This window comes from Seriola aureovittata, chromosome 18 (assembly GCF_021018895.1).
Source record: "Seriola aureovittata isolate HTS-2021-v1 ecotype China chromosome 18, ASM2101889v1, whole genome shotgun sequence".
Taxonomy (NCBI): Eukaryota; Metazoa; Chordata; class Actinopteri; order Carangiformes; family Carangidae; genus Seriola; species Seriola aureovittata.
Genome location: NC_079381.1, coordinates 12,226,331 through 12,335,758, shown reverse-complemented (window position 1 = coordinate 12,335,758; position 109,428 = coordinate 12,226,331). Strand labels below are relative to the sequence as shown.

The 109,428-nt window shown below is 37.2% G+C and overlaps 2 protein-coding genes and 1 long non-coding RNA gene across 4 annotated transcripts; 1 reads left to right on the top strand and 2 right to left on the bottom strand.

Annotated features, from left to right (window-relative positions):
* Positions 1–38,117: 38,117 nt before the first annotated feature.
* On the bottom strand, positions 38,118–63,198 carry sppl3 (signal peptide peptidase 3). The gene is made up of 11 exons (XM_056403783.1): positions 62,662–63,198; positions 50,433–50,510; positions 48,377–48,468; positions 48,059–48,178; positions 47,757–47,835; positions 46,699–46,811; positions 45,230–45,336; positions 43,728–43,891; positions 42,284–42,474; positions 41,951–42,060; positions 38,118–41,280 (listed from the first exon to the last, which is right to left on the bottom strand). The coding sequence occupies exons 1-11, from the start codon at positions 62,685–62,687 to the stop codon at positions 41,209–41,211; spliced, it is 1,152 nt and encodes a 383-aa protein (XP_056259758.1). The 5' UTR covers positions 62,688–63,198; the 3' UTR covers positions 38,118–41,208.
* Positions 63,199–67,120: 3,922 nt separating this feature from the next.
* Positions 67,121–108,341, bottom strand: LOC130186283 (uncharacterized). The gene is made up of 2 exons (XR_008830273.1): positions 107,246–108,341; positions 67,121–69,090 (listed from the first exon to the last, which is right to left on the bottom strand). It is a non-coding gene; the product is annotated as an uncharacterized LOC130186283 (long non-coding RNA).
* On the top strand, positions 71,458–98,836 carry gnaz (guanine nucleotide binding protein (G protein), alpha z polypeptide). 2 transcript variants are annotated; one of them, XM_056403252.1, is made up of 3 exons: positions 71,458–71,762; positions 85,440–86,781; positions 96,747–98,836. In XM_056403252.1, exons 2-3 carry the CDS (start codon positions 86,059–86,061, stop codon positions 97,089–97,091), a joined length of 1,068 nt encoding a protein of 355 aa, XP_056259227.1. In that variant the 5' UTR covers positions 71,458–71,762; positions 85,440–86,058; the 3' UTR covers positions 97,092–98,836. The 2 variants fall into 2 exon arrangements, with proteins under 2 accessions (XP_056259227.1, XP_056259228.1); XM_056403253.1 differs by lacking the exon at positions 71,458–71,762 and adding an exon at positions 84,714–84,888.
* Positions 108,342–109,428: the final 1,087 nt, after the last annotated feature.

The following is a 109,428-nucleotide window of genomic DNA, read 5'->3' as shown; positions in this document are numbered from 1 at the left end:
TGCAGGTCGATCCTTGTGTGTGAACTGACTAAATGAGTCAGGATTATTCTATACTCACAGCAAACAAGTCTAAACTTTTACCCGATTAAAAATTTTTTTAATCTCCACTTTGCGATGAATCACCGTGGTAATTGTAAAATACAGTAAAATATGTGTTCTCAAAAAGCTCAACAGTAAATACAACAGCTCATCTCCTGGCAGGCTTTAAATCGATGCATGTCTTTGTGTTTCTCCTTAAAACTCAGCTTATTTTGCTCTTGTCGTAGTGGCGGCAGATGTTAGTGTCAGCAGCCTTCAGCAGTATCTTCACTCATCGGCAAAAGCAGGGAAATAATCAAAATGTGATATTTGTGCTGCCTTTACCACACGAACCACAGTGTGCACTCACATACACACGCTGCAACACATACACACGCTGCAACACATACACACACTGCAACACACACACACACGCACAAACCTGTGAATTATCGCAATACACACAGTCTGTATTTACCTCTTCCCTTATTCTCTGTTTGGTTCAGACAGTCCTGCTCCCACGAGAGCTGAACCGTTATCAAGAGATAGCCGAGAGGAATTTGTTCTCTCTCTCTCTCTGTCTGTCTGTCTCTCTCTATACACACACACACACCTTACTGCATGATATCAGTGCTCACATGTGATTATGTATGTTGTTTTTTTTTCCGCACAGGAAATGATACATTGTTCTTGCAGGGCTGAAGTGTGAAGAGTATCACAGTTTTCCTGCTGTGCTCCTGCAGCTTATTCATGCAGCATCACATGAATTCCACTCTGCAGAAAATCTTTATAATAGCCATTTACCGCTTGAATGGTATTGATCTTTGATATTGATATTGGAGATGAGGATATGAGGAGAGGAAAGGAAAGGAGGGGCAGTGGAAAAAGTCAGTGATCATGATGAAGCTTTCACTGATGTTGATAAACAGTTTAAACTTTAAAGACATGGGTGGAAAGAAACAAAAACGTCATTCTATCTCTATCATTCGTCTTTTACTAAAAGGTTTCTGACTCTACGTACATGTGCATTCAGAAATAGCTTTTCAAGCGCAAACTATTCCAACATAAGGACGTATTGACAGAAGTCATTCATTATTATTCTCTGTCAGTGAAGGTCTTTGGATTTCCAGACTCTTGCTGCTGTATAGTCTTTCAAATAAAACATGAGAGGAAAGTCCAAATTAGGAAACACCCACTGCATTTATTGGCACCTCCTCCTTGTACACACACACATACACACACACACACACACACACACACACGTTTCCTAGATGATTTCATTTCCTGAATGAGAGCTATTTCGGTTTATTTGGATTTCCCTTGTCATTGTCTGCTTGTCACCTGGATTTATTGTTGTTGTCTGTTTCTTTTTTTTCATTTTATTCATTCCATTTGTCATGTTTTATTTTCTCACCTGCACAAATTACCTACCATTTCATCCGTGTCTTAAATAGCTCATCCACCGTGTTTTGTCCCTGTGCACATAAACTAACCTCGGTGCTCTCTGACATTTGATGTTTAATGACACATCGTAATAATCCCCATCTGTGTTTTGATACAATGTTCTTTATTTAAACTCTCATTATATCATTTATTATTCATTATATCAGTGAATGATTATGTCAGTCGTCAAATGTAGCCAGATCACTGACTCTGCACTACATCTCCTGTCCTTTGGATGGCATTAAACTGCCACTCTGCAGATCTGAATTAAAAAAGAAAAAGAAAAAAGCAGAAGCCCATGTGGAGTTACCTACATGTATGAAGATAGACAGGACATTTTTATCTTAACTTATCATCTGAATTCATATTTTAACAGACCAAATTGTTGCAACAAACTGTAGGAACTTACGTGACGTATATCACAGTGTTGAAGGTAATATGTGTAGTGTATTGTGCTTCAAAAATCTTCAACTATTAGTGAAAAAAAACAGACAATGATTTTGGCCCTCAGTGCAAAAAGACTGTTATTTTTTCTGTGTCTTTATGTCTTTTGTGTCTTATAGGAGCTAAAGCTTTAGAAGAGAGAGAGCTAAAACTGGCCTTTGGTCACACACATATCCAGATACAAACACACACACACACACACACACACCTTTTCTTACTCTGTGACCCCCCTCCCCCACTGCTTCCCCACAACACAATACACACTGTGACTGTGTGAAAAGTATCAGTTTCTCTGTTCTGTTGTTTAGAGTTTCACCCACATGTCACTCTGCACAAATATCTGTTTACCCTCCAATAATAAAGTACCTAATAACACCTTTAATAATGATTTGAACATAGAGGAGGAGAGAGGATGTCGGTTGTTTGGTCCAGTGCTGAGGATGTCCCTGAACAAGATTTCAATTTGATTACATCACAAAACATGAGAAAACATTTTTAGCAAAGGATTTCCCAGAGATAGAAACTGTGAATATTAAACCAAAACTGATAGTGTGTGTGTGTGTGTAGTGTGTGTGTTTGTATTTGTGTGTGTTCCAGAGAAAGAGTGACTGGTGGCTCAACCTCAAAAATATAAATCAGTTTTCAAACTATAAAAGGCGGCAAATCATCAAAGCAGTTGGCATCTGTACAGATACATATGTTATTAAAATCATTGCTGAAGCGTTTCAGCCGGAGGCCTTCTCACCAACTTTTGGTTTTCAGCATAATTAGCATTTTATGTTGTGGAATGTTATTTAGAGTGTAAACCATTTTAGTTATTCAAGTTTAAACATTACACTTTGTTGACCTTTTTAGCTTGTAATTTTTCTCTTTAAATTTCCCCCTTTCTTTAAATTCAAGAAAATCATTAAGACATTGTGGTTTCTTTTTGTTTTTATTAGCTGTGCCGTAACATCTAATGTACATATGTTAGAGATATTAAGCTTACATTTTTACAATCTTTCACAAATTTCAATTTGAGTATTTGATGTCTTTTTCACTGTAACTAAAAATAAACGTATGTGTGTTTGAACAAAGTTTGGCTTCAGAGTTTATAAGAGTTAAAACGATGCTGTAAGTTCGTTATGCGGTAAAAAGAACAAAAAAAAAAAACATTTATTGAGTGACATCAGTGATCATTAAAAACACACTAACGGAACTTTCTCACACTGTATTTTAATTTTCTTTACAGATCAGGCCAGAGATGTCCATGTTCAGGTAAAAATAAGTTTTCATTTCAAACATTTTCATGGAGTGATAAAGGTTCTTTTTTCCCCAGCTTAGTTTATTTATTCTTGTTTTCTAATTCTTTCACACACTGGTCAGTCAGCCATAAAGGTGTCAGATTGGCTGTTTGAAGTCTATATCAGATTTTTACATCTGATAATCTATCAACTGATTTCATTTTAAATATTTTTCCAAGAAAAAATGCAACAACTCAAAACATGAATTTAATCATCTTTATTCAGATAGAAGGTGGCAGAGACAAATATCAGCTTTCTTTCATCAAAAATAAATTATATAAAATAAATGTACATGTGATTATGTTTATTCCAAATTCATGTCAAATGTTTGCATCACAGCTTTTCTTTTCCTCCCCACACTCCCAACAGATTCTCTTACACTGATTTAATTTATGTTAAAAAAAAAACAAAAAAAAACTTAATTAACTTTAGCATTAACAGTGTAATGAAAACACATCCACTCATGAACAGCAGGCCCATAAACACATTACAAAAGGGGAAAAAAAAACAACATTTGCTTTATGTGAAGCAGTTTGAGTATGTTGTGTTTTATGTATTTAATGAAATGCAGATGTCATTATCTCATTAGCTTTCACTCTCTGTAGTTTAATCTGCACTGTGGCTTCTCAAATTCACATTTAAAGCTGCTCAAAAAGCACCGCTGACATGTTGGGTTTCATTGCAGGATACTTGCTGCTCTGTGCAGTCAGATAACTGCAGAAGCACCACCGTCCCCCATTCCACACATTCCAGGATTTCCCAGCAAGCATTGCAAGCAAGCCTAAACAAGTCACGTTCTTTACTCAGGGAGAATTTCACACAGGCAAGTGACTGAGGTCTCCTTTTGCTTCCCTTTCAGTGTGCAATCATTTAAATATACTTTTACATCTGAGTCACTCTTTCCAAATTTCAAGTGTATTTTCTTTTTTTTTTTTTACATACTAAGACTTTAGAAACTGGCTTCACTACACAGTCACAACAATCTTTCTTTCACCTGAAACATTGTACTGCAGCACAGTAATCTGTGCCCCAAAACTATGTTTCCTTTCTGTTTTTAATAATTACTCGTGTCCTTCTGCAGCAGCTTGTAACAGCAACTGGACTGTGGTTAAACATTTCCACCCAGAGAGGTCTGCCGACAGTCATCAAAACAAACAAACCTCTTTACTCTCTTACTTTAGGGTTCAAACATGAGGCACACACAGGAGCAGTGACACCTAATCTCAACACAGAAAAGAAAGGAGAAGAGAAGGAAAACACGCGAGGGGGAGAGAGGGCCTTGCTCCCTACATTCCTCCCAAACGTCCCCTCCCCCCATCGACCTGCTACCACTGAGGATGCTCAAAAACACACATCAACCTCTCCCCCACCCTTCTTTCTTTTCTTTTTTTTTCACCCCCATCTGCTTATTTTACCATCACTGATACACACTGTCACAGTGTTTGGTGTGACGACAAAAACGACATACAGGTGAAGAATAACACAGAACTCCATTGAAAAAAAAAACTGTGGATTTAACAGAGAATTCTTTCACCATGAAAACAAGAAAAACTTAAAATCAAGTTCAGATAAAGGACAGGAATCAGGGATTAAAATACACCAGTAATATATTTTTGTTTACTAATTGTGCTTTCATTTATATTTGTTTTCACCTATTGATCTGCTCTCGTCATGTCCAGTTTATTTATAGTTCACTCTACATCATTAGCCACATTTTTCATGAGCTGTGATGTAAATTAAAAAGGTGGATAAATGATGATTTCCAATCAATGTCCCATCACACAAGATGGACGAAAATCAATATTATAGTTTTTGGAAAAAAGCTCTATGTAATTTGTTTTCTTCCTTTTAAAATGACTTATTCCTAAATGTGAATCAGTTTAACTATACTGACTACTTTAAATTTAGGTCACGGGTGCTTATGTCAGCCTACATATGAGTGTAAACTCTCTTCTGTAAATACAGCACTGGGTAAACAGTTTAGGAGGCTTTTGGTCTGTACCACCACCTGCTATCAGTCATCAGTCCCACTTCTACACAAACTCGTTTGAAACGAGCCCTTTAGCACCAGTTTAGTGTGAGCTGAGGCCAAATGCTATGACAATACTATTGCACTGCTAGAATGGATGGTACAGTAGTGCAACATTGTCAAAGCAGCTGACCTCAGCATGTGTCAGCACGTGGACATGGGGACAGCTATTCTTCACTGCCAAACTCCAATTACATTTAAATAAGCAACAATGCTGTTTGTCTGATGGGTGTTTAAAAAAGAAAAAAGAAAAGGAAGGTTCTAAAATGTTCACATTGAAATTTGAATTTAGCTATTTTCTTTCATGTTAAATGTGATAATGTTTGAGAGCTATAAGCTAAATTCATGACAAATTCACCATCTTTAAGCCTTCAAAATAAAGCACAATAACAGTGGGGGAGGTAGTTGTTTTTTTTTTTTTACATTATGAGACATAGTTTGTCAAAAACACACACACACACACACACACACACACACACACACATACATGATCACATTAATGTACACCCTCATAGCTCCATGTGTAGGTTACCAGTTAAGGCAGTAAAGGGAGGTGTGGGTCTCTGTTTCATCAGCCAATGCCCTTTTAATATTGCACTGCTCATCTCAATGTCCAGTAGTGCAACAGAAAAAGGGCAGTGGACAACAACATGGACACCATCAGCATCCACTGCACATACTGACTCAACTATCCACCTTTTTCTCCCCCCAAAAAGAAAATCACTTAAAATTGACCCTATGATCACTAATAAATACATGATACTCCCCTGTACTTTTATTTTAAAAATGTATCAGTTATATTCAAAACTAAAGTTGCATCACAAAATAATGAAAACCAGAAAAGGTCAAAAGTTTGCAAACTGCTGACATTTCTTCTCTGTAGTTTCTTCTGCACAAAACCATCAGATGTTTTAGCACTAAATACGCCTTTAAGGAAACAAAAGTTAGAATATTACAGTTCAACAATACAACTTTTCAATGGTGGAGTTAAATGAACTTCCTAAATTAAACAGCATTGGTTACTCTCACCATGGGAGAATGGGAATTTCCCAGCATGTGGGCCCATACTTTTCTCTCCTGTGAATGACATGCATTCTAATTTTGGGGGAGAAATGGGAGGTTGGAAACAGGGAGGGGGACACACACACACTCCGAAAGCTTTCAGAGAGCTACAGGCTGCCACCCTCCAAACCTAAACTATCAAATACATTTTTTAAAATCATTTCAGTGTTATAAGCTACTTTCCTCTGGCTCCAAGTGACCGCTTTAAATAAACACAAGAGGAATCCGACGAAAGAAATTAATTTACTTCTTCAACAAAACGACAAAAAACTTTATAAAAGTTGCTTTACTCAGTTACGGTGAAATTATTGAACAATAAACTGTAACACCCCCTCAAATAAAAGCGAAGCAGATTCTGCAACTTTGCACAATTAGCCCAGTGCGTGGTTACACAACATACAGAATCTATACCATGAGAAAAAAAGGACGCTGGAAATCTCTAGAACACCGTGTAGCTCTCACATGGCCGATCCGACTGATTATTCCTCTAAAGCACATCAAGGTGTTCCTGTGGAGGATTTTTTTTTTTACCTGTTCTTGAAAGCTCTACGTTTTCTCCGCCATACCTCTCAGTGAGCGGCCTATACGCCTCCTTCACGTTAGAAGCACTGGATCTGCTCTGCAAGCCATTCCTGCCAGCTCACAAGCCCCTCAGTACAATACTGACGACTTGTTAGATTGCACAACAGCCTATAGGCTGCATACGCACGCCAGCGCCGTGAAAATGTCCCCCTCAGAGACCCATTACACTGCGATAACGGCCCCAATAAGGCGCAGGACGCGTTTATCTGTCCACAAGGCGTTAAATCGCGTCCTGATCAAGTTTTGAAGCGAGCTTCCAGATGCGCAGCGCGCAGGATTGGATCAACTCTTATTGCCGTTTTCCTCCCTCAAGTCTCATAAATAAACACTTAATCTTCACATCTCGACCTTTGCAACTTCCAAGTTTGCACTGAGCTCCTGACAATTTACGCAAAAATCGGCTACAACTCGCAGTGGACAACCTCACCCCCACCTTCCTCCCCCTCCTCCTCCTCCTCCCTCTCCTCCTCTCTCCACAACCACCACCTCCTCCAAAATCATGAATAGTATCTAGCCAAGGGAGGGACAATCCGTTATAGGCAAAAAAAGAGAAGGAAAAAAAGTTGTCCATAAAACAAAGAAAAGCAACCCTCTCCACAAACCACACTTCACGGTCCGCTGCTTTGAGGATTCACGGCGTCATTCCCAACAGGCTGGGAGCGGATCGAGATCAAATCTGCGGAGCTTGAAGAGTCGGAAAAATCGCAAGTCTTCCACGCACAAGCACACGGCCTCGCAGATCCGGACTCCATCTTTGACTACTTGACATTCAGAGCCTGCCGGAGCAAATTCCTCGTTTGCATGCCTCCCACTGATTGGCCTCTTCTTGCGCTAGTCTTTGCTATATGATGAGCCATTGGTTTGGTTTCGGCGTGTTCAACATTTCCAGCGGCCACAGGATTGGCTGCGCGCTGGGAAGCGTCACACCGCACAACGAATACCTGATTATTTGACTCCCATTCACAAATTTCTCATCATCTCCGCTCACTGTATCTGGATACTTGATCACTAATTATTGCATTTACTTTTTGGCGCAAACCCCCTTTGTGCACTAACAAAGGGGGGTCATAATTAGCCTTTAATTGGCCTCTGGAGGGACAGTAATGCCGTTCATTAGTACAAATATGGACGAAACCGCGGCTTATCTTCTCACATGGGCAGCCGGGACCAGGCCTACAATATCGATCGATTTAAAATAATCATTTCCATATGAATATAAACTCGAAGACATAAATTTGACGCGTAATTCCCAACATTATGTCTCTCATTGTGCACTAAGCAAACTGTAGGGTATGGGAGTAAGAATTAAAGTTAACGGAGATAAATGATTCTAAAAGTTGCTCACAGTTCCCAGGTTGAGCGGGACCATGAAGAATAAGCACGTATGATATAGTTTGTGGGGGATCAATGGTTGGATCAGACTCACACGGTGCTGGGGGCGGACCCAGTGGGCGTCTCGGCCCCTTGCGAAGCTTTGATTGACGCACAGAGAGGAGTAGCGGGCTGTGAAATTTGGCATTCCTGGCCAGAGGAGCTGAAATAATGGCATTATCCAGTGGGAGAGGGCCCACTTTTTACTCCCCACACACCCACCCGACTCCAGCCCACTCAGAAGGGATCTGATTGTGCAGCCAGTCGGCAAAAAAATGTTTGATGTAAGGCGGGGCATGATGGATCCGGTGAAGGGTTGGAGCAGTGATGCCCCCTCTGCCTCTTTACACACAGGCTTTTTCCGGTGACTCTCCTCAAACTGGACTGAAAAGTGTCCTGTCAAAGTTTAGGACACAAAACCAACGAAGTTCACCTCTGAAACTGGACATTAGACATTTTTGTTATTGATCATATTATATCTCCTGATTTCATAATTGCTGCTAAAACTAGATTTGTATATATTTTCCTTCCCCATTTCACAAACTGATAAAAACAGACAGAAAGGAAATTCATGCCCAAATGCCTGACAGGCTGAGTTCTTTAATGAATCTAAAATACAAATGATGAACATTTAAAAAACACTGATGATCATTACTTATGGGGGAAAGCAGGATGGGGTGTTTATACTGTGGGAATAAGTGAATCCATATAATATGAAAATAAAAAGATGGAGCTGTTTTGCACATGAGATGAGATTCATTTCTGGGACACAACAATTTAAAAGATCATTTCAATAAATCAAATGATTCATTGCTGATTTAGGATTGGCTTAAAGATGTGAAATCTGATTTCATAGAGGATAAAAATGAATCATAATCTACTAGAATATCATCCCCAATTTCCTCACAAGCTTTCAAACTGTTAAAGAGGTGATTAAAAGGTATTTGAAAATGATCACAGAACTGTAATTATTTCAGTTGCTTTTCCCCTCTCATTCCTCTCTGGAAAGGACACAGCACGCAACATCACTAATGTTTGATATAAATAATTGATTTGTTTAGATGATTGTTTGTTAATATGTTTTTGTGGCTTTAAAACTGAATAAATTCAGTGAAAGTTCATTCACAGATGACCGTTTATTTACTTTGGCAAAGAAAAAGGAGCAAACTTTAGGATCTACTCCAAGATACTCTCAGATTTTCCACCAGATTTATGTAGTTTAAATGTCAAGTGAATTATATATTTACATCTTTAAATCAAACAGTGAAGGAGACAACAAGGTCATTTATTCTATTTGCCAAATTTTCCTTCAGATTTAAAGATATCTTCAAATCAGCCTTCGTTACTGTCATTATCCAGCGGTTTGTAAGTATTTAAGGATGTGTTAAACCTTGATGCTCAATTATGTTCAATTCAAATTTAATGCTTTTTAATTCTTTAAATGTGCAAAATCTTCTTGCTATTGAATAACAAGAAATTAACTACATTGAAAATTATTAATGATTAATTCTAAAATGTACCAGTGCTTACAGAAAATAAGTAAAACGGTTGTGGAAAGACAATGAAACAATTTCATACGTTTGTTTCAAACATGTGTTTTCAGATTTTAAGGCCACATTTGTTTCATTTTAATGAAGTTCCCCAAATGAAAACATGAAACATGAAAACAGCTCCACAATTGTAACGTTTTAAAAAATGAACAGTTAATTAATAGAGTAATTTCAAAGTAAATATATTTTACTGTTGCTGAAAATGCAACTTCCACTGAAAACAGGCCTTTATAATTTGAATAATAATTCATGTAGCTGTGATACAATTCCTTTGATACCTGATAGTGAAATAAGAGCCTTCTTAGCACACTTTATATACATCCCTGCAGCATAAAGAACTAATGTGAACCCACCAAATCAGCACATTGAACCAATGTAGCCTATATCATATTTCAAAAGATTTAACAATAATATTTGTGCAATTTCACAAATGTTTTGCTGTTTGGTTACATTTTTAAAAAGTTTTTGTTACAATAATGTTTAAAAAAAATCAAAGACTAACTGAAAGTTGTTTAATATGTTTAATCAATAGGGAAATAAAGAAGGTATGGAGCATTTTGAAGTGTACCTTGTTGAAAGCAGATAAACAGAGAAAAGAAAAGAAACAGACAAAAAAAAAGGAGAAAAATCAGCTTCATGTCTTGGAAAATGTTTCTTCTTAAAATGAGCCTGAGGGGAAAGTGCCACAAACTGCCACTCCCTGCTGAACGGCCTGACTTTAAACTGCTGCCTGTGTGAGGTATCATGGGGGCTGAGAAAAGCCTTTTAAACATGGGAGTTATTGTTCCCTCTTTTTTTTCCAACCTCCCATCCTCCGAAAATGTACCTCCTTTCTTCCTCTGCCCTTTAACCTCTCCCAACCCCCATCCCTCCATCTCACGTCTCTCTCCACATTTCCCCTCTCCTCTCATCGGCCGAAGACCAAACAACCATGATGGATCGTCATTGATAATTTCCCACCAAAAAAAAAAAGAGAAAAAAAAGAAAAAGAAAAATAAGTTAATGGAGTTTTTTTGGGGGGTGGGAAGTGGGTTTTCTGCTTCATCTTTTTCATGAAGTAGTGGTAGCAGAGGTATTAGACCCCACCTCGAGCACCGAGCACCCTGTGCACCCTGTCTCTTCCAAAGAGGGTTCCCCTCCCCTCCTCCCCTCTCCTCCTCCCCCCTCTGCCTCCCTCTTGAAACAGACTCTATGGACTGCATGCATGACATTCCAGCTGTGTGGGTGGCACAGCCTTTTACAGCGTCTCCAACAGTACACAGGGCTCCTAAAGCACAACAGCAGAGGAACCTCAACCCATGATCCATCTTCTGATACACTCCTTCACCCTGGAGCTCGACTGGGCTCTCCATTATCCCTGATTTCACCTGGGAAATCGAATGAGAAATGTTGATGGTTCGCTATTTACAGGCTCAGAAGTTCACAGAGCAGGGTGTGTAAAACAACACCTTTTTTTTGGTTTTACACCCTAATGTTCTGTTTGGAGACCCCAGGCTCAAACAAAATTCTCAGGATTGTTCTATTTTAACTTCATGACGTCTCAGTAACAGAAGAAGTCCTCAGACCTTTGCTGAAGTAAAAGTAGTAGCACCACAATGTAAAAATCGTTTACAATAAAAGTCCTGCATTCAAAATTTTATTTAAATAAAAGTACAGTTTTATCAGCAAAATGTTCTTATAGAATCAAAAGAATCAAATAATTATGCAGAGTGGCCTATTTCAGAGTTAAAAAAAAATTATATCAATGCTATGTTATCATTGATTCCTTAAAATAATTTCTATGCAGTTGTTGTTGTTTAATCTACAAAAATACATCATGTTTTGTTTGTTCATCACATACTTTTTATCTAAAATTTGGACATGCAGAGTAACTAGTAACTCCAGCCATCAAATAAATGTAGTGGAGTAGGAAGTATCATGAAATGGACATTCTCATGTAGAGTACAAGTACCTTGAAATTAAGTGCAGTGCTTCAGTAAATGTTCTTTATTTTGTTAGAATTGCTCGGAAATATGATTTTGATTCAGAAGACTGCTATAGAAAACAACACATTTCTTCCGTTTGGAGTCTCAGAGACCTCAGCTGTGGTTAAATACACTCAGTGGGATTTTCATCTGCTCTATATCTGTGACTGATGAACTTTTCTCACAACACTAACCTTCACAAATCCCTAATAAGTCCATTTGGATTTCTGTTATTGGAGTTTTATCACAGTTTGTCCATAAGATGTCAAACAGAGAGTTAAACCTCTGAATGGAATATAAGAAAGCAATATAAGTTTTGCCCATTTGACACATTAAACACAAAGTATCTCTGTATTTGATGTAACAGCAGCGCTTTCTGATTAGTTCTGTGTTTTGTCTCCTTTATCAAAAGCCACCACTTAGATACTTGTCAACACACTGGAGTTTAATAAGGTCGTAAGCACAGAAAAAAACATTTAAATGGAAAAAGTGGTCGATTTCATAAATATAATTATTGTTATTATTTAGCAATGGAGTCTGACAAATGATTTGTTGTGGAATTTGTTGAAATTTGAACCTGTCTTCTTTAAATTGTGTGTCGGTTTCTTAGTTTAATCTTTAAACTGCCAAATAGAAACATTTGTTCACACACTAACTTGTGACTTCAGACTTGTTTACATGTTTCCTGTACAGATGTAAAGTCAAGTTAATTTTATTTATATACCTTTATATGACAAATCACAAAATTGCCTCAAAGGGCTTTATAATCTGATCTGTACCACATACAATCCCTTTATACTTGGACATAAGGAAAAACTCCAATCAAAAACCCTTTTGACTTCATTATGTAACAGTGATAATTTAATTAATATTATAGCCACTATATCCCTCCACCAACTGACTTGTAGAGGCAGCAAACAACAGAAGAACTAAACAAACTCCACTTCCTCAAACCTATGCTCTTCCCCTCCATAGCACCCTCCATTAAATCAATTAGTCATGATCCCACAGGATTATAACAGAAGTTTATTGATGTCCCCAAATTGTGATCTGCTGGTGGTAGAGACTGATTTTGAACCACCAACAATAAACAGCAGACTTCATCCATAACTCACAGCCGCCCGATAAGTGTACATCGAGCTTGTTTTTCACCCTTCCACCGGGCGAGTGCAGGAGCAGAGTCCAAAGGATGAAAAAGCTCAACCCCATTAACTGAACTTCAGAGGAATTCCTCACTTTACATACGGAATGCACTTTAGGTCAAAGGGCAAAGGGCCAGAGGGGAATCCACCCGCGCCCAGGCAGGCAGGCCTTATTTAAACAAGCCAGGAATGCCTGGTTGGAAGAGCGGAGAAGAAGAAGAAGGGGAAGGAACCTCTCTGCCATTAACGTGAGCAGGGGGCACCGCCAATAAATACCAGCACTTTTTAAATTACCTGCACTGGCTGACTTCATGTGCTACTGACTCTGAAATTTATTACGAGCCTTTCCCAGTTATATACTCACCAGTAAGACTGGGAATAGATTTCTGCTGCTGTAGTCAGAGGTAGAATCACTGCATGTGTTTAATGTGTTTTGCAGGATCCTGGAAGTGCAGTCAACCCTTTAAACTTACACTTTTCCTCTTTTTCCCTCTCATGTAGCTTTAATGTTGGTCAAATCCTCATTTTACACACTGTCTGACCGTATTATATATATTCTGTATTGCCTTTCTGCAGCTCTTAATTGAAGCTATATGAAGTTTATAAGTTACATATTCAAACCTATACTCTGTGTTTTTTATGGCTGCACCACTCCATAAAATTGAAGTTATCTTCCTGTCTTTTGCTTAATTTTATACAGATTTCTTCAAAGCCCATCATTACATATTTGACATCTTTGGAAACTGTGGGATCTCTACTAGAAATTAAAATAAAGTTTTGTGAGTTTGAACAATGTTTGGCTGCACAGCACAACTTTTAATGACAGACCCACCCTTCACAGACTTAAAAAAAAGCAACTGTGCATAGGATTAATGCACATTTTGTGGTTTATTTAATGCAGTTTGAGTCATTTAATTCAAGCCATAAACTTACAAATCAGATGTCTTCTAAAAATACTATACATTTTGGAGTTTCTATCCCTCTAAATCACACCCTACAGATGATTCCTGCGGCAGTTGTCCACTAATTGGGGCTGTCCTATTACCTGCCTGTGTGTAATTTCAGGATCAATAGGAGTGGACCCTACAAGCGCCTCTAAATACAAAACCCTGCATTCCAGGCGTGGGCCAACCTCTCAGTTTTTAGGACCATCTCGCCAAAATTTCTTACAAATGACATGCTACAATCCCCATGGCCGTGGTGGAATTCTGTCCACTTCAGGGCTTCAAAGCTGCACAGGACTCGTTGGGCGGTTTGGCCAATAGGTGAAGAGGGGTGGACTCTGCTTGCCTTGACCTCACCGACCTTCTCCAACCTCCCCCACCCAACCCACCCATCCACCCAATGTCCTGCTCCTCATCCCCCCACCATCTACTTCATCCATCCAGTCAGCCAGCCAGCCAGCCAGTCAGTGGGTCAGGCTGTCCGTCTATCTGCTGGTCTCTCTGTACTAAATATTAAAATTCCCTTTGAGCGTTAAACCACAGATTGTGCCTAAGCTAAACTTCACAGTCATCAAAATTAAGATCACTATTCATGACATCTTTTCATTTCATTAAATTGACTGTTCATGGGAGGATAAATGGATTTGCTCAGTGAGTGTAATCACATTTTCCAGAAAAGTGTCATTCTTTATGCTTTCCTTCATTCCTGACTCTGTTCATACACAACCATTTATCCCGCGTTTGTCATTTTAATACACCAATTCTCCACAGATCTGTAATCACTGAGCAGCTAAAGTGAATCAGACAGACGAGAAAAGGTTTTATACCCACAACAGATACAAGTACAGTTCAAACTCAGAGACAAGAATTCAGCATTTCTGGATGTTATTCCTGTTCTGCATCAGCCTGTCTACAAATTCTTGACTCAGCGTCTTTGGTTTGTCATTGAGGCAGCCATTTTCCCACGAAGGCTCACAAGATCTCTTCCTAGTGCCCTGCAGAAATCAATTACCTTACTTTGATGAGAACATACCTTTCATTTCAGTTCAACTTCATGATCCAGGGATGATTTTTTTCTTTTATTGTTCTGAGTCTGGAGATTTCCATGTCTCATAGCAGGCTCACTGTGGAAATATGAACTTCATACCATTGTGGTTTTTCTGTATTTTGCTAAATTTAACTGAAAAGATTCTATGATGCTGCCTAAAGATGGTCATACTTGAAGATGAGCTGATAATGTTGGTCATGATATCAATGCATGAAGTGAAAACAAACTGAGCATGGTGTGTTTGAGAACAAAAACTACATCAGGCCTGTCATAATTCTCTGAGTGTGTTCAGATATTTGTACTGTGTCGCCATCTGCTGGAGAACATTGAACACACATTAATGCAAATTGCCAGGTGATAGCGAGATTTTCAAACCCACATTAGGGCAGGAGGGATGATGTCTGGCAGGAGTGTTCTCTCTAAGAAGCTGCAGAAGAAAAACACTGCCACTGATTTCAAATGCACAGACTTCACTGGAAAAGTAGAAATTAAATTCAAAACACTCTTTCAGCTATATTTATTGTAATGGCCAACTAGATGTTCTCATGTCAAAAGAAAAGACAAATGCAAGTATTATTAAATGCATATTAATTCGGAAAAAAATCGTTCTGCCAGCTAAGCCACTTGAGAGATAATCACACTTTCTTGGAAGCAGAGATGATGAATTCTGGTTATCACTGAGTTTTTGGCATGAAGCTGTGGCTGATATCTTTATCAGCCACATTATAGGATACATTGCACTAAAGATACATGTAATACATGTATATGGGTCTCATAAACAACTGAGCATATACCTCATTTAGGCGGTTGTTTATTTTTTGAAAAGGTTTTATATACTAGATGTAGTTCTCAGTTCAGGAGGCACCCTGGGTTTCATGTGGTCTAATTGATGACAATACATACAGAATTGGTAGTTGTACCTTTACAAATTGTCTCTTGTCATCAGGTTTGATAGCTCAAAGCACTTTTTTTTTGTTGAAGCTGAAGTTGAGGATGGAAATTTTCAGAAACCAGAGAGCTTGTGATTTTGATGAAGGAGAGAAGGTTAAGAAGGTTAGAAGAGATCACACCTCTAGTTTTTACACTTACAGATGATGTTCAAAATCCTTCACATCACGGCTGCATAGCAAGCTTTAACTCACTAGAAGTGTGTTACAACAGGATCGTAGGTTTGGTCTCAACACTGGAAACAACAACCCTGCCACCCCTCCAAAACAAAGAGATTGGCTTTTTGATGCTGCTGATGATTGTATTCACATATAAGATCTGAATTTACATTCAGGAATGTCCATATGCAAATGTAATATATGTACTTGTGGTGAATTTCCATATATGAAATATATGTACATATGAAGTAAAATCATATATGTATTTAAAGTTGCCCACATATGTAAAAATGACATATGAAACCTGTTAGAAATTAGAAAAATATAATATATTGACATAGGCCTATATGTTTAGCTAACAGAAACATGTATTTTAGTATGTCTGTGTATATTATAGACATATGTTGCATAAATGTATATCCATCCCAAAGCCTGTCAGTATATGTTCATATTATATGTGTAAAAAGATAGACATGTATGTTTAAATTTGATAAGAAATTATTAAGAAAATCATATGAAAAACATATGAAATGTGAAAAAGTATGTTTTTTTAATGAAGTTGCTTTTACTATGAGTATTTCATATATGTTATAAACCTTTTATCTTCATATATCCAGAGGATGTATATATGTCATATTAATATATTCCTTAAAGGTGACACATATGGTAACATCACTCTTGATATAGGGACATATATGCCATATAAAAACATCATAGTATATCAAGTCATAAAAAAATGCAACAGTAAAGCAAGGCATAAAAACAGCATAGTAAGTCATTAAAATGTCATAGTATGGTAAGGAATAAATAAGTCATAGTATAATCAGGCACAAACTCCACATAGAAAGGCCCCAGGCCTGGGAAGTCATTGTATAGTAAGGCATAAAAATGCCATACTATAGTATAGCATAGGTAAAAATAAGTTATTGCTAAGGCATAAAAATGTCCAAGTATAATAAAGCATAAAAAGACATAGTATATTAAGTCATAAAAAAGTCATACTATAGTAAGGCATAAAATGTCATAGTATAGTAAGTCATAAAAACATCTTAGTGTAGCAAGGTATAAAAACATCATAGTATAGTATGTAGTAAAAAGTTGTAGTATACTAAGGCATGAAAAAAACTCATAATAAAGTAAGGCATAAAAAGTCATAGTATAGTAAGGTATGTCAGGGACAAGAGAAGAAAGGCTCAAGAAGTATAAAGTGTAAAGCAAAAAAATAAATTTATTTACAAATTATTTAAATTTAACTTCTTCTCAAGTTCTCAAAACACAAAAATAAGAAAGTAGAGAAAATAATTTCAAAAACTAGGGTCCGTTAAACTAAACTGGGGTCAACTAAACATTCAGCAAATTATAATGAACTCATCAAAACTGACCGACAAATGACACACAAGGGAGGTTTATATAGACAAATTCACAGACACAAAAGGGGGGCAGGAATAAATGATTATTTCTATCTAAAAATTAACCATAACACTACAAAGGATTTAAATCAAACTATTTAAACTGTCTGTCAAACAGAGAAAAAAAACCTAGAGTCTGAAATTGCTTAACTTAAATGGATCCCCAAAAAGGAAGACTCCCCTCCTGGCCGAAGCAGTTGCACTCCTCCACTTACTGCTTGGCAGCGTATAAAAGGCCTTCTTTTTCAGCACCGCTTTCTTTTTTGCCAGCAGAGGTCTACCAAACAACAAAAAAAGGTAAGAATGAGAAATGAAATGCGTGCACTCAATTTATTTTTTGTAACAATAAAGTATGTGCCGTATGAAAACAAAAGACTTGTGTACTGTCATTACTTGAAATGTTTATGTTGTTGAAAAAGAAAATACTAACGCTTGTTAACATGCGTTGCAGATATCACAGCATGAAAAGTCATAGTATACTAAAGGCATAAAACATCATAGTATAATAAAGCATTAAAAAATCAATGTGTATCATGGCATAAAAATTCATAGGATAGAAGGACATAAAAAGTAATAGTATACTAAGGCATAAAAAGTTTATGACAAAGTAAGGCATTAATAATCATAGTATGGTAAGGTAAAATCATAGTATAATAAGGCATAAATGTCATCTTATATTATGGCATTAAAAAGTCCTTGTATATTATGGTTATGGAAACAAAAGTGAAAGAAATACGTCACAGTATAGTAAGGCACAAAGATGTCATAGTATAGGAAGGCATAAAAACTTCATATTGTGGTAATGGCAAAAAACCTCATACATGTCATAGTATAGTTAGGCACAAAAGATTTAAGTATAATGAGGCATAAAAAAGTCATGGTATATTATGGCATAAAAAAAGTCATAGTATGGTAAGGTATAAAAAGTCATAGTAGTGAAAGACAGATAAAGTCATAGTATAGTAAGGCATAAAAAGATAATACTAGAATGAGAAATAAAAAGTAATAGTAATTCAAACAAAGGTCATAGGAAATGAAGGCACCAAACATCATAAAAAGGTCATAGTATAGTAAGACATAAAAACGTAATAGTATAGTAAGGCACAAGAAGTCAAAAAATATAAACTATATTATGTAAAATGTCATTAAAACATCATAGTATAGTAAGGTATAAAAAGTCATAAAAACGTAAGAAACAACATAATATATGACTGACTATACAGACTATACTATGACCTAAAAAGATCATAGTATAATCAGGCATAAAATGTCCTAAAAATATCAAATTATAGCAAGGCAAAAAACGTCATAGTATAGTGAGGCATAAAAAGTCACAAAAACGTTGTGGTATATTAAGGCATAAAAGTCATAAAAACGTCATTGTAGAGTAAGGCATAAATAGCCATGAAAATGTCATAGTATAATAAGGCATGAAACATCCCAAAAAGGTCATAGTATAGTAGGGCATAAATAATCATGAAAACATCATAGTATAGTAAGGAATAAAAAAGTCATAGTATACTAAGAAATAAAAACGACATAGAATAGTGAAGCATGAAAAGTCATAAAAACGTCATGTTATAGTAAGGCATAAAAAGACAAAAAACCTCATAGTATAATAAGGCATAAAAAGTCATAAAAATTATATAGTTTAATAAGGCATAAAAAGACATAAAAACATCAAAGTATCGTAAGGTATAAAAAGTCATAAAAACATAACAAACAACATAATATGATCAGGTATACAGATGTCAGTATATTAATGCCTATAAAGTGAAAAAAAGACATAGTATAGTATGGCAAAAAAATGAAAAAATAGCATAGTATATTACGGCTTAAAAACATCAAAAAACGTCATAATATGGTAAGGTATACAGATATCATAGGATATTTAGGCATATAAAGTGACAAAAACTACAGAGTATAGTATGGGGAAAAAATGCAAAAAAACGACAAAGTATAGTATGGCAAAAAAATGAAAAAAATGGCATAGTGTTTTAAGGCATAAAAATATCAGAAAACATCATAATATACTAAGGTATTAAATCGTCATTGTATATTAAGGCCTATGAAGTGAGAAAAACGACACAGTATAGTATGACAAAAAAAAGTGAAAAAATGACATACTATAGTATAGCAAAAAATGAAAAAATGGTAGTATAAATAATATATTAAAGCATAAAAACATAAAAAAACGTCATAATATTCTAAGATTTAAAGATGTCATTGCATATTAAAGCCTCAAAATTGACAAAAACTACATACTGTGGTATGGCAAAGAAAGTGAAAAAAACGACAGTACAGTATGGCAAAAAAATGAAAAAAATGGCATAGTATGTTAAGGCATTAAAACATCAAAGAACGTCATAATATTCTAAGATTTAAAGATGTCATTGTATATTAAAGCCTCAAAATTGACAAAAACTACATACTATGGTATGGCAAAGAAAGAGAAAAAACGACATAGTATAGTATGGCAAAAAAAAATGAAAAAATAGCATAGTATAGTAAGGCATGAAAACATCAAAAAACATCATAATATGGTAACTTATATAGATATCATACTATATAATAAGGGCTGTAAAATGAAAAAAATGAAATAATATAGTATGGCAAAAAAAAGAGAAAAAACAACATAGTATAGTATGGAAAAAATAGAAAAAAATTGCATAGTGTTTTAAGGCATAAAAACATCAAAAAAACGTCATAATGTGGTCAGGTAAACAAATGTCATAGTATATTAATGCCTGTAAAGATAAGAAAACAGACATAATATAGTATGGCAAAAACAATAAAAAATGGCATAGAGTTTTGAGGCATAGAAATATCAAAAAACGTCATAATATACTAAGATTTAAAGATGTCATTGTATATAAAAGTCTAGAATTAAGAAAAACGACATAGTATGGTATGGTGAAAAAAGTGAAAAAACGCCTTAGTATAGTATGGCAAAAATCTAAAAAAATGGCATAGTATATTAAGGAATGAAAACATCAAAAAACATCATAATATGGTAACTTATACAGATATCATAGTATATTAAGGCGTGTAAAGTGAAAAAAATGACATAGTATAGTCTGGCAAAAAAAGTGAAAAAACGACATAGTATAGTATGGCAAAAAAATAAAAAAAATGGCATAGTATATTACGGCTTAAAAACATCAAAAAACGTCATAATATGGTAAGGTATACAGATATCATAGGATATTTAGGCATATAAAGTGAAAAAAACTACAGAGTATAGTATGGGGAAAAAATGCAAAAAAATGGCATAGTATGTTAAGGCATAAAAACATCAAAGAACGTCATAATATTCTAAGATTTAACGATGTCATTGTATATTAAAGCCTCAAAATTGCCAAAAACTAGATACTATGGTATGGCAAAGAAAGAGAAAAAACGACATAGTATAGTATGGCAAAAACACAAAAAAATGGCATAGTATGTTAAGGCATTAAAACATCAAAGAACGTCATAATATTCTAAGATTTAAAGATGTCATTGTATTTTAAAGCCTCAAAATTGACAAAAACTACATACTATGGAATGGCAAAGAAAGTGAAAAAACGACATAGTATAGTATGGCAAAAAAAATAGGAAAAAATAGCATAGTATAGTAAGGCATGAAAACATCAAAAAACATCATAATATGGTAACTTATATAGATATCATAGTATATTAATGCCTGTAAAGATAAGAAAACAGACATATTATAGTATGGCAAAAACAATAAAAAATGGCATAGAGTTTTGAGGCATAGAAATATCAAAAAACGTCATAATATACTAAGATTTAAAGATGTCATTGTATATAAAAGTCTAGAATTAAGAAAAACAACATAGTATGGTATGGTGAAAAAAAGTGAAAAAACGACTTAGTATATTAAGGAATGAAAACATCAAAAAACATCATAATATGGTAAGGTATAAAGATATCATAGGATATTTAGGCATATAAAGTGACAAAAACTACAGAGTATAGTATGGGGAAAAAATGCAAAAAAACGACAAAGTATAGCATGGCAAAAAAATGAAAAAAATGGCATATTAAGTTAAGGCATTAAAACATCAAAGAACGTCATAATATTCTAAGATTTAAAGATGTCATTGTATTTTAAAGCCTCAAAATTGACAAAAACTACATACTATGGAATGGCAAAGAAAGTGAAAAAACGACATAGTATAGTATGGCAAAAATATTAAAAAAATGTCATAATATATTAAGGCATGAAAACATCAAAAAACATCATAATATCGTAACTTATACAGATATCATAATATATTAAGGCCTGTAAAGTGAAAAAAATAACATAGTATAGTCTGGCAAAAAATGAGAGAAAACAACATAGTATAGTATAGCAAAAATACAAAAACATTGCAGAGTTTTTTAAGGCATTAAAACATCAAAAAACGTCATAATATGGTCAGGTATACACAGGTCATAGGATATTAAGGCATATAAACTGAGAAAAACAACATAGTATAGTATGGCGAAAAAAGGCAAAAAAACAACATAGTATATTATGAAAAAAAAAGCAAGGTACATTAAGGCATAAAAACATCAAAAAACGTCATAATATGGTAAGGTATACACATACCATAGTATATTAATGCTTGTAAAGATAAGAAAACAGACATAATATAGTAGGGCGAAAAAGTGAAAAAACGACACAGTATAGTATGGCAAAAAAAAAGGAAAAAAATGGCATAGTATGTTAAGGCATAAAAACATCAAAGAACGTCATAATATTCTAATATTTAAAGATATGATTGTATAGTAAAGCCTAAAAAGTTACAAAAACTACGTAGTATGATATGGCAAAGAAAGTGAAAAAACGACATAGTATAGTATGGCAAAAATATAAAAAAAATGGCATAATATATTAAGGCATGAAAACATCAAAAAACATCATAATATGGTAACTTATACAGATATCATAGTATATTAAGGTCTGTAAAGTGAAAAAAATGACATAGTATAGTATGTCAAAAAAAAAGACAAAAAAACAACATAGTATAGTTTGGCAAAAAAATGCAAAAAATGGCATAGTATGTTAAGGCATAAAAACATCAAAGAACGTCATAATATGGTCAGGTATACACATGTCATAGTATATTAATGCCTGTAAAGTGAGAAAACAGACATAACATAGTATGGCAAAAAGAGTGAAAAAACGACATAGTATAGTATGGCAAAAACACGAAGAAATGGCATAGAGTTTTAAGGCATAAAAACATCAAAAAACGTCATAATATGATAAGGTATACAGAGGTCATAGGATATTAAGGCATATAAAGTGAGAAAAACAACATAGTATAGTATGGCGAAAAAAGGCAAAAAAACAACATAGTATAGTATGGAAGAAAAAAAAAGCAAGGTATATTAAGTCATAAAAACATCAAAAAACGTCATAATATGGTAAGGTATACACATATCATAGTATATAAATGCTTGTAAAGATAAGAAAAGAGACATAATATAGTGGGGCAAAAAAAGTGAAAAAATGACATAGTATAGTATGGCAAAAAAATGAAAAAAAATGGCATGGTATGTTAAGGCATAAAAACTTCAAAGAACGTCATAATATGATAAGGTATACAGATATAATAGGATATTAGGGCATATAAAGTGAGAAAAACAACATAGTATAGTATGGCGAAAAAAGGCAAAAAAACAACATAGTATAGTATGGAAAAAAAAAAGCAAGGTACATTAAGGCATAAAAACATCAAAAAACATTATAATATGGTAAGTTATACACATATCATAGTATATAAATGCTTGTAAAGATAAGAAAAGAGACATAATATAGTGGGGCAAAAAAAGTGAAAAAATGACAGTATAGTATGGCAAAAAAATGAAAAAAAATGGCATGGTATGTTAAGGCATAAAAACTTCAAAGAACGTCATAATATGATAAGGTATACAGATATAATAGGATATTAGGGCATATAAAGTGAGAAAAACAACATAGTATAGTATGGCGAAAAAAGGCAAAAAAACAACATAGTATAGTATGGAAAAAAAAAGCAAGGTACATTAAGGCATAAAAACATCAAAAAACGTCATAATATGGTCAGGTATACACATATCATAGTATATTAATGCTTGTAAAGATAAAAAAACAGACATAATATAGTAGGGCAAAAAAAGTGAAAAAACGACATAGTATAGTATGGCAAAAAAATCTAAAAAAAATGGCATAGTATATTAAGGCATAAAAGCATCATAATATGGTAAATTATACAGATATCATAGTATATTAAGGCCTAAAAAGTGACAAAAACTACATAGTATGATATGGCAAAGTAAGCGAAAAAACGACATAGTATAGTATGGCAAAAAAATGAGAAAAATGGCATAGTATGTTAAGGCATAAAAACATCAAAAAACATCATAATATGGTCAGGTATACACATGTCATAGTATATTAATGCCTGTAAAGTGAGAAAACAGACATAATATAGTAGGGCAAAAAAGGGAAAAAACGACATATGGCAAAAAATGAAAAAAATGGCATAGTTTGTTAAGGCATTAAAACATCAAAGAACGTCATAATATTCTAAGATTTAAAGATATGATTGTATATTAAAGCCTAAAAAGTGACAAAAACTACATAGTATGATGTGGCAAAGAAAGTGAAAAAACGACATAGTATAGTGTGGCAAAAAAATGTAAAAAATGGCATAGTATGTTAAGGCATAAAAACATCAAAGAACGTCATAATATTCTAAGATTTAAAGATATGATTGTATATTAAAGCCTAAAAAGTGACAAAAACTACATAGTATGATGTGGCAAAGAAAGTGAAAAAACGACATAGTATAGTATGGCAAAAAAATCTAAAAAAAATGGCATAGTATGTTAAGGCATAAAAACATCAAAAAACGTCATAATATGGTCAGGTATACACATATCATAGTATATTAATGCTTGTAAAGATAAGAAAACAGACATAATATAGTAGGGCAAAAAAGGGAAAAACGACATATGGCAAAAAATGAAAAAAATGGCATAGTATGTTAAGGCATTAAAACATCAAAAAACATCATAATATGGTAAGGTATACAGATATCATAGGATATTAAGGCATATAAAGTGAGAAAAACTACATAGTATAGTATGGCGAAAAAAGGCAAAAAAACAACATAGTATAGTATGTAAAAAAAAGCAAGGTACATTAAGGCATAAAAACATCAAAAAACGTCATAATATGGTAAGGTATACACATATCATAGTATATTAATGCTTGTAAAGATAAGAAAACAGACATAATATAGTAGGGCAAAAAAAGTGAAAAAACGACATAGTATAGTATGGCAAAAAAAAAAAAAAAGCAAGGTACATTAAGGCATAAAAACATCAAAAAACATTATAATATGGTAAGTTATACACATATCATAATATATAAATGCTTGTAAAGATAAGAAAAGAGACATAATATAGTGGGGCAAAAAAAGTGAAAAAATGACATAGTATAGTATGGCAAAAAAATGAAAAAAATGGCATAGTATGTTAAGGCATTAAAACATCAAAGAACGTCATAATATGATAAGGTATACAGATATCATAGGATATTAAGGCATATAAAGTGAGAAAAACAACATAGTATAGTATGGCGAAAAAAGGCAAAAAAACAACATAGTATAGTATGGAAAAAAAAAGCAAGGTACATTAAGGCATAAAAACATCAAAAAACGTCATAATATGGTCAGGTATACACATATCATAGTATATTAATGCTTGTAAAGATAAAAAAACAGACATAATATAGTAGGGCAAAAAAAGTGAAAAAACGACATAGTATAGTATGGCAAAAAAATCTAAAAAAAATGGCATAGTATATTAAGGCATAAAAGCATCATAATATGGTAAATTATACAGATATCATAGTATATTAAGGCCTAAAAAGTGACAAAAACTACATAGTATGATATGGCAAAAAAAGTGAAAAAACGACATAGTATAGTATGGCAAAAATCTAAAAAAATTGGCATAGCATATTAAGGCATGAAAACATCAAAAAACATCATAATATGGTAACTTATACAGATATCATAGTTAATTTATGCCGGTAAAGTGAAAAAAATGACATAATATAGTCTTGCAAAAAAAAGAGAAAAAACGGCATAGTATAGTGTGGCAAAAAAATGTAAAAAATGGCATAGTATGTTAAGGCATAAAAACATCAAAGAACGTCATAATATTCTAAGATTTAAAGATATGATTGTATATTAAAGCCTAAAAAGTGACAAAAACTACATAGTATGATGTGGCAAAGAAAGTGAAAAAACGACATAGTATAGTGTGGCAAAAAAATGTAAAAAATGGCATAGTATGTTAAGGCATAAAAACATCAAAAAACGTCATAATATGGTCAGGTATACACATATCATAGTATATTAATGCTTGTAAAGATAAGAAAACAGACATAATATAGTAGGGCAAAAAAGGGAAAAACGACATATGGCAAAAAATGAAAAAAATGGCATAGTATGTTAAGGCATTAAAACATCAAAAAACATCATAATATGGTAAGGTATACAGATATCATAGGATATTAAGGCATATAAAGTGAGAAAAACTACATAGTATAGTATGGCGAAAAAAGGCAAAGAAACAACATAATATAGTATGGGACAAAAAAGCAAGGTACATTAAGGCATAAAAACATCAAAAAACGTCATAATATGGTAAGGTATACACATATCATAGTATATTAATGCTTGTAAAGATAAGAAAACAGACATAATATAGTAGGGCAAAAAAAGTGAAAAAACGACATAGTATAGTATGGCAAAAAAATCTAAAAAAAATGGCATAGTATATTAAGGCATAAAAACATCATAATATTCTAAGATTTAAAGATCTGATTGTACATTAAAGCCTAAAAAGTGACAAAAACTACATATTATGGTATTGCAAAGAAAGCAATAAAATCAGGGCGTTGTGTGGCGTAGTGGTCTAAGCAGGCGCCCCATGTGTAGAGGCTACAGTCCATGCTGCAGTTGACCCTGGTTCGAGTCCCGCATCGGATAGTTTTTGTTGCATGTCATTCCCCCTCTCTCTTCCTCCCCATTTCCTGTCTCTCTCAACTAACCTGTCCAATAAAGGCACAAAAGCCCCAAAAAAATATACTTAAAAGGTTAAAAAACGACATAGTATAGTATGGCAAAAAAATGAGAAAAATGGCATAGTATGTTAAGGCATAATAACATCAAAAAACATCATAATATGGTCAGGTATACACATGTCATAGTATATTAATGCCTGTAAAGTGAGAAAACAGACATAATATAGTAGGGCAAAAAAGTGAAAAAACGACATAGTATAGTATGGCAAAAAATGAAAAAAATGGCATAGTTTGTTAAGGCATTAAAACATCAAAGAACGTCATAATATTCTAAGATTTAAAGATATGATTGTATATTAAAGCCTAAAAAGTGACAAAAACTACATAGTATGATGTGGCAAAGAAAGTGAAAAAACGACATAGTATAGTGTGGCAAAAAAATGTAAAAAATGGCATAGTATGTTAAGGCATAAAAACATCAAAAAACGTCATAATATGGTCAGGTATACACATATCATAGTATATTAATGCTTGTAAAGATAAAAAAACAGACATAATATAGTAGGGCAAAAAAAGTGAAAAAACGACATAGTATAGTATGGCAAAAAAATCTAAAAAAAATGGCATAGTATATTAAGGCATAAAAGCATCATAATATGGTAAATTATACAGATATCATAGTATATTAAGGCCTAAAAAGTGACAAAAACTACATAGTATGATATGGCAAAGAAAGTGAAAAAACGACATAGTATAGTATGGCAAAAAAATGAGAAAAATGGCATAGTATGTTAAGGCATAAAAACATCAAAAAACATCATAATATGGTCAGGTATACACATGTCATAGTATATTAATGCCTGTAAAGTGAGAAAACAGACATAATATAGTAGGGCAAAAAAGTGAAAAAACGACATAGTATAGTATGGCAAAAAATGAAAAAAATGGCATAGTTTGTTAAGGCATTAAAACATCAAAGAACGTCATAATATTCTAAGATTTAAAGATATGATTGTATATTAAAGCCTAAAAAGTGACAAAAACTACATAGTATGATGTGGCAAAGAAAGTGAAAAAACGACATAGTATAGTGTGGCAAAAAAATGTAAAAAATGGCATAGTATGTTAAGGCATAAAAACATCAAAGAACGTCATAATATTCTAAGATTTAAAGATATGATTGTATATTAAAGCCTAAAAAGTGACAAAAACTACATAGTATGATGTGGCAAAGAAAGTGAAAAAACGACATAGTATAGTGTGGCAAAAAAATGTAAAAAAATGGCATAGTATGTTAAGGCATAAAAACATCAAAAAACGTCATAATATGGTCAGGTATACACATATCATAGTATATTAATGCTTGTAAAGATAAGAAAACAGACATAATATAGTAGGGCAAAAAAGGGAAAAACGACATATGGCAAAAAAATCTAAAAAAAATGGCATAGTATGTTAAGGCATTAAAACATCAAAAAACATCATAATATGGTAAGGTATACAGATATCATAGGATATTAAGGCATATAAAGTGAGAAAAACTACATAGTATAGTATGGCGAAAAAAGGCAAAAAAACAACATAGTATAGTATGTAAAAAAAAGCAAGGTACATTAAGGCATAAAAACATCAAAAAACGTCATAATATGGTAAGGTATACACATATCATAGTATATTAATGCTTGTAAAGATAAGAAAACAGACATAATATAGTAGGGCAAAAAAAGTGAAAAAACGACATAGTATAGTATGGCAAAAAAAAAAAAAAGCAAGGTACATTAAGGCATAAAAACATCAAAAAACATCATAATATGGTAAGGTATACACATATCATAATATATAAATGCTTGTAAAGATAAGAAAAGAGACATAATATAGTGGGGCAAAAAAAGTGAAAAAATGACATAGTATAGTATGGCAAAAAAATGAAAAAAATGGCATAGTATGTTAAGGCATTAAAACATCAAAGAACGTCATAATATGGTAAATTATACAGATATCATAGTATATTAAGGCATATAAAGTGAGAAAAACAACATAGTATAGTATGGCGAAAAAAGGCAAAAAAACAACATAGTATAGTATGGCAAAAAAAAAAAAAAAAAGCAAGGTACATTAAGGCATAAAAACATCAAAAAACGTCATAATATGGTCAGGTATACACATATCATAGTATATTAATGCTTGTAAAGATAAAAAAACAGACATAATATAGTAGGGCAAAAAAAGTGAAAAAACGACATAGTATAGTATGGCAAAAAAATCTAAAAAAAATGGCATAGTATATTAAGGCATAAAAGCATCATAATATGGTAAATTATACAGATATCATAGTATATTAAGGCCTAAAAAGTGACAAAAACTACATAGTATGATATGGCAAAAAAAGTGAAAAAACGACATAGTATAGTATGGCAAAAATCTAAAAAAATTGGCATAGCATATTAAGGCATGAAAACATCAAAAAACATCATAATATGGTAACTTATACAGATATCATAGTATATTAATGCCTGTAAAGTGAGAAAACAGACATAATATAGTCTTGCAAAAAAAAGAGAAAAAACGGCATAGTATAGTGTGGCAAAAAAATGTAAAAAATGGCATAGTATGTTAAGGCATAAAAACATCAAAGAACGTCATAATATTCTAAGATTTAAAGATATGATTGTATATTAAAGCCTAAAAAGTGACAAAAACTACATAGTATGATGTGGCAAAGAAAGTGAAAAAACGACATAGTATAGTGTGGCAAAAAAATGTAAAAAATGGCATAGTATGTTAAGGCATAAAAACATCAAAAAACGTCATAATATGGTCAGGTATACACATATCATAGTATATTAATGCTTGTAAAGATAAGAAAACAGACATAATATAGTAGGGCAAAAAAGGGAAAAACGACATATGGCAAAAAATGAAAAAAATGGCATAGTATGTTAAGGCATTAAAACATCAAAAAACATCATAATATGGTAAGGTATACAGATATCATAGGATATTAAGGCATATAAAGTGAGAAAAACTACATAGTATAGTATGGCGAAAAAAGGCAAAGAAACAACATAATATAGTATGGGACAAAAAAGCAAGGTACATTAAGGCATAAAAACATCAAAAAACGTCATAATATGGTAAGGTATACACATATCATAGTATATTAATGCTTGTAAAGATAAGAAAACAGACATAATATAGTAGGGCAAAAAAAGTGAAAAAACGACATAGTATAGTATGGCAAAAAAATCTAAAAAAAATGGCATAGTATATTAAGGCATAAAAACATCATAATATTCTAAGATTTAAAGATCTGATTGTACATTAAAGCCTAAAAAGTGACAAAAACTACATATTATGGTATTGCAAAGAAAGCAAAAAAATCAGGGCGTTGTGTGGCGTAGTGGTCTAAGCAGGCGCCCCATGTGTAGAGGCTACAGTCCTTGCTGCAGTTGACCCTGGTTCGAGTCCCGCATCGGATAGTTTTTGTTGCATGTCATTCCCCCTCTCTCTTCCTCCCCATTTCCTGTCTCTCTCAACTAACCTGTCCAATAAAGGCACAAAAGCCCCAAAAAAATATACTTAAAAGGTTAAAAAACGACAGAGTATAGTATGGCAAAAAATGAAAAAAATGGCATAGTTTGTTAAGGCATTAAAACATCAAAGAACGTCATAATATTCTAAGATTTAAAGATATGATTGTATATTAAAGCCTAAAAAGTGACAAAAACTACATAGTATGATGTGGCAAAGAAAGTGAAAAAACGACATAGTATAGTGTGGCAAAAAAATGTAAAAAATGGCATAGTATGTTAAGGCATAAAAACATCAAAAAACGTCATAATATGGTCAGGTATACACATATCATAGTATATTAATGCTTGTAAAGATAAAAAAACAGACATAATATAGTAGGGCAAAAAAAGTGAAAAAACGACATAGTATAGTATGGCAAAAAAATCTAAAAAAAATGGCATAGTATATTAAGGCATAAAAGCATCATAATATGGTAAATTATACAGATATCATAGTATATTAAGGCCTAAAAAGTGACAAAAACTACATAGTATGATATGGCAAAGAAAGTGAAAAAACGACATAGTATAGTATGGCAAAAAAATGAGAAAAATGGCATAGTATGTTAAGGCATAAAAACATCAAAAAACATCATAATATGGTCAGGTATACACATGTCATAGTATATTAATGCCTGTAAAGTGAGAAAACAGACATAATATAGTAGGGCAAAAAAGTGAAAAAACGACATAGTATAGTATGGCAAAAAATGAAAAAAATGGCATAGTTTGTTAAGGCATTAAAACATCAAAGAACGTCATAATATTCTAAGATTTAAAGATATGATTGTATATTAAAGCCTAAAAAGTGACAAAAACTACATAGTATGATGTGGCAAAGAAAGTGAAAAAACGACATAGTATAGTGTGGCAAAAAAATGTAAAAAATGGCATAGTATGTTAAGGCATAAAAACATCAAAAAACGTCATAATATGGTCAGGTATACACATATCATAGTATATTAATGCATGTAAAGATAAGAAAACAGACATAATATAGTAGGGCAAAAAAAGGAAAAACGACATATGGCAAAAAATGAAAAAAATGGCATAGTATGTTAAGGCATTAAAACATCAAAAAACATCATAATATGGTAAGGTATACAGATATCATAGGATATTAAGGCATATAAAGTGAGAAAAACTACATAGTATAGTATGGCGAAAAAAGGCAAAGAAACAACATAATATAGTTTGGGACAAAAAAGCAAGGTACATTAAGGCATAAAAACATCAAAAAACGTCATAATATGGTAAGGTATACACATATCATAGTATATTAATGCTTGTAAAGATAAGAAAACAGACATAATATAGTAGGGCAAAAAAAGTGAAAAAACGACATAGTATAGTATGGCAAAAAAATCTAAAAAAAATGGCATAGTATATTAAGGCATAAAAACATCATAATATTCTAAGATTTAAAGATCTGATTGTACATTAAAGCCTAAAAAGTGACAAAAACTACATATTATGGTATTGCAAAGAAAGCAAAAAAATCAGGGCGTTGTGTGGCGTAGTGGTCTAAGCAGGCGCCCCATGTGTAGAGGCTACAGTCCTTGCTGCAGTTGACCCTGGTTCGAGTCCCGCATCGGATAGTTTTTGTTGCATGTCATTCCCCCTCTCTCTTCCTCCCCATTTCCTGTCTCTCTCAACTAACCTGTCCAATAAAGGCACAAAAGCCCCAAAAAAATATACTTAAAAGGTTAAAAAACGACATAGTATAGTATGGCAAAAAAATGAGAAAAATGGCATAGTTTGTTAAGGCATTAAAACATCAAAGAACATCATAATATGGTCAGGTATACACATATCATAGTATATTAAGGCATATAAAGTGAGAAAACAGACATAATATAGTAGGGCAAAAAAAGTGAAAAAACGACATAGTATAGTATGGCAAAAAAATGTAAAAAATGGCATAGTTTGTTAAGGCATTAAAACATCAAAAAACGTCATAATATTCTAAGATTTAAAGATATGATTGTATATTAAAGCCTAAAAAGTGAGAAAACAGACATAATATAGTATGGCAAAAAGAGTGAAAAAACTACATAGTATAGTATGGAAAAAAAAAGCAAGGTACATTAAGGCATAAAAACATCAAAAAACGTCATAATATGGTCAGGTATACACATATCATAGTATATTAATGCTTGTAAAGATAAAAAAACAGACATAATATAGTAGGGCAAAAAAAGTGAAAAAACGACATAGTATAGTATGGCAAAAAAATCTAAAAAAAATGGCATAGTATATTAAGGCATAAAAACATCATAATATTCTAAGATTTAAAGATCTGATTGTACATTAAAGCCTAAAAAGTGACAAAAACTACATATTATGGTATTGCAAAGAAAGCAAAAAAATCAGGGCGTTGTGTGGCGTAGTGGTCTAAGCAGGCGCCCCATGTGTAGAGGCTACAGTCCTTGCTGCAGTTGACCCTGGTTCGAGTCCCGCATCGGATAGTTTTTGTTGCATGTCATTCCCCCTTTCTCTTCCTCCCCATTTCCTGTCTCTCTCAACTAACCTGTCCAATAAAGGCACAAAAGCCCAAAAAATATATACTTAAAAGGTTAAAAAACGACATAGTATAGTATGGCAAAAAAATGAGAAAAATGGCATAGTATGTTAAGGCATAATAACATCAAAAAACATCATAATATGGTCAGGTATACACATGTCATAGTATATTAATGCCTGTAAAGTGAGAAAACAGACATAATATAGTAGGGCAAAAAAGTGAAAAAACGACATAGTATAGTATGGCAAAAAATGAAAAAAATGGCATAGTTTGTTAAGGCATTAAAACATCAAAGAACGTCATAATATTCTAAGATTTAAATATATGATTGTATATTAAAGCCTAAAAAGTGACAAAAACTACATAGTATGATGTGGCAAAGAAAGTGAAAAAACGACATAGTATAGTGTGGCAAAAAAATGTAAAAAATGGCATAGTATGTTAAGGCATAAAAACATCAAAAAACGTCATAATATGGTCAGGTATACACATATCATAGTATATTAATGCTTGTAAAGATAAAAAAACAGACATAATATAGTAGGGCAAAAAAGTGAAAAAACGACATAGTATAGTATGGCAAAAAAATCTAAAAAAAATGGCATAGTATATTAAGGCATAAAAGCATCATAATATGGTAAATTATACAGATATCATAGTATATTAAGGCCTAAAAAGTGACAAAAACTACATAGTATGATATGGCAAAGAAAGTGAAAAAACGACATAGTATAGTATGGCAAAAAAATGTAAAAAATGGCATAGTATGTTAAGGCATAAAAACATCAAAAAACATCATAATATGGTCAGGTATACACATGTCATAGTATATTAATGCCTGTAAAGTGAGAAAACAGACATAATATAGTAGGGCAAAAAAAGTGAAAAAACGACATAGTATAGTATGGCAAAAAATGAAAAAAATGGCATAGTTTGTTAAGGCATTAAAACATCAAAGAACGTCATAATATTCTAAGATTTAAAGATATGATTGTATATTAAAGCCTAAAAAGTGACAAAAACTACATAGTATGATGTGGCAAAGAAAGTGAAAAAACGACATAGTATAGTGTGGCAAAAAAATGTAAAAAATGGCATAGTATGTTAAGGCATAAAAACATCAAAAAACATCATAATATGGTCAGGTATACACATATCATAGTATATTAATGCTTGTAAAGATAAGAAAACAGACATAATATAGTAGGGCAAAAAAGGGAAAAACGACATATGGCAAAAAAATGAAAAAAATGGCATAGTATGTTAAGGCATTAAAACATCAAAAAACATCATAATATGGTAAGGTATACAGATATCATAGGATATTAAGGCATATAAAGTGAGAAAAACTACATAGTATAGTATGGCGAAAAAAGGCAAAAAAACAACATAATATAGTATGGAAAAAAAAAGCAAGATACATTAAGGCATAAAAACATCAAAAAACGTCATAATATGGTAAGGTATACACATATCATAGTATATTAATGCTTGTAAAGATAAGAAAACAGACATAATATAGTAGGGCAAAAAAAGTGAAAAAACGACATAGTATGGCAAAAAAATAAAAAAAAAATGGCATAGTATATTAAGGCATAAAAACATCATAATATTCTAAGATTTAAAGATCTGATTGTACATTAAAGCCTAAAAAGTGACAAAAACTACATATTATGGTATTGCAAAGAAAGCAAAAAAATCAGGGCGTTGTGTGGCGTAGTGGTCTAAGCAGGCGCCCCATGTGTAGAGGCTACAGTCCTTGCTGCAGTTGACCCTGGTTCGAGTCCCGCATCGGATAGTGTTTGTTGCATGTCATTCCCCCTCTCTCTTCCTCCCCATTTCCTGTCTCTCTCAACTAACCTGTCCAATAAAGGCACAAAAGCCCAAAAAAAATATACTTAAAAGGTTAAAAAACCACATAGTATAGTATGGCAAAAATCTAAAAAAATTGGCATAGCATATTAAGGCATGAAAACATCAAAAAACATCATAATATGGTAACTTATACAGATATCATAGTTAATTTATGCCGGTAAAGTGAAAAAAATGACATAATATAGTCTTGCAAAAAAAAAAGAGAAAAAACGGCATAGTATAGTGTGGCAAAAAAATGTAAAAAATGGCATAGTATGTTAAGGCATAAAAACATCAAAAAACGTCATAATATGGTCAGGTATACACATATCATAGTATATTAATGCTTGTAAAGATAAGAAAACAGACATAATATAGTAGGGCAAAAATGGGAAAAAACGACATAGTATAGTATGGCAAAAAATGAAAAAAATGGCATAGTATGTTAAGGCATTAAAACATCAAAGAACGTCATAATAGTCTAAGATTTAAAGATATGATTGTATATTAAAGCCTAAAAAGTGACAAAAACTACATAGTATGATGTGGCAAAGAAAGTGAAAAAACGATATAGAATAGTATGGCAAAAAAATGAGAAAAATGGCATAGTATGTTAAGGCATAAAAACATAAAAAAACGTCATAATATGGTCAGGTATACACATATCATAGTATATTAATGCTTGTAAAGATAAGAAAACAGACATAATATAGTAGGGCAAAAAAGTGAAAAAACGACATAGTATAGTATGGCAAAAACACAAAGAAATGGCATAGAGTTTTAAGGCATAAAAACATCAAAAAACGTCATAATATTCTAAGATTTAAAGATATGATTGTATATTAAAGCCTAAAAAGTGACAAAAACTACATAGTATGATATGGCAAAGAAAGTGAAAAAACGACATAGTATAGTATGGCAAAAATCTAAAAAAATGTCATAATATATTAAGGCATGAAAACATCCAAAAACATCGTAATATATACAGATATCATAGTATATTAAGGCCTGTAAAGTGAAAAAAATGACATAGTATAGTCTGGCAAAAAAAGAAAAAACAAAATAGTATAGTGTGGCAAATGTAAAAAATGGCATAGTATGTTAAGGCATAAAAACATCAAAAAACGTCATAATATGGTCAGGTATACACATATCCTAGTATATTAATGCTTGTAAAGATAAGAAAACAGACATAATATAGTAGGGCAAAAAAGTGAAAAAACGACATCGTATAGTATGGCAAAAATAAAAAAAAAATGGCATAGTATGTTGAGGCATAAAAACATCAAAAAACATCATAATATGGTCAGGTATACGCATGTCATAGTATATTAATGCCTGTAAAGTTAGAAAACAGACATAATATAGTAGGGCAAAAAGAGTGAAAAAACAACATAGTATAGTATGGCAAAAAAATGAAAAAAATGGCATAGTATGTTAAGGCATAAAAATATCAAAAAACTTCATAATATGGTCAGGTATACACATATCATAGTATATTAATGCATGTAAAGATAAGAAAACAGACATAATATAGTAGGGCAAAAAAGGGAAAAACGACATAGTATAGTATGGCAAAAAATGAAAAAAATGGCATAGTATGTTAAGGCATTAAAACATCAAAGAACGTCATAATATTCTAAGATTTAAAGATATGATTGTATATTAAAGCCTAAAAAGTGAGAAAAACAACATAGTATAGTATGGCGAAAAAAGGCAAAAAAAAAAAGGCGAGGTACATTAAGGCATAAAAGATAAAAAAAAACGTCATAATATACTAAGTTACAAAGATTAAAACTCTAGAAGTAAGAAAAACAATATAGTATGGTATGGTGAAAAAATGAAAAAAAATGGCACAGTATAGTGTGGCAAAAATACAAAAACGTTGCATAGTGTTTTAAGGCATTAAAACATCAAAAATGTCATAATATGGTCAGGTATACACATGTCATAGTATGTTAATGCCTGTAAAGATAAGAAAACAGACATAATATAGTAGGGCAAAAATACGAAAAAATGGCATAGAGTTTTAAGGCATGAAAACATCAAAAAACAACATAATATTCTAAGATTCAAAGATGTCATTGTATATTAAAGCCTAAAAAGTGAGAAGAACTACAGAGTATGGTATAGCAAAGAAAGTGAAAAAACAACTTAGTATAGTATGGCAAAAATATGAAAAAATGTCATAGTATATTAAGGCCTGTAAAGTGAAAAAAATGACATAGTATAGTCTGGCAAAAAAAACAACATAGTAGCCTATGGCAAAAATACAAAAAAATTGCATAGTGTTTTAAGGCACAAAAACATTCAAAAACGTTATAAAATGTCATAGTATATTAATATCTGTAAAGTGAGAAAACAGACATAATATAGTATTGCAAAAAAAGAGAAAGAACGACAGTATGGCAAAAAAATTAAAAAATGGCACAGTTTATTAAGGCATGAAAACATAAAAAACGACATAATATGGTCAGGCATAAACATGTCATAATACAGTAATGCCGATAAAATGACAAACGACAGTATAGTATGGCAAAAAAATTTAAAAATGGCTTAGTATATTAAGGCATAAAAAGATCAAAGAATGTCATAATATACTATGGTATAAAGATGTCACTGTATAAAAAAAGTAAAGTGTGAAAAAAGTGAGAAAAACGACATAGTATGGTATGGCAAAAAAAGTGAAAAAACGACAGTATAGTAAAGCTTAAAAGGACATTAAAAACATCATATTATAGTAAGGCATAAACTGTCATAGCTGACATAAAACTCCATAGTATAGTAAGGCATAAAAAGTCATAAAAACGTCATAGTATATTAAGGCAGAAAAAGCTATAAAAACTTCATAGTATAGTGAGGCATAAAAAGTCAAAAAACATCATTGTATAGTAAGGCATTAAATGTCATCAACCATTATAGTATTGTAAGGCTTAAAACATCCTAAAAACGTCATAATATAGTGAGGCATAAAAAGTCACAAAAACGTGGTATATTAAGGCATAAAAGTCATAAAAACGTCATTGTAGAGTAAGGCATAAAAGTCATAAAACAGCATCGTAGAGTAAGGCATAGTATCATAAGGTATAAAAATTCATAGTATAGTAAGGCATAAAGTCACAAAAACGATGTAGTATAGTAAGACATAAAAAATGTCATAGTATAGTATGACATAAGAAAGTCATTGTATATTAAGTCATAAAAACCTTACAGTATAGTAAGGCATAAAAAGAGTCATAGTATAGTCATTAGATTTGCCAATTAACCTAATGCGCATGTCTCTGGACAGTGGGAGGAAGCCAGAGAACCTGGAGAGAACCAACGCAGGCACACAGAGAACATTCTATCTACACTAAACGTCCGGGGTCTGAATCCAGAACCTTGTCACTGTGAGTTGCCAGTTCTAACCATTGTACCATCGAGTTGCCCCACAAATAAATCATCGTATAAGGTATAAAAATATCATAGTATGGGAAGGCATAAAAACTGGAGTGCCATCTTTTCCTTAATGTATTGTAAATCAAACATATAACAGTATTTACTTATTTTTTCTAAAGGTTCACAGAGGTTAAGGGTCGTCAGGAGAGTATTATTTCTGGCATTAGCCTAATGCTGCTAATGTCAAAAGGAGATCCTAAACAGATCTGAATAAGGCTTTATTATCCAGGTGAATCACACAATGAAACAGACACACAGGTGTTACAGTTAGAGTCATGTTTATTTACAGCAGAATCCTGAACAAGGAGGGAAAGAAGGGGCAAGGGCAGAGGGAGGGGTTAAAAGGAGACAAAGTGTTTTAGATCAAGCACTTCAGGATTCATGTTTCACTACACAGTTCTTAATTTATTTTATTCACCATTTTTCTATACAGAATCCATTCAGCCGTAATATCAATGCACCAACAGAGCTGGAGTCCTCTGCTGGAGGGGAGAAGAGGTGGAAAGTCAAATAAAAAAAAAACTAAAGCACTAAAGAAAAAAATCTTACAAACAACGGGGTAAAAAGAAAAATCAATTTTCTATAAAAAAAGAAACTTTTTTTTTGTCATCACCATGATCGTCATCAGTCATTTATATATGTATATATACACACACATATATATGTATATATATATCTATATATACATATATATATATGTATATAAATCTATATATTTTCTTTCCATGTCCATGAAGAGGTGATGGGGGTTTGTGGTTCCATTATGTCCAGGCAGACAACTGCATTGAGCGGCAGGCCGGACGCCCGACCTGACAGCATTCAGGTCATAATATTCAGTCTCTGTGGATCAGCTGGAGGAGGTCAGAGCTGACCAATTGCAGTCTTTCTGACTTGCAGCCTTTGTCCCACCCACTGATGCAAGCCCATAGGTCCAGTGCCTCGTTGTCGGCCAGCAGACTCAAAACTGCAGTAGCCCTCTTAATGCAGTCTTGAGAAATGATACACTGTACACTTCACATGCACGGCCAGATAGCATAAAAAAGTAAAAAAACAAAAAGCCAGCAAACTGCGTTGTCCGTACATCTCTGCCGTGCGCTCACTCGCACTTTTTCCAGTATACATTAGATATTAACTGACAAGCACCACAAAACAGTGGAAAGACAAAAAAAAAAAAAAAAAGATCTAAGACTGTTGGGTACCAGATGGTGAAAGCAAAAACATCCTAAGGGTTAGCTTTAATTTCTAATTTTCATTTTTGTTTTCTGAAGGGCACAACTGATTTTCTCTCCTCCCTAGGTCCAGACTTGATGTTATTTGATCAGGCCCACATACATACACACACATATATGCACACGCACGGAGACACTTAACTGTCCACCCAGAGAACCTTTTATCTGTAACTGCACATGTATCCAACCACAGTGCGTCTTCATATCCCACTGACCTTCATCTCCAGGCTTCTAGTCCAAACTTTCACAATAGTCAGGTCTTCATCGACAGAGGTGAAACACGGACATTTACAAAGTTCAGATGAAATGTGCTTGTCTTTTGTCAAAGTATATAGAAACTGATTTGATATAATCGTGCTCAGACAGAGACTTGAGAAAGCTGACATAAGATGCTTTTAGTGCTATCATGGCCGTAAAGATGTGTAAATTCAGGATGTGCACAACAGAAATTCAGTACAAAACCCAGCTTGATGTATGTTGAGGTTTCATGATGAAAATATAGCATACTTTAAAATTAATTCAACATTCATTTATTTGAAAAAACAAAACACTGTTTACATTTCCACCTGTCCGCAGAAAGACTGATAAAAAAAAAAAGAAAGAAAATTGACCCCTGTTGAGCATAAATTTTCAGTGAATTTTACAAGATGAAACACAAACTGTTTCCATTAGACACGTCATGTGTTTGTGACAGTTCGATCCAACACACCCAGCTCACTGGAAACCTGACTATTGTCACTGTTTAACAAGTTCATGATTTCAAATTAAAACCAAGTAAAACAAACATTCACTCATCTGTTTTTCACACACACACACGCGCACACACACCCGCACACACACCCGCACACACACACACACACACACACACACACACACACACTAACACTAGAGCAGGAAACTAACTTTTTCATTAACCAGCCACTGATGAAGATGTTTTTTTTTTTGTTTTTTTTTCTTCCAAAAATCCATCAGCTATGTTTCTATCACACAAGCCAACAAACTTTAGAAAACAACCTCTGGGTGATGGAAGCCCACCGGTCGACTCGGCAGCCAAACTTCACCAAACTTGGGCTGTTAGCTGGCGTCAGTTTCCCACCCTATACAACATGCTCCCGAACACAAATACAAACTCAATATACCGCAAATACATGTGTACACATATATACAAATAGCAGCGGCCCCTCAAACACTGGGGACAGCTTAACAATTTATAATGCATCATTTCTGTATATGCCAAGAATAAAACTTTTCTAAATAAAATACATAGTTATCTGTGAGGGTGGGGAATGGGGACAGCAGATGAACAGAGAGGAGGAGGGTAGGGCTCATCGCAGGGAGTGTCGGCAGAGGGTGGGAGTGCCAGGGAGAAGCCATCGTTGAGGGATGATGAAGAGAACAGATGAAGAAAGCGGGGAGGAAAGAGGGAGACGGATGGAGGGGGAAGACTCTTCTCCTTCACTGTGACGCTGCTCCCGAGCACTGTCCTGGGCCACTGCAGCACTCCGCCTCTTCAACGTTTGTTTAAATCGTTCCATAATAATAATAATATTAATAATAATAATAATGACCACGACAATGCTAAAAAAATATATATAAACCCCAGCCATGTCTCACAACTGTAAGTCCACAAAAACGGGGGAGGTCTGGCCCTCGAGTTCATCTGAGTCGGTGACGAGCAGATGCAGAGGAAATTAGAGACGCAGAGAAAGAAGGAAAACGAAGAGAGAGAGAGAGAGAAGAGGCCTGTCGAATGGAGCAGGCCACGGGAGGGAAGTGGCAAATGAGACCAGTATAGAAGAGTGGGAAAAAGGAAAAAAAAGAGAGCGGGAGGGGGGCAGAACAAAAACAGCACAGGCAGGATGTGCTATAATGAAGAGGAAATAAACAAAAAAAGAGGAAGCGGAGATGAAACGGGGGAGGATGTGGGGACCAAAGATGAGTCGTGTTGGGGCGTTGTGATCCACACACTGGTGTCCTTCTGAGGGTTTTCACAGAAGATTGGCGGAAAGCATGAACAAGTGATGACAACATGGCCTCACTGTGAGTGCACCCTCTCTCCTTCCCTCTAAATAAGGGAAAGGATCCGCAGTCCTCCCCGCGCTGGTCGATTATCCCAGGGTACATCATACCTCCAGGAAGCGAGAGCTGCTGGTCTTGGCATGGAAGGGCTCGGACCACATGCGCCGCAAATCCCCCTGTGGACCACAAACACCGATCAGACACTAGTCATGAGCCTTGAATCAAATATTTCCTGATACATCTTAGCTGAGTGGGTCAGCCAAGAAAACATTTGTTCCACTTTTTACTAAAATCAAACAGCAACCTCTTTACCATTTATACGCATGTGCACATATTCTCTCATTCTACTTAGCTTTCTAAAACTCCCTGAGTAATTATTTCTCAGAAGAGGGATCAGTGATGAGTTGCTCTCTAGTGACTCTACTGTCTGATCTAAAATGGAGGAGAAAAGGAGAAATAGGCGTATAGATGTGTGTGTGTTTCATAACTTTCCTGTTCCTGTATGAGCGACTGTTTGTATTTCTGAAGTTAGAAGAATAAGCTATTACAGCCAGTTCATTACATGAAAAAAATAACATCAATGGGATGGATGAGAGAATAACATCAGTTAAATAATAATAATTAAAAGAAACAGCAGAATTGTAACAAGAAAACTCCATTAATCCACCTGGAATATTTACATATCTATCTGTTTTTAAGGACAGAGCTGTTAAGTTGTCCTTTGCATGAATTACACAATAAAAAATTAAAAAAAACTTGCTCAATTCTGCAAAACTGCAAGAGATGAAATTAAACTTTCATCTCTTGCAAATGAATTACTACAGCTGTCCCATCCCATCAGTGTACCTTCAGGTAGGCCATAGTGAGCAGAGGCAGCAGGGTGAAGGGCACCAGGTAAAGCAGAGCGGGCTGAGCAGCACGATGGATCCTGGAGGCCACAGTGGCAGTCAGCAGGCCTGAAGACAGAGTCACACATCAATCACATTATCAGTTTTTTTTTTTTTCTTCAATCTATTATCAAAGGTCAAGGAAAAAAAAAAAGATGGGAAAATTGAGATCCAAAGTTAACCATCTGAAAGATCCCACATCAAAATGTTCAACTATCACCTCCAAACACACCTAACACTGAAACAAACCCTTGACCTTTTACATCCATCCGTTCATTGATTGTTTGCTTACCCACAAAGTATCCGATGAGAGTGCAGTGGAAATAGGACACGCGCTGCATGCGTCCGGACATGTTACCAGGTCCTGGGACTTCCCCATTTGCTTGCTTCTTATAGTTGTCATACCGCAAGACGAAACATAGCAGCAGCCCCGGCATCACAATGTCTCCTATTCCCAGCATTGAGAAGTGACTTCCTGTGGAACTGCATGGATGGAAAAAGAAGGCAGAGATAGGTCTTAAATGCTTGAATGCATAAGCACTGGGATAACGGTGGCTGAACAATGCAAGCACCCCAAATCCCATGTGTATCATTTGTGTTTCATCACTTCTTTCTGAAATCCAACCAGGTATCAGATGTGAGCCAAAGAGAAGCCTTTAGTCAAGATAGCTGCACCATGAGTCTATAATGCTCATTACAGCAGAAAAACTACATTTTTGAATCAAGGAAAAACTGACAGAAAATATTATGATTCTTATCTTTTTACCACTAGTCAGGCAACAATCGTTTGGCCTTGGGGTGGCATCAAAGTAAAGACTACTTTGTGTTTGAAACGGATTATCCACTGAATAGTGCCTTTTTTAAGACAGCTCTACATTGTCCTGCACAGTGTTCTTCAGCTGTGCTGCTGCTCACTATTAACATATCAATGTTAAAATGTTAACATGCATGGAAACAACCAGAGCTGCAACTAATGACCATTTCCCAATTATTTGTTTGGTCTGTAAAATTCCAAAAAAGGTTGTAAAATGTCAGAATTTCCTAAACCACAAGATGGCATCTTCAGATATCTTGTTATGTCCAACTAACAGTCCGAACCATAAATATATTCAGTTAATTATCACATTAGACAAAGAAAAGCAGTGAATCCTCAGAACTGAGTATTTGCATGTAAGGAATGTTTGGCGTTTTGCCTTTCCCCCAAAATGAATGTAGCTACTATTTTGTGGATCGTTGCAAATTAATTTTCTGTCAATTAACTCAGTTTCAGCTCTATTAGCAGCTACTGGATGACATTTAGCATGTAGCATTTAGCATGTTACAATGCTATGTTGGAATTCATTTCAAATTAAAGTCAGTACTTTTAGAGGTATCCTGTGATGCAAATTCTGAATGGAGTTTGGTACTGAATGAAAAGTCAGGGGATTACCAAAACCTTCAGAATACATCCTCTGAGGGCTGTACCAAATTTTAAGCCAACAGTGGTTAAGATATGTCACCACAGAACAAAGTGATGGACCAGTGCTGCCATATCCAGAGCCTTGCCAATAGCATGGCAGAAAACTAAATTTCAAATACCAGAGAAGACATAGCGACATAACTGAGATGCAGTGTTTCAGAGCGCAAACTCACAGCAGAACCTGATCAACGGCAGAGGAGTGAAAGATCCTGGATTAATGCGTAAAAATCCCACACTCCACTACCTGCTTTTCTCTCTGTGGTTACATCAGTCTTACCTAGGAAAGACCAGTTTGCCAGGTAGTGAGAGGCGGGGGACATCACGGCCCATCCCTGGCCCCAAGTGGAGCTTCCTGGACAGAACATCTATGGGATTTTCAGCAGGTTGGGTGGCAACTTTGACCATCACATTACTATTGAAGATGTAGGCTGAGAAGAACACCTGGAGGGAAAAATAAGGAGGCGATTTAGACAGTCACCTTGACAAATGCTCGTCACACCATCATTACCAGAGCCCAAATTATGTTTTATTATCATTTATTCTGTCTTACCAACTGTCATAAACCTCACAAGAATGCACTCTCAGCAGACAATAAAGAGCAGATATTCAATCATCTAATGAATCTAAGGTTTGTCTATTATCACATTATTGTGAACATAAATGATCAGTGTCTGTGGGGAAATAACATTGAAGGCAGTGGTGTGCTGGCAGGTTGCTAGGAGCCCAGTATGCGAACAAGGAGAGCAATTGCAGGAAATGTGCTCAGTGGCAGAACATTACCAGAAGTATCTGAGTGTGAAAATGTGTTTTTCCTCTATTTTAATGTTATATATGAAATTTCCCTGTGATGGGAAAATCTGAGAGAATGTCTGGCAGTTCTCTGTAGTGAGACATTTCTCCTAGGCGTCTTTTTTGACAGAGACACTGGTACTCATCTTTATTCCTACCTGAGAAGTAATGACACAACCATTATTATCTGAATGAAGTAGAAAATATATCTGAAACTGCCATGTGTTGCTCTTGATCCCCATGAGCTTTAATACGCTCAGATCGATCTGTAATCTAAACTGATTAATAGGCTCAGTGGTTTCATTATGGAAATTACAGAAAAAATACACCTGCAGTTTTTTTTTTAAACAACACATAAAATCATGAATTCCTACCTTAGTTACCCACTAATCGACTGATGCACACCCTCATTCATTAGATACTACTTCTCCTTGGGTGGAAGCATTTGCTCCATTGGTGGTGACACATTTGCTGTTAAGTGGCCATTACTTTTGTGTTTTGTGCTCAGTGCAGGTGCCGATCCAAAGTTGTGACAATTCAATAGTGGCTAATAAACCACATATAAATCAACCAGTGCCAGAAAAAGACAACTACACTTAAGCCGGAACAGTGATGCTCATCTTAGTTTCTTTTCATCTTAGTCTCTCAAAGAGACATTTCTGTCCTTTATAACATTCTCACCTTCTTCTCAGCGATTATTCTGAATCGTTTCTTTGAATTTTCGAGTTGAGAAGATTTAGGTTCTGTAAGTAGCTCTCCTGTATTTGTTCAGCCATTGTGGCTATCACTGCTATCAATGGTGTGTCTTCCAAACATGCTGCTCAGGGATTTTCAGATAGAAAATGCAAAGGCTGAATCATTACTGCTTTGTAAAATATACTGATAGAGGGATATTATTGATTGTGTCCTCATATATTTGCTTTAACTCATGGCAATCGCTCATGTGTCTGTTGTGATGCAGGTGAAGTTTGGGATGGGAGCATTTCGTACCCAGAACACATCATAAATGAGCAGTCCTGACAGCAGCAGGCAAGACACCTTCAGACTGGGAAGCCGCACGAAGGCTATCATGGCGACACACAAACCCATGGCTAAAGCTGCAGGGAAAGGGGGAAAAAAAAACGACAGTTAAAAACACAATTCCTAATTTTAGCAGAAATGAGCTGAAATAGTAACATGGGAACTGATTTTATCACATTTATTTAAGAAACATTAATTACTGTGCAAGCAGGCCTAATTAATCAGAGAGAGTAATCTGATGAAAGTTCTCTCCTCTTGTCCTACTTCATTTTTCAGTGCATGAGGTGCGACCTCCTGACATGAGATGTGGAGGTCAAACATGGGGCATGTCACGCTTTTCAATTTGCGTCAATAAAACAAGAGTATATGTTTATTCTAATGGCTGCATTTTGCATTCATTTATTTCAACCAGGTGTAATGGCAACTTGAACCATGAAGGGCACTGAAACATCTTCATAGTATGTTTTATTTATCTTTTTTTTTTTTGCTTTCTGCATGGATTAAAGTATTTTGCTTTTTACTTTTTTTCTGTCCTTGTTTTGTTACTACTCAGAGTGTGCTATTTCTGGCTTGTTTATTACAGAATAAAAAATAAAAAATGATTTTACCAGTTTCCATGCAAGGACACAGTAAGAATGTCAAGCACGTGTGGAAATGTTTTACGATTTTTATGATCACATTTAGATTTTTGGGATGATGTTCTGATTTACATTCAATTTACATTTTAAAATTGACTCTCAATTCAAGTAAGCTGCATCAAATTTCATTTGTGCGTGTTTTTGGGGGGTTTTAATGAAGAAATGTTGTCATTTCTCTCAGTGCTGCATTGTTCAGATGACTGAATGAGACTGCCAGGAATTTGTTTCAAAGTCTTACATTCATCTGAGTGAAATAAAAGAACTGCACACACCCACACACTTTTCTCTGCTTCGTCATTGCTTCAAGAAGACACCATCTTTGATCAAGACCAGTTGATTTAAATGTCAGTTATGTTTTGTATAGCAGCTGACAAACATTAGTAGATTCCTCCTGTGTTAGCATGCAGCACACTGCAGCAAGAGCGTGAAAACAGTGAGACATGTGAAGTTCCTTCTTCCACCGGAGATGATGAAAATTGAATTAAGTCCAGACTCTTGCCTTCATTGAAAATTGCGATGGTTTAATGTTTTTCCTACTGGCAGTATAGCTAGCGACTCTGCCAATAGTGCTTCGACCCGCACACAATTACCCTTTTGTAATAGTTTGTTACTTGAAAAATTAAGAGACTATTCTGTGTAGATATTTTAATACTTCTCATTACTCTTTACTGCTGCATACCTCCAACATCCATTAATGTCATAAATGTGAACCACACAGGATCCACAGAACACAACCTGCTGTACAGTGTTTTTCTGTGAACCTTGCAACAATTTTCTGAGAGTCATGACAGAGCAACGCACCGTCCATGAGCAGCCAGTGTCCAGTCAGCACCCAGATGAGCACCAACATAACCGAGAGGGAGAAGGACAGGAGCTCGGCCAGAGTGAAACGCCCACAGCAGCCAAATGAAATCCTGCAATAAACAAGAACCACACGAAAATTCCAGCAAACATTTACAGACAGATTTTATCACTGAGCAGCATTTGCACACTCCACTCCCTATGGGTGAGGGAGTGGAGTTAGTGAAAGCCTCTCACTCATGATTCATAATAAAAGATTCATCCGTGTGTTTCGGGTACATTACCACCACCCTCTGGACGGGAGTGGGGAAGACCCTGATTTTCCTGTAGCCTGAGAAAAGCAGGACGGATCACAATCACATTTGTAATTTGGCCAATGGAAACACATAAACGTGGGGTCCAAAAGTCTGAGACTTTCATCTCATCTGGATTTTATCTAAATACATCTGAAATGACCCCCGAGATGCATAAATGATAAATATGCAAAATATAGCCTGTGCTGCCTTTACTTAAGAGTACGCCAAGATGCACAAAATAACTACAAACTAATCACTGCAGAAAAGAGTTTTGGGTTAGAAGGGTTTGGTTCTGTAAAGCAGACAAAGGTTCACTGAAACTCGATCAGAGGCTCTGAATCTGTAACAAGAGAGGAGGTGTTCATATCGGGTATTGAGTAGATGGGTTGTATTGTTGGTAATTCCTTGTGCTTTACTATTGCTTGAGCCTGAAAGAGCTCATACACCCAGATACGTGAGTCAAAAGGTTATTAAAAATGATTTGTATGCATCAAGTGAAAAGACAAATGTTAAAGGGCTAATTCACCCACATAACAAAATTCATTTCCGACTTACAGCCATTAAGCCTCACAGACAGTTGCTTTTTTTTTTATTCTCCAAAGACATGATATCCGCGCTTTAAACAGATCTGACTTTTGCTGCACAATTGATATACTGATAGCCTGAATCAAAGCGCTTTATGGGTCATACAAAACAGCGTGGAGCAGTCTGTGCAACAAAAAATTCAATATAAAGAAACAAAGAATCCACATGATTCCTTACTTGTTCTGTGGGGAGCAGGGTCTGGTCAGATACTGGCACATTGGCAACAAGAGGAATGCAAATGCAATTGTTGCAAGAACTGAGGAGAAGAACAAACAACACAGCAGTGAGACCAAAGGCCTTAGACACCTTAACTGCTTGTTACAGTTGTTTTCTGTTAGCTTAATGGGGCAGCTAATGGTCTTTACAGTTTCAATAATCAGCACAGAGAAGAGGCCTTCCCCAGAGTGTCACTTTTTGAACAGAATATGTTGATTCTACAGCTGTAGTGTTCTTGTGATATGTTCAAGAGCAGCAGTTACCTGCAGTGCAGATGGTGAAGACCACCTGTACCGAGTCAAAGAAGAAGAACATGACTAGCAGAGACACAGAGGCTCCTATGGGCAGGAACAGGGCCTGTGTGGAGTCTATAGTCTGAATACCTGCAAAACAATACATACATCAGAGTGAGGAGGATTTCAACTCACAAGAAAACAAAAAATACACATATACAATGGCTTTATGGCTTTAAAAAAAAGGTCACAAGCTGAACAGTGAACCAATTATGAGCGATTACTTGTAAGTCCAAGAAAAACATGTTGTCTGTGTATTTCAGGCCTTGCAGTGTATGTAACACTTACTGTTGTTTGTGTTGCTGTTATTGAAAGACCCCGTTGTTGAGGGGTTACCATCTTTATCCTTCTCCTGGTTCTCACAATCCATGTTTAATGACCTGCAGTAGAAAGGGAAAGAAAGAGAGGAGAGGGCAGAGAGCAGGAGAGTGTGTTTGGACACAAGCATCAGTAATGAAAACCTCAAAAGTATGTAGACTGTTAATATGAGGTATAGGGCTGTATAGCTCCTGTCTTACAGTGAATGAATCAGAGATTGTGACTCCTGGTGGCTCTTATTGCATATAAATATATCCGTCTTCTTTGGGGAAGGTAAAAAAAAATCTTCATTTCCTTTATGTTGATTACAGAGTTTAAGTGAAAAAGGAAAATGTTGACATAAAATAGCCAAGTATGGCTAAACTTTAGAGAGAGCGGGAACCTTAAGTGAACTCTGTCACTACACTGAAAACTAAAGAAGTGCGTTGCTGACATCAACCCACACCACAAAATATCACCATTTCGTTTTGGGTTTTTTTTTTTGCCTGCTGACATCTGGCACAGTCCTGAATACAGTCAAAATCAATTTGCAGGAAATGGGCCTTTAGTAGAAAGACCATATGTGAACAACATCAGTTCATTTTAAGGATCTGTCACTGTCATTGCTTACAGGGAGACTTGCCTAAAACAGAGTCATTGTCATGTTATTAGTATTTATGTTATTCATGTTATTAGTAACATTTGTGCTTTTCCCACCATAACAAGTAAAACTGTCTCATATGACAGGAAACATCTCATTTACAGTGCAAAGTAGAGAATCTTGAAACATCTCCATAGTCACATCTCCATCCAAATTTAGCACAAATTTGAAGTGAATTTCCAGAAAATTGTCAGAAGAAAATTTAAATTAATGCATACTTGTCTTCCTGTCTGGTGCCATTAAACCATGAAAGAAGAAGATGGTACAATGAGATAGCATGATTAAAAAAGAAAGTACCATTCAAACCTAAAATGATGCAAAACCATGTAGAACACTTGATGGAAATATGGCATTTATGTTTCATGTATTCATGTATTTATTTAAGGAATATAAGGTCCTCTTATTGTTTTCATCTGTCGCAATATTTTTGTTTGCTTCATGCTTCATGTCCATCATGACTTATTCTTCAAGTCTACTTCCAATAAATTTAGTTTTAGCCAAGCATAAAAACGTTTTTATGCGCAAATTGAAAATGCACTTACAAACACGTGGAAGGAAAAGCACAGACTGTAAATGATTTCATCTCCTGAAAGCAACAGACTAGAATGAGCTCAGTGAAACTTGATCGGAGCAGTCGTGACTCCCAAATAATAGCTACAATCCACCAAATGACCATAATGCGCCCCAAACAACTTTTTGTCTGATGTGTGCCAGGTTTGCATCAACAGCTCACCTATTAGTGCAGATACAGTTTGACTGAGACAAAGACACCTGGCTGATTTAGATGGGAGAATGAAAAAATACCTGCTCACTATTCTGCCTATGAATCAAACTCCATGGAGCCATTTACCTGATAGTACCGCTCCTCTAAAATAAATGTGTTTTGGCCAATATCCTAATGCAACTAAATCAATCAAAAGACCATTAGGTGCAGTATTGTAGATCCTTTTCAGTGCACATAATGCACCAAAATCATGTTACACCTACTGCTCAGAGTGTACACTTGGACTATAAGACAGCACAACACTGCTGCCTGCTGCAACAAGTGTTTTTTTGTTTTTGTTTTTTTACATTACACAAACAATGTACAATATAACTAGATTTACGCCTGTGAACCAGGTCCATATATCAACTGCTTGGCAAATAAATGAATGTGGCATTTTTCTCATATTTACTGGAACAAACCAAACAAAAAATCTTTTTTCCCTATAAACCCAAGCTTTATTAAAACACATCCTTAATTTTGTTGTCTAAAAAAAACAAAAGTGACTGGCATGGGAACAAGTTAAGAGTATAAACTTATTTAAGGAACAAGATGTGCTCTGCAAGTCACTGCCCTCTATCCTCTTGACAGCTGAGGCGAATTGTTTATTCGTTGACACTCACCTGAAGCTGCCATAGACGATGAGAAGGATGGAGATGAGGAAGGTGGACACCTGGCTGGAGTCAACTAGGGAGTAGGCCCTGAGGAGAAGAGAGAGAAATACAAATGTGAGGTTCCGTGCACAGAAGACTGTCGTGAAACTGGTAACTGGTACCACCTATTTAATGTTGAAGACAAATATAAACTGTGCTTTTTCTACCAAAAAACACAGTTTCCATAACAACTGTCTTCTTACTGACAACACACTGAACACAAGTTGTCACTTCCATTAATATCACATAAAACAGCTGCAAAGTCAATAAGCCTTAAATACACAAATGGTATTCTCTAAAGACCAAACACTTCAAGCCCTTGCTGATCTGCAGCTTCCTCCTTTTGTTGGTCCTAACTAGAATCTTTCATGCACTACAAAAACCCGGTTAGTTGACTTTTGCCAGAACCTTTGATTTTTTGAGCATATTACACATTCATTACATGTTGAGGTAGGTATAAACACCTGTTGTTTGAGTTCTATCCCCATCTGATGCGAAAGACTTTGTGTTATCTGTTTGACCAATCCTATTTTCATTTTTTTTTTTTTTTTTTAGGACATGCTATTTTTGTTTTAATAAACAAAACAAGTACAGTTATTAAGTTGGCTACTTTCAAAACAGAGACGTCTATGTTAACCTGAATTATAGAAGAGTCCTGAACTTCAAGAGCAGTAAACTACAGGGGCAGAAAAAACTACCCTTGTAGCTGTTTAACTGTGGTGAATTGTGCAAGTATCCTTTTCTCTTGGAATAAAGGTGGTTTTTCTACTGGATTCTGCTCTATAATCAATTCAGCTGAAGAGTGCACGCCCATATACACATACCAACCATCAGCCTGACATCAGAATACATCATGGTGGCACAGTTCTCTGCATATTTTTTTTTTATATCCACCATGCTGTGGAAAATAACAAAATTGGAGACAAGTATGCAACTGTAATTTTAGTCGATCATTTCAGATTCTGTACTTTGACAATCTCACACTGGTTGTGGCAATTTTATCTGCACCAACTTGAATCTCTGCACACAAGCCACATTTCCCCCTCTGAAGTAGAAAAGCAAAAAATATTCTGACAACTAAAATTTATATGCAGGGCAGAACAAATGTTATAGAGTAAACATCATGAAGTATGTACGTTTATATATACCGTATAACAGCGAGTACATAAGAGCAGTAGATCCATTTCATACAATAGCAGAGTGACTTGTGCGTTGTGTATTCAAAGGGATCAGCACAGTTCAGTTCAACTGTTGGATTTTAATCACAGCATACAAAAATTCTTTCTAGTGACCATCTAAGAGAAAATCTAATGCAACATGAAAATATATCTAACGTATGTTGTAACAGTGCACAACGTACTGATGCTGCACGCTACATGAAATTGTTGCTGTGTTACACTGAGTTGAACATATTCTGTTCCCCCGAGGTGACTGGGCCTCATAATTACAGCCAACAGAGCAGCGAAGAACTGAGAGTGAAACAATTCGATAGTAAAATAAGAATTGCAAATTTTTTGCAAGTTATTGATTGTGAAAATCAATAAAGCAAATGGGATCCATACGGTCCTAGGCAAATTGGAAAACTGTCTACAAAAGGAAGGAAGTCTCAGCTTACGACAGCAGTAAGGTTTTGATTTTTTTGGTGTCTTTTTAATTTTGATTAGATCCATTGATTTAATTTGGGTGCACTGAACAGTCTTATCCTTTTTACATAAAAATTGTTTTACACGTCTCTTTTGTACAGTACCTTACTGTTGTTTAGCTACTTAATTAAAATGAATATTTATTATAAATTCTAATCTGCGTTAGCCTTTTAAAATGCACTCTCCCACCAGTGGGACGCTTTGGCCTCGGTAGTGCTACCTCAGGTGTGTTCTGGTGTGTGCCAGACTTCACACAACCTTGATGAAACCATACATTATTTGAAAGCTCTAACTCTCCTGGTTCTATCTGTGCATTTTTGGATCCTCATATCACTGCAACAGCTGTTGACAAAGAATTAGTTCAGACTTGTGGCTGTGCTCCAAAATGTTTTTAACACAAAAAGGTACTACAGGTTCCCTTTTTATGAAAAAAAAAAAAAAACTAGGCGAGTACATTTGTGTGTTATAATGTTTGTGTTATTGTGAGAAAGACTAGACAAAATAAGGAGGACCTGGTGAAAGACAACATAATGCATGTCCTCTGCTCAGGGTTGCTGTTAAAAGAAATTCCATACACTTCAGTTTGAAGACGGCTAGTATCTTTGTTATGGTCTAGGAAAGATGAGCTGCACTGTCTTGAGTATGGCTTAAGATCTTCACTCATCCAGCTCCTTTTTTATTCTGTTTATCAGTTAAACAAACAGAGGTTGTAAGTTTACACATCTAATTAATCTTCTAAATTCAGCATAAAGTAATCTCACTGTTTTATCAGACTGTGTGGAATCAGGCTGCTAGTTTGCACACTGATGCTGTGTCTAAGCACCAAATTATTCCCATATCAATGATCTGGGGCCTTGACACTGCGTAGACTTGACATGCCACCTTATAATGCAGGGCTTTCTTCTCTGGGGCAAAGACAAGGCTGGCATTGTGTAGTGCTGACTTCAGGTGAGAGGTGCAGATTTGACCCTAATCCTTACCCATCTGTCGTGACCTGTCAAAATCTCTGGGCATGGGTGGGACATGAAGTTCAAAACAACAAAAAAAACAAACAAAACGCACAAAAAACCTATGCCCCTAATAATGTCATCATCACTGATCCAAAATCTCTATTGTGCCCTTAAAACTTCCCACAATGGAATTTAAAAAAAAGGCATGAACACACAGCTGCTAACAAACCCACAATGCAATGTTTCCCATGCAAAATTATGTGTAACCTTACACCTGACAGTTATTACGTAAGAGTGATTGCAATGATTCAAAGGTAGAGGCTAGGTAGAGGTTAGGCTTCTATGTCTATCAATATTAGCTTGTAGATGTATCAGTATCAATGAATATGTTGGCCAACAAGTATTAAGAAATTACAGTGCAGAAATATGATATGTTTGAGTGGTTTTTCACAGTAAAATGTCACTCTCAGCACAAAAATACCCCACCAATTTAAGGAATTCTTGATCACAAATATTTGTTTATGTTATGTTAAAAAAGAATTAAAGGAATTTCACCCAATTATTATTTTTTTGGAGTTTTTAAACTCATATCTGGATTGGCTCAGTATCAACACTCTACACTATATATGTGAGGATAATAGTCCATAAATGTTGAGCTGCTGAATTTACTGCTTGCTGTAAACTCCTGAGTGTTTATCATTTAGAGAACAGTAAGTGAAAGAAAGGGGGTCAAAGCTTTGGTATACAGAGGGTGACAAAATGCCAGAGAGGAAGTCTTAAAAAGCACACAGGAAAACAAGTAGAGGAACAATCAAAAGTTGACTGCTGCCAACACTGACTGGATGACACTAAGAGCATATTGGTTACACTACAAGCTATAGATCTGCAAAAAAATAAATGTGTCGAATTAACATCTGTAAGTCATTGTTTCTTGGATCTTTTCAAAGGCATAAATGTCTCCCCCTCTACTACAGCTGTAGCCAGCAACTCAGTCCTTACTCGGTCACTGTGAGGCAACATACAGAGAATATGAATGGGCTTCCTCTGCAACATACTGTGTCATGCAGGCTGCATTTCACTTTGTGTTGGCAATGCCGGCAAAACTCGATATAACAGGTGCAATCCAAATTCACTGAAAGTTCTTTTTTTGTTTAATTACATTGATAAGAACAGGTCTGCATGCCTGGCTCATTAACGGTACAGATAAGATATAAACTACCAAAATATTTACACAAGGTAATTTACAATAGCCATGTAGAACACCCTGGCGTCAGAGCATAAACATAATGAATAACACAATAAGTACTATCATTGTATGAACAGGGCTCATGAGAATATGCGTGGTTTGGTCAAAGAAATCAGAGAGTATCTACTAACAAGTTACTAAAGAAAGTATTATGCCACATGTGTAGACATATCAGGCCCTGCAACTGGAATGTGTCCTTTTCTGCTGGCATGCAGTGAATACTGTTTCAGTTCTGACTGTCGCTGGGCTGCAATACTAGTTTTCTCCCGAGTAGCGACATAGAAAACAGCCCTTGCATAAAAAGACTTTGAATCATTTTTCATTCTGGTGCGCATGTGACACAAGAATTCACAGGTTTCATTGTGGTGCTGGGGAAAAAGAAGCAAGGATCTCTTGTCTCTTTCATTCATTTACTAGTACAGGAATGACTACAGGGTGTCTTGGAGGGGAGGGGTAACATGTAGTTCACTGTGGAAACAGGACACCAGGACAATGCTGCATCATGTAGCTCTGCCCTGGTCTTGTTTGTGCAATACAGGCCTTTACTTAATGACTGAAAAACACACTCAGCAGGCATCATCTTTAAAGTCACGTCAAATTACAATGGGGCCTGGTATGCTTGACCCAAGACCAAGGCTATAATAAACATCTAACAATACAGCCGATACAAATATGACACCGTATTCAGGAAAGTGCTCCTTCTTTGTAGGCTGTAACCTAAATGGGTTAAATGTCTTACCAACAGTTTGGCTTCAAGCATTAAGAAAGCAATTAAGAAACTGACCTTGTCCATCTCCACACAGATACTAATGATGTCACTGCCTCATTGTCAACACAGCAAGCAGATAGACAGCTAGTTTTATCTACCACAGCCCTAATTCATATTCTAGTATCGAACTGGTTCGTCTGAATTCTGTGCACAGAAGCCTGTAGAACATGGGTGAGATAGATGAATGGAACATTTAAAAACAAAATACAATCCCGGACTGTTGAGGGCTGGATGGCAGCCCAAAGTGCCATAAGACGTCCTTGTTCACTGACAGACTAGGTTTTCAATAACACAATTCCAATACCGTCCTCCATCAAGCCAGTTGCATGCATGACTTGACCACTAAGGGCCAGGTCACCAGGCCACAATAAAGACTTTTGCAAATGCTGCCCCTGTGAGGTGTGGACATTTAGGACTGAGTTTCCAAAAACCATATCTTACTCAGATCGGTCTTGAAACACACATGCGGACACTACTATAATCAAACTGAAAAACTGTGAGCCCCTTGCATATATATCAATTTTACTTGTGCCACCATTTACATAAGCATACAGTAACCACTGGGTGGAGTTGCTGCTGGACCTCCAGTGGGGATCCAGCATTTATCTGCCTCCACTTTTTCATCCACTTGTGGATATAACGGGCTACATCCTTCAGGAACAAGAATGTCATTTGTGATGGAGTGTGACCTCTTTGCTCCCTGCATTGCTGCTCTAGTTGTATTTACATTCTTCTTCTGTGGCATTTTTGTTTTGTTTGTTTGAATGTGTGTTGATGAGAGTTCAACTTAGAAAGAAGAATATAACATAGCATATGATGTCCTGGGTTGGGTTTGTCCATGATGTTACAATTACATGGTTCACGCCTCAGCTCAGAGTCACAAGGATGGCCTGCAGCATAACCTCCTCAGAGTCTTTTAGGGTAAACACAGAGCTATACTAGCTGCATGTAACACCTATCAAGGCTGAGGTCTGGATCTTATCATGTTGTTAATTTTCTTAGAGCGCATGATCACCATCATCAGTGAAAACCTCAGCCTCAACATTTGAGATGGGTTAGTCTACTGTGTCTCCAAATCAAAACTACTTAGGCCTTAACGTTCTGAAGAATAATCATGAGTGCTGCTTCTGTTCAGGACACAGGCAACAGGTGTCTCAGTAATCCTTCAGGGTCAAACAGGTCAACTTGTGCTCTAAGCTGAGAATACTGCCATCTTAGTCGTTACTATGCAATTGTAACATCCATAACAGAAGACCTAAAAGTGGGTATGAGACAGTGTTTGCTGTAATTTTTGTTCTTTTATGTCCCACGTATTGTCCTTACAAGGACTACAAAGGCTCCTCAAGAGTAGATATCACTGTTCATCATGTGTAGTCTTATTTTAAATGTGCAGAAATCAACATTTTCAACATTACCTGCTTAGTGAGTTGTGTGAATGCTTGTTTAAGAAGGCTGAGCTTGAATTAAATTGTACTGTGGATGGTCTTGATAATAGGATTTTGGGATTAGATCTTAATAACCATGTTTCCTGAGGAAAGATGTTTTTTTCCTCTTAAATTTATTAATAAAAAAGACCAAAGACAGGGGAAAAATATATTTTGGAATTAGTGCATGCTGTCAATACAGACCTGCACCCGTCATCTCATTCAACATTCCTGAAAGAAGACGTATTATTTGCTAATACCATTAAAAGGGCATATTTAAGAATACATTTCTAATAAGGCCTTATAAAATTGGTGAAAGGCATGTGTGAAACTTTTGTGGTAAGCTATTCTAAACACAGAACAGTCATCTCTTAACCTTCCTTTCTCTCCTGCAGGTTTATTTGCAGAAAAGAAAGTCTGTTGTTGTTAATGGCAAATATAGTGGCACATGTTAGCTAATAATCTCTGTGTGCATGAGCTAAGGTAACTTTACCAAGACAGCAGATGACAGCGACTCAAAACGTACTACACAACAACCTCAGCCACACTTGTAAGAACCATGACACACTTCTAAAACGTCTTGACAGGAAGCAAAAGCAAGCTGCAGTGATGGTTTTAGCTGGTAGCCTCAATAAAATGTGGCATGGACACTGAAATGTGGTAACATTCTCCATGTTTGCTTCATAGGGATCACTGTGTGTTACGTCAAAAAGACTTCATCTACACATGGACAGCAATGCCTATGAATCAATCGTCCATACAAACTAGAGAATTAACTGATAAAACAATCCATTTATTAATCTGATGACTGAAAATGTATTAATGGTGATTTTGATCAACAACCAACCGTGAAAGCTTCTTGTGGGTACCTGTGATTGCTTTCGGCATTTCGCAAAAACTAAAATGAATCTTTGCAGTTATTCTCCACTCAAGCATAACCTAGTGTAAGAATGGGAAATCCTGCACATACTACTAAGCACAATCTTCCACTTTCAGTCCGATAGATGTGGGTGTGATGGTTTTTGCATTGGAGTCTCAACATGGCAGTGTGTGTGGGCAAAGTGGTTTCACTATATGATCTCGTTTTTATCAAGAGGACCAAGGAGTGTAAAACCCATATTGAACACCAGCTCGGCCATGAAGTCAGGGGACACCTTTGTCTACCCGTGTGTTACAAAGAGATTCTAACGCTGCAGGAGTCTGCAACATTAGACTGGACAAGAACTAGTTACAATAAAACAATCCCAGTGCTGTAATGTAATGGACAGTCTTTGTCAATTTGTCACCTAGTGTAAACAGGTAAGTTTTCATACCCAACAGAAAGATTTAGTTAAGACAGACTTGGTAACTTTACAACATGCATGCCTTTAAGCATTCGTTCATTACAATCAACAAAGGTAGGTTTTGATGAGAAGATCTTTGCCCACAGCACAGCAGTAATTACTCCATAGGATCACATCATATTTACCTTCGATTGTTGACATGATCGTCATGCCTACCACTTCTCTCCCTCTTCACATCATCAAGTTCTTTCTCAGTCATAATCGAAATTTTACAGGACATAATTGTGTGCACTTGCCACGTAATCACACTTGTACAACCACGCCTGAAGATAACTAAGTTTGAACCATTTGGCTCTCCGATAACTGAGATGCTAAACCAAAGCAGAGTCACAGCAATTTGGTTGAAAACAATGGCTAGAGCAAAAATTATGAATGAATATTACACTGAATGAGGGCCAATATTTTACAATGGTTATACTGGATCTCTCTGTGGTGGCAAATTATAGCAGAATTTAACGAATCTAGGGAAGTGTTTTTTTAAATGATGAGATTCACCACGCTGAAACATAGAGAGAAGTTCCACACAGCATTTGACATTTGCCTGGATGGTCAAGTAAAATGAAATACTACATGACAATTGCATAGGTCTGCTCTTTCCTGTCATGCTTATGTGACTGTGTAGTTGCTAGATGAATTTCAGTGCGCACCACATTTCACCTTTATTGTGAGGATTGACATGTTCTAAACTAACCACATGCAAAAGACTGAAAACTGGAGGAAGTGAAACTAAGTGAAAACTACTCCTTTCACCATCACGTATCACCAGTGTGATGGTAAAAGCACTTTACGTATCGCTGGGAATCAAACAAGCTGTAAAGCTACCTGCTGCTGTGAAGGCTGTTCAAAGCAGCGCCAAACTACAACTTGCCAGCTTTCAACTGAGACATCTTCAGAGCTGTACATTAGCCCGTGGGTTACCACAAAGCTTAATAACGATTGCTGTGGTTTACTTATTTGCAATTTATCCAGGCCATAATACAGTAGTTCTAAATCTAATTGTACACAGCAGAACTTGCAAACTCTGCTGAGCACAACACCTTAACCAAGTGTTTGTATGCACACTTTCATTACAGGCCTGTTTCTAAGACTTCTTTTAACCAAATACCACTTATACTGGAAAGTACATTATTTATGCCTGTGCTTACTGATTGGCATTTTATTAAATACTAATTAAGCAGAACTACTCCTTATTACGAATAAGGTAAGTCACAAATCTGTGGGTGTTTGTATTTCTGCTTTCAAGTTTCAAGCTAAACTGGAGGCAGTTTTGCACCTCCTGTCCTGCTAAACAGTGACAGAGACGAGGGCAGAATAAGAAAAAAGACAAAATTGGCAAAGATAACATTTACAAATAAATTTTTATATTATATCCTATGTTATCCTTTGTTAAAAAAAAAACTGAAATGTAGCGGATTATCAAATATAATGGTTATTGAGCTGTTTTACCTCACTGGTGTAGATGTGAAGTGAAAACCCCATTTACTAACCAGGTGATGTTCACAAAAATACAGAGGTAATGAAGTTGGATGATGTGGCACAATTAACAAAGCAGCTGCAACACCATCAGCAAATCTCGACCACAATTATAAGCACGCTGAATGCAATATTACAGGTATTTTCCTGGTTCGAACATTGTCAGCTTCAGCTCCGTTTAACAGCCTGCAACTTTATGTCTCACCTGACACTGATTCAAATTAAAAGGACATACGTAGGAAAGCAACCAGTCATTTGACACTGTTGTATAACTGCAGATGACTGTATTTTGAGGAACAGTGTGAAAAGCTGTGCGATATTTTTAACAATTTGGTTGAAAAGCAAAAATGGTGCCAGTGTGAACGTTCCAGCTTCGATTTAGTGTCAACTATAACGGTGCCTTTACTCATTATTCATCTCTGAAGCTCCTCAGTGACATTTAGGTTATTTCTGGCACAATTGATGGTCACTGTCCTTAATAATATTTTTCTGCTTAGCTTGCACAATAACACAAACAACTACACACTCAAGCCCGAATCAGGCAGGATTTATTTCTGTACGGGAGGTTGGGTTATTTAATACACCAACATTTTAACAACTACATCCGTTTGTTATCTTCACAGGCTATGTTAGATGAAAAGGTCAACCTTATATACAACTACATTGATTAGTCGATTAATTTATTAACTGAGCGGCAGAACGTTAATTGAGACCTATTCTAATAATCAAGCAGTTGTTTCAGTCATTTCTGTTTAATCAAAAATGTCAAATATTTTTTAGATCTGAAATACGAAATATAGTTTCTTACAAATTACTGTAATATGAATATCTTTGGATTTTGGACAATTGGTCGGACATAGCAAGACATTTTAAGATGTCACCTTGGTCTGTGAGGAATTGTAATTCATTATAAAGCATTTTACAGCAAATCTATGAATCAAAAAAGATTAATCGATAATGAAAATAATCATTACTTGCAATCCTAAACCTAATTTAATATTAATATGCTCCATACAATCAATGACCCAAGACATGTTTAGTCTAACTTAACATAAACACTATAAGCTAAAATATGTATACAAGACAATTCTGAAGCTGCTGGACAGTAGATTTCTCTTTTTTTCCCTTTAATGGAGCCTAGTTGCTTTTCCTTGTAATTCCCTTTGTGCTAAGTTTGGCTTACCAAGTCAAAACCCCTTTTATTTTAGAAAGTATTTCCACCTGGCAATGAAATATGATCTGTATCTGGATAAGGAAAAACATATGTTAATAGCAGGTGTAATGCAATCAGATAAATTTGACTACATTCAGATAAAGTCTGTTTTGCTCTGTGATCAGCTTTAAGCCAGGTGTAAATGCCATCCTTAGAGTGATCTACCCAGCAAGTTGAAAGGCAACCAAAATTCCTGCCAACTTAAGCAAGACTGGCAAAAGCTATAAGTAGAATCAAGAAGAATCAAGATAACAATTCTTATTAATATCAAGTGTTGATAATATGCAAAAGCCCAAATGTATAAGTCTAAATGGGGCCCTAAGCTGCATCTTTAGGGGTTTGTGTCATTGTCCTCTGATCATTTGAAAATGTCTGTCACAATCCATCAATGTAAAATGTGAACTCCATGTAAACCTTTCCAATGAAAAACCTAAAATGTCAATTAAACATAAGATCAACTCTGTTTGGGGTTTTAGACAAAGCCCTTTTTTACTCCATCCTGAAAATGTAAAAATGCACCTGTTATTGGCTACAAACTTATCCACTACACTCACACTGCAATAATTTTGTATTTTGACAGTGTCTATGAGGCCATCACATGTAAACAGTTTTCCAGTTACCACCTCAAACAATACAAGGAACCTCTCAAAAAGAACAATGAAAAATCAACATCACCCAAATATTACTGAATAAATGTTAGAGGATAACTCTGGGGAGCAAAAACTGAACCCAGCAGATAGATTTTTCCTAAACAATGGCTGTCAGTTGCAATTCCCAGATAAAACTACTGCTGTTTCCTACCAGCTGAATATTGATAGTTAAAATGGATGTGACAAAAGCTGCCCCCTAACCTCACACCATGCAAGTCAAATATAACATAAATAGAACTGTATCAATACACCAGATGAAGCAGATGACGAATTAAAAGTTAATAAATGTGACATGTCTGTCTTAATAAGAAGTCTTTGGCTTAATCCTACATCAAAGTGGAAATTCTGCAGTGGTTGGACTTCTCTTCATGTATGCAATTTCTTGCAATAAAAGTCATACAATTGATGTGACAAAAAAAAAATAAAGATGGACAAAGAGAAACAGAAAGTCACAAAAAATGTTGACATAAAATAAGAGTCAGACAAACCTATACGATCACTACACTGCATCTCTGTGGACCCCTACCATTCAATGAGCCTACTCTGATCTTGGAGAATCTTTGGTTTGGACTATTCATACATAATAGGATGTTGTTCTATAAACGATCATTACAAACACTCAACCCGTGGATCAAACAGGCACAATTCAGCCTTCATTAATTAGCAAGGCCTCAACGAAGTCAGTTCCTTTTCATTCATGGGGACAACGCAATTCAGTGATCACATCATCTCTGTCTGGTTTCATTTAGTCTGTTCTTTACCAAACACTAAAAATGAACTATACCGTTAACCACTGAGTGTACCCCACAACTCTTTAACCTCGATTTGTACCAACCTGTCGTGTGTCACAATACCAAGCTCACGCTGAAACTGGCATTTTGGTACATAACTGCGATGCCAGTTAGCTAGCCTAGCTCTACGGCAGAACCTTTGTTATTGTGTGCAGCGGGACGACGACGACTGCTAGCCATTTAATCAGCTAACGTTAATTTACTGGCACAGCTAACGTCCACTAATCTGCCCCACAACGTCATGCAACGTTGCGATTATTAAACAAAATTACAATTTTCAGATAGCAAACGCTGATGATATGAGCGAAGTATTCATTCACCAACTTGCTAACCCAATAAGCTTAACGAGCGGTTAGCGAGGCAGCTAGCTCGTTAGCATTCACTCACAATAGCACCATTGGAATTGACCAAAGACATTAGCGTTAGCATCAGCTGGTAGGGCTGCTAGCTAAACACCCAGCTCAAGTTAGCTGTTAGCAACATCAGAGCTGCAGGAAAAATACTTAGATGAGTGACATTTTGCTCTCTATACGGCGTTGAATGTATCTAAAAGCGTCGGCGTAAAGAGCCAAGTATTTCTGTGAATTGTCAGAAAAATAATTCATTGGTTTAGTGACCTATATCAATCAGGCTTGGCAGTAGTAGCAGCTAACGTTAGCTGTTGCTATTCGGCAGTGCTATGCCTGTGCGCACTCACCAAGATGAGTAGCCCTGCTCCGCCATATCGCCGAAAACAGTGGGTTCTGCGACTGTGGCTAACACAGATTCAGGTCCCGGTGACAACCCGTTGGGACCTCGGCGAGGTTTTTCTGCTTTTCCTTCACAATCCGATGTCCTAGCAGTTACTTTTAGGTGACAACATGATGATACATCCCGGCAGCAGCTAGTGATCACTAGCTGAATATCTTGCAATTGAAATGGGAATGATGGTTTGCTATCGTTAGGTGGACAAGACAAAGCACCCCGAGAAAAAAACACACTGATGTTATTTTCGTCGGTTTCGCTAATGTCCTGCCGTCACCCCAGCCGAGAAGGCTCGGTCTCCAACGATGCTACACCCACTGTAAATCCATATTCAGCATGATGTATCCAGAATAAATTCGGATATTCCTCAAGTCTGCACCCCTAGCTGTTATGGAAGACGTTCAGCTTTGTTTTCTATGGCGAGAGTCGCGGGAACGCGCAAAATCGCCCTGCTGTAGAGGTTTACAAGTAGGACGTGCACTGAAATGTTTTTGTGAAAATGAAATGCTTGCAATGGTTTCCTTTCAGCTGCCAGCATTGCAGCCTATCACACACACGTCTACAACTAAAGCCGTGAGCATTACGTCGATCACAAAATTTAATTTGTGGTTGTAAATTAATATATTTAAATAACAGCTAAATTACACGATTTTACTTTCTGACGAAATACTGAAAAAACTGACAACCCCTCAATAATATTAGGAAACGGGTAATAAAAATAACATTTTGTGAACAAATTGGATGTGAATACTTTGGTTTATAAAAAGAAAAACTGTATAAATAGCATGCGCTTATATATTATTTTGCAAAGAATTAGTGATGGATATGCTGTCTGTTACAAATATGGTTTTACAGAGTTATCCAGACAATTGGTTGATCACAATCTGTAACAGGTTATTTAAATCAGCCCATGTCTGAGGACCCCTGGTGAAAAGACACATAGGCTAATATAGGCTGCAATACACAACAAAATACACTAAGCCTAACAGCCATACAACAACTAACCTAAAACATTATGGTGTGTTGCAATAAGCCAGTGAATTAAAATATATTGTAAAAATGTACATTTTTCCCCCCTTTTTTAATGTTTTTTTTATTTTATTTTATTTTTTATTATTGCTACATACATGAGTGTTGCACCCGTTCATCATTTGCCCATATTTGGTAAAAAGATTCAACTGCAGTTGCAGTCATGATGTCACAGATGATGTATTGAAAGGTAAACAAGCATTGCAATGCCACCATTAGTTAAACAGAGTAGAGCCCTCATTAGTTTTGTAATGGCAATTTGCATTGACTGCAGAATGTGCTAGAATGAGTAATAGGACACAGTTTTCTCTTGTACACAAGAGGGTTCACTGATAAATAGGGACTTTGTCCTTACAATATTTATTGATCTCTGGATATCCAAGTTTTTCCAGTGTGGGAAGCTTTACTTGTAAAGCTCTCCCAAGATGGTTGAGCCTTTGAGTGAGAGCTCTTGTAGCCAATCACCACACTCAAGCTGTGCTGGCTTATTATTATATCTACAGTTAGGCTACATAAAATCAATCATCCTTATTGTTGACATGTCTTAATCAGACTATCATTCCCTGTCATGACATTTTGGTCAGCTCTCCCAGAGATTTTGTGCTCACAAATAAGTAAACACACATTGTGATTCCTCACTTAGGCCAACTGGACGAAAGCCACACTAGCACCCCCAGGCTACACCCCTCACTGTAAAAGTGTTGGACAAAGCAAACAACATACAATTTTTATTAGCCACACTAGCAGCATGGCTCTAGGGATAGCAATGAAAATCAGTTGGTTTCAAAAGTCGGTCCAGACTGAAATAGCTCAACAGCAACTAAACGAAATTTTGTACAGCCCTTCATGGTCTTCGGGGGTCAAGTGTACTGACTTTGGTGACCCCCTGATGTTTCCCCTAGCACCATTATGATGTTAACATGGTGGATTCATCGTGAAATGTCTCAACAACCATATTCATTGTAATTTCATAACAGACAATATACTGATCAGATTATGAGATACCATATGTGTGCAAAGTTTACATTTTGATTGAACATGCACAAAAACAAGGCTGACAGAAACTTTTATTCTCTAGTTAGCATACAATAAATGTGCTCAGTGAATTCACTGGCTATCTGCCCATCTGACTTTGACATCTTCAAGTGGATATTTAGACCCAGATGGTGAACAGAGAGGAAAGGTCAGGGTGGGAGGGTCACTAAAAATATTTGTATTCATCCTTCAGGAATCATGAAAGTCTACAGAAATGTCAGCCAGATCTAGCTTTTAATTTTTATATCAAGTGTCTAAAACTGACATTTTGACCTGAAGATGGGCCTAAAGGCTGAGAGTCTAAAACAGAAATGTTATGTCCTCTGCGGAGCATGAATGTGGTCAGTAAATTTAATGGAAATCTGCCCATTAGATTTCTTGAGGTCAAGTATAGATGCTAGTTTGATAGTGACATTAGAGAAACAGTCAAATAACCATTAAATACATTCAGAATCACTCTCAACAGCAAATCTCATAAAATTCCTAGGTTTTTGAGATACATTTTTGTGGATTAAAGGGTTGGTTGTGGGAAATTTTGATCTGAACAGTGTCATTAGACAAAATCATAGGTGTCAATAAAATCCTTTTCAATGATCTACTTTACGGTTTGTAAAAGTCGACAGGAGTCAGAAACAAGGTCAGGACCTGACCTGACAAGACATTTGTGATTGTGCAATGCACCATGATTTGACAATGTGTACTTAGACTCATGAATGCATAATTTCACATTAATGCAGAAAGATTTGCCTTCAGATATGCAGATGCAGATTTGAGAGCATCTAAAATGGAGTCATATCAAAAACAAGCTGCTATTACATATTTAAAATTTGGTTACACATTTACAGATCTGTGTATGCATTTACATATCAATTTAAATGACAAGTCTCAGCATTCATCTTTGAATCTAGGTATAAACTCACAAATCTCAAGTGACAGTTTATTGAAGATTTTATCTCTATCTCCAAATGCAGTGTAAAGAAGGCTAATTAGTGCTTATGTGTAATTTTTCTATCTTATCCCTGTTGTTCAGTGTGATATTTTTAACAACAACAAAACAAAACACACCCTCATTTGGGTCTGCTTAAACCCATGTGAACATTGCAAATCGTCAATATACAGGCCTGTGGGTATAACAATGCAAAGCTAATTTCCCACCCTGATTAAGTCTAAATCACAAATAGAAAGTGCAGGAAAGCCTTGTTTTTCCCTGCCACCATTGCCACAGTTAAATGTGTGTATTGATCTGAGGAAAGTTTTACACAGCGATTTAAGTCCAGTGGAATGAATAATTGTGCTGGACAATAGAAAACTTTCCTATTAGGGCTTAGCTGATGCCAGACGAGACAGTGTCTTTCCTGTAGATAAAGATGGCATTAGGGTTTAGAAAGGGGTCATCGGGATTCCCTCTAGCCATAGAGTGTGGGGATTACCAAAGTCTGCAAAGAGCTGCTTTTCTTACAGATTATGTACAATCTGTTCTCAGCCACAGAGCCTTATATTCACAAGATACAGGAACAGCATTAACCAAAGGCCTTATTAATTCAAGGACAACTAAGGTTTTTGCTCAGCATCCATCAACCTGCTCTCAGATACCTTGTGACAAAAAAGTAGTGCTACCTTAGATCTATTATTGACAGTTTAGCCTTTCACTCCTTAAAAAAAGAAGAGGCTAGTCTGTACTTTTTGTACTTGTGGTGTATTCTACTTCAGGGTCAGTTTGAAAAAACTCCACACCCCAACAAGGCAATTGTTGTACACACCAGCTGGAGAGATTGCTTTTTCCATCAGGAGATACAAAGAGACAAAGTAACACGAGTGAAAGGGTCACTCAAAGAGCACATACCTCTGTCAAGGCTAATGTCAAATAACATATACCAAAATTCAGAGATAAAAAAAATTCAAAATTTTATGGGTTCTTGGCTGGCCTCTCCATGCACCATCCCTCCACCAAGTTCAGTGCAAATTGGTTCAGTACTTTTTGCATAATCCAGCTGATAAATGAACAGACCAAGAAACAAACAGACGAGGGTGAAAGCATAACCTCCTTGGCAGATTTAATTAGTCACCTGAGACTGGAGTGTCAATCACTTGAAGCGGGCGTACACAGGAATGAACTACCAGTTAACCTGCTATCAGCAACACTTACTCAGTGTTCAAGGCTTTGAGCCAATGAACAGCTAAATGTTCTGTGATTTTGAAGGAGAGCTTTGTAATAAGGAGTGTCATGATACTCATACACAGTAACATTAGAAATGACAGAAAGAATGCAATTTAATAGAGATAACTACGTTTTTGGTGCTAGTTCATGAACTACATTAGAGCCTCTGAGAAGAACACTGGTCTCTATATCTGTGACAAAAGTCTTTATTTGCATTTTTAAAAATCACAATTCTACAAAAAGAGAAATATCAATATCCAGGAGGGAGTATTGTGTAAATATTGTTAATCAAGTCTTGATTGCTAACAGCATTTTTAGATTCAAGTCGATGACACCCATTTTATAAAAAACTACATAAGTTACAGAAAGGTGTTGCTTATGTAAGTGTAAATAAAAATAGCTGTAAGAAAGTAGATAACAGTATAATATCTGAATTGTTGTGTGTAAAGTGCACTAAGATAAGCACAGGGTGTAGTCATCATTAAGTAAATAAATGAGAGATTTAAGTAATCTGTCCACTGCTACATTTTTTACAAAGGAAATACCAATAAGAAGTCTTTCACTTTTAACTTCAGTTGAAATTTGCTCTTTTGATGTTGCACTGATAGGAATTTGTGTTAAAAATGTTAATAATTTAATTTATAACGCATATAAATCCTATTACTTTTTAATAAATTATTTTAATGCTCAAAACAAAAACGTATTCAAATAGACCACAGACACAGTGTAGAACATAGATGTGTCCACTAGATGTCAGCATTTACTTTGGGAAAGGTAGTCAAGGCTACAGCATGCAAGGGTAGTGAGTCTTACAAAAAAAGAGGATTTATATATAATATATATTATCTTTTTCTTCAGGCACTTCCACTTTGAGGAATTTACTGTTCTAGCCATATAAGAACTTCATCTGCTCCATTATTTGGTGCAATAATTGATGCAGACACCACATCACGGTGTAGGTCCTGTTTGCAAAATTTACACTTAACTTTAACCTTTTATAAACCAGAATAATGACAACAGTGCTATGAGTTTTCCCTTTACCATCTTCAGTTTAAGAATAGAGCTCATTATAACAGGTGGTCACGTATCAGATGTTGCACATCCGGCAGACTGGCTCGGCTAAATGCTTCATTTCTCTGGCTGATTTAAAGCACCTGATTACACTTCCGAACTGATTAAATGGGGAGACTGAGTACACTGTCAGTATTGTTGTAGATCTGCAGAGAGCTCAAACCTCCAGGTCATGTGGTTGTGAGAAGAGAAAACCTTTATGTACAATTTCTGTTGGTTCTGCAAGGTTGTATGCTGTCTGAATTACTCTTTGACATAATCCTAATCTATAGGATAATCTTTCTACATCTGCATACAGAGACAATCAATTATTAAAAGAATGCAATGATTTTTAAAAAGGTTACCCTCCTCAAACACTAACCTGATGTGAAGGCAGCGTGTTTGTTGAATTATTCTATTGCAGTGACCATTCCAAACATATCTTCAGGGCTGAACAAAAAAATGGGCACAAAGCAGAAATCGCTTTGGCACATTTCAGTTTGTGTATTTCTTTTTCCCTAACTGTGTACAAAGCTGACCTTTAATGATGCATTTGTGCCACAAGATCACCAGGTGTTTCGCGACATGCCACTCCAGCAAGTATTATCCCTGGCTGTGGATCACAATACCAAAACACCAGCGACACAGATGCCATACTTGCTGTCATGGACACCACTGACAAAAGCAGAAGTGACATTCATGTATCTGTACTCTGTACTGTGGACTGTTCTCAGGTGCATGTGGTTTTACACTGGCTGCTGATCTCTATTCACACAGCAAGTTTAGTTTATAAGTGGTGTCAAATCACAATGCAAATGTTTGCTAAATTTTAAAAAATGACATTCTTGACTTGATGTCAGAGTTTGTGGCTGGCAGTTGAAACAGGAACTCCGCAGCCTCCCTTTCCCCTTCCTCTCAAGCAGAGTTGGGGGGTGAACGCCTGTTTGAAGCTCTCCCCCTGGGCTCCAGGGTTCTGTGGGATCCGGGGGTGCTGACACTGTTAGCACGCCTGATATGAGAGCCTGATCAAAGCTGGCTCATTCTGCCTGACCGATTTCCACAGGATTAAGGATTAGGGAGACAGGAAGCTGGGAGAGGCACAGAGACAATCTGGAAGAGACAAAAAGGGATAGTGAGGGTTATGGAGAGTGAAGGGGATGGAGAAATGTTGAAGGAGAAAGAAGGGTCATAAGGCACTGGCAGAGAATATCTCAAGAAACAAAAGACAGAGAATAGGGAGTGTCAGTGATGTGAATTACAAAAAAAGTAAATTACCACAGAACAAAAAGTGCATTAGAAATAACATTATAATTTATTGTGGTGATTTTAGAGATCTTACAGCTTCAGCTTTCTTGAGGGAGCTCAGTCTCCTTCTGTTACCAACCAAGTTCTCCCAGAGGAGCGGGCTGTGCTGCAGCTCATGAAGTGTTAAGTCTGATATGTCGCTTAGAGACAAACCCTGCTGGGCTTTAGTAGTGAAATCAATTCTAAAACTAACAGGCAACCAGTGTGAGCTACTTAACATGGGTGTGGTGGTATGATCTTTTGTTCTTCATTTTTGCTGCTGCAATTTTGCAATCAGGAAAGGCAATCTGGCAAGAATTGTAGTTACTGAATAGCTAACCAGTAGAGTCTTAATTTTGTGTAACAATGCTAGACTGAAGAATTTTTGAAAACTTTTCAAAAGGGAAGCAACATGGCATATTATTATCACCTATGGTTATGAGGAACTTGACTGACTGTTGCTTTGTGTTCAGCCATTAAGATCTTTGTAGTTAAGATAGAGATACAGAGATTGAAATTTTTTTGTATTCAAACACATCAAACCATGGCATGTGTAATGCTAATGTTTCTACCACACCTGGAGATTTATCTCCTTTGTGACATTGTCAGGTAGGGCCGTCACATGTTTGACATTTTAAGATTAAATGTCAACAACAGCTATTGAGCCTAAGTGGAAACACTGACCTTATTCAGAGCCAAGGCTATGGAGCAGTGACGTTTTGTCTGAACAGCTGTTATCTTTGCATGTTATCATCTATGAACCAAAAAGGCTTTGAAAATGGTGTTCTGTTGACTGTCAGATGGGTTTAAATACGATCGATGCAGGTGGATATATCTCAGTGTGGGTTTCTGGTGGCAGATATGAGTTTTCTGCACCTGACATATGGTACAGTATGTTATTGCACTATTGTTTGTAGTTTCTGTTATTAATTTTTGAGAAGTTCAGATGGTGTACTAACACCGAAACTGAGAGATGATACATTTCTGCAGTATTAAATGGCCGCTAAAGAGGAAGTGACTGCGTGTTAAGACTGAGCGGCTGTTTAAGGTAATTAATGATACAGTGTGCATTGAATGGAGTAATAGATATAAAGAGATGTATAGTGATGGAGAAGGTGACAGGGAGTGACAGGGAGAAAGAATGGGGACAATGCACCACCTGCCTGCCAGACCAGATTAAAAGGCCCAGATGAAAGGTCAGGGAGAGGCAAAGTTGTTCACCCCCACCAGATGTGCACTTGTGCTGGCCTATAGCCGATTAATTATCTCATAGTTCATGACACCAGGCTTGGTGTCCAGGCAATTACATTACACCACACACCCTGAGCAACCTGATCTAGGGATTTTTTCCTGCTGGACAGTGTGTGTTTATGTTTGAGTGTGTTAAGAGGAAAGGAGGAGTCTCTTTACACACTGGTGGCATCCATAATGACAATGCAATAATTCACATCATGCTCCAGCACTGCGATCATTGTGTTTCTGTGTGTTCATGCATGTGTTCTCTGTAGCTTCAGTCAAGCAAAACACATTTTTTTTCTTTCCTTTTTTTTTGTTCCCAGAGATTAACAAGAAGTGGAAGAAACACATGAACAGAACCACCCATTCGCACCCCATGGCATGCGGCCTCATTTGCCCAAGCCTCTATCAATTCTTGGTTATAGCCAATAGCAATAAAGGAAGTGGTCCCACTGTCACAGAAACAGTTGGCACGGAAACAGCACATTACACCATCGTCCAATCCCCCTCCCATTCCTTTGTCGTCATTTCTCCCCTCCCCTCCTTTCCTCTCCTCCTCTCGCTGGTCCCCTTCTCCTCTTCCCTCTCTCCCTATCTTGTATGTTTTTTCAGTCATCAATGAAATCACAACCAATCCTGCTGCTGGCCTGTCAACAAGCATATAATTCCTCAAGAAACACATCTACTCACTGTATCAGCTCCATTCTAGCCAGCAGGGCTCAGGTTCCTTAATGGCCAATGTATATTTTATCATTATAGTATGAAATAAAGATACGCTGGATGATGTAGCTACCCCATCAAAGCCTGCTTTCTCTCTCTCTCTCTCTCTCTCTCCCTCTCTCTGTTACTCTCATGATTTAATCCTGACCATTTCCCCCTTCGCTCTCTATCCCTGCTGACTCCTCCCTCCATCTCTGTCCTGCACTCCCTCTCTCTGCCTCTCTGTCTCTGACACACTCAAACACACGCACACATATATACACGCCCTCCACCCCCATCGCTGCAGTGTCTCAACTGCCTTGGAGCAAACAAGAGAGGATATAGAACACAGACTTTAATAAGACAGAGAAAGAGGGGCGCTGAAAGAGAGAGAGAGAGAGAGAGATGTACATGTGTGTGTATGTGTGTGTGTGTGACTCTGAATATGAGGAAGATATGAAGATGAAGCAGCAGGACTAAAGGTGGACTGCACACAGCCTTTCTCTCCCTGCAAGGGCTTGTCTGCAGTATCCTTTGTAAATGGATGCTGGCTTGTGAACACGGTAAGCCTGACTACTCTCACACAGCTTTTTCTTTTTTTTTTCTGTAATCACTGCAAGGCTGGCCTGCTTTGGACACACAGGAGGAGTGAGATGCTGGTTCATTATAGCGATCCTGTGGCAGGCGAGAGTGTTTTCCTGATAAAATGAGGAAGGTGATGTTCAGAGATGGCACCAAGGCAGGCAGGCAGCCTGTCCAGTCCCCTCCTCCACCCTGCTAGCTCTGTGCCAACGGACGCTGCTATCTTTTGCTTGCAATTTGACTCATCATCTCCCCAGAGCATCCTTGATTCTTATAGAATGCTTTTATGTGAATGCAGTGCTTAGTCCATGTAATTAGTATATGTAGGACAAGTAGCGGATGCATCAAAGATGTGTGTGTGTGTGTGTGTGTGTGTGTGTGTGTGTGTGTGTGTGCGTGTGTGTGTGTGCGTGTGTGTGTGTGTGTTTGCATGAACATCTCTTTGCTCTGTCCATAATCTATGAAATAGAAAGAGGGGAAATGAGAGCGTAAAACCACCATCACACACGATCAGGTGTTCAGTACTTACAACTGGCTTTACGAGACACTGAATGTGAATGTGCAGTGGGAGGTGTACAAATCCCACAGAGCCTGGCTCTGCAGGCACTGGGATAAGCGGGCAAATTGTGGCCCGACAGCGGCACAGGAACGTTGTGGGATTTGCCAGTGGAGCTTTGCTGTCTGCTGCTCTACAGGAGGAAATTTACATCGACATTGATTAATCATCTGGAGCTGGGGTTTGTTTGGCTTGTTTGTGTCCAGCTGTTTGTGTCTGTTTATGAATGTATGTCTTAACAGTGAGAGGGGAGAAGAGGGAGAGAGCAGAGTGTGGTCATTACTCAGCAGGCAAAAGGATGAATTGTGACATTTTCTGCCTCAACAATCTTTCATATTTTTAACAGAGCGTTGTCAATTTTTTTTCTCAGTGGGGGTTGGGATGGGTTGTGTAGCATCAGGAGAGCATGTGTATTTGTGTGTACTGTATGTGTGTTTGTGTTACATGCTTGAGAGAGAGAGCGAGAGAACCAGTGCAGGGAGGGGTCGAGGGGCTGGGGGGTTTAACAGTAGGGAGGCAGATGGGGCAGAGGGGCGGAGGTTGATGCAGCAGAGAGCAAAAGAGAAGAAGAAGGAAAGAGAAGATTTGGAACAGATTGGATGAAAGAGAGGGGGGAAAGACCGTGATAATTTCACGGTGGTGGAAAGACAGCGATTTTCTGAGCATGTGACACAGAAAGAATGCTGGATGTGTCTGTGGTAGTTCCACCGGCAGCTGCTCACACCGAGACCCTCAGACATCTGTGAATCAAGGCAAAGATGGTGGATGAATTCCTCCTTGCCTTTATCTCTTGAGCACCCACTGATACCAAAAAATATCAGGAATATTAGATTGGTACTTCTGTTGAACCCTCTGTAATGTCGCTCCATTGGCGTTAGTGAGAAACTCAAAGGAATATTTAGCTGACAGAATGGGATAAGCCTTTGTGGGTAGCTTCATGTTGAATGTGCTCTTCCTACTCAAGAAATTGCTTTACATTTTGGAATTAAGATAAAACAGCTTTTGCACTACTTTACACACATACAGTATATCATGTTTTATTTCTTTCTGATCAGTTTCATATCATAAAATGACCACTGTCATATCAATCAAATGAATTAATATCTACGTATTTTTCCTTCCCGAAAAATACATAGATATTAATTCATTTGATTGATACATGTATTACACTCTAAACTGATAAACCTAAATGTATTGGTGTTAGTACAGTCAATGTAATATTGGTTTCATTATATAATCTCAGTTACTGGAAGAAAAACCAACTGTGGCCTATATTATCACAGCCAGCATCAGACACACAACACTAAATTTGCATGCAAACAACATTTTGCAGACAAGACCATCTGTGTTTTGCACCCACAATTCAGAGTGTCTTTGATGGTTTTTGTCTAGTTGTGATTCTGTTCTCCTCTCAGTGGCAACTATACCACAGTCTCAGTCACTGCTGGATAACCATTAGAAGACAAAGTAAGGTCACATCCACAGTGACAGAAGCTCTAATTCATCCCCGCAAGCTGCACTTACATCTGATTCATCTTTTCATTTAAACTGTAAAATTTTCAGTTTTCCTCTGCAATAGGTCCAAAAATGTCAGAGGTCACTGATGACCTTGGCTTTAAAATGATGGACGATGAGGTTCCAGAGTGAAATATAAAGGTTAATCACATGCTTACATAAGGGGCCTTCACTAAGTTTCACACACAAACATCTACATGCGCACACACTGAAGAAATGTCATCGTACCCTTGTAGAGAGCGTTTGAACATACACATAAGATTGCTTTGATTTTGATCAAGTGGTTTTGTGAAGCCAAATGCACAAACCCAACCTTAAATCAGTGAAACAGGCATCACATAAACCCTCTTCCAACAGCTAATGTTTGGTAGTATGCAGTGTGCTCTCATTCAAGTAACATTTATGCATATAAAAACCAGAGCAATAGTGTGACAAAACCTATGCTGAGTTGACCTCCTTCCACCTCTTTTGTTACTTGCTACATCCACTCTACTGGGTGACATAATGGCAGGGGACAGCAGGGACAGACTTGGTTTTAAAGTGACAGTGGCTGTTGAGGTAACAGCTCTTGCAGGAGGAGGCCACTGTAGTGTAGCCTTGTTCTCTCGGCCGCCTACTTAATAAAATGACTGATCGAAGATGTCATTTATTTCTGGGAAATAAATAAGCAGCATTATCACCTAATTCTTAACATGAAAATTTATCTTTAACATTGTGCAGCTGCAATAAAATATCCTATAAAGCCACAGAGGAAATATGTCACCCTAAAGTCCATCAGCTGCTTTGTCACTGTGTCTGTTAAGACAGGGCATTGCTCTGATTCAGCTGGCTCAGCACTTGTGTTTGTTTTGGGTCTTTAATCCTTGCCAGGTACTGGGACAAAGTGTCATCTCCACACAAACGGCTGTAAGACAGTTTTTGGCAGCCATTTGTTCTAGACAGGCGCTGATGCAGAGAGGACTAATAAATTACTTAACAACAGTTAACTCAGAAGCGTCAGCGAGGACGGCTGTCAGCTGAATCGAACAAAATCTTAGGGCGGGGCTCTGTGAATGAGTACGGATTAAGTTATCTTTGGGTGTTACATAAAACAACATCAGCTCAATTCATCCCTATCTTTCTCTTTGCCCTCCTTTCTAATCTTTGCTGGTAGTCACATACAGGGGCCTGTCTGTTTGCCTAAGGCCCATGAGTGAGAGGGCCTTACTTCCAGCACTCAAATCTGAGAGGGCAGAGCAGAGGGGACTAACAGAGCAACTTTGTGTTCCACTGCACACACATAACAGCGGTCATATGACAACAAGGAGGTGGTGGAGAGGGAGGATGATGGTGGTGGTGGTGGTGGCGGTGGTGGGGGGAGGGTAGTTGAGGGAGTGCTATGGCCTACTACCCACCGGTAAGGGATGTTGGTCTCTACATGTAGTATGTATTGCATTCTGTGATACTTACATAGGCATTATGGGATACAGCCAAAAACATGTTAGCATGTATTGATGAAGGTGTGCAGCGCTGTGTTTCCATAAAAACACCTGGAAGTAGAGTGAAGTTGGTGGTGTGTTTTAACAATAAATAATAGAATATGATAGTGTTTGTGTTAGTGTGGTCTTGTAGAGAAGTCAGGTCTGATTCCCAGTGTTTAACATGCAGTATAATTGCCTTTCCCTGTTTGAACAGGTGACATTTTCTCATATCTCATTTCTCTAAAATCTCTTCCCTTCCAACACATTCATCATGAATACATACAGTAAAACACTGGTACCACTGTTTTATGTTGGGGTCTTAGCAATACAACAAGATTATATATAATTTGAATAAGAAATAGATTTAGTTTTGTAGAAGATTTCATCATTTGCTGTAAATCTTGCTAAGCCTCTGCATGAGCAACCATTCCTAAGCAATATGTCAGAGACTTTAGTCTTTATTATTCATTTCCACTGATTATTGTCCACACAGCATTTAGTTTATATTGGTGATCGGTTGGGTTAATGGCTGTTATATTGTTGCATCAGCTGCAGTATGACATATTTTCCTTTTCCTGTTCCAGTTATCAAATCAATAACTGCAGATAATGTCTGTGGGTTGTAGAAGACTGAAAGTGTCCGTTAACCACAATTTCCTCTAGTTGCATGAAGTGTTTCTCTTGTCAGTCATGACCCAAATCAATATTATGTTGGAGTGAGTTTGTTTGAATGTAGATTAAAATGTTTATTGCACTAACCTGAAGAATCTTGATCTACATAATACATTATAGTGAGAGAAATTCTTTCTCTAAAAGCACAAAAACTTGTCTGGATGCACACGTGTTTTGCATGTACACCAGCTCACACATGCATACACACACACACAAACACACACACACACACACACAGACACACGAGACTGTAGTGTCCACCTTGTGCCATCTTATCCCTTCACATCACACAGCCTACCCATAGCTCAGCTTGTGCACAAACATGCCATTGTCATTGCTGGTTGGCCTTGTGACTCAGTGTGACCCGCTGGATTGGAGAAGGGGGAACACAGCCATCGAGATCAGGAACGTTAAACAGAGCATTATCACGAAAAAGCATCTAGCATACAGAGGCTTCAACTCCCCCCACCCACCCCAACTCCACCCTCTAAACAGCCCACTGTTTTGGGGGGAGTAGAAAGGAGAACACTGCCCATCATTGTTTTCTATAATGAATGAGTAGTGTCCTCACATGTGCGCAGTATACAGGCATCTGTCTCTGAAGTCCGCATTCAGGACGGCATGCTAGGAAGTGAAAACACAAAATGTTGAACAAACAATTGTGAGAGTTAAATTAAGAGACAGGGATAGCTAGGTTTGAACATTGTATTACATGAAGAACTTGTAGAAGGGGAATGACAGAAAATTTGGTTTAACAGTTTTTATTGGATTTAGTTGCTGTCTGCGAGCGGCAATAGGAGCAGCTGAGCCTCAACCATACAGTAAATGTAGAGGCTGAAGAACCAAAATTATTAACATTTCACTAAAAAGTGCTGTAGAGCTGAAGAGAAGGCTGATAATTCTCTGTGATTTCAAAACTACAAGTGGCCATTTTACAGTACACACAGTAATTCATATCAAAAGTATTGGCTGATACAGGTTTAAGTATTTATGCATTAACAACTGGGTTTAGGAGTTTCACAGCCATTTTCTAAGTGCAAACAACCCTCTGATTGTTTAAGTCCATAATGACATTATAAATTGTGACAGGCATCCTGGGTAATCCATTAGATACAATGTCAGCTGGCATTTAATTTTGAGGCAAAGGTGCTATCTGCCATTAGAGGCTCTCAGACGCCTCCCCCCCAGGAGTCTTCTTGTAGAGAAATCCCAGAGACACGGTTGCTGACAGGCTCATTCTTGAGACTCTCTGACAGCCCATTTAAATGTGTCCTCACTGCATAGATGTGTTTAACTAGCTATCCTTTTCCGACCTGAATGACAAGGCCGATGCTGGTTCAATTTCTGCTCTATAGTTGAATCTATTCCCAGGAACAGATCAGATACGAGGAGACTGAATTTCATGTTGGAATATGGACTGGTTTATTAGAGGAAAATTAAGGCTTCTCCCACATTTCTACGCAGCTCTTTTAGGATCATGTGGTTGATCTTGCATAAAGCAATGCAAACTGTTGAATGGTGCAGCAGATCACTCTGCCTGCGACCTATATCTCATATGATTCTGATGCAGGCTGGCGCGACCACAAAGCTCTGACTCATCACACAGAAGCAGGCCTTCTAGGTTGGAATACTTGGTTTTATTCTTTTCTACTGAGATATGCACTACAAAGCATGCATTTTGGTTATTACTTGCAACAACACACACAGCATACTTTTCAGAAGCGTCACATGACATAGTGTTATCTACAGGATCTGTGTTAGTAACTGGCATTGGGGTGACATTGATCTATCATTCTGCTGCTAGAAGCATGAAATTGACTGCTTTTTGTCCCAGATTCCACAACATTATACAGTAGTTACAGCATATCCAGAGTATGAATTACACACAAAAACCACTCAGTGTATAGCCCTTCACATCACACACCTATAATTTAAATCTTCCTTTTGTGCTTTGGCAAATCGAAAATCTCTCTTGTAATCATAATCTGATTTGCGGGGCTGGATTTCTGCCTTGCATGTACTGCTTCACTTTACATACGGCTCAATACTGATTGCAGTGAAGAGACGACTGTCAATTCAAGTCACTCTCAGTTTCTGTATCTGGCCTCCTAAACTGGAACAAAACATCTATCTTTGCTTGCTTTGTTTTCTAATCATTACCCAGTCGTTCTTAGTGAGCATCATGCAGTAAATATGATGATATGATGTGGAAAAAAACATCAGGGATATTGGAAGCAGTTCAATAACCCCCCCTTTTAAAAAAAATGTATTTACGGTTCCCTGTTCAGGGTGGTGAAAGGATTTTCAGATTAAGAGTATAATTGCTGAAAGTAGCAAGCTCCATCTTATCAGAAACTCCTATCATGTACAGTATTCGCTGCTCGATGTAAGAATTCCTGGAAACTGTGCCAGACCGGTAACATCTCCAGTTCTACTTTCCAGTGGCTGTAGCAAAACTGATTTAAGATTCCTCTCAGCTCTACTCTGAGGCAGTAGGCCTAAACAGAACGCAGATAGGATAAACGAGAGCACACAAATAAGAGAGTATGATTAAATAGCGAAGTCTCTTATTAGATTGGGTTATGTAACAGTTTGTATTGCTCCTAGCTAATTTGTCAGTTATGCTGTCATTTGCTTACATTTGCTTTTTTCACTTGGCCCATTTCAATATCATTTTCTTATTTTAGATTTAAAGATCCCACCTAACACTTCAATATAACATATTATTTTTTGTTTTGTTCTTTTTTTATGTCCTGTTTATTCTGGATCGTAGCTGCAGCCGTTCAAGAAGCTGCTACACCCAGGTTGAAATATTACATAGGCATTTCAAGTTGACACAGCACATTTTATGAGTATTTGAGTATTTTTCAGCAGGGTTCATATAATATTTCCCCTCAAATTAATTTTCCTTCTATTTACAATCTTCATAACAATCTGCTGACAACCAATCAAAATACAGTGAGTCATCAGCTTATAAGGTTTACTTATACTTAGTGCAATCCAATACAATAACCCTGCAATCAATCCTTCCTTTGTCAAGTTGTAAGAGGAGTGTTGATTCAACTCTATGGTCAAATTTGAAGCGGCACTTTGTTGCGTTGCTAATATAATGTCCTCAGATGTACATATACTGTAGTCTAAGAGAATATCAGAAATTTTAAATATGGCATTTCTATTAATAAGTTATTAAAACCTATAATACAAACTAAACATATCATAGATTTAAGCATAAGGACAATGTGAAATGTGTAATCATGTAATGTCCACAAAAAACAGTATTATTATCCAGTATTTTTCCGACCTATTTCTTTCATGGGTGTCTCGCTCACTCAAAAATACTCCGGACATCTCAAGCCAGAAGTAGCTAAAAGTGAGTTTGAGCTTTAAATACTTGATTTGAGTCATGTGTAACCCATCAACCACAAAGATGTTGTGTTTAGCATAGTACTGCAAAGATTGAAACCTTATGTCTTCAATCCAAAATTGAATTTTTCTTTAAAATAAAGATAAAATCAAATATTTCTTCCTAATAAAAGGCTTGTCCTTTTATATTAACCCATGAAAGGTTGTACTTTTTGTTTTTGCTTGATGTTAACTGACCCCACCTGAGCCCCCCTTTATGAAAGATGGCTCATTGTTTTTTGTGAAGAATTTAATCTAATTATATTGACATCCTGTTTATCTGGAAAAATAAATTGTTTCAGTTTAAGCAAGCTATTATGTATGTGAATCCAATATTAATTTGATTTGTTCACAAAGTAATGAAGAATACTTTTGTACTCTGATTTCTTTCAAAATGTGCAAATTAAAAACTGGAACTTATGGGAATATTTACCTTTACAGCGCTCTATTGAAAAGGCAGGGGCTGCTAGAACATGTCTGCTCCTGATTAAATATTTAAAAACCTCCAGTGATTACAGCCTCAAGACTAAGATTACTTTGTCAATGACCAACCAAGCACCGACAATGTACTGTATATATCATATAAACTGTTTTACCCCCTCACAGCAATTATTTAGTGATTTTTTTTGTGTAGGTGGCACTGGCACACTGCTCTTTCAAAAGGAGTGCTGTTCTTCTGTTTACAGTTCTTACAGTGGCAGATCAGATTCTCATAGCATGTATTTCGACTGTCAACAATGTCATTACCACAGTTTGAATTTCTCAGCCCTTTCAAAGAAATGCTAACATCCATGGAAATTTGCCAATGCTCCACTGTAGCCTATTATCATCAACACAGCTCCAAATGATCTGCACAAAGCTGACCTCCCCTTATAGGGTCAACAGCCTCATTCATATGCGCAGATCCACTTCAGTGCATTTTATTTTATTTGATCATGATGTAAATCAACAGTCCGCCTGTTCCTCTCTGGCACATTTCAAATCACTGCCCTGGGTGGAAAAAATGCCAACAATTATGTCTATGTGAAAGAGGATTAGTCGGCCCGAACATCCGTTTACCAGATTTTCTGTTATATATGCCTTCATTTGAGAATTACAGCTTTCCATGTATTCCTCTTTTTTTCCTTTAAACTAGATCATCAACTGCTGGTCAAATGCATTTTCTGACTTCTGTCTGAACCAAATAGTCTTATCTGTGACCTTGTGGTGGCAGTACAAACTGTTGAAGACAACAGTAGCTGAGGACAGCGCGCCTATTGATCACCTCAGATTTTCTCACTAATGCATTGCTTATTCACTGCCTGTGTGGCATCACATAAATTAATAACGTCTCTCCAGCAGTCTCGCTTAGAGCCCTTCTCTGCTCGGCTGGCCGACTCTCTGTCCCAGGAGTCTTACACGCTGTGTTTTTTTGTTTTTTTTTCCTTTTTCATTTCAGCATATTTTTATCTGTTGATGTCTATACACCTCTTTGTTTATCACAGCACAGTTTGTATTTCATCCAAAGCATTAAAAGCTTTCATACAATTGTGAAAACAAACACTGTTAATACAGAAGTGAAAAAATTACATATGGCTTGGTTTTGACAGCCACCACAGAGCTCATAAATCTATAAGACAGCCCAGAGGTTTGATCACAGTTTCACTCTAACTGCTTAATCTTGACACAATAGCAGGACTTAGTACAGATCTGGGGATTAGCTACTGTTTCACTCCTGGGGTTTCAGATATTATTGTCAAAATCACTCTGCTAGATTCCAGTAAGACTCTGACACTGTATATGGACACTGACCAGACAGCCCTAAGTCTTTCAGTAACCTCTTTTTGTCAGGCAGCCAGGGGAAAGCTAGTCAGAATCAGGAAGTAACCTTCCAGCCACTGAAACAGCAGCCTGTGGTAGAAGAAAGCATAAGCATTGTGCAGCTGATCATAAGGCATGTGAACTGTTATATTCTCTGTGTGCATGTACTGTATGTTAGTTTGCTGAGGGGAGGAATGCTACTTCAGGTACCGCCAACATCTATCAGTATGACAGAGATAACATTGCACTTTCTGTTAGTATTTATAATAATATGTTTATTACAGGGCTGTTGAAACAAACTTTCTGTCGTCCAATAGGACGGATGATGGCCCATGTAGGCAGGTCCCCGTCCCTGCAGCCTTTCCTCCGGCCCAGATGCATGAATGATTGTGACACACAGAGTTCAATGGGCCTGTCAACCCACTGGTTCTATGGATATGAATTACAGTGCAGTCATCAAAGAGTCACGTTTCCCTAGTACCATATTGGTCTGAATAGTCACAGTTAAATCGGCCATACATGCGTCTCATGGTAAAATCTTAATGAGCAATGTTTTCCACTCACTTTCCCAAAACAGGTGACAGTCTCCAGGTTGCTGCTCAAAAGTCCTTGGCCTGCTTATCTGTGATGAATGGGCTATTTTTTTGGCTTAAGTTAGTTTTGATATAAATGGGTGCTGGTGGTTTATAAATGGGAAACATGATTGCTTGCTCGTCCACTGTTGAAGACAACACTTATTTATGACTGACTGGCAGATGTTGTGAGGTGCAGTGTTCTTCCTGCCGCCTGTGTAACGCCAGGTTTATTCTCCCCGGAGCGCCTCATTCGATACCTCTTGAAATGCAAGCCTGCTGACCATAGCGCTGACAAACACACCTGCACACCTCATTCATAAACCATCACAAGGTGACTAAAAGCACACCTGTGCCTTTCACCCTTCTTTGAAAATTGCACACTTTTGCTTTCCATTCATAAAAATAACACTTTCCGCATTTGTTCTTCCTCATCTCCGACACACCTGAGCACAAGCAGGATTTTCCTACATTGGTAAAGCTCATCATTACAAATTCAACTGTGCCAGAGCATCATCTGCATTTGCCCCCATTCTTTTGTCAACATAGGTGGTTTAATTTAATTTGATTCAAATCACGTGTTTCCAGTAGCACAATGAGATTCATTCCACATCAACACATGGATTAAACATAGCTCTTCAAAGTAGCTGCTATGAGTACAGTGAGCACTGAATGGTTTATATATGCTTTACAATGGCTGTACAGACCTGAAACACTAAGTTCGGTGATAACTGTGTAAAAGCCAACTGAGGTTTCATTTCCTCTTTTTAAAAGTTATGTTTTTGACTTCCCAATCAGTTTCACACTTTATCTCCTCAGTTGTTAAGTGGCTAGAAATTTAGAAAAAAATCCACACAATATCTAAACACACAGGTACTTCATTTGTGTGATTTATCATCTGTAGACATACTGTAACACTCTAAAATATACAAAAAACTAATTTTGTGTCTGAGCAATAACATTCACCCTCGGATAGATTAAAATCACCACTCAATCTAATGTGATTGACCCTAATTTTAATAGCGTTTTTGTGGGCTCAACAACCTCAACAGGGAAATTAGAGAATGTTATACAACAGAGACACAGTGTGACTACATATACTCCTCTCTAATAAAGGGCATGATTGTAATTATTTGCAGCATGGTAAATTAATAATAGGTGGTAAGCACCTTGGAGAGTGATGGAGGCCGCATGCAGCAGAGGCTGTGAAGGAAAAGGCAGGAGACTGACCAGGCTCGGCCTCATCTTGGGCTATCACATTACCTCAGCCCTCATGATACATGGAGATGTTGGCCTCTCTCCGTGGCCCCCATGGCTCTGCCTGCATTCACTTACTCTTAAAGTGACACGTCTCTTCTTGGTATCGGAGCCGACTGCGCGATGGCACAGGTGTCCACTTTTTTGGAAGACGGTTTGACGTATATGAGGATAGATAAAAGTGAGAAAGACAAGATGGTGACACTGAAGGCATCATGTGAAATCCTGCCATACAGATGGTATTTTGTTGGACTTTACATACTATGCTATTTGTTGTTGCTCACATTCAGGGCTATTGCAAATTTAAATTAGTCTATGTAATTTTTGCATGTTTTCATCCTGTAGGCTCTTTTGAAATTAATTTTGTTGATTTTTGTAAAGTTCATTGCATTTTATTCCGCTGAGTTATGCACTAGTTATTAGGGTACGCAATGGACCACGTTTTCGTCTATACTTCATAAGAGCATGGAGAATATAATTAATATGAATTTAATGTGATAATAATATGTACAGATTTTGCAGTTCCAGCATGAACTTCCTATTTAGCGATTATCTAAAGTGGTATAACTTCAAAAAGTGCAGAAATGCATGTGCTGCATATTTCTGGAATAGCAAATTGAAAAAACTTCATACGCAGCTTGAATGTGTTTCGTAGGCTCTCGAAATCAGTGATGTGCATTAACCGGTTTGGCTGGCTATGCCATTTTGAGAGGGTAGTCAGGTGCCTGAAGCCAGGAAACAATGCTCTCCACTCTGTTTGTGTTGTGATGCTTTGTTATGGCTTTGTTCTGCTCTGTTTGTCCTCTCGGTCTTTTGAAGAGTGGACCTCACTCACTCACCGAGCTCTGAGAAATGCTCTCTCCAATTCTCCCTCTCTTTCCCCATCTATCTATCCATCTATCTATGCAGAGTATAATTTCAAGAACAAAACTAGGCCACAGTATGATTTCACATTCGTTACTCAGCCAATAGCATGCAGCCTGTTTCAATGTGCATCTATTTATCACAGAATCCCACAGGCATTCTCTGCACCAGATTGGTTTTTGCTTTAAATTTATCCCATACTATAAGACAGCATTTTATTCGATTTCATGTCCCCAAAATGATTAGCACTCAATATTTGTTTTATTGGAGTAAAAGTGCTGCCTCCTGAAAAGCTGATATATCAAAGCGGGAGCAGAATGAAACCAAATATTCTCTGGAATATTTCTTATTCTCTTTCTGATCACAGTGTGAATCTAAAGGAATCTGAAGGATAACAACACAGATGTCTGGGCAAGGAGATGGGGCTTTGCTGCGGTATGAAAGAATGAGAGGCACCTGCTGGTTTAAGCCTGTTATTTTCCATTGTGATAGTAAATAAGCATTTCACCTGATGTCGACCAGACAGAGGACATTCAGAGGCAGTGAGCTGAATAGCAGGAGATGCTACTGATCACAAGGAAACACATTTATCTTGTTTATCCTAAATCAGTTTTCTTTGAAATAGTGGAGTTTGTTTTTCTCCGCCTATTTCTGTGCGTATGTTTGACCTTGATTGTGCACATAATGAGTCTCTGTCTGTGTGTGTGTGTGTGTGTGTGTGTGTGTGTGTGTGTGTGTGTGTGTGTGTGTGTGTGTGTGTGTGTGGTGTTAAATGGATAGGCGTGGTCAGCTGAGATCTACTTTGGCTCAGTCTATGGTAACACAGAACTGCAGATGGAGCAAGATGGGGTGTGTGACTGCTGTTAGGAGCAGAAATCTGAAGAGGTAGTGTAAACAGAAAAAGGGTAGCATGGCAGTGGTTGAATGGGAAGTGTACGCATTAGTAGGTTCTGCATGTGACTGTTTATGCTTTCATCGCCAAACAATCAATTTCCATTTGTTGAAGAAAGGTAAAGTATTTTTGTTTCTGCTTTTTTAATGAAACTTAATAGTTCAGTAATAGAAATGTGTTTTCTTTCCAAGATTGAGATAAGAGGATTGATATCACTATTATGTCTGTGTTTTAAGCGTAGAGCTCAAACCAAGAGGCGATTAGCCACACTTTGCATAAGAGACTGGAGGGAGAGGGACAAGCATGTAGCCTAGCTTTCTCCAAAGGTTTTGTTAAAAGCCTCTAAAACCCCTGAAACCAAACATTCTCATTTTTACATATCTGTTTATGTAGGGTTTAAACAAACAAAAAATGTTTTGTGTCTTTTTAATTTTGGAGAGAGCCATACTGGCTCTTTCCCCCTGCTTCCGCTCTTTATGCTAAGCAAGGCTAACTATTTCTTAGCTCCAGCTCCACACACAAATAGACATGACAGTGGTATCAATCTTCTTATCGCTATCTGAGCTATTCCTTTAACACAGGTTAATGATGGGATGCAAAGTAATGAAACTGGTCTTATCTGATCTCAAACTTCTATTCATGTCTCTTCTCTGTTTTATGTGTTTGCAGACTCAGAGGCCTTAAGTTCTCCGGGAGATATCACACCGCAGAAGAAGCAGAAAAGATTTTATCAGGAGGATCGAGCAAAACAGGCCAAATATCAAACTGAAGTTGATGGTTGCAGTAGCCAAACAAGGGCAACGCACCAAAAGAGCCATGTGGGAGGAGAGTGAGGGTGTTTTGCAATTCACATGCATCAAGTCCAAACACTCTCTCTACTGACATACACTGAACATTCCCCAGCCCTCCTCCAGAGCTTTTCCTCAGGGGGAGCCCCTGCTATGAACCCCAGCTCCCTTGGCTTCAGCAGGCAGTCCAACCTCAGTGCCAGGCGCTGTGTGGGCATCCCACAAGTCTGGGTTCTGCCCACACAGGACTCACAGACTGCCCCTGAACAAGAAGAATGAAATACTCCTGAGTCACTCCTCTGTGTGGTGGCTCTCCTGTCTAGTGTTAAATTGGTCCGTTGTGAAGTTTCGTCTGCCTCTTCCCCAGCAACCTCCTACCTTTAGTGAAAACCCTCTCCAACTCTTCCATAAGCTCCCTTTTAGTCACCGCTTCGTTATAATTTGCTTTCACATTAAGCAGCAGCACGAGTTCCTTTGTGCTTACCACGTGGTGGAGGACCATGGGATGCCGTCAGAGTTCGGAGGAGAAGGAAGCCGCGCGGCGCTCGCGGCGAATCGACCGCCACTTGCGCTCAGAGAGTCAACGGCAGCGGCGTGAGATCAAACTACTGTTGCTGGGCACCAGCAACTCGGGCAAGAGCACCATCGTCAAACAGATGAAGATCATCCACAGTGGAGGCTTCAACCTGGAGGCATGCAAGGAGTACAAGCCCCTCATTCTGTACAATGCCATCGACTCTCTCACCCGAATCATCCGGGCCCTCACCACCCTCAAGATCGACTTTCACAATCCTGATCGCGCCTACGATGCCGTGCAGCTCTTTGCCCTCACAGGGCCGGCTGAGAGCAAAGGGGAGATCACTCCAGAGCTGCTGGGGGTCATGAAACGTCTGTGGGCTGACTCAGGGGTCCAGGAGTGCTTTCAACGATCCAATGAGTACCACTTAGAGGACAACACTGCCTACTACCTGAATGACCTGGACCGCATCTCCGCACCTGAGTACATCCCTACTGTCGAGGACATCCTCCGATCCCGCGACATGACCACCGGCATTGTGGAGAACAAGTTCACCTTCAAGGAGCTCACCTTCAAGATGGTAGATGTGGGTGGACAGCGTTCAGAGAGAAAGAAGTGGATCCACTGTTTTGAGGGCGTGACTGCAATCATTTTCTGTGTCGAGCTAAGTGGCTATGACCTCAAACTCTACGAGGACAACCAGACGGTAAGAAAAATCTGATTTAAAAGGGCCCACATTTCCACTCCCAGTAGATGTATGCATATGAACTTATGTATACACAAAAACACACTTGCATGTAGCAGCCACTCACACTAACAGTCGTTTGAGGAGAGACAAACCCCTCACAATCCATTTAGCACAAATTATACAAATATTCTCTCATGTTAAGTTTTTACACCATTCGTGAGAAGAGGTGGAACATTCATTTCTCACCACAGGATTACATAATTTAAATGACACAAATACATCTCTTGTGTGAGACAGATAATACTTATCTGATTTACTGCAATGATTTTTGATATCAATGCCAAACAAGTAATATTTTAGCAAATGGTTTAACAGCTCTGAGAAGCAAAGGGAACACAAGCCTGTTCTGCTGTGTCATTTCCTCTCTGTACATCCCCATCTACAATACAACAACCGTGCTTTGGCTACACTGATACAGGGACTACATTTTTTCTGCTTTTATCTTTTCTTTGTGACAGCATTTTTTGAAAAAAGGGACTGTCTGAGGTTAATACGGGGTATTTTCAAAATCATCTTTGCAAACTGTGTTGCTTGATTATTACTCAATTAAAACAATACCTAGAAGAGTTTGAACATTGAATTACGCTGAATTAAGCTTACTTTAGTCTCTTTTAAACCTTATAGGGTAAATGATAGCATCTTGCTCAACACACTGACACCCAACTGTCTAATGGAGACAACTTGGTGAGAGCAAATGCAGAGTCTTTAGCTCACTGAAGGAGTCTGAAACAACCAAACTGCTGAACAGCTTATCATTTTAAGTAGGTAAACAAACATGCATGAGTGTTAAAGTTCACTCTACTAAATGGACTTTGAGTTGAACAGGTATCGGATACAGCTTTGTAAAGCTTTAAGTCTATGCAAAAAATAAATTGTTTACCAAAATTTGGGGGATATGAAGTTGCATGAATGATCTTTTCTGTGGAGAGACCTGATTTGGAGGTTGGCCACAGAAAGCCAGAAAAAACATTTTTTTGGTACTCACTATGGACTGATGACTGGAATTTAATTGTATTCATTGCTGAGCAGCTACCCTACCAAATATCCAACATATTCTTGTTTTCATCATTTATTACTATTGTAGGCAAGTGTTTTTACGACAAAATTGCTGAGGCTACTTTCCCTTTCCCTAATAACCTAACAGGGAAAACATGACCACTTTATCCACTGGTCCTAAATGATCCTGTACAGTTCATTCAGTTTTGATTAAATAAACAATTAGGAAAGCCAAATTTTATGGTCTTTATCCAAAGTCCTTTGGCTGGGGGTATGAGGACTGATTTAGTAGAAACTGGTGAAATGCATTTACAATTAAAATCATTTTAAATCTGTCTGACTGAAGACAGTGGCCAGTGTTTCTTAATTCCTTTTCACGGTTGTGGAATTTGAACAATTTCCTATCCACAGCATATCCATGTTCTTATCTGAGTGTTTTGGAATAGTTGGGTAGTTATTGCTTGTATAACTGCTTTTTCTGATAACGGAAGGTCAACAATAGATACTATTTTACCTTTTTCTGACAAGGTCATCTATGAGGGGTCAACTATTTTCTCTTTCTTCACGGGCATGATTACATTTTTTTTCCCTGAAGACGTTCCAGTATCCAGGTTCACCTTGATGTCTTTATACAGTCTTGACTAGAAATAGCTTGAGTACACAGGAAACTTTGTCATCTCTGTAACTGAACTGGCCTGATAATTCATGGGTTACCCGGATAAAACAGGGTGTACATTGTGCAAGGTTGGAACATGAAATCAATTAGTTTTATAGGTTAAAAATAAAGTCTGAGGAGAAAAATGCAGTATGGTGTTAATTGAGTTCACAGAATAAAGTGTGAGGCTGTACCTGTGAGAATTAGCAGATTGTGAAGGCACTGTGTAGCAATGGGAGTTCACAGGTACTCGAAAAAAAACAACTTTTATTATTCCAAGATAGGAGAGGAAGAAGAAAGCCAGGGATCATAGGCGCCACAAAAGAAGACATCCTGAAACTGGAGCAGCCGTCCTGTTGCAAAGCCTACCGAACGTGGACATTAGCTAATTCTGATTAGCTGATTTAGCTGATCTATGGTTGGTTTGTGGTTGAATCATTGCCTGTTTTTACAGATTTATGTGGTTTATCACATGAAGCAAAGATGTTTAGTATCCAGACTGACATTTTGCCTTATCTGATTCAAGTGAAACCCTTTCACAAATAACCAGTTATGGTTTTCTTATTAACTGCATCAGCTCTCAGTCCACCTGGTACATTTTGTACATTTTTAGATTTTGAAGTTTTTTATTATTGCCTGTGTGTTGTTGCCACTGCTGGAGTGTGATGAGCACACATGCATAGTGTTATCCGTCATTACAAGATTGGTGCTATTCACATGCAGTCATACACCTTTCTGGTGTGAGGATGAAAGAAAAACTCCTTAAATGATTATTCATGCATTTTAGAAACCACTTAATCTATTCAGGGTGAGAAGTTAGGGCTTATCCCAGCATGTAATTAGTTATAAGTGGGGTACATGCTGAAAAAGTTGTCAGTCTGTCGTCCAACTGTCTTGCTGTGAGGCGACAGCACTAACCACTGAACCACATCCAATAGTTGTTCTTGTCAAAATTATTGATGAGAGCATGTAACAGATAGAATACCACAAATTAATATAGTGATGATCGGGCATTTCCTAACCGTTTTCCTGCATGCATGTGGCTAGGATGTTAGTCATATTCAAGCTATTGCAACTATACTGAGAGACCAAAAACAGCACTCAGCAGCAAAGCTGAACACCAACAATGTCCTTCAGATAAAGAACTTTTGCATGGTCGCTTTTCACTGCACATTGTTTGAAATGTTCTACATTTGTGGATGCTAACATCCTTAACATGATCAAATATTATTTGCTACCGTATCATTAATAATGAGCTCAAATCTTTTGGTTTCAACAAATTGGTTTGAAAATACCAAATGTGAAATATTATGCAAAAATCAATGAATACAGATTAAACACAATACTGATGGCAATAGCACATAAAGTAAAATCCGATATTCAGGACTTTCAGGACAGTAAAACAAATGTGGTTGGTTAAATTATTATCAAATCCAGAGAGTAGGAGAAATTAACATTTAGTGGGGAATTGAAAAGTGAAGCCAAAAGTCTAACTAGCAGGCTTACATCATTAACTGGTAGGTGATCTTATAATAGATGTCCTTATTTTCTTGTTCAAATTTTATCACAAGTATACATACATACATTGTTTAAATAGAACATACATATGGCAGAAATGTGCATAAGTGTATCAGGGCTTGTTAAAGTATGACCTACAGAGATAATTTACTCACACATATTTTAAACTGAATATTACACAATGCATTGGGGATGTATTTAGTTTGATGCATTCACACCACAATAATGCTGAAATTTGTAGATTTGAACCAGTCAGTGACAAAGTACTTACACAGAAACATAAACTCTGAATTGATTTTTCTGTCATTTGTGATATAATATAGGCTGAACATTTATACTAAAGCCCAATGCAGATTCATGAAAGGAATGCTGTACTAGCATACAAATGGAGGCCATAGAGGACATCTGGCCACACCCTCAATTGTGATGATTGCAGCATTGATTCTAAATGTCATATAGACTTTACACCTAATCTAAATGTTACCGCACTGAGTGCAGGTACTGTATTGTCGCTGTTGGTACTTCAACATGTAGAGAAGGCTCCTAAGTGAATTCCTGCATCTTGGAACTGCCTGCTTCCATAACCAGTGTCAGCTGACACAACACTGCTGAACAGCTGTTACCTAACACATAGTCTAGCCTCTACATGCTCAATACATCTGCAGTGCGAGAAAGAGAGGAGTGTTTGTGTCTGTGTACTGGATATCTATTTTACATGGCATGCCGCATAGGTCCTCCTCGACTGAAGATGGTCAAAGGACTGGGTCATTAAGCTGACCCTGATTCACATACAGAGAGAAATATACTGACAAGATACCGTAGAAGAAAAAATTAAAGAAAAATACATAAATATAGAGATTAGAAAATAAAGAGGCAAATGTCACCCCTTTACAATAAACAAACCATTACACAATACCTGCAAATAAAATACTTAAATATATCTGCAAAATATTTACAGAAACCTGCAGTATGACCATGTCAAAATGGTCAAGCAGTCTGCTGGGTATTAAACATGCTTCAAACACACTTATAGTTTTTCTAATAGCAGGCAACATCCCAAGCAAAGACAAGGTAACAAGTGAATATATTTCAGATCAGAAAGCAGATACTGACATCAACAACAGCTAAAGAGCTTCTGACAAACAACAGATCATGAGGCAGATTGATCGCACAGGAAATGTGTAGATATTTCTGAGAAATTGTTTTTCCAGCTATTTAATCTGCTTGTACAAACAAGAGATGACTCGATACATTTTTACACACACACACATATATAGCTACATCCTTTCATAACATTTGGAAGATAATTTTGGGTTAACACTCAACAAAAACAAAAGAACCTAACCTGAACTCAACTAACAGCTGGCACTGTGAAGACATGACCAGTGCAAAGGAAAAGTAGTGCACATGCATTGGTTTAAACCTCCCATGTATATATTGATAACTAATTAATGGGTCTTTTGCAATGAAATTAGCAAAGTGTTATAATTACAATTCATGTATTGATAAGACAAGCTGTTACTTTAATCAACTGCCTAAGCAGTGGAGCTAATTTCCCTCCAGCATCAGCAGTATTTACTCTTTGACTCAATGAAAACATTGACCTTCCTGTATCCATGTCAACACAATATGAACAAAGAAACCTATGACCTTCTTCATCTTAGAACAACCACAATTCGGCCAATAAGCACAAAGTATTCTTTATAACCACAGGCATGAAAAACAGTTAATCAGTGGATGTGAAATAAATCTTTGAAATGAAACAATCCTTTAGTGCGACAAAGTCACAGTCACAGGTGACTCATCAATTTCTGTTCAAGTGCACCTCTGACTCATCTTTTTCTTAGCCTTAGTTGCAAGTACGGCAAATCTTGTGGCATAATGCCTTGTTGATAAGCGTGTTTGAATAGAGGCTCCACGAATTGTCTTATCTAACGGAAAACAACACAACACAACACAACTGATTATGGAAGTTAAATGGCATGGCCAAAAGTAGCAAAACCGTTTGTTGAAGAATTCAGTTATTTTTACCGCTGTCATCAGTTTTTTTGTGTACACCTAGTTATGATGATCACTGATCAGTAACTCCAAAAAACAGTCTGCATATGTATAAAAACTGTTTCAGTTGCTTTGAGCGTCCTCATTAGAGGGAAAGGTGCCATTTCTATAATGATAGCTTTTTGTGATCGTCTTAGTGATCTTAACCTTCAAAGCTTTCTACAATGTCACACAAGCAGAAAACAAACTTCTGCCATCCAGAGCGACGACGGTTGAGTTTCAATGCACCAAGCTCACACAAGACTGAAAATACACCATAATAATTACAGTACAACATTTACCCATTCCCTGATGCATTTTCCCTGTCCCATCCCTGTCTTCATAATGAATCGGTTGCCATGGTTACTGTTGCTTAGCAACAGGCCAGTCAAATGCTCCTAATCCTGTGCTGTTGACAGTGAGCTGTGACTAGGGAAGGGAGGATGAGGGGGGGGGGGGGGGGGGGGTGTACAACAAACAGCAGCACTGGAGAGAATGGATATAAGGTGTATATGTGCATGCATCTATTGTGTGCCTGTGTGTTTGTGAGTGCGTTATTATAAAAGTGTAGAGCAGGTTTATATGCAATAGCTGAGGCTGAGCACTGCAATGAATTCTGTCTGTGTGTGTGTGTGTGTGTGTGTGTGTGTGTGTGCGTGTGTGTGTGGTGAAAATGAAAAGCCTAGATATGAGTGGTTGTTTAAGCTTGTGTTAGCCAAACATCAAGATAGACACTGATTGCAGTGTCAGCTCTATTTCTATTGTTTCAATTATTATTTTTTATTAAACTTTCAAATGTGTCACATGAAAGAAGACATGACATGTTTTCATGTCAAAGTTTGTCGCGTGTGCTTTTCCTTTCACACCACTGCAAAGACGACACATGAACTGATCTGAATGTAAAAGGACAGTTTCCCTGAGACTCTTAAATCACACCAACAATTATTCACAAATGCACAGGCAAGTGTCAGACCTGTGTCTCAAAATGTATTCAGCAATATCCCTCTACACTCTGCCACAGCTTCTTAACCGGCTAATGCTTTATCAAAGGCATCACTGTCATGCAATTGATTTGCTCCATATGACACAATGGTTGAAAAAGAGCTTTCCGGGAAATGGAATGGCATTGCTCAAAGACAATGAAAAGATCATGTCATGCTTTTTTCCCCCCATAAGACAATGCTTACTCACAGGTTTCAATGCTTACCCTGTATTATCTGGGTATTGCATTTCTAAAAGGCAACAGCAATGTAGAAAGAAACAGCTTATTGTTTGCTTTCCAGATAAATTTTATCTAAAAAGTTATTGAAATGCTCTATGATGACCTCAAGTACGAAGGTTACTACTACAGCTATTCAGGTGTCATGTAGAATTAAGTTATCTCCCCCATACTATTCTCCCTTTATCCCTAATAGTACAGCAACCCTAATATTTGTCATCATTTTGTGTCTGGCTTATACTGGACAGACTCTGATATCGTATCATCGACATCATACTCGGACTCTTATGCAATACAAACAAATGATGACACAGCTTCAAAGGGCTACAGGCAGCTGGACATTATCCACAACATAATGTTATGTACAAATGTGATGTGTTTATGTTTGTTTTGCGTCTGAACCCAGCAGTGTCACTGCCCACAGTGACAGAGATTTTTAGTAATTAAACAGAGAGGGGAAACAGAAAGGGAGCAGCCTGAATAATGTAACTCTCAGGTGCAGCAGTAAAAACATGGTGACAGAAAAAAGTCATCTCGGTAGATAAGTGCAAAGCACCCGTCCTTGTAAGGCTGTGACATTTAAAATGAACCTTAATGAATTAGGATGGGATGGCTGCACACTTAGGTGACTTTTATTTATGGGAAACAAAGCAATGACACTGGGATGAACTTCCTCATTAATACTTAAGCTTAATTAAGGCCTGCGCCTCTGGAGTACTCTGACAGGAGGAGGTGAGGGGGAAAGCAGTGTGTGTGGCTATGTGTGTGTGTGTGTGTGTGTGTGTGTGTGTGTGTGTGTGTGTGTGTGTGTGTGTGTGTGTGTGTGTGTGCGCGCACACGTCTGCGTATCAGTGGGTGTTTGAAGTGAAGGAAGGGGGTCTGCATGCTTTAGTGCCCCTGGGTGCCGTTCTCCCCCATCCTCCTGCTCCCCATTAAGAACCTCTCATTGTACAAGCACTGAAGGGGCCAGGTGAAGACACTAGAGTTCCCAGAGCAGTTTGGCTCTTGTTTTGACACCCGGAAAAGAAAAGGAGTGAGGTCAAACAGTCTGACATGACTTTGTGCAGTGTGCAATGTTTAGGGACCAACCTCAGTCCCTGGGGACACATTCCTCTACAGAAAGGAAAGCTTATGTTTCAATCTCATCTGGTAACAACATGTGAGAGAGCGGGAGCAAAAAGAAAGACATATGGATAAAGGAAGAGCAGTGTTAACCAGTCGGTGCAGAACTGGGGTTGAACAGATTTTGCAAATGCACTCTTACGCAATTTGTTTTTAACAAAACCTCAATTTATGTCCTGCTTCCTCTGGTCTCTCATTTTAGTTTAAACAATTTGCTCATTTTATAATAAGAAAAAAAATTTTTGGAACAAATGTATGAAGTATCCAGTTCATAGTTTACAATACTTGTGGTTCAACAGACCTCAATTTAAGTTCATTGTGTTTTTGGAAAGCTGGCAATGGTGATGTTTTTTTTAACCTACATTCGATGCTGTCAAAGCAATTTTGGGGCTGTGTGTGAGGGTTACCTACAACTTTGGTTTCTCATAACTGTAGCCTTTTCATCATTATCCAAAAAAGTGCACTTACACCACTGAATAATCAGGGTTTACTTTGAATCTGCACTATGATTGTCTAATCCTTAGCTATTTGCCTCAGCATCTTTTTTTTTTCATGCTCTGCAGATCTTGTGATTTGCTCAGAGCATCATGTTGTTTCCGTAACCTTTTAAACAGCAGTCTTCCATCTGACAACCTCCCAGTCACAAGCTACTGGCCAGTCGCCACATGCCAGCAGCTGCCATGAACAGATCAACTTTCTTCATTTTTCTTTCTCTTTTCTCTTATACATTCAATGTCACATGAGCACAAAGTAGTATATGGAAGCACGCACATGCACACACACACAAACATACACAAACACATACAGACTTTTTCCTCAGCACCAAAACAAGCATATTTTACCATTCTGCAAATCAAATAAGAAAATTCAGCCAATTTTTAGAAAATTAATGAAAAAATCTATTGGAAATAATATTTGTTAAATTCTGCCTTATAGTGGAATCAAATGTAAAAGCAAAATGATGAAATAATCATAAAAACAACATCAATCATAAAAATTACCATCTCACTGTGAGTTGCTGTTACTGTTCCTGAGTTATGGAGTTGAATAATTGCATGAATACCTTTTTTGCAAAACATTATGATGTCACAGTGAAGTCGACCTTTGACCTTTTGGATATAAAATCTCATCACTTCATCATTTTGTCCTATTAGACATTAGTATGAAATTGTGTCAGAATTAGAATTCCTGAGTTCCTGAGTGAAAACGTTTTGTAGGTCACAATGACCTTGACCTTTGACCACCAAAATCTGATGTAATGAAATTCCCTCCAGACGTTCCTGAAGCATCACATTCACGATAATGGGTCAGACCGAAAACATAATAACATTTTAATTATGGCTGAGTGTCAACGTTGTGGTTTAACGCAGATACCAGTCACAAGTCTGAGTTTTCCCCTTCCTGTATCTTATAACTGACTTATTTGTCTCACATGACAGACATTAGTGATTTCCATCATGAAGTTGTGAAATGGATCTTAGATTTCAACTTAACTTTGGAGGAAAAAAATGTGGCACCTAATGTGGTCCTAACAGTTAGAAATGATAATGCAACAATGTCTGGAAGAGTTTAGACATTTATTAATGGGGTTAAAGGCTGTGGAAGAAACCATAGCGCCAGAGCAGTAATGGTGCACAAGAAAAAAACATAAAGAATAAATTCGATTTTAAGGATTTGAATGAACTCTAAAAGCACAGAGGGAGTCGCCAAGAGGAAGAAGTCAGTGTTGTTCTTATTGTCCTTCTGTAAGCTTTTAGAAGTCCCAGTGGCTGAGTGATTCTGTTACAACAAACTGTATAAGGTCAGACCAGTGTGTCCTCAGTGTAAACAGCCTGTCTGTCACCAGTCTTTGTCCCTGTCCCTGTCTCCACTTGATTCACATTTTCATATAAAACAATCACTGCAGTCTTAAGGCAGTGATTGTGACTGACATCTACCTTGACCGATCAATTCACGGTTTTGGACTTGGAGAGCGTGAGTGGTGGTAAAAAAAGTAATCTGTTGTTTCAGAGGAGAATTTGAGTTCAAAAAGCAGGTGTTCATCTGTCTGAGTCTCAAGTCTCTGTTGACATAACAGAAGCCGTACCTTTGGCCAGTCAAGTGGATATCTACAACACGTGCTGGATAACTTTAGACCTCCTTTTATCTTGTCTTCATTTTCATCCTCAAATCTTGCCATGACTTTACATGGTCTAATTTTCTCTCTTAGGTTTTGCCAAATCATATGATTCTGCTTGTGTTAATGAGGGCTGATAGGGATGCAACTGGATGCAACTGGACTGATTTGGGTTGTTGTTAATGCTACATTTTTCTTACCGGTGAAATCGTTTCCTCATGGTCTGATTTTCTTTCTTTTTTTTTAAATTTCTCTTACAGAGCCGTATGGCAGAGAGCTTGCGCCTGTTTGACTCCATCTGCAACAACAACTGGTTCACCAACACGTCGCTCATCCTCTTCCTCAACAAGAAGGACCTGTTGGCTGAGAAGATCAAACGCATTCCTCTGACAGTGTGCTTCCCTGACTACAAAGGTCAGAACACCTATGAGGAGGCAGCCGTCTATGTGCAACGGCAGTTTGAGGACCTCAACCGCAACAAGGAGACCAAGGAGATCTATTCGCACTTCACCTGTGCCACTGACACCAGCAACATCCAGTTTGTGTTCGACGCTGTCACGGACGTGATCATCCAGAACAATCTCAAGTACATTGGGCTGTGCTAGGACCTGACGCTGGGTGTGGGGGCGGGGTGGGGGTGGGGGGTGGGTAAAGCGGGCTGCTTGGCAGCAGTTGGCCCGCCATCAGGCTGGATAAACAAAAGGCATGTCAGTCTGCCTGACGGTTTATCTCTTTGAAGAGGTGCAACAGACAACTGCAAAGGAAGTGAGGTAGTAAGACAGGTCAGGGAGAGACGATTCTGTAGATTAAACTGTTTCAGTTGAAACAACAGAGATGATGGGCCATGGTCAAGATGGGATTTTTACCCAATGTGTTTGCACTGAATATGAGTATGCAGAGACACCCAAACACACACACACACACACACACTGACACACAACACAACCTTATGTTTGTTCACACACAAGATCTTTGGATCAACAGTCAAGCACTTGTTTGACAAGGCAACACTGGAAATTTTAGACAGCTACCCCTCCCTGCCTGCCAGACCTGGGACTGAGTAGTAGGTCTGCGCTGGTGGCTTTCGGTTACTTTAGTCTCCTTTATTTTATTTGCCTGAGTCAGTTAATGCTGCTTTACAAGATGAATTTTGACAGAATCAATGTTCTCTTTTTGGATTTTCACCCTAACAATGGTAATCAGTGATCGCACCTGATGAAATGTAGAAAGAGCCTGTATTTCTGGGAAAAAAAAAAAATGTCAGTAGACATGATGTCACAGGGTTTCTGCCTAAAAGAGGAAACTGCCACAGTCTAAAGCTGAAGTGAAATATGTTTTCTACACACTTTTTCTGTTTTTCCCTCTGGTCGACTCTCTAATGTTGTTCTGTTCCCCACTTTCTTTTATCTTTTTTTGTGCTTTAAAAAAAGAATATGTCACTCAAACCTGCCTTTTATAGCAGGTCACTGACTTAAAATACCAGGAGTGTTGCGCTCGGTAGAGTCAAAAGTATTCTTTAAGATCATTCCAGTTTCCAGCAAGAGACAACAAAACCAGTGCCAAGATCAGTTTGTAAATAAACCAGTTCCCATCCATTACGTTCATTTTTTTGTTTTGTTTTGTTTTTATGGACAAATACATTAAAACATGCATGATTTTGTTACTTTGGGATACTAATATATTTTCTTTTGGATTACGTTCCTCTTTTCTTAGGTTTAAATAATATATTCCCAAAAATATATATAAAAGTCAAACACTGTGTACGATTGTACAGTTGTCAGAGAGGAATCTATTGAAAAGAGTTATATGAATATAATAACAGTGATTATGATGTTATGATGACGATGATGATGATGAAAAAGATGATGATGATGATGGTGGTGATGGTGATGAAGATGATAGTGGTGATGATGACAAGGAAAACAAAGTTAGCTTGAGGAGAAAGAGGATCAAAGGAGAACAAGACTCTAGAAAAATATGAAAACAGAAAAGTAAACCACGAAAGTTCAATCTTCCTCGCATTACCTAAGTGGAAATTGTTAAACAGTCAGTCAGTATGATGTGTAAATATACTGTAAGGTACACTCTTTGTTCAAACAAATGAAAATAAAGGTTGAGCTGGGATACTGTAAGTGAGATAAAGAGAGAGCGAGAGAAAGAGAAGGAGGAAAACCCCACTCCACTCCTCCTCTTACCCTTTCTTTTCAGTTCAGAGGGTGATGTGCAAACAACTCAGCTAAGGGCTTCAGGCTTGACTTTATGGGATGTCCACTTCAACAAAAGACAAAACAATTAAAAAAGAAATATAAAAAGAACAACAACTATGAATAAAACAACTTATGCAAATTTTCATGGTGTAGTAAATGTGTTTTTGGGTGGTGGCGTGGTGCTTTCAGTGTGTTTCAGTTGGGAATGTTCATAGATGATAGACGGCTACTGGCTGCCTCGTCTTTCTTATTCATTCATAATTATGATTTGCAACCTGTAATGGAGCGTACCGTCCAAAATCCCTGCTTCCATTCTCGGTGTCCAAAATCATGACATGAAAAGTGTTTGTCCTCTCCATACAATGTAGCCGCTGGGGCAAGAATAATTTGGACATAAAGTATGCAATTAAATTAGTCCTGAATGAACTTGGCCTATGTGTGATAGGGTGACAGTGTACACCGCCATACAGATTCCACTCTAATTAGTGTATAAACCCCAGCTGACCCAATGTGTCTGCCAACAGGTTTGCAGACGTCCCCAAGTATATGTTTTGTTTTGTCATTTTTAGTCTTTCAAAAGTTAAATCTCACACAAATTAGATTTTATTTACTGTAACGCATTATTTATGTGGCAAACCTCAACCACTGCATAAAAACTGAAGATTGGTGTAATGTAGAACCCTGCTCATGCTCTAAATAAAGGCTCTTTCAGAAGACAATAATAATATAATGGCTGTGATCAAACATATGTAAAAGGATGATGTTTCTAACCAGCAGGTCACCCTGTTACCTCTATGTTACAGTCATGAGGTATTTTTCATGTTTTAATATCATTACAGCATTGATAAGGCTTTCAGTTCATCAGACTGGGGACCATACATAAAACATTACAGTACTGTGTGGCTGATGGTTTTTAAAATGATTTTTACCCATCTTATTTTTTATTAATTCAAGCTTAATTTACATCCCTGTGAGAAAAGTGTCCTCAGGTCATGGGGATGTTCTTTTGTGGATTGATTTAAGCAACAGTGGGAATTTGTTTGAGAGATGAACATAAATAAAATCCACTGCTGAGAAGGGAGCGTTCCACCGAAATCATGCCTTGTGACTGTCATGTGGTAGGAGTTGGTGCCAACAATAAAAAATGACTGAGTTACAGAGCGGGAGGATAGATGCTCAAAAAAAGGGAAAAAAAATCCAAGGGTGGTATAGAAATGTTCTTTATTTATTCATTCAAATGAATCAGGGAGTAACTAAGGGAAATTTTAAGTACAAGTTGTAAAGAGGTGGGACCTCTGGTTTTCTAAGGACTGTTTGTCACAAGGTGGTGCTAAGCAACTAATGTTGAAGTAGCAGACTGATTTACTACATGAGAAAATTTTACAACTTATTGACAATCTAGTTACTCTGAGAGGAATGAACACAAACAGCAATACTAAATACATGCTGCGTCTCCCATAGGGTTAAATCCCTAACTCATACTCATACAAAATTAAAATTCAACAGCTACAAGAAAGATGAACTAAAGAAAAGTTAACATCCTCTGTCACACACCATATGAGCAAAAATAATATTATTTATTTCAAATACCTCAGAGCCATAGCATTCACTGCAGCGGGTGTATTATACAAACTAGTATACGAATGCTATAGTAGAACATATGCTGCAAAAGGTGACCAAATAACAGAGATGGAAGGATGAGGACAGGACCATGAGCAGCAATTTAAAGAAAAATATTTTCTGGTGTAGACATGATCCATGCTTTCAATATTTTATGATATTTATAGCAACACTACAACATCATGGGTAACATGATGTTAAACACGGGGTCACATGCCATTGTTGGAACAGACAACCAAACAAATGAGATGTGATAAGACGTGTGAAACAGGGATAAGACACAAGATAAAGATATCATGTGTCTTTTCATCTTGCTGCATGATGCTGTCTGTCCTGATATGAAATCCAGGTCCCAGGATTGTGCCATATTCATTTAGGTGATAAGTATCAGTAAATCAGGAGAGGATTTGAAAATATGTATTGGTGACGTTTATCGATCTTTATCCACATTCACCTACAGCATGAACTCTGACAGGTTGCTGTGATGTTTAAGGAGCCCTGATCAGAAATAGTGTTGTCTTTACTCTTAGATCTTGGAAACATTAAAAGTCTTTTGTCCGTCAATTTGAGATTTAAGCTGGGGTCAGGACAAACTCCGATTTGTCATCAGTATTGAGACATCCAATATCTAATAAGGAGAAGGGACTGAGGGCATTTCTAAAAATGCAAGTCGTTCACAAACAACCATGGGCACAAATAGAAATTCTTGGCCCTATGATGACAGTTCTGAAACAATAAATATCTATAATCCCTGGCATGTTCCACTGCCCTGTCTATTTCTAGGACTCCTGAATCATTCTGACATTTTTTAAAAGAAAAAGAGAGAGAAAAGAAGAAGGTCCTTGCCACTAGCCTCACTTGACCCTTTGTATGTTGTTGGTCAGCACTTGAATCCCTCTCCATTCACCTCTATAAAAACTCACCATTAACATTGAGTATATCTTGTGATTTCCCTGGTTCCTGTCCTCAGCTTCCCTCTCTTCCCTCTGGCTGACTCTTTCCTGTGTCTCCTCAATGACCTCCACATTTATACCTGCCCTCTTATCCCAACAGGACCTTCTTCTGTTTTCCTCTAAGCTTGTCTGTTTGCTCCCACCTGTTTCTTGGCCATAAACCGCCTGGTGAATCAAATGGACAAGCCTTCGGGCAGCTGTTAGAAAATTCCACAAATCTGGTTTTCTTGGAAGAGTTTTAGTATCTCATCTCCTCCTTTCTTCACCTTTATCTGCTGGTAAATCTGCTATTTACCACTTTAAATCCAGTCCTCCGCTTCTGACCCACAGAAACTCGTCTCTATCCTCTCCTCTCGTCTCAGCACCAACCCCCTCTCCTCTGTTCACTCCACAAAGAGAGTGATGACAGCCGAGGATCATCCTCCACCCTCTGGTCACTGTCTCCTCTGCTGACCCCTCTAACATGAGCTTAATGTCTCCCTCAACCCATTCTAAATGAAGTCCTAAAAAAAAATTCCCATGAGCAGACTTAACTTCTGCCCTCTTGAACCCACTCCCTTCTCCCCCTCCCGGACCATCATCGCTGATCTGCTCTGCTTCCTGACTGATATCATCAACCCTTCCCTGACATCTGACTGTGAGCCATCTGTCTTTGACTCAGTTGTCCTCCCCACAAAACCTTCTCTTGACCCATCTGACACCTACTATAGACTGCTGTCAAGCCTTTCTTCTATACTCCCTGCTATTGCTGCATGTCCAGAAACTGGACTTGTTTCTAATGCAGTAATTGTTACTTCCATGAATGATTAAGAGATATGATATTGCAGATAATTTCTCAATGTGAGGGTCCAGATAAGTGGCTTTTTTAAAAGGAAACTATAAAGCCTGTGCTAAGAATCCAAACGAACACAGCATGTGCCCACTGAGCTGTATGTACACAATATCCAAATTCAGAAGCACTGTTAATAGTTTTTTTTTTAATGGCATTTGCTCAACTGAATTTAAAGTACTAACAAGTCTTATATTTTAATATTTATCAGAAATAACAAGCCTAAGAGTACACAGCATGGCAGGTGGCTCTCTGAGGCCACAGCAGTGCTCAGAGCTAAATGCTAACATGCTCAAAATGACAATATAAACATTCTGATTCATAACAGGTATAATGTTTACCATGTTTAAAGTTCAGTTTATTGTGTCAGCATGGTTAATTAGCACTAAACACAAAGTAGAGCTGAGGCTGATGGGCATGTGATTCATTTTGCAGGTCATAAACCAAAATATCGGACAGATTGAATATTCAACCTAATGATAGCTCTGCATGAAAAATCTGGAAATCAAGGTTATCAAGTTATTAAAATTCATCCTGAATGTGCGTGCTAATTTTCACTTAGCCACTTAACCACTTTGTGGTTAACTCAAAACCACAAATGTGAACCTCATGGTGGCACTAATCATCTGGGACCCATTAATGTGTATGTCAAAATCCATGGCAATTCATTCAATAGCTTTTGAGATATTTAAATCAGGACCAAAGCGATGCTCAGATTAACCAGCTGATCATCTGCAACACTGCCATCCCTAAAGCCACAACACTTGCATCAAAAAAAGATATCTTACAATCCACAGCAATGCAACCTATTGCAGTAATTTAACAGCCATGCAGATTTTAGGGGTTCCTGTTGCCTGCTGGGTTATACATACATGAATGTTACAATCCCAGGAATATGAAGATGAGATGTGAACAGCTGATTTATGCTAGAAAAGGAAACCAATGGACTCCCAGTGGTACACACGTTTACATACTCTCTAGATTAAGTGTTAGGCACGATCAAATCAGAACTGACACTGATCACCAATACCAATATCTGAATATTCACTACCACTTTACTTAACACTTCCTGCATCTTGATTCCCACTATTACAGTGGGCAAGACAGCTCAACACATTGCAACTTAAGAAAACACTTGTAGATAAATAAGACACAAGCAAATTGAGAGATAAGGTCAATAGTGCAAGTAAACCTGCCTGCAACACAAGTCCCACTTTAGTGCCAGTGCATTGTGGGACTAGACTGAACAGGAACAGAAACTGTCAGACTGATAGACAGAGACAGACAAAAAGACTGAGTGTCCTAGCAGTTGTGACATCAAACTTAATATAGGCAATAGGAACTGATCAGTGGAATATTATATAATATTTCTCTCTCTCTTTTCCCATACTTCAATATTCCATCAGCTACTCATTACTTCCATTTGTTGCTGAATGTGTGGTTATCTGATCTGATCATCATGATCAAAATGTGACAGCGTGATAGAGTAGCTTCCTAGTACTGTCCTACAGATAATTTTACATCACTGTTATCCAGCAGTTACTGTTATAAAATGATGGATTCAGAAATATCATGTACTGAGTTGTTGTACGTTTTCAGTTATTTTGGTGGTTAGCTTTGGTCAGGTTATCTGCCAATCATGGGTTCAGGACAGTCTGACTTGTGGTTGGCAGCTGGTTCAGGATGTGGGGCGGGCTGTTTTTGCTGTTTCCTTTCATTCGACAAATGAAAAGCACCCGACTTCCACAGGGTATACCTTGTCTCTTCAGCTTCACTATGCCTCTGCTTTTAGTCTGAGTCCATTCCTTTGTTAAGCAACGGCTGCAAAAAGCCAGATCTTGGCTCAGTGATTTTATGAACAGCTTGCTCTGTATTGAATTGCAATATTTCTCCAGCTCCTAGAACTGTGGAGGAGCAATGTGTTGTCTGTTCACATTTCCTAAATGCTAGCTTCCCCTAATTGCCATAATTTGTGGCTTGTGTGCAGCAATTACTGCATCTCCTAACACTTTTTAGGTGTTTGAATGTTGGCAAATGGCCTGTAGGTATTATTAGGGTGAGTAAAAATATACTGACTTAACTTACTCCACCCGTCATTTGCTGTACTGCCTACTGCACACAAACACACACTGTTTCTCCCTTATTGACAGACTGGGAATGAACTGTTGTGCCACTTTTCCATGAACATGACCCTGATTGGTTATGGTCTTCCAGTGAATCATTTTCATGGCTGACTGACATATCGATGTGCATGTGCATAAAATCATATCACTGGCCTGCTCTTGTTTTACTAATGCAGCTCAGGGAGGGGTTGAGCTGCTCTGCATCAATCACAGGTTTCCTTGTCAAAGCTATGGCGCTTAATAGAAACTGTGCTGGCTATTGAGATGACGACCTGATCCAGACCTGACTCACCCCAAGACTCTACTCATCCTCATTTTTCTTGATCTAATTCTACAACTGCTTTTTGTTTGGTTCATTTTGCTTCATAGCAACTGGAAACAACTGAGTGGATGCATCACTCCTACCAGCTGACAGCTAATGCATTTATCTCATTATATCATATTTTCACAGGGGTTTTTTTTCTAAGTGACATTTTAAAGCACAAGGCTGTTGTTAGTCTATTTTTTTCAACAAATCCCACAAAAAGAAAAGAAAATAGCAATGTGGCCATTTCTCAATAAAATTCCTGATGTCCCCACCCTGTCTGTGACACTCAGACTTGCATCTGCAGTTCCTACTGAAGATGCAAATGGATTAAAAACTATATAGTTTCTCTTTTAAAAAGGTCCTGTAATTTCTTAAAACAGTTGTTAATTAGTTACCCAAACAGGGTAAATAGTGCACTTGTTGGGGACTGGTTTAAGAGGGGCAGAGTATACAGGCCCTGCAGACAACTGGCAGAAATGTTGTTTGAACTGTAGGTTATGAACTCCTCTCTGGTCAACTATTATATATTTCACATTAACGAACTAAATGTAAGATGAGAACAGTATTCATACTCTCTCCTGAGCAGGAGGACAAGAGTAAAAATCCTCTGTCCAGGTAAATACAATACCTGACATTGTGAATCATTTCTCTCTGATAAATAACTAACTCTAATATATTAATTCCTACTTTTCATCCACATGAAGAACACAGCTGCAACCATTTTCCAATTTATCTTCTATTTATCTTCATTTCCATGGTGACCCGAAATTTCATGACCCCACTTAAAGACGATACATTTCCAGCTTCTGTAAATCCTTTCATTGTCATATGTTCCATTACTTCACAAAGATCACAAAGATACAATTTCAGAGGAGCAATCCACCTATAATTAACAGGCTTACTGGCTTCCAAATTCTGGGCAGTCTGCCCTCCTGCCATACTTTATTACACCAGTCTAAAAATGCCTCTAATGCTTTATCACTAACATGATCTAACCTATAACTTTTTGATCATTTTAATCTTGATTTATCCTCTTCTAATGTTAATAAAAAATGCATCTATTACTGCTTCTCATTCATGTCATTTTTCATTTGACATGTTCACAGGAGTATCTGGGAGAGCTATAAAAAAAAAAAACTAATGTATTTTTCCAGACATAACTTTCAATTTTAAAATAAGACAAGTGACTTATATAGACCCAAAATACCTTTTAACATTTTGTTCTCATGGTACACAGGTTGTGATATATAAATGGTCACCATACGGTACAATGGAGATTGTATCAAAGTGTTCGTTATAAAACAGAGATAACGACAATTGAAATATCCATTAAAAACTCTCCTGTGGTAAAATCTGATAAGAGTTCACCTTCAGCTAAGCCTAAAGAAAAAGTTCTTGGCCATTTAAGCACACCACCAACTGTTTTCTTTATCAGTATTTACCTAACTACAATTTGAGGAACCTAAGTTGTTTATTTCCATTTTGTGGAACTTCACTACTACACCCATCCACCCATCCACTCTCTAAACTGCGAGCTGGAGTCTTTCCCAGCACACATTAGGGAAAAGGTGGGGTAGACCCCTGACTTAGTCACCACTTTCCTCTGCAAACCTCCTCTCTGAGCTACAGCCACTACTGTTGTGCAGCTTAATTACCTGTCCTCACACCATCACAGTCAAATTATCCAAACACTGATCCGCAGCTACCCCACCCACATTTCCACCACTCCCTACAGGTCAGAGATCAGTTTATGCTCAGAATAAAGCAATCCAGTTCAGCTCAGTTCAGTTCAGTTCAGTTCAATTATACAGTATTTACCTTCTGTGCATGCAACTGAGTGTATCTTTACCAACATGCAACTTTCCAAGGTCAACAAGTCACCTGTAAAGGCCTGTCAATCTAGCTGATGCCTGTGCTCTTCCTGCTATCCTAAAACACACCACGACAGCAACTGAAATAGTACTGGTCTAAAGAGGGCTCCTGCACTATTAACTATTCTTATTATTTCATTTAGTGTAACTCATAGTCCAACCAATACTGGATTTTTGAAGCAGATACTGAAATCAATATTTGGGAGTTTAAAAAATTTGATTAATAATATATCAGCCAATAGTTAGAAGATAAACACAGAACATAAACACCCAATCATAATACAGATCCCTCAAATAGCCACACATCAATTGATACATGGAGTCAGGCAGGAGGACTGAGGTAGAGGCACTGATTGGATTCCTGGGCTCTAAGAAATTATAATTAAGAAGCCATGGAAAGTGATGGCCACAGGATACACAAAATCCACAAAGAGTGGAAGGACAAGGGGTGATCAAGCTGCACTGGCTACTTTATCTTTCTATGAAAAAAAAAATTGTACTTCTTTACATATGTGTGGCCTCAAAGTAAAGACTCTCAGATACTGCTGCACAAAGGTACATCACTTGCTGTAATGGAAGTTTTGTTGTAATCCAGAGATCAGCATTTATCAGATTAATGCATGAAACCTTTGAATAACATGTCATCCTCTGTATTTGTTCTTTTGATGCTGATAATACTTGTGTACTTTTACTCAACGCTTTAAATTCAGGGCTTGTACATTTCTACATTGAGGTGGTAGCCTACCTTTACTACTTCCTCCACCACACATTTGGCAAACTGTTTGGTTAGTCTGGTTGGTCTCGTGTTGTTTGAGAATACTTCCAATAAAATTAAACCATAAAGCTCACCTTTCCGCGGCGTTGCCCTGTCTTGTTAAATGCAGGCAGTACACCTGGTTTCACTTCTTGCTTCATTCTCGTGACTTTTTTCCAGTCGCTAATTCGTACGCTTTCCAGTTAGTTTGGCTGTGTTAGCATTAGCATCCTCTAACTTGACGGTCCCTGACGCCACTTTCTTGACCTTTTCGACAGTTCACTCGCAGCTGGTTCTCCAGAAAAGTTTTCCACTCCTTCACACTTGCTCGAAACTGGTTTCTAGGCAATAAGACAGGGGCGAGCAGAAGATCTCTGTAGCTAAAACTGGACTTACTACAGCAAACACACTCCTTGGCCTAGCAACACGCTTTCTAAAAGTAGCTGTCTCACTTCTTCTGCTGTGAAATAGGAACTTGTTCTCAGATAAATACAACGCCACTTTTTTAAAGGCAGAGTGAAAACACTGTTTTGTTTTAAGGACAAAAAAAATGTGTTGTATTTGTTTCCACAGCCACAGTATGGTGTGCGAAATGGACTGCCTACATACTCAGCTTTAACACCCATGATCACACAAATGACTGTGATACACGAAGAAGAAGCATGTACCTGCAGTAAAAATGATTTAAAACATCAGATTATCCTCTGGGCTTCATTCACTGGTTAGTGATTTACTTTTACTGATGAGTGGCTGAGTTTCTGCCAAACAGTACATCAGCTGAAAATGAGCCTCTGACCTAATAAGGCAGCATAGATCACAGAGTGAAATAATATTTAGATTAAAATATAGACTCCATCTATGAGTGTCTGTAATGTCAGAATTTGTGTGCAACCAGAGCTCTTTCAGTTTATTCTCCCCGCACGTCACAGTGATGCATCATTTTTGCAGGGCTGTATTGCTGTGCCACCTTGTGGCTAACATTGCTTCAAAAAACTTAATAAAATAAAATAAAATAAAATAAAATACAGATCTTAAGCATTCCACATCTTCTCTGTTACAATCTATAAGGCAGCTGTTCCCCCAGACCAGTAGATATGGAAGCGAAAAAAGAGTCATGTTCAATTAGATTGTTTTTTCAAGTCTGTGCATCCTGTACTTAATTCATTATTTTTCTTTCTGAATAAATCTTGATAACCTGACAGCCTTGCTAATATCAAACTAAATCTAAATCAGTCAGATTTATATTTTTTTTTCACAGCAGACAGTTTTACATTTGGAACCAACAATAACTGTTGAAGAAGAGTAGCTGTTCGTTGATTAAGGGTCTGAGGGTCAGAAGGAACCACTGGGAGCTGAAGGATGGCATTAGATGCTCAATGACATCTGCTGAGTTCCAGCTCCCACATTTCTGCTAACCATATCCCAGTGTGATCGTAGGAGGGGTGAGGGGAGGCGCTGTGGTCTTCATGTACTGGGGAGCCACTAATGACTGCTTCAGGGCCCGTGTGAAAGTTCCAGCTGATCACCTTAAAGCGCTCCCTTCACCCGTGTCTACTACCCTGCATGACATCAACAGCACCCTGTGTGAAAGCCCCTCAGTCTTTGTCATTGACTTGTGGTTACAATGCCCCTCTGTTACAGAATATGGAACTCTGCCCAGAGATAGTGTTGTGATTACAACTCTTGAACTACTGCACGTGAATTATGCTGACCCACAAGTGAACTCTGCCACAATCTTCTTTGCTCTTCATTGACTGCACCAAGCATAAGTCCATAATTTAGTCAATGTACTGATAATCATCTACCACTGTGGCAGTGAGCTTTCTTAATTCAGTATGTGAACTACAAGCTTTATTGGTAGTTACCTGTTCAGCCCTGCTCTTTTGCATTTTTTCATTTGTGTCAAACATTTATGAAAAAATGTTTAAATCCTAACCAGACTTGTCAACCAGACTGGTTGACAGTACAAATTTACCTCCAGCTGCAGGTTAATTCACCCAGATAGGCACAGGGGCCACTAAGAATGTATACTTTTTATTTAATAGCTAGTTTATGCAGTATCATTAGTATCATTATATTAATTAAATATATGGATCCATTGTATATTAATTATTGTTGCTGATGCTCTAAAAAGCATACAGGTCAACAACAACACCACCCTAAAAACTAAGATTTTTTTATGCCAAGACAAACAAAGAAATAAAATTTTTTAGGATTTTTAGGATGTTTATGCATTTTTTATTAAACAGTCACAGCTGGACAAAAACTATTAAATATC

Coding starts and splice junctions, on each gene's coding strand:
- sppl3 (XM_056403783.1), bottom strand. CDS start 62,687: ATGGCGGAGCAGGGCTACTCATCTTG. Junction 50,511..62,661: donor GAGCAGGGCTACTCATCTTG/GTGAGTGCGCAC, acceptor TCTTCTCCTCAG/GGCCTACTCCCTAGTTGACT. Junction 46,812..47,756: donor CCCTGCTCCCCACAGAACAA/GTAAGGAATCAT, acceptor TGTTTATTGCAG/GATTTCATTTGGCTGCTGTG.
- gnaz (XM_056403252.1), top strand. CDS start 86,059: ATGGGATGCCGTCAGAGTTCGGAGGAGAAGGAAGCCGCGCGGCGCTCG. Junction 86,782..96,746: donor TCTACGAGGACAACCAGACG/GTAAGAAAAATC, acceptor TTTCTCTTACAG/AGCCGTATGGCAGAGAGCTT.